A 111,995-nucleotide genomic window follows, 5' to 3' on the forward strand; every position below is an offset into this window, starting at 1 on the left:
CGCCAACCAAAAGGCCCCCACATTCATTATTTTATATCATGATAACTAAAGGGGACCCGTCATGGCTCTATACATGTATAAAGGAGTATAAAGAGGACCTGTCATTACTCTTTACATGTAAAAGAATATCAAGAGGACCTGTCATGGCTCTATAAATGTATATAGGACTATAAAGAGTACTTGATATGGCTCTATACATGTATAAAGGAGTATAACGAGGGCCTGTCATGGCTCTATAGATGTATAAAGAGGACCTGTCATGGCTCTATACATGTATATAGAGGACCTGTCGAGACTCTTTACGTGTAAAGGGATATAAAGAGGACCTGCCATGGCTCTATAAATGTATATAGGAGTATAAAGAGGACCTGTCATGGCTCTATACATGTATAAAGGAGTACAACAAGGGCCTGTCATGGCTCTATAGATGTATAAAGAGGGCCTGCCATGGCTCTATACATGCATATAGGCGTATAAAAGGACCTGCCATGGCTCTATACATGTATCCAGGAGTATAAAGGGACCTGTGAATTGCCGGCGGCCACAATGTCTTTTGCGCAAACTAATCAATGTACGCTAATTGTGTTTTGTTTTTTTTTGGTACCAAAAATATGTAGAAGAATACATATTCGCCTAAACTGAAGAAAATAGTTTATTTTTCTAAATTTTGGGGATATTTATTATAGCAAAAAGTTAAAAAATATATATATTTATAGCACAAAAAATATGCTGCCCCCCTAAAAGTGCTGCCTGGTAACCATGGTACCACCCGGTCCCATCATAGGGCCGGCCTCTGTTTCGACCACGTAATCTCATATTCTGATCACTCGAAGGGTAATAATATTTATGAACAAAGTATCTTGGTGCTGCCTATCAATGCAACACAATTGAGAATTTTCCTCCTTGGTTGATCGACTCAGATCAAATCACATCCAAATTGAATGCATGTCTATTCAATTGTTTGTGGATTTATTATCAATCAGATAATAACATTGAAGCAGGTATGGCCACTAGTAGATTTAATTGTTTATCCACAAGACATCTAATCAATTTGCACCACAGCAAAAAAAAAGAGAGTGCTAAGAAAACTTAAAAGGTAAACAAAAAGGAGATTAAGAAAGCTTAATTATGATCTTGTGCAACAAAACTGATCTTTTAATAAATAAAAACAAACAGCTAATGTACTCACAAGCACCCAGGTGAGGTGGGTACACTTGCATAGTCAGGATGTGGTAGGCAGTGCCAATGCTCAGGTCCTGCCAACTTCCTGGTTGCCACTCTGAACAGCTTAGGTGATGAAAACTGTTGTGCAGCACTCCTCATCAGTGCTCATGTCCTGATAACCTAGGGTGACCACATTTCCAAACTGCCATTCAGGGACAACCCCCCCTTCCCAAAAATCAGCTTGTGCTGTAACGAATCACAGCACAGCCGGCGGGTGAGCGCTCTACCCAGAGGCACTGATCACGCCCCCAAAAAAGGCAGCCACGTCGCCACTTTACTCACTGACGGTACTTGTCCTGGCCGGCCGAGACCCGTTTTACCTTGTTCCAACGCTGACTCTACACTGCCCTGCAGTGATTAGACACAATGGATTTATAAATTAATCCAATCACAAGCAGGGGGTGGAGATTGTGCCTCTCCAGACATTCCCAGCCAGGACAAGTACTGTGAGTAAAGCAGCAATGTTATGGCTTTTTTTGGGGGCATCAGATCATCCTGGGGGGTGGGGGGTGGCTGTGTCAGTTTCATTCCAGGACACTGTATTGTCCTGGAATGAAGGTGCCCGGGACCCGGGACAGACCTGCAAAATGCGGGACTGTCCCGGGCTATTCGGGACATGTGGTCAACCTATGATAACCATGTGGTTGCAGTGTCTACCAGGTTAACAGGACAAAGACATGAGCACTGGCATTGGCTTCCACATCCTGACCATCTGACTGTGCTTATTGTGCCCTTCCCCAATGAGTTATGTGTGGCGATTGCTTTAGTTATTTTTATTTATTTATGAAATGCTAAGTTTTATTGTGGAAGAAGCTGCTATCCTTACCTTATGAACCTAAGGCTACTTTCACACTGAGGCGCTTTGCAGGCGCTATTGTGCTAAAAATTGCACCTGCAAAGCGCCCTGAAAGAGCCGCTTCTTTATATCCAGTGTGAAAGCCTGAGGGCTTTCACACTGGAGCATTGCGCTGGCAGGACGGTAAAAAAAAGTCCTGCCTGCCGCATCTTTGAGGCGCTGTAAGAGCGGTGAATATACTGATCCTACAGCGCCCCTGCCCACTAAAAATAGCGGCGCTTTACTGCCCCAGTGTGAAAGGGACCTTAAAGCAAAAGCTAGCCCAAGTAAGGCTGCTTTCACATTGCAGCGTGGAGCCGCGGTGACGGTATAGCCGCGCTATTTGTAGCGCGGCTATACCGTCGTATTTACCGCGATATTCGGGCGCTAGCGGTGAGGTTTTAACCCCCGCTAGCGGCCGAAAAAGGGTTAATACCGCCCGCGTTGCGGGCGGTATTACCGCGCTTTCCCATTGATTTCAATGGGAAGGCGCGGTATAGGAGCAGTGAACACACCGCTCCTATACCGCGGTAAAGATGCGGCGAGCAGGACTTTTGGTGCGCTCCTGCTGGCGCACCGCTTCAATGTGAAAGCCTTCGGGCTTTCACATTGAACACTGCAGGGCATGATTTTTCATGCGGTATAGCAGCGCTATTTTTAGCGCTGTACCGCATGAAAAACACCCCAGTGTGCAAGGGGCCTTAATCATATGCAATAGAGGGGGAAAGTTAAATGCCCTTTTAGACCCCTTTCACACTGGGGCGTTATTCAGATGCTTTCGCGTTAAAAAAAAGCGCATTTAAAGCACCCAAGGAGAATTTTACTAACCATCTAGTGGACTGTACACGATTCAGCTGTAAAGAGCAGGCTAAGTGGATGATTTTCTATTATACAGTGCCGTGAAAAGGATTTTTCCATATTTATTCATTTTTGTCATGTTTTACACTTAAATGATTTAGATCATCAAACTAATTTTAATATTACAAGATTACCGGAGTAAATCCAAGATGCAGTTTTTAAATTATTATTTCATTTATTAAGGGGAAAAAAAGCTGTTTAAACCTGCCTGGCCCTATGTGAAAAAGTAATTGCCCCTGCCATGCTGAATCATGAATGAACTGTGATTAACCACAATTTTTTGGAAAGCTGAGCTAAATCTCACTTGCTACACCCAGGCCTGATTACTGCCAGACCTGTTGAATCAAGACATCACATAAATAAAAGCTGTCTGAGAAAGTGAAACACGCTAACAGATCACAAAACCCCACACATGATGTTACAATCTAAAAAAAATTCAAGAACAGATTAGAAAGAAAGTAATAGACATGTATCGGTCTAGGAGGGGTTTTAAATTCATTTCTAAGGCTTTGGAACTCCAGTGAACCACGGGGAGAGCCATTATCCACAAATGGAGATAACTTGAAACAGTAGTGAACCTTCCCATTAATGGCCGCCCTACAAAAATTACTCCAAGAGCATGACAACGACTCATCCAGGAGTGCCGCCTTAGTTGGCGTTAAGGGCCAGCTACCTCTCACTTGGAGGGGTGTCTGATCCAGCTGCTGAACGTTTAGAGCATGGGCGACTGTTAATGCTTTTTTTATCTGCACCAATACATTGGTGAGTTCACATGTATTTATTTGTATAGATGCCAATATGTATCATCATGTACTCCATGTCTCATATTATATTCTAATTGAAGCATGTATTTTCCAAAATTTAGAAGCTCCTGAAGAAGCAACATTTTCCGTCGCGAAACATGTTGAGCCTTTTTTAATTCTCTTCAAAGGACCCCTTGGAAACACCCAGGAGATACCTTTTACTCAGTGTGGGCCTCATATCCTCATTACAGCCCCGCAGCAAGTTTATACTGTATTTTCTGAGTATTCTCTCTGGAAAAAAACATCCGGCCTTTTCTAACATTGTTTTTCTATCTTAGATGTATCATGTGTATGTTATATGATATTATGTGAATTATTAAAAACTATTTAAATTGTATATGCCTATAATGTAAATTTTTCTATAAACTCCCAATCTGACTCATCCAGGAGGTCATAAAAGAACCCAGAACAACATCTAAAGAACTGCAGGCTCACTTGCCTCAGGTAAGATCAGTGTTAATAATTCAACAATAAGAGACTGGGCAAAAATGGCATCCATGGGAGAGTTCCAAGGCCAAAGCCACTGCTGACCAAAAATAACACAAAGGCTCACATTTACCAAAAAACATCTTGAATATCCCCAAGATTTTTAGGCAAATATTCGGTGGACTGATGAGACAAAAATGTAACTTTTTGGAATATGTGCGTTCCGTTACATCTGGCATAAAACAAATACAGCATTTCCTAACAAGAATATCATACTAACAGTCACACATGGTGGTAGTAGCGTGGTGGCCTGGGGCTGCTTTGCAGTTTCAGGACCTGGACGACTTACCATAATTGATGGAACCATGAATTCTGAGCTCTACCTGAGCTCTACCTGAAAATCCTAAGGCTCCATTCACACCTAGGCAGACAAATTCGCTGCGTTTTGTTGCCGCAAATCGCGGTACAAATAGCAGGCGTTTTGTACCACGATTTGCGGCGACAAAACGCCGGTATTGTCCGCCTAGATGTGCCCCAGATTGACCCCCTCTATGGAGATGGTTCCCATCTCCTAGCCGAACACCGAAAGCCGCCTGAAAAAAAGGTCCGGGACCTTTTTTCAGGCGGCAGGCTTCCGGCGTTCAGCGTGGAGATGTGAACCATCTCCATAGAGGGACATGTGTTTTCATCCCTCTGGCGGCAGCGGCGTAGCACTACAGGCGCAAAAACGCCTAGATGTGAATGGGGGCTAAAGGAGAATGGCCGGCCATCAAGTGCACTTGTGTTTTGGATCATTGTCCTGCTGCATAACCCAAACAAAGCAAAATTTAGGTTTTGGAGTGGCCTAGTCAAAGCCCGGACTTAAATCCAATTGAGATGCTCTATCAAGACCTTACACAGGCCGTTCATGCTGTGGCTGAATTAAAACAATTCTGCAAAGAAGAGTGCACCAAAATTGCTCCATAGCAATATGAAATACTAATTTCCAGTTACCGCAAAAACGTTTGATTGCAGTTGTTCCCCCAAGAGTGGCACAACCAGTTATTAGATTTACGGGGCAATTACTGTTTCACATAAAATCAGGCAGGTTTGGACAGCTTATTTGCCTTAATAAATTAAACCATAATTTTAAAAACTGCATTTTGTATCTTTACTCGGCTTATCTTTGTGTGCTAATAGAATTTGTCTGAAGATCTGAGTCATTTAACCACTTCAGCCCCTAACCATTTGGCTGCCAAATGACCGGGCCACTTTTTGCGATTCGGCACTGCGTTGCTTTAACTGACAATTGCGCGGTCGTGCGATGTGGCTCCCAAACAAAATTTACGTCCTTTTTTTCCCACAAATAGAGCTTTCTTTTGGCGGTATTTCATCACCTCTGCGGTTTTTGCACTATAAACAAAAATAGTGCGACAATTTTGAAAAAAAAATCAACATTTTTTACTTTTTGCTATAATAAATATCCCCAAAAAATATATGTAAAAAAAATCCTCAGTTTAGGCAAATTTTCAACAAAGTGGCGTTTCCAGGGTTCATGCAAACCAGTTTATCATCTCTGAAAAACAGATCAAGTCTAGGTAATAACATATTAGGGATACAATTTGAGGGGTAATATCCTACTTTGACCACTAGATGCCACCAACATTCTCCTGGTGGTAAAAGAGAAAAAAAAATCATAGGAATGTAATGGGCTTACAGTGGTCCTTAAAAAAAAAAAAAACTTGTGATCCTGCCAAGAAGTTATTTTTTAACTTCCTAAAAGCCCAATTCCAGACAACTAAAAAAATTATCCCTTGCAGTGGGGATGCCAACTTTGTCTAAAGGAACAGAAGGCAAAATCCTGCAAGAAGGTGCACGACAGCCCAAGCCTGGACTCCAACCAAGCCACACCCCCCCATATATTTCTCTCCGCCCACGGAGCTTAATTATGGGGATGCAAAGGGAGGAAATAATTGCATCATCGGCTGCCATTTAAGAAAAATATGAATGGGATCCTTATTCCCATGACTAGGCTCCATGGGCGGAGTTATGCACATTGGGGGTGTGGTCTGGTTGGAGCTCGGGCTGAGGCTGTCGTGCACCTTCTTGAAGGGTTTTGCAGAGATGTGCAACTTCCAGGACTTTTCCCTTTTCCATGAACTGACCATTTACTTGCTTGTAGTTGAGAGCACGAGCAACCATACCAATTATTAACAGCATGCCTTGAATGGGACTGTTTTGGGAAACGGTCAATTTGATGGGTTTAGTTACCTTATTTATTTATTTTTAGACGTTCTATACTCCTGTGACTCGTTTTTCAGCTTTTTAGGCTGAAGCCCGCTGTCGGCTGACGTCAGAGACGTCCAGGCTCTGGGAATATCGCCACCATATGGTCGGAATCCGCCCACATGCCTGGACCAGCACCTGGCTCAGCCTCTCAGCAAGAGAGCCTAAGCCAGTCGCTCCCTTCACAGCCCAGCACTCTAGTGAGCACGGGAGGGCAGAGCAGACATCAGCGACTGACAATCACCAGCTCTCTGCTCAGGGAGCACTGAGAATCGAGCGATTGGCAGCATTTGATCGTTCAGTTCTTGGGAGACCAATGCTGCATTCACTGGGGCAAGTATGATTAAAGTGAACAAATAAATACAAATCTCATACTTCTCTTTACACTGACATGGATGCTTACATGATGATGGTAGTGCATCTAACACTACACTCTCCCTGGATTGACAATATCACTGTCCAAAGGGGTCTCCGTTGCTTCTCCATCGAGAGTGGAGACACCCTAAGACAGGAAGTGTGTTACTAGCTGGATTATCAGGTGGAAAAAAAAAGGGAAAAAAGAAAAAGGAGGCCATCACCACTACAAATTTCATCTTGGTTATGAAACTACCACTGGCTCTGAAGCTGACATCATCGGTCACATGACATGGTCAGATCTGCCCCAGAAGAACAGACCAGAGAGAAGAAAGAGCAGCAATACCATCCTATGTAAGCAATTATAACATAATGCATCTCTGATCAAAACTTTTTATTTTATTTTTAATAATAAAACATAATGTGTAAGAGTTACAACCATGGGGTCTTACTGCTGCCCGTGGCTCTGCTGGGGACGGTCCATCACTTCCTGGCTTACTGACACCTGGCAAGAAAGTAAGAGGAAATCTCCAACAGGCACACATAGCGAAACAATGTTTTTGTATTAGAATAGGAGAGACTGGAGCTAAATTTTATACATTTAAAGATAAAATAGGTCCAATGCTGGCACGTAAATTGTCACCTAGATTTAAATCGAGGATACTTCCTAAAATAAAGATGGAAGATGGATCATTCACTCTAAATCCTAGGCGGATAATGAAGGTCTTCCATGACTTCTATTCCACTCTATATGCTTTCAATGATAATTCTACGTCAGAAAAGATAGATGAATTTCTTGATAATTTGACTCTCCCCAAATTGAATGGAATACATAGAGATATTATGGAGACCCCCATATCAACTGAAGAAGTATTGTCAGTAATCAAAAACTTACCTCTAGATAAAGCCCCGGGTCCTGATGGGTTTTCAAGTTCCTATTACAAAACTTATTCTAATATTTTGACACCTTACCTGGTAAAAAATTTTAACCACGTAACTGAGGGTACTCCTATGGATAAACAACTCAATTTAGTTTATATATCGGTAATCCCTAAGCCGGAGAAAGATCATAGTAGTGTAGAAAATTATAGACCAATTTCTCTTATCAATAATGATCTCAAGATACTTACTAAGATAATGGACAATAGGATGTCTTCTTTCATTGGTCGGTATATTGGTAAAGATCAAGTTGGTTTTATTACTGGTAGACAAGGTCCGGATCAGATTAGGAGAGCTGTTGATCTAATCTCTATACTGAACTCAGGGTGGACTGGTGAAAGTAATCAAAAAGGTATGCTTCTTTCCATAGATCTTCAGAAAGCCTTTGATTCGGTTTCTTGGCCATTTATGTTCACGATAATGAGGCGTTGGGGATTTGGCACTAAATTTTTGGGTGTCTTGTCTTCACTTTACTCTTCTCCTGAGGCCAAGATACGCTTACAGGGTATTTTTTCGGAGTCTATTGGAATCCATAGGGGCACCAGGCAGGGATGCCCTCTATCTCCCCTAATATTTGCAATTGTTATTGAGTCCCTGGCTATAGCTATTCGTGATAACTCAACGGTCAAGGGAGTTCGCTGTGCCAAGAAAGAACATAAATGCGCCTTATTTGCAGACGACCTTTTGCTTTTTATCACTACCCCTGAAACCTCTCTTCCTGCAGTTTATTCTATCCTAGATGAATTCTCTGCGGTTTCAGGTCTCGCCGTGAATATAGTCAAATCTAGGGCTCTCAATATATCACTTTCCGATTCCACAGTTTCCCTATTGAAAAGCAGATATGGATTCAAGTGGGACACTTCTTATATCAAATACCTAGGTATTAACTTAACCCCAAATATTCAAGATTTGTATTCGGCCAATTATCCCCCTATGTTTAGGAAACTTGAAAAGGATTTAAATGACTGGGGCACTCAAGATATTGGCTGGATTGGCAGAATTTATTCTGTCAAGATGACTCTTCTTCCTAAACTTTTGTATCTTTTTCGATCATTACCTATACCGATAAAAAAGAGTCATCTGAAGTCTTTTCAGGGTAAGATTACCAAATTTATTTGGAACAGGAAGGGTCTACGCCTACCATCCCGTACTCTTTTTAATTTACCTGATCAAGGTGGTCTGGGGGTTCCGAATTTATTATGGTATTATCAATCAGCTAGATTGGCGCAATTATCGGAAATTTATCTCAAACATGACCGTCCTGATTGGATCGACATAGAAGAACAAGCATCCCCGACTCTTACGATAGAGAATTTATTATGGAATTCCACTAAAAATAGGCCTCCTATTTTATCGCCGACTTTATCTCAAGCTTTGGTTTTATGGGATTCACTTAAAAACAATCCTTCGCTAATCTCTAAGGGCCGACCTTTATCGAATATATTTCGAGACCCATCTTTTATTTATAATATTGACATTGATTCCTTCAAATGGTGGCATGATAAGGGGTTGTACCGTATAGGACGCTTTTTCGCACGTTTGGGCCCTCTTCCTGAACAACATTTTATAGATAATTTTGATCTTCCTCTTTCAGAAGGAATGAGGTTTTCGCAAATACATGACCATGCTAAAAGTCTATGGAATAGTGATTCGATTTCTGGAATTTTAACACCTTATGAAAGTAAATGCGACCAGACTTTGATCAGAAAAGGTTATATTTCAGCCATTTATAAATCGCTTGCTACTAGTGACACGAAATTATCTCATATGCTGGCTTGGGAGAGAGAAATCCAGATGGGATGGGATTTGACAGACTGGTATAATAATTATCGCAGGTCCATTAAAGGCTTCATGAGTATGTCTCTTATAGAAGCTAATATAAAAATTTATACTAGATGGTATCTAGTCCCTCTTAAATTGGTCTCAATGTATCCATCTTCTTCACCACTATGCTTTATAAATTGCCAGGGATTAGGATCTATGATACATATATGGTGGGAATGTCCCAGAATACGGGGATACTGGAATAAGGTGTTTAATATTATCAGACGAGTCACGGGCTGTAGCTTACATCAGTCGCCTACTATAGCTTTACTTAATGGAATGTTACCTCAGATTTCAAAGGTTACCAGACAACTCATCCTATTCATTTTGACAGGTGCTAGAATCACTATCGCGGCGGCATGGAAGAAGCCGACTGTTTCTATCTTATACATGAAGAGAAAGGTTACATGGATCATGGAACAGGAAAAGAGGATCTGTTCCATGTTAGATAAATCTATTCTTTTTCATGAAATATGGGAACCTTGGTTGAAATACATGGGAATATCTTTTACCCCTTGAATTTAAAGATTATTCATGCAACTTCAAATTGGAACCGACCATTGGCAGGCAGGCTGCCTATTTCTCTTACTCTTCTTGTTTCCTTCTTTTACTTCTCTTTCTTCTCTTTTTTTTTTTTCTTTCTTTTTTATCTATGAGGATGTTGTTTAAGAGTATACCTAAAAGCTAAAATTGTTTTGGATAGAGTGGAGAGGGATTAGAACACCATCAAGCTTTTATTGTAGTCTGTGCCCCCGTTACGGAGAATTTTATCACCATCAAGAATGAAACTTAAGGAAAATGTAAAATTTTGGGTTGTTCCTAAAAAAACGAATAAAAGGGGAAATCTTTCAATGGAGACACTAGTTCTGGTGACAACCAGGGATAACCTCACTCCTCCAATGTCCTGTTTTGGTTATGGGATAGGAAGTTAAGGAAAGTCTCCCCAGTGAAACAAAGATTGCAAAAAAATAAAACTGACGGGGTTTAAAACCTTTTAAAATGTAAAGAAATACCTTTAGGCTGGATTCATATCTGTGTGGGTGATGCCGCTGTAGGATCCACACAAATACCGTCAGCTACAACCACCCTCACAGAGAAGGGTGGGTGCCTTTAATCCTAATGGCACGCCATCTGCACTGGAAATCACACCCATACTGGCAAACACGGTTCCCGTGTGGGCTGTGATTTAAAAATAGTGCAAGGAGTTCTTTCCTGAGTGTCACAGGGCATGGCAGCTCATTAAAATGAATGAGCTCTCGTGCCTGTGCAAACCATGGCCCGCACAGGTGTGAACTTAGCCTTAGGTTCGATTTACAGGGGTAGGCAACCTCGGCCCTCCAGCTGTGGTGAAACTACATTGCAAGACCCCGACAATCACAGGCATAACCAGGGCCGCTGATAGGGGGGACCACCAGTCCTCCTGTAGGGGGGCCCAAACAGCAGGGGGAATTAGTGCGGTTTGGCAGAGGGGCAGCTACAGAAGGATGCCCTGTGCGGCCCTCTGCAGAAGCTGAAAGACAGTTTTTCCCCCTCCTCCCGGATGTCAGCTGCTGCAGGGAGAAACACAGACACATGGGCATCATTCCTGTAATTGCTTCTCTGACACTGATTCCCTTCCCTGTTCTGCCTGGTTCGGATCCCCCCTCCCCGTGTGCCCCCCTATCACTGTGAATGTAATTTTTTTTTTAAATGTAAAATACAAATAAAAAGGGCTAATTCACACAGGTTCTCTGTTATGTTTGTGTCTGCTAATAATGATTTTAGTGTATTTTTTTTATATATTGGGGGGGGGCCTGCCAGGTAGGCTGTACGGGCCCCCGTGATTTCTAACAGCAGCCCTGGGCATAACTTCTAGAGGCAGAGCCATGATGGGATTTGTAGTTTCACCACAGCTGGAGTGCCATGGTTGCCTACCCCAGGGTTACAAAAGGAACCAGCATACTTAAAGCGGAGTTCCACCCTAAAAAAATGTTTACATTATCAGACTCCTGAAAACCTATAAAAAAAACATTTGTAGGAAAACATTTTTTTTTTACTTACCAGAATCGCCCTGTTGCCTTGTAGTCCTCCTAATCTGCCACTTCCTGGTCTGCAGCACTCCTAGGTCACTTCCTCTCTCGCCTGTGATGACACATTTCCCAGGAGTCTGTGATCAAAAATCGCGTTATTTCCTGACAGGAAATGACACGATTTAAGGCGGATCACAGCACCGAGATGTGTTTATCTATGTTGCGATAACAATGGTGCGGGACCTTCCTCCATCGCCGCCCATTGTTATGGCAACTTTAGAAACAATCAGCACTACGGCTGCCGTTGAATAGCGCATGCGCGAGATCGAGAGGTGCGCGCTGGTTACGCAGCATGCACCTCTCCAAAGCAAACCAGGAAGAGACATCAATTGGGCTTCACATGCCCACAATAATGATGGAAACGGCCAGAACAGGAGGGAGAATATATTCAGTAAGCGATTTATATTTCGCTTTATCGAGGACTCTGACAAAATCTCTATGGTCAATGCAATGGTTGGTAGTCGACTTGATTATTGCAATGCCCTGTATATGGGTGTGTCTAAGAACATCTTGCACAAGCTTCAGCTGGTGCAGAATGCAGCTGCCAGGCTACTCACGGGCGTGGGCCGGTACAATCACATCACTCCATCCCTACAAGCCTTACACTGGTTGCCCGTGGCACAACGGGCTCAGTTCAAGACGGGGTGTCTTGTGCATAAGGCCATCCATGGTTTTGGACTGGGCTATCTCAGAGAAAAATTCATCAGACATGTGCCTACCAGATCGCTGCGGTCTGAGAATTTGGCTTTGTTGAACATCCCTAAATTTGCTAAAAACAAATGTGGTGGGAGGACCCTGGAAGTTCAAGGAGCTCAGTTCTGGAACTCCTTGCCCCTTCACATAAGACTGGAAAATGATCTCCTAAAGTTTAGGAGATTGTTAAAAACATGGCTATATATCCAGGCTTTCGGGGTGACTTAAAAATTATCTATTCTAATAGCTGTAAATTGTATATATTTAACTTTGTATGTTTTATATGTTCTTGTTCGCTGATTGCTATTGTTTTACTGTTACTTGTTTGGTCGATGTAGTTTTTGCCCCTTTTCTGTTCTGTTTTTATCCCGCCAGCGCATCGAGGCACGTGTGTAAGACTGCGCTGTTGTTTTATAAGCATTTTAATAAATAAATAAAATAAATATTTTTAATAAATACATAAGGAACTTTGTCTAAACATTATTGTATTTAATCAGTACTAATGCTGGGCCGGGAACTCCGCTTTAATTGTCCTTTTGGTGACACAAAGACATCCTCAGAACCACATTACTCTTCCAAATGTAAAACATCAGTGTAAAGCAAGGTAGAATGAAATGACCATAACAAAAAATGTATGTACCGCCATTTATTTTTATATTAATTTATTCATACAACATAAATGGTGACCACTTATTACAGCTTGTAGAGGAGTCCTAGAAGCTGATTTACCATAACTGGAGAGTGCAAAATCTGGTGCAGCTGTACATGGTAGCCAATCAGCTTACAACTTTAGCTTTTTCAATTAAGCTGTGACAAAAAAAAAAAAAAAACTGAAAAGCTGCTTGGTTTTCAATGCAGAGTTGCACCAGATTTTGCACGCTCCACTTTTAGTAAATCAACCCCCTAGTGTGTATAATTTGTGGAAGATCCTGATCTAGAGGGAATAGCTGGGTGTTGTAGAAGTGGTTTACATAATAGCAAATAAAATCATTAAAATCTAAAGACACAAGGCAAAGAACAACTTCTGCATCCAGTGTGTGTTATAAAGGTGCACATGGCCTGTGAGGAGCTGAGAGGTCCATGAAACATCGAAGAATAATCATGTGCAGACAATTGTGACTTCCTACTACAAGATGAAAGCGGCTCCCTGCAATTACAGGGCTTTATTGACTCATCACAATGATCAGCTAATTGAAACCTTTTTCATGCGGGGAGGTTACTATAGGTATCATTTGGCCTATTAGCAGTGGAAGTGCCTCTTGTATAAATTTCTATCACCTTTCATCCTCCTGACCCAGGAAAAGTCTTGGTGATATGAATGGAGTTGGGAGGCTTCACTCTTTGTGTCCCTAAACCCCTTAGGGATTATACAGCAATTCCACGGTTTTCTGTAAAGCTCTGTACACACAAGCCAAATGTTGGGCGGCATCGGCTGGTTCAATAGAAACCGCATGGCCCCGTGTGTACTGCACCAGTCTGACAGAAGCCAGACTTTAGGCTGGGTTCTGTCGAAGGGGTAGGATCGAAAAAGGCCTGCCAACCAGCCAATGTCTGAGAGCACTTGGTTTGGGGGGGGGGGGGGTTTGGGCAGCCCCCTGTCAGAACACAATAGAACAGCAGGGGAGATCACTTTACTAACATCACATAGTTAGTACAACAACTCCAACCTGAGCTATCGGTTTATTACATACAGCCCTGCTGGGTTGAACAAAAACAAAAAATAAAAAAATAGTGTGAACTTGGCTTAAAGTGGATGTAAACCTGATTTGTGAAATTTGACCTAGGCACATATATCTGTAGTGTTTTCTCAACTCTCTACAAAGCACTGAGTCCTGTGTCTTTCTGCTGTTTCATTGCTGTTATCAGCATAACTTCTGACAAGTTCTCCTACAACCAAGATAAAACCAGGTGAAAATTTGTGTCGAGGGAGGTTGCTATGAAAAGATTACCAAAGAGCTTGCCTTGTCACAACACAGCTCTGCAAGTCTCTACCTATGTGGAGGGGGGGGGGGTGTGTGCCTTTCCTCCAATCAGCTGTCTTGTCTGTATGCCGAGAATCCACTCCCAGTGCTGAACAGGAAGAACAAATCTCTAATGAGATGTACACTTTTTAAAGAATTTATAAAGATGAAGGACAGCAGATATACATATAAAACTTATGTAGGGAGATTTGTTTGATCTCTGTGTATCATCTGAGGATGTTCACATCACTGGGTATATGTGAGGGTTTACATCCACTTTAAGTCTGGTCAGAAGTGGACATAGGACAAATGTCTCTTTCGTGGGCCCTTACCTTTGTTATTAGATTGAGTTTCATTTCATACATGTGCCTGGGAGTTTACTTTTAAAATGAGTGCAGATTTTTCTGTGTCTGCTGCCACGCTGCAATGCACAAGGGAAATCACATTATTCTCTATGGTGATCATTCACATCAATGCAGTTTTTCAAAAAGGTGCAGGCACTTCTTTTGGTGTAGCATGGAATGTTTTTGGCCCCTAGACTTCAATGTGAGTGCTTGAAAGCCGCGTGTACATGACAACACCTCAAAAACAAAAAATGCACTGAAATATGCATGAATACAAAATACACAGCAATATTCTTTTAGGCCCTTGTTGACGTACTTTGGACTTGTGACATCAGTTTGAGGCGCTTCTGATATCATCCAGAATTCATTGTCAGGTGCATCCGACCTCCTCCTGAACTGCATTTTGCATTCCCATAGACATGTATGAGAATGCAAAACCCTCTTGAAGCGAACAAAAGCACGGGAACACAGGTCTCTCCAAAACATGTACATGTGCTGTAAGTGGAGCAGGAGATCAGGTCACATGACCCATTAAAGGCATGTGACCAGCCTGCCTTCCAATCACATGAGTTATCCCTGCAAAATAAACACTCACTGAAGGCTCCATGTCACACATGAACAGGCCCATAGAATGGAGGCAGATGTGCGGAGTAACTTTACAATGCATAGTGGAGAGGGGATAGCGGTTGGTGTTCTGCAGTGTCATTCAATGCACCTGTATTTGCAGCCCACCTGAACAAAAAACACATTCTAGGCATCATTTTAGGTGCAATAGGAAGGCCAATCAAATTATTGGGCTGCCCCAACAGAACACATGTGCAGTAATGTCCCAAAGAAATGTGCCTTTGAAGTAAGAACTCTTATTTTCTTCCCAAAACGATGTTGTCAAAGTTTAGGTATAGATTCTATAGCATCGTTGTATTGCTCCAGTTGGACCATGCAAGTGTGCATATCTCATACCTGAGCAATATCTCTGAGGAAGCTACAAATCACTGTCATACTTTCTCAATCCTTTTTTCTAATACCGTATTTATCGGCGTATACCGCGCACTATTTTGCCCTAAAAATCAGGGCAAAATCGTGGGTGCGCGATATACGACGATACCCGCTTTCCCGCGCCGAGTTTGAATACTGCGCCGACATATACCGAGCGCAGTACACTCGTGTATAGTCGGGCAGTCTCGGCTACACTTGCGCTCAGGTCCTGTACGTCCAGGACGTCAGCGCGAGCATTGCCGACTATACGCGAGTGTACTGCGCTCGGTATATGTCGGCGCAGTATTCAAACTCGGCGCGGGAAACGAGCGAGGACGCCGCAGAAGGACGCCGGACCCGACGAAGAGGACACCCGAAGCCGCAGACGGACCCGACGAGGCCGCCGATGGACGCCGTGCAAGACACCAAACCAAGTACAAAAATCTTTTTTTCACAGGAATTTCGGGGCAACTTTAGGGGAGCGCGCTATACCCCAATAAATACGGTACTTGGATGTTGGCAGGTGAGGGTCCTTTTTCCTTGCAATTCACGGTCTTAGTTGCCACTACTTCAATGATAGCAGCAGACTTCCGGGTCTAGTGCTGAGCAGCTGCTCTTTTGAAATGTAACCACAAGAGGAGCGTGCTTGGTGTTGCCACTATTCACAGAACACCTTGTATTTTCTTTCAATGAATACAAGGTGTTCCCTGATTGAATATGGTGGAGAAGTATTGTGGTGACTTAATGATCCTCCCCTTTCCTCAACAGATAAGATCTCGATAAGATTTTACACAGCTTAGGCTGGCCATACACAGTGCAAACTTTGTTTTTTGCAACCATTGGTCATCAACAGAGACAGTGATGACAGGGGAACCAGCAATAGTCTTCTCCCAGCAGGGGGGAGTCCTTCAACATGCCAGGAAATGACATTGATTATTGCTAGTGGCTGTAGCAGCCACTAGAGATAATTGTAAGAGTCCAGCAGGCTGGTTGTACCCAAGTGGATTGATCAACTTGGTACATTCAGCCTGCCCGTTAATGGTTTGAATCGAACTGTGCATGGCCGACCTTACACAACTTACCAACACGATCTGCATTGGTTACAAGTCTCTTGGTGGTATCCTTTGTCCTAGAAGCCTGGGGCAGGGCTTTAAATACTCTAATAAAATAGCCATGCCCAGTAGTTACAGTATGTTAATGCCATCAAGGGTAGTCCACAGAGGACCTCCAGATCTCAGACTTCTCACACAATTTGTGCAAGCAAAAAAAAAAGCCCAATTGCCCAAAAATCATGACCATAGCCAGAGAATAGTGACTTGGCCTCACCAACTACGTCGCACATGGTTTTCTGCAAAAGCTATTAAAAGGTCTGCAAAACTTTAAGTAGGTTGTATTTTAGACTAGAACATTTGGGCATTGTTTATCTGTAAGCCCAAGGCAGGAACCTCCCCAGATTGTATTGCCTCTGTGTAGTAAAGCAGAGTGAAAGGGAATGTCCCTTGGCTTACACAAGCTTTACGATACACACTCAAAGATCGTCAACTGACCATTTTTTTTCCCTTGAAGCTTAGTGTGTGACTGTACAAAATTAACCCTGGTGTGGGCCGGCCAGGCCCTGTAAACATCTACACAGCCGTACAAGTGTTATATACAGAAGAACAGTACTGCAAAATTAAATGTGCATTTCTAGTAAAAAATAAATAGACTATACAATTTAGTAACAGTAGCATAGCAATTGTTGACCTTCAATAGATCTTTCACTGTGACAATTTGCATACAGTAATGTAATGCCAGTGTGTCCCTTCTACAGTCCATCAAACTGTGCACTGAAACAAATATTTGCTTTAAAGAGAACTGGTCAGCTTGGTACGTCTGGTCCCTTAAATAGTATGGCTTACCGTATCCGGGAAACGTTGCTGCTGTGCTAGTCAGTGATACAAAAAAAAAAAGAGGGGAAGAAGATTCCCAAAATAATTCTTCAAGAAGGAACTACCGGTATTATGAAGTAAAAATCTTTATTGTTAAAAAAGAAAAAAAATCTTTATTGAAAATTACACATGACACTGACAACTAATAGATACATAAATATCAACCTCAACCAAAAACATCTAGACAATTGTCTATTTTAGATGTTTTTGGTTGAGGTTGGTATTTATGTATCCATTAGTTGTCGGTGCCATGTGTCATTTTCAATAAAGATTTTTACTTCATAATACCGGTAAGTTCCTTCTTGAAGAATTTCCCTCTTTTTTGTATGCTTACTTCAATTCAGAGGAACACACCCCCCATGGTTGATTACTCTTTAATCCGGGGGGTGACGGTATGCAATGACTATAGCGGGGATTATTTAAACTCCCAATCCCCTATTTAGTCTTGCCAATTTGGATGTAGCCGCCCGCAGTGTCGTTTTTTATATTTTTGTTTTGTTGGGTGTGCCAGTCATTGAGACCACAGAATTTACACTGTAGTAAGGTATATTCAAATAGCCTCTGTGTAGGTCAATTACATGCATTAGTGTGTAGGGCCAAGGCAGGAGCGGACTTGGAGAAGGACTACCTTGCATTGCATTTTCACAATACTGGTGTAGTTGGCAGGTATATGCTGAATGGCAATTAGAACCACTAAGAAGCTACCAATATCTACTAAACCAGATAAATGGAAATTTTCCATGGACGAACATGTATAACTAAAAAGACTAATTTCCCAATACATAATATCCTTATTAGCACAATTTTTTTTCTTAAAAAAAAAAAAAAATCTACCTTTCTTTGTAAATAAATGTCTTTGCATATGCAGAGCCACTTCTGTTTATGTGCCCACATCAGACACTGGACTTTTTTTGGGCTATAATGGGGACAAGTCAGCAAAAATGTGTTGACTGCAGTTTCTTTCTTGGGAAATAGACCATAATATCAATACATTTCTAAGAATATATATATATATATATATATATATATATATATATATATATATATATATATATATAAAAAAAATTGGCCCCAGTATGTGTATGTATGAATGCGAGTAAGGGACCTTAGATTAGAAGCCCCTTAAGGGACTTATTTTATTATATATATATATATATATATATAAAAGCGCTGTATAAATTGTCAGTGCTATATAAATACCTATAACAAATGCTTACTTCTGTTAGGTGACACAGACAGACAGACTGGCTCAAAACAAGATGTACACACACTAGAGCTGCGCGATTAATTGTCAAGAATCGTTATCGCAATCTTTTTCCCGTTGCGATTCTTGACACAGGGTTTCACGATCTTTGACATGAAAATAATTTTCTCTCTGCTCTCAGCCAAAAGTCAAAGTCTGGGCAATCTGCCAAGTTTTGAAAACATTCTTTATCAGCGGAATGTTAAGTCTAAACATTGTATCACATTGACTTTTACATCAAAGAATAAACTTCTGTATGTAAATTAGGAACGTTTAACCAAACCTTTTTCCGACAGCTCTTTTCAAGTTAAAATAATTATTTATTTTGCTAGAAAATTACTTAGAACCCCCAAAAATGTGTATATATGTGTGTATATTTTAGTAGAGACCCTAGAGAATAAAATGGCAGTTGTTGCAATATTTTATGTTGCACTGTATTTGCGCAGCAGTCTTTTTAAATGCAATTTTTTGGGAAAAAATTACTTTAATGAATTTAAAAACTAGCCAGTAAAGATTTTACGCCGTGAGAATCGTGATCTTCATTCTAAGCAAAAAAAAAATCGTGATTCTCATTTTGGCCAGAATCGTGCAGCTCTAAACACACACACACACACACACACACACACACACACACACACCAATCACAGGATCCAATCTATGGGGCTGTGGGTGACAAAGTGTGTAGGTTTCTAGAGATCCAATGCCTTAAGCAGGGCATAGATACCTCAGTTTTTTTCCCTTCCACCACAAGTGGAAGAAAAGAAAATCCCCTAACACAGTGTTCATCCTGCAGGGGGGCATTTCCAGCTGGCAGAACACAATGATTACTGCTGGCAGTAATAACATGCCAAAAATCTGACAGGTTGGTTGTACCCAAGTCATCTTATGGATCGACTTGGGGCCAATCAGCCTGCCAAAAAATGGATCGAAATTTGTCCGGTCCCTGCTGAACTGGTTGAATTTCAATCCATGAATGGCCAGGTTTACTGTGAACTATCAAGCTGTACATTCTAGCACTTCCTCTTGAAGTCCACATTTCAAAGCACGCCTACTAAGGTGACAACACTACCCATGGTTAGAAAGCGTTGTCACCCTAGAGCAGGAAGTTGTACCCAAGTATGATCTGGTCGTACATTTTATGCAGAGGAATAAGGGGCAATGGCAATATGAAATTTCATTAGAGTAAGCTAGTAATGCGTTTTTAGGGTTAGATCAGATTTATTTATTTTTTAGTCCCTCTAGGAATTTTGGGAAACAAATTATATACACTTGATTCTAGCTTCCATGATAACTTGGCTCATGATTCCCTAACTAGGGACTCAGCAAACACACAAGACTTCAATTTGGTTACATTTTAGGTAGGTGGAAAGCAGAAGGATAATTTTCAATTTCATTCTCCCTCATATCTATCCACCCAATGCAAACATCTTACTCATCAGTGGGATCTGTATGAACTTCAATCATGCGATTGCACCAACTCCAATCATGATTATGACATGAGGTTTGTTCACTGTAACCACCTTTGTAGATTACAGAGCAAAAAATAAAAAAAAATTGTGATCAAAAATGCATTTTAAACATTTTTGACCATTTGTCAGTCTAAAAATGTAAGTACAAGGGGTCATCAAGAGGTTTCCACACTTTTTTAGAGCAAGAATGGTTGGCCATACTCTGCCTGGCTCCAGTAGATTTGATAATGGATAGACTCCTACTGTAATGTCTCAGTCATAATGATTGGATATTTTGGTTTATTGCCAAGACTGGGGGGGGGGGGGGGGGAGTGAAGTAGGAACTTGCTCTTACTACATGTTAATGGTTCCTCATATTGTAGTACACGTGAGGTGAATGTCTGTAGCGAAATTATGGAAATGTCATGATCTTGCTCTGTAATAATTTTCTGATGATGCATTTTACCATGTATGGACTCTGGAATGTTCTTGTTATCCCTACTTGGTTTGTTGATTTTTTTATTTATTTTTTCCAATAAACTTTTCCCTGATTTAAAAAAATAAGTGTGAACACTTTTTGACAAACCCTTATATTAATATAAAATTATATTTAATATAAACTTAAAAATGTATATGTGCTTAAAACACTTCAGGACTAGCATGTTATACCCCTTTCCTGTCCTGGTCATTTTTCAGTACTGATTATCTGACAACTACTTGGTCATGCACCACACACACACACACACACACTTTTTTTCTAGTATAACAAAATATAAAAATGAAAATACCAGGACAGTAGGAATACCTGCAAAATTACTCCTTTTTGGAAAGTGGGCACCCCAAGGTGATATTCTTTTTTTGCTGGCATCGAGAAGACTAAAAAATAAATCAAATTACAGCGGTCTTAAAGAGGAAGTAAACCCTAACAATTTTTTTTTTTTTTTAAAGTCCCTGCAAGAGAAAGGCATAATGAGTTAGTATGCACAGCATACTAGCTCATTATGTGTCACTTACCTGAGAACAAAGCCCCCGAAGTCCTCCTTGGTCCCGTCCACGGCCATATCCCCTCGGAGCTTTCTTCCCGTTATCGCCGCTCCGGTGCTGTGATTGGCCAGAGCAGCAATGACATCACTCCCGTGCATGCGCGGAATTCCAGCATCTACAGTTCACAAGCCCTGCACGGTCAGTGCTCCTGCGCCGTAGACAACAGTCCATTCCTTTCGGGATATATCTCCTAAACTGTGTAGGTTTAGGAGATATTGCAAACACCTACAGGTAAGCCTTAAGCTAGACTTACCTGTAGTGAAAGTGCTTTAGGAGGGTTTACAACCACTTTAAGAGAGTGTTAAAAATAATTTAGGTAGATTAATTATAGCATCAGTTAATCATAGGGACATTGCTAAATTTGGTCTGGTGTTCCAGGCTATGATGTCCTTTGGTCAGTGTTAGTTTCCACTTCATCCATCCTTAACCCCCCTGGCGGTATCCCCGAGCGTGACTCGGGGTTGATTTTTTTCTACCAAAATCGGTAACCCAGAGTCACGCTCGGGGTAGACATGCAGAGCCTGCAGCGTGCGCTGGCTTACCTTGTCCTGGATCCAGCGATGCCACCGCGCTGTGTGAGCGAGCAGGACCTCGCTCGATTCACACAGCGTCCTCCTGTGCCGCCGATCTCCGTTCCCTGCGACGTTACGACGCACGGGAGCGGAGATCGGCGCCAAATTCAAAAAAGTAAACAAACACTATACATACAGTATACTGTAATCTTATAGATTACAGTACTGTATGTAAAACCCCCCCCCCCCCCCTTGTCCCTAGTGGTCTGCCCAGTGTCCTGCATGTCATTTTATATAATAAAAACCTTTTTTTCTGCCTGAAAACTGTAGATTATCCATAGCAACCAAAAGTGTCTGTCAAAAATGGTTTTAGATCAGCTAGAAAACAGCGATAAAAAATTATAATCACTTGCAGAATTGTGCGATAGCGATTTGCGGGGAAATTCGTCATAAAAAAAATAATGACAACTGCAGTCTGCAACTGAGCAAATTTCAGTGATTTTGAGTTGATTACATTATTGAATAATTTTTATTTTAATTATATTATTACTTGCTATAATTATTTATATTATAATTTAAAATTTTGTTTTTAAAAAAAATTCATACCCGAGATGCCTATTAGATTCTTGTTTGGTCAGATTTAAGTGAGTTATTCCTAAAAATCACAGGCCTACAGTATAAAACACCAAATTTCCTTGCAAATAATTGTACCGCTTTCAGCATGTTTTTTCCAGAAAGAATCATACCGCCAGGGAGGTTAAGTCTCGTACACACGATCAGCTCTTTAGCGCCACCCTTTGGGGCATGCGCGTTGTACTTTGGAGTTTATTCCGATGGACACACGATCGCAAAATGCAGCAAGACACATTTGTTGGAAAATTTCAAAGCATGCTACAAAACATTTGTGGTCGAAAATTCCGACAATTGTGTGATGGAGCATACAAAACGGTCGGATTTTCCAAAAAAAATAAAAACTGCCATCGCACATTTGTTGTCAGAAAATCCGATTGTGTGTACGAGGCTTTAGCGATATTGTGGAAAGATTATTTTTAATTGGCTATTTTAGGGAATAAACCCATCAGGTATTCTGTTTATTATTGTTCCATCCCACAATGATTATATACCCAAGCCCTGGTTCACACCAGTGCGACTTAAGGGGTTGTAAAGGTAAATGTTTTTTCACCTTCATGCATCCTATGCATGTAGGTGAAAAATCATCCGATGGTACCGCCGCCCCCCCCCCCCCCCCCGAGCTCCCGTTTTACTTACCTGACCGTTCAAAATTCCCAGGCGCGTCCATGTGATGTTCTTGGGTTCCCAGCCTGGCTGTTGATTGGGTAGGCTGGGCGGATTGATAGCAGCGCAGCCATTGGCTGGCGCTGCTGTCAATCACAGCGGATAACGCAGCGTGCTGGGGGCGGTGCCGAGTGATACAGTCGGCGGCTATGTCCGTCGCTGTATCACGGGAACGCCCTTGCAAAAACTTTCCACCATGCTCGCTCGCTCGCTCGCATGAAGGTGGAAAGCTTTTGCAAGGAGGAACAGAGACAGCCGCCGAGGGACCCCAGAAGACACGGATCGGGACACTCTGTTCAAAACGAGCTGCACAGTGGAGGTAAGTATAACATGTTTGTTATTTAAAAAAAAATTAAATAAATTTTGACTTTAGTGTTTCTTTAACAGTTTAAAGCCACATAACAAGTAGCACCTCGTTTGCGGCAATGGAACTGTTCAAGTTGCAGCAACTTTAAAAGAGGTCCCTGCGCCATTTGTGTGATTTCAGTGTGACTTGCGCATGAAATTGCACTGCTTTGAAGTTGCGCGACTTCAAAAACTGCACTGGTGTGAACCAGGGCTTACAGTACATTGGTCTATATAACTGCATATATACCACCAAGTTTTACTAGGGCTCATGAAAATATGCAAAAAAGTAACCTAAGCTTTCTTCAGGTGCCTAGTGCATTAGGCCCTATATAAAAAAAAAAAAAAAGTACCAAGCCAACAGGTTCTCTTTAAGCACCTAAACCCAGAAAACATTAGCGGTCTCCTCAGACATCAATGTGTATTCCGTGTTTTTTGGTCATGATTTCTCTTGTCCCAGTGAGGTACATGATGAGCGAGCACAGATTAGGCAAAGAGGCAGTGAGGGCCACATACAGCCAGTAAGGAAGAGGAGCAGTCTTTCCAAAGGGACAAAGCCACAGCCCATGCCGGATCCCATCTCGCACGTGGTGGGAAGTCCATGAGATGAATAACATCCAAGGAAGGAAACACCAAGAGTCCTTCAGCCTTAGGAGTTGCATGAGGAACTTCAGAGCAAGAGCCATAATGGGGATGAGTGTAGAACAATGCAAGGGAGGACGATGAGGAAGATTGAGAGCAGCCTGAGGAAAAAAAAAAAAAAGTTAATTACTACAAAACTTCCCTGCTGTAGCCAATATGTTCTACAAGGATAGTGAGGAATTAAATGGAGTGTAGATAATTAAAGATTTCATTAATATTAAAAAGGGTCATCTAGAAGCTGAATGCCCTTTATCAGCACAGCTTAGGCTTCTGAGATCTATTACTTCCAAAAGGACTTTTAAAACTTTGCATTTTTTTTATTTTATTTCAGATCAGCCAACTTCAAGAGCTCCAGCTCTTTACACAGCTATGGCCAAGAAAGAACACTTTAGTAATTTCTAGCACACAAGGCAAACAGCTAAAATTTCTACATCGAAAAATGCTCGAGACCAAAGAACCTCAAAAGGCGACATGAAAACCATGTTCAGTTCTCAAGAGCAAAGCTGGCTATACATGTAGCAATTTAATAGAGCAATCAAACCTTCAATTCCATTTTCGGTCATAATTGCAAAGCAGTAGACCTCAAAGTGATGGTTTTGATTGCTTGTCGTGCTAAATGTGATATCGTGCAAACAAAAATAATCACTCAAATAAAATCCAAAATCAAGTCATGTCCACAAAAATGTGAGAATAGTGCCAATCACCACTGTGTCAAATGCAAAGTATTACGTTAAATCAAATCTTGCGATCACCACGTGATTGCATCACCAACCATGAGAAATTAACTCTTAACAGAAAAGAGAACACCCCATTACAGTCAAATCAGCCTATAAAGCCCTGTACACACGGCCAGGAATCCTGTCTATTTGAAAACCGTGGGCCGGATTCAGAAAGATAAGCGCATCTTTCTGCAGGCGTAACGTATCTCAGATACGTTACGCCGCCGTAAATTAGGGCGCAAGTTCCGTATTCAGAAAGAACTTGCGCTCCGAGTTACGGCGGCGTAACGTATGTGGGCCGGCGTAAGCCCGCCTAATTCAAATGGGGATGATGTGGGCGTGTTTTATTCAAATAAATTGTTAACCTGCGTATTTTAAGTTTTTTACGAACGGCGCATGCGTGAAAGAATCCCAGTGCGCGTGCTCGAAATTACGCCGCAAATCGTCATTGCTTTAGACGTGAACGTAACTTACGTACAGCCCTATTCGCAAACGACGTCAAATTTTAAAAACTTGACGCGGGAACGACATCCATACTTAACATAGGGATACCCCTTGTGACGGTATCGGTATGATATCCCCGTCAAGCATTCCCTCCTCTCCATACAAGAACATCACAGGATTCCCCACACATGAGTCAAGACTGGATGCTGGAACCAAGACTCTTTATTGACACAAAAACTCAGCTTATATGTGGTTACAGCCTGTTAGGAACGCCCCCCTCACACAGTGGGGTTTCCCATACAGATTATAGGAGACAAGTCGGAGCCGACCATGCAGACACGTTTCTTTAGATAAAGACATCAGGGGAGTTAATTATTCTGATTGCTTCAGTGTAGTAATTAACATACTACTTCTCTAATCATTTAGCCTGATGATACAATACACATCTTTTAAGGGTAAACACAGATCTTCTTTACACAACACAATAGATCAATTAACCTTTAGAATAGTGAGGGGACATTAGCACGTCAATAACCGGTCAGAGGAATGAATCACACATGAAATTCCTTTCTACCTCTAACACACAGGGCAAGCAGGGAGCAGTAAACTGAGACATATAGGCAAATGTATCACACCCCTCATATAGCAGGGGTAACTTTACGCCGGAAAAAGCCGAACGTAAACAACGTAAAAATAAGCGCCGGGCGGACGTACGTTTCTGAATCGGCGTAACTAATTAGCATATGCCTCGCGTAAATCTACGGAAGCGCCACCTAGCGGCCAGCGTAAATATGAATCCTAAGATACGACGGTGTAAGACACTTACACCAGTCGGATCTCAGCTAAATTCTGGCGTATCTTGTTTTCTGAATACAGAAAAAAAAGATACGCCGGAGCATAGTAGAAGTTACGTGGTGTATCAATAGATACGCCAGCGTAACTTCTCTGAATCCGGGCCCGTCAGTTTTTCAGACAGGATTCCTGCCAAGCTTGCCTTAAAAAGACATGTACACACACGGCCACACAAAAGACCTGCCGTAAGAACGCGGTGACGTTAAAGACGGCGAGCTGGCTAAAATACGTTCTACGCTAACACGTATGCATCGAATTGTTAGAGCATGCGCGGTTTAATTCCCCTTCAGGTAAGCATACAGACGACCGGTTTTCTCGGCAGGAAACACTCTGCCGGGAATCCCGATGGGAAAATAGAGAGCAGGTTCTCTGGGGTTTTTTTTCTGCAGTTTTACTGTCTGGAAAACTGCTAGAGAGCATACACATGGCCGGGATTCCCAGCCAAAACCTCTCCTGGCAATTTTCCTGCCGGGGAAACCGGTGGTGTGTACGAGGCTTAAGATGACAATCTCATCTAAAAGAGGTCTGACCTACGCCGCTTGGCTGAAGTTCTGCAAAGTCTCCCACTCTCCAATATAGATTATCAAAGGCAACCATAGATTTCACTGTAAAAGCGAAATGGGAAAATCCACATAAAACCTTTCATGAACTTCAATGTGTATAAAAACTACACACATTTGTACAATAATTCAGCATTTATGCAAAACATTCTCATTCTATTAGCAAATACTCCAAACAATTACTGATCCGGAGAGGCGTGGCGATATCACGTGCGTTAGCTCTGCCCAGTGGGTTTCGTCATTACTGACATTATCGTGGCTCAACTGCAGGGCTTTTCTGCGCCCCAGCTGCAAGTGTAATCAAGGGCTTAAAGCCCAACTTTACAAGGGTAGCGCAAAGGAACACCAAAGGAGTCCTTCACTCCAGGATAGGAAATGGAACCAAAAGCAGTGTAAACCTGAATTAAAAAAAAAAAAAAAAAAAAAAAAAAAAACACACACACAAAATTGGAAAGCATAACTAGGCAATTGCACACAGTTAAAAAATGGCAATGGTGTCAAATCTAAAAACGCATGCCCATGGGCTCAGCCACATCACATCAAGTCTGTCAATTATATACATGTGAACAACAGGGTGTGATGATTGGCCTGAGAGGGTCCTGAGAAACCTATATTGCACGCACTGATGACCAGTCTTGTGTTTAATGAGGACCTCCAGGCTCTCTACATGTCCCAATTACAGAGTACATGCAATTTAAAACCGTGACAAGTGCTTATACATCAGGTTAATAATGACCGAACAGGAAAGTCTGATTTAGCCAAGGTAATTCCCTGCTGCATGTCAGCTAGGTACAGAACCAGGATACTGCACTGAAGGTCACATGGAGAGTAAGATGTACATGCCTAATGATCACAGCATACATGGAGTGGGCTCCAGTACAGTGAGATGGTATAGCCCAGGTGAATTCAGTGGACCACAATTACTGAGTCAGTACAGCAAAAAATGGTGGCGCCACATTGAGAGCAGTAAAGGAAAGGGTACACTGGGAAAATCCCACCCTGAAGAATCCCACAGATTAAAATGGGTGAAACGTGTTGGTGTTCACGCCCCCGCATGCCCATCTCCTTAAGCCTGCTGGAGCACTCTGCCATCTTCTAGCCCCCCTCCATCACCGCTAACTGGAAGTCCACCTGCACCCAGAAACCGGAAGTGAGCGGCCGGACAGCTCTCCTCTGGTCTTCTGTGGATCCTTGCCCAGCCAGCTGTCACTCCTAGGGACATCTCCAGTGTATAGTGGCTAGCAGCAGGTGAACAGCAATATGATCTGACACAGCAGCGGATGACCAATCCTATCCAAGACTGGGAGTCACCCCAAACGGGGATAAATCACCCCAGTGATATCTATTACCGTCACCCATATATAAGGAAATGTTGCACTTTTTTAGAGATTTCCCCAGAGTGCCCTTTACTGCTCCCAATGTGGCACCTCCATTGTATACTGTACTGACTCAGTAATTATGGTCTACTGAATTCACCTAGGCTTTACCGTCTTGCTGTACCAGAGCCCCCTCCATATATGCTGTGATCATTAGGCTTGTACATCTTACTCTCTATTTGACCTTCAGTGCAGTATCCTGGTTCTGTACTCCTGACATCCAGCAAAAAAAATTACATTGTCTAAATCAGGCTTTCCTGTTCAATCATTATTAACCTGACGTATACACACTTGTCACCGTTTTAAATTGCATGTACTCTGTAATTAGGACATGTAGAGAGCCTGGAGGTCCACATTAAGCACAAGACTGGTCATCAGTATGTACGATATAGGGTTTCCCAGGACCCCCTCAGTCCAATCATTACACCCCATTGTTCACATATATACCGTTGACCGATTTGATCCGAGTGGCACGTGTGGTGGATGCGATGTGGCTGAGCCCATAGGCATGCCTTTTTAAAAGGACAACGTTGTCATTTTTTATGGTGTACAATTGCCTATTGTTTATGCCCTTTTCATATTTTTGTTTACAATAAAGATTTAATCAGGTTTACACCGCTGTTTGTCCCCTTTCCTATCCTGGAGTGAAGGGCTACATTTGGGGTTCCTCTACCCTCAGATTTTTGGCTAATGTTTGTTCTAAGGGGGGAACTCCACCCTACTTTGGGTGAGTCGGTATACCTGTCACCTGATTGGACCACAGGGTATACCTGTCACTTGATTGGACCACAGACTTTTGGCCATCAGGATCCTGACTGCCTTTAAACTACTTAAAGCCCAACTCTGCAGTAGGGTAATTCCTCCTTGCAGTAGGACCGAGCCCACACCAAGGGTAAAATTGCTTGTTTAAGGTCTGGGGGCATAAGGGAAAAAAAAAAAAAAAAGAAAGGGGGGGGGGGGGGGGAGAGAGAGATATACCTTACCTTATCCTTTGCACTGCTAGACCTGGTCTCACAGCACCCCCCCCCCCCATGCTCTGGTAGTCCTGACAGCATCAAGACCAATTCATGGTTTGGATTATATTCTGAACCACAACTTCTTCACCTTGGTTTCCACTACCTCCAGTTGCAAAGTGTGGCGATGGGGACATGTTGTGCCCCATCATATGTCAACTTGTACCTGGAGGGAGTGGAAATGAACCCTTCTGAGTGGCGAGGACCTTGTCGAGCATACGAGACATATTTCTACATGGCTCCGATACATAGTAACCGTTTATAATCACACACACATAAGTTGAACTTGGTGGACTTGTCTTTTTTCAACCTCACCTACTATGTAAAAACATTAATTCTACCTCTAATCAATGTGGCCAAAATGTGTATTCCCCCGACATTGGGGTTCTACACATACCGACCGTCCCAAAATGGTTCAAACAAAATTGCTGAAATGGAAGAACTCATTTTCAGTACCCGAGATTCCCCAGCTAAATACTCAGATATGGATTGGCTCGTTAATGTCATCACGAGAAAAACTTACCGATTTCAATTGCATATATCACCCAACCCCCCCCCCCCCCAGAGCACCAAGTTGGTAACCTCATATTCCTTTGGATTAAATTATCATACAAATGCTCACATCCACGCATATGGATTCTACCCGGATTACTTTTAGTACAAGACAATAAAGACTTGTTACTATACTTGGGGAATATTCACTCTTAAGGCCCATACACACGATCAGACTTTCTGACAACAGCGGTCCGACGGACGTGTTTTATCAGACCGTCTGTATGCTCCATCGGACAATTGTTGTCGGAAATTCCACTGACAAATGACTGTGCATGCTCTGAAACTTTCAGACAACAAATGTGTTATGGGTCCAGGTGGGAACCCAGATGAATATCCTCCGTTGCAGACAACTCAGTTCCACTAAGAGCTAGTTTCAGTGCGAAACGCGTCAGCGGTCGGGTTTTATTTTAGGTTGCTGCGATTTGTAGTGCTGTCCTTTAACCACTTCCCGACGACCGTATGACTTTATACGGCCGCAGGGTGGTTGTGAATCTCTAACTGGCCGTGTTTTTACGGCCTCCGCTCCTCCTGGCCACTGGGGGGCGGGCACGCATCCCCGCTGCATCACTGAGATGTCGATGCGCGTACCTGTCGGCCGCGATGTCCGCCAGGCTCCCGCGATCGGCGATTACAGAGACAAGGACGTGGATCTGTGTGTGCAAACACACAGACCCACGTCCTGTCAGGGAGAGAGGAGACAGATCTGTGTCCCTTGTACATAGGGACACCGATCGGTCACCTCCCCCAGTCACCCCTCTTCTCCCACAGTTAGTAACACTCACTAAGGTACACATTTAACCCCTCCCTCACCCCCTGGTGTTAACCCCTTCAATGCCAGCCACATTTATACAGTAATTAGTGCATATTTATAGCACTGATCGCAGTATAAATGTGAATGGTGCCAAAAATGTGTCAAAAGTGTCCACCATAATGTCGCAGTCCCAAAAAAAAAAAAAAAAAAAAAAAAAAGCAGATCGCCGCCATTACTAGTAAAAAATAATAATAAATCTGTCCCCTATTATGTGGGCGCTATAACTTTTGCACAAACCAGTCGCTTATTGCGATTTTTTTTTTCTACCAAAAATATGTAGAATACGCATCGGCCTAGACTGAGAAAAAATTATTTTTTTTTTAAATTGAGCTATTTATTATAGCAACAAGTAAAAAAAAATTTTTTTCTCAAAATTGTTGCTCTATTTTTGTTTATAGCGCAAAAAATAAAAACCGCAGAGGTGATCAAATACCACCAAAAAAAGCTCTATTTGTGGGAAAAAAAAACCGTCAATTTTGTTTGGGAGCCACGTCACACGACCGCGCAATTGTTAATTAAAGCGACGCAGTGCCGAATCGCAAAAAGTCCTCTGGTCAGGAAGGAGGTATATGTGCCCAGTAAGCAAGTGGTTAATAAAGGCTACAATTTTTTCAGAGTGCGGCTGTCCAGAAACTAATTTTTGTTCCTGCTTTAACAAATGTGTTACGTTGAATCATCCGATTGTGTGTACACAAGTCCATCGGACTAAAATCCGAAGTACAAACACGCATGCCCAGAACCAATACTAAATATCAGACAACAAAAGCAGAAGTTGCCCAAAGGGTGGCAGTAAAGAGCTGAAAAAAAAAAAACACACACCATGTAATTTGGTGAATGTTGGCTGAAAACGTTATGCCGTGTGTATGCAGAACATGTTCACAGCCAACGCCTCTTCGGACAAAAATTTACAGAAAAGTCAGATCATGTGTACGAGGCTTTATCGCCCCATGGAGTGTAAGTTGGACACTCAAGATATTCATTGTTGTTTACATGCTGTTGTCACACCCGTTTTACCCTCAACCAATGTTCTGATTCCTCAACGAACGTATGACAATACTGCTCTCTAGTTTAAAAAAAAAAAAAAAAAAAAAAAACACACCCCCCACGAAAGAGCAGAGTACCCGCCTACTGCATTGCCTGGTCCGCTGTATGACCACCGTACAAAAGTCTGACTTGGGCAATTTACATGACCTTTATGTACTACTATTTAGTAAAAGATTCAGACTCTCTGATGCATCTACCGAGTTGGAGATAATCGGATATCCGTTCCGGAAGGCTAAACATACGTGAGCGTGTTCCCTGAACTTGTTCTCTGTTTCTATGGAAACCACCCACATCAGAATGGCTGAGTGTTTTCCTTGTGCTGCAAATACCCAATTATCATTTACCCTCGCATCTTCCTGACCTGCCGTCAATGGAAGGTTTACACTTAATATACGACCTTTACCAAGCCACCATCATTGCTCTGCATGTCACTGGAGGGAAACCTTCTTTGGCTGCAAGAGACGCATTAAATCTAATACTCCGTATTGTACAGATCAGCATCTCCATTCTGTCTGTCCCTAGGGCCTTGTATAGCTGAAATTTCCCATAACTTGGAATATACACTCACCGGCCACTTTATTAGGTACACCATGCTAGTACTGGGTTAGACTCCCTTTTGCCTTCAGGACTGCCTTAAAGGGTAACTAAAGGAAAAACATTTAGCTAAATAGCTTCCTTTACCTTACTGCAGTTCTGGTTTCATGTCCTCATTGTTCATTTTTGCTCTGATGTTGCTGTAATTCCTTTCTGTTCTGGACACTTCCTGGTTGTCTGTTTCCTGATCACCACAGTGCTGGGAGATTTCTCACTGTGGTGACTAATCAAGGAGGTGTGATTACTGTGTGTAAAACGAAACTGGATTGGTGCTGAGGGGTTTTAGACAAAGTATCACTGCCCTCTATTGGCTCTCTGTACATCAGAGAACCAGCAAACAAGAAACTAAACTGCAGGCACATTATATGATTGGTTTTTATCTATTTTTAATCATTTTTAAAAGGAATCAGTTAACTATTATGTCTCTAAACCCTGTAAACAGTCATTTCAGCCTAAAAAAAAAAAAATATTTCTTTAGTGACCCTTAAAGTGATATATATAAAAAAAAAAGCTTTACAAAAACAAAACATGTCATACTTCCCTCCACTGTGCAACTGCAGTACGTTTTGAACAGTGTGACCCCCGATCCATGACTTCTGGGGTCCCTCCACGCATCAGATAACCCCCTCTGGGAGGCGCTCTCCGGAGTCATTCATTTGGAGGTCTATAGCCGCAGAATGCATGACTCTGCCTCGCCCCCCCCCCCCCCCCGCCACCAACGACCACATCATTGGATTCGATTGACAGCAGCGAGAGCCAATGACTGTGCTGCTATCAATCTATCCAATCAAGATCCGGGAACCCTGTGGAGGGAGGGACAGCGCGTCACCGCTGAGTGAATTTCAGAAGTTCTCTCCTTAAAGTGGAGGTTCACCCAAAAAATAATTTAACATTGCATTCTGCCGAGTTGTCCTAATGACAATCGGCTGTGTTTTTTTTTTTTTTATCCCCGTACATACCGTATTTTCACCGCCGCTTCCGGGTAGGTCTTCTTCGGGACTGGGCGTTCCTAATTGATTGACAGGCTTCCGACCGTCGCATACATCGCGTCACGAGGTGCCAAAAGAAGCCAACGTTTGGCTTCTTTCGGCAACTCGTGACGCGCTGTATGCGACGGTCGGAAGCCTGTCAATCAATTAGGAACGCCCAGTCCCGAAGAAGACCTACCCGGAAGCGGCGGTGAAAATACGGTATATACGGGGGGAAAAAAAACAGCCGATTGTCATTAGGACAACTCGGCTGAATGTAATGTTAAAAATGTATTTTTGGGTGAACCCCCGCTTTAAATGCATAAAGGTGAAAAACCACAAGGGTTTACAACCCCTTTCATTCTTCGTGGAATAGATTCAACAAGGTGTTGGAAATGTTCCTCAGAGATTTGGTCCATATTGGCAGGATAGCATTGCACAGTTGCACATCCATGATGGGAATCTCCCGTTCCTCCACATTCCAAAAGGCCCTCTATTGGATGAGATTTGGTGACTGTGGAAGCCATTGGAGCTCAGTGACCTCATTGTCATGTTCAAGAAACCAGTGGTGAGATGATTTGATCTTTGTGACATGGAGAATTATCCTGCTGGAAGAAGCCATCAGAAGATGGGGACACTGTAGTCATAAAGGGATGGACATGATCAGTAACATTAAAGGAGTTGTAAAGGAAAACATTTTTTTTGCTGAAATTACTGTTTACAGGGTATAGAGACATAATAGTTATTCCCTTCCGGTTTCCTTTTAAAAATGATTAAAAATAGATAAAAATCAATCATATATTGTACCTGCAGTTTCTAGTTTCGTTTTTGCATGTTGTTTCCTGCCTCTGCTGTACAGAGCCAATACAGGGCAGTGATGGTTTGGAAAACGAAACTGATTGGTGTCGAGGGGTTTTAGACACACAGTGATCACACCTCCTTGATTAGTGACCACAGAGAGAAAGCTCCCAGCACTGTGGTCATCAGGAAACAGACAACCAGGAAGTGTGGAGATCAGAGAAGAATTACAGAAACTTGAGAGCAAAAATGAACAATGAGGACATGAAAACAGCACTGCATTAAGGTAAAGGAAGCTATTAAGATAAAAAAAAAAAATACTTTAAAAACCCGTTAAATGTTGCTCAATTGGTACCAAGGGGCCCAAAGTGTGCAAAGAAAATACCCCCGTCATTACACCACCAGCCTGAACCAAGGCAGGTTGGATCCAGGCTTTCATGTTTACACCAAATTCTGACCCGACCATCTGAATGTTGCAGGTGAAAGCGAGACTCAGACCAGGCAACGTTTTTCCAATCTTCTATTGTCCAATTTTGGTGAACCTGTGCGAATTGTAGCCTCCGTTTCCTGTTCTTAGCTGACAGGAGTGGCACCCGGTGTGGTCTTCTGCTGCTGTAGCCCATCTACTTCAAACATTCAATGTGTTGTGCATTCAGAGATGGTATTCTGCATACCTTGGTTGTAACGAGTCGTTATTTGAGTTACTGTTGCTTTTCCATTATCTCAAACTAGTCTGCCCATTCAACATCTACAAGGCATTTTTGTCCACGCAACTGCAGCTCACTGGATATTTTCTCTTTTTCGGACCAAGCTCTAAAAACCTGAGAGATGGTTGTGTGCGAAAATCCCAGTAGATGAGCAGTTATTGAAATACTCAGACCAGCCCGCCTGCCACCAACAACCATGCCACGTTCAAAGTCACTTAGGGCCAGATTCACCAAAGAGATACGACGACGTTTCTCCAGATACGCCGTCGTATCCCTGTTTCTATCTATGCGACTGATTCATAGAATCAGTTACGCATAGAAAGCCATAAGATCCGACAGGTGCAATTGTTTTACACTGTCGGATCTTAGGATGCAGTACCGCGGCCGCCGCTGGGTGGAGTTTGCGTCGTAAACCAGCGTCGGGTATGCAAATTAGCAGTTACGGCGGATACCCGACGGATTTTCGCGTTCGCTACTTCGCTGCTAGTCTAGTTTCCCGTCGCAAAGTTAGTTGTCGTTTGACCTGCCCTAACTTTAGTCAGCAATCGTATTTCTGTCTAAAGTATGGCAGTCGTTCACGCGTCGAAATTTAAGATTTAACGTCGTTTGCGTAACACGTCCGGGAATACGGAAGTACGCTACTCACGGCGCCGTTCGAAAAAAAATGACGTCACCGCACGGAAAGCATGACGGGAGTTAGAAAACGGAGCATGCGCAGTAGGTCCGGCGCGGGAGCGCGCCTAATTTAAATGGCACACGCCCATTTGAATTGGCCCGCCTTGCCCCGGAGGCCGCCGGCGTAGTTTTCATCGCAAGTGCTTTGTGAATCAGGCACTTGCGATGAAAACTTGCAGCGGTGTAACGTATCTACGATACGTTACGCCGCCGCAGTTCTATGTGAATCTGGCCCTTAAATCCTTTCTTCCCCATTCTGATGCTCGGTTTTAAATTTAGCAAGTTGTCTTCACCACGTCTAGATGCCTTATTGCCATGTGATTAGCAATTTGTGTTACGAAGCAATTGAATAGGTTTACCTAATAAAGTGGCCGGCAAGTTCATATAACATGAATATCTTAGTAAGAATGTGCTGTATTCTTTTGTGGAGTAGGCTACTCCATCATTCTGAAATTGTAAAAAACGGAGAACAAAAAATTGCAAGAACAAAAAAAAAAAAAAAAACACACAATGATCATTCTGTATGTACAAGGGGTTGTGATTGGCTGATAGCACAGGAATAGAGTTTGCCCTTGCTGCACTTGTGACGCCAGTGCTTGGCCATCTTTGATTGAACAACACTTAGTTGCCCGCAATTGCTTTTCCCACGTGCTGGTTTTTGGCCCCATTATATTTCATTGTATATTGCTGGCGTTTTAGGAGTTATTATTTTATATCCAAACTTCCTCCTTTGTGGATTTGATAGATCTTGGTGGTATGCAGAGATTATACTTTTAGTACTCATCCATTTTTGGACTAAACCTATGCCCAGATGTATGCACCTCGTCAGGTGCGGGGGGCATTTTCTTACCAGTCGGATTGCTTTTGTTTGGTTATAATTTTTATTTTTAATTTGGTTACTGGAATTTTCTTTTGTTGTACTGCCTTTCTCTCAGTCTCCACACCTGCCCTCAGGGAGAGATGGCACAGGCCCCGGACCATGCTACACCTTCTCTTGTCCACGGTTGAACCTACACTATATTACCAAAAGTATTGGGACACCTGCCTTTACTGGCATCCCAGTCTTAGTCCGTAGGGTTCAATATTGTACTGGCCCACCCTTTGCAGCTATAACAGCTTCAACTCTTCTGGGAAGGCTGTCCACAAGGTTTAGGAGTGTCTATGGGAATGTTTGACCATTCTTCCAGAAGCGTATTTGTGAGGTCAGGCACTGATATTGGACGAGAAGGCCTGGCTCGCAGTCTCCGCTCTAATTCATCCCAAAGGTGTTCTATCGGGTCGAGGACAGGACTCTGTGCAGGCCAGTCAAGTTCCTCCACCCCAAACTTACTCATCAATGTCTTTGTGCACCAGTGCACAAAGCAAGGTTCATAGTCACGTTGGAACAGGAAGGAGCCATGCCGACTGTTCCCACAAAGTTGGGGGGGGCATGAAATTGTAGAAAATGTCTTGGTATGCTGACGCCTTAAGAGTTCCCTTCACTGGAACTATAAAAGACATGGATGAGTGAGTTTCGGGTGGAGGAAGTCGACAGGTCCGGACAGAGTCCTGACTTCAACCCGATAGAACACTTTTTGGATAAATTTGAGCGGACACTGCGAGCCAGGCCTTCTTGTCCAACATCAGTGCCTGACCTCACAAATGTGCTTCTGGAAGAATGGTCAAACATTCCCATAGACACTCCTAAACCTTGTGGACAGCCTTCCCAGAAGAGTTGAAGATGTTATAGCTGCAAAGAGTGGGCCAACTCAATATTGAACCCTACAGACTAAGACTAGGATGCCATTTAAGTTCATGTGCATGTATAGGCAGGTGTCCCAATACTGATACAGACAGGAATCGCACCGCATTACTATTCAAATTGCATGCGATTCTTTGAAGTGCGATTTGAGCCCATTCATTTTGTATGGGCTCAAATAACACTGCAAAAGGTATTGGTACAGGCGAGTAAGGATAAGCTCCGGCGTGTTCACACAGCCCACGTGCAGGTCCCGCCAGGAAGTCAGCACTGCGCTGTACAAATCACAGGCAGTGAGACATTTCCCGATCTCCGCAGCCATGCATCGGATTCGGGACAATGACTCACTGCTTGCGATTAGAGCAGCGCCATGCCGACTTGCTGGCGGGCTCTGCACGTGGGCTGTGCGAACATGCCGGAGCTCATTCTTACAAGCGTGTACTTGACCGAAAGTGTCAGTACTTGTACTCGCTGGTTAAGTAAATAAAATATGATATGATATGATATAGGTGCAACCCCAATACTTACCTTAAAACAGATCGCTCCAGTGGCACGCTGCCGACAGTGCTTCCCTTATCTGGGATTCCTTCAAGGTTTACAGGCTCCGTCCGTTTAAATGGCAAAGTCGTGATGAAGTCACTCCCACGCATGTGCAAGTTTACTCAGTACGCCACCCTTTCGGGGTGCAGTGCCCATGCGCCATTGATGTCACCAGCTGCAGCAATAGTGAATATCTCCCAAATGGGGCACGTTTAGGAGAAGATTCCTTGTACCTACAAGTAAGCTTGATTATAAGCTTACCCGTAGGTACAAGTCACCAAGTGGTGCTTACTAGCGCTTTAAAGCCCAACTAATGAACCCCTTGTTCCCCCTGACTCACCAGTTTGCTATTCAGCACCAGCCCACATCTGCAATGAATGGTGCCCAGCATCATTCAACCCACTTCACATGACTCCAGGCTGTACTGTTGGCCAGGGCTCACAGTACACCTAATGACACTCACCCATTATTACGGTATCCACTTGCCTAACTGGGAAAATACGTCATTGTTTTGGCTGCAGCTAAATGCCATCACCCTAGTATTACAATTCCCAGCAGCCACTGCTCTTTCTGGTAAAAGTGATCAGAGCAGCTTATGAGCTGCTGGTTCACGGTTAGAAGCAGCAGGAGGGTTCCGCTAATTTGGCACAGGATAATCCGCATAGATACAATACTTTTGTAACATTCCATACAGGTATTGTATCATAAACCAAGGAATTGACCAAGGTTCTTGCCTACTTCTGCTAGCCCTGCAATGGGCGGGCAGAGAGATTCTCTGTAAAGACAGAAAAACACCATCTTGTATTTTCCAGAGAGATACTCTGCGCTGTGCTTGTCCTAGCCTTGGCAGAAAAGAAAAAAAAAACGGATTTCTCCCAATTTAAAGTGCAACTAAACTGTCAATAAACATTAAATATTAAAGGGTCACTAAAGGAAAAAAAAAATGTTTTGCCTAAAATTAATGTCTGCAAGGTAGACAGACAGAATAGTGTAATGATTCTGTTAAAAAACGAGTAAATGCCTATTAAATTCCTTCATCTATATCACCTCCGGCGTTCTAGTTTCTGTTCTCTCATTCACTTCCTGGTTTGCGGCGTTCGTTCATGTAAGAACTACATTTCCCAGTATGAATTGCAGCACTCCCAGTAATTCACACCTCCTTGAGGTCTCTAACACGTAGAGAGCGTCCTGCCGCACAGATATAGTTCCAGGAGGGGGCGAGCACGTTACTGACCACCGCAGTAAAGCCTCCCATCATGGTGGTCAGTAAAATCAGACAAGCAGGAAGTGAACAGAACAGAGAAGAAATAGAGCAACTTCTGAGCAAAAACAAACAATGAGGAAGTGAAAAGAGGAATGTCTGCAGGTAAAGGATGCTTATTATGAAAAAAAAAGACCGGAGTTAGGCTTACCGGTAACTCTGTTTCTAGGAGTCTTCCAGGACAGCCTCTTGAGACCTTGGGCTCCTCCCTCCGGGACAGGAAACACGTACACCCTTTTCTTTAAAGGGCGGTCCTCTAGATCTCCTCCTCAGTTTGCCCGAGAAATACCAGAAGATCCTGAAAGACATAGTCTACACATCGTTAGATCATTTTATATCTTCACCACAATTACAGTTCCTTAACAGACACCGGGTGGGAAAAACTCCGGCTGTCCTGGAAGACTCCTAGAAACAGAGTTACCGGTAAGCCTAACTCCGGTCTTTCTCTAGTCGTCTTCCAGGACAGCCTCTTGAGATGATAAGCAAGAACTTACTGGTTTTTAGGGTGGGACTACTGTCTGGAGGACCCTTCGTCCGAAGGCCTGATCCTTGTCTGACAGCAGGTCCAACCGGTAGTGTCTTGCAAAGGTTGAGTAAGATGTCCAGGCTGCCGCCTTACAGATCTCTTCCGGGGACGCTCCTGCTCTTTCTGCCCAGGAAACCGCCACTGCCCGAGTAGAATGTGCTTTAACTGTAGGTGGTTCCCTACCCCCTAACGTATAGGCTTCTACAATCAACATCCTGAGCCATCTGGCAATAGAGGATTTTGATGTTCTGTGACCCTTGCGGGCACCTGAGAAGTTAACAAAAAGTGAGTCACATAGAAGTCACAAAGGAATTTAGACTAAGTAAAATAAAAGACTTCTTTTAACATCCAATAAGGACAAAAATTCCCCTTCATCATTTTCTGAAGAGGAAAGCAGGGTTGGTAGGACAATGTCCTGAGTCCTATGAAAGGTAGAGGCTACCTTGGGTAGGAAGCTAGGATCCGTCCTAAGAATTATCCTATCGTCAAATACAGATAGGAAGGGTTCCCTAATAGAGAGGGCCTGAAGATCGCTGACTCTCCTGGCTGAGGCTATGGCCACTAGAAAGACTGTTTTAAGGGTAACATGTTTCAGAGAAGACTCTTCCAGCGGTTCAAATGGTTTGTTAGTAAGAGCCTTTAGTACCAAGGACAGATCCCAAGAGGGACAGGCTCCAATCCTAGTTGGATTAGATCTTGTCAGACTTTTGAAAAAGTTTTTGACGAAGCGATCCTGTTGAAGAGGTACATCCAAAAAAATACTTAAGGCAGCCGCCTGTACTTTGAGAGTGCTGACTGATAAGCCTAAGTCCGCACCTGCCTGCAAAAATTCTAGCACTACTGGGATGCCAGAATGATTCATTCCTTGTTGTATCTTCCAGGAATTGAATTTTTTCCACACCTTAGAGTATATTGCTCTAGTTACAGGTTTGCGACACCCTAAGAGAGTCGTGACCACTTTATCCGAAAAACCCCGTGCTTTCAATAGTTGCTCTTCAGAAACCAGGCAGTTAGTTTCAGGTTCTTTATCTGAGGATGAAGGACTGGACCTATAGACAGTAGATCTACTTTCTCTGGAAGTGTCCAAGGTGGATACAGGGCCAGCCTCCACAGGCTGGCGAACCATGGCCTCTTGGGCCAGAAAGGCGTGATCAGAATCAGATCCGCGGGTTCCCTGAGAAATTTTTGAATTACCCTGGGAATCAACCTCACTGGAGGGAATGCGTATGCCAGGCTGAAATGCCAAGGATGTGAGAAGGCATCTATTCCTTTCGCTTTGTCTTGTGGGTGAATGGAAAAATATGTTGTAACCTTCCTGTTCTCCTCTGCTGCGAACAGGTCCACCTCTGGTAGTCCCCAGAGTGAGACTATCTGGTAGAAAGTCTCCTGGTCTAGAGACCACTCGTCCTGACATACTACCTGTCTGCTGAGGAAATCTGCCAGGGTATTCAGTGAGCCCTTTAAGTGGACAGCTGAAAGGTGTACCAGATTTTTCTCTGCCCAGATCAAGATCTGTGTAGCTGTTGCCTGGAGGGCTGGGCTCCTTGTGCCTCCTTGCTTGTTTATATAAGCTACTGTGGCAGCGTTGTCCGTCCTGATTTGTAGATGCTGACCCACTAGATAGCCGTTCTAAAAGCCATTCAGGGCTTCAAGTGCTAACAGTTCTTTTTTAGGTTTGATGACCGAAGAACCTCCGAGGACGACCACTGACCCTGGGTCCAAACTTCTCCCAGGTGGGCTCCCCAACCCCCCCTGCTGGCATCGGTGGTCATTACCAGAGCCACTGGCGGATCCCAGAGAAGACCCTTGTCCAGGTTTTCTCTGGCTCTCCACCACCATAGGTTTCTTTGAATGCTCTTTGGGATAGGTATTGTGAGGTCCAAATCCTCCTTCCTGCTACTCCAAAGTTTGAGCATATGTGCCTGGAGAGGACGCGAATGAAATCTGGCCCAGGGTACCGCCGGAAAACAGGCCGCCATCAGACCCAGAACTCGCATAACTTGCCTTATGCTGATCTCCTGATTCGTCTGGAGGAAAGCAACCGCCTGATCCAGTTTGAGAATTTTTTCCTGGGGAAGGAAAATCTTCTTTTCTACTGAGGATATTCTGTATCCCAGGTACATCACCTCCTGTGATGGTATCATCTGCGATTTTTCTTCGTTGACCAGCCAACCCAGGGAACGCAGGAAAGACAGGGCTACCTTCAGGTCGCTCTCTAACTGATGACCAGACGGGGCTATGAACAACAGATCGTCTAGGTAAGGCACTATTGTTACTCCTTGGAGTCTCAGTGGTGCCAGGGCTTCTGCTAGGACTTTGGTAAAAATCCTTGGCGAGGAAGACAGGCCAAAGGGGAGGGCCCTGAATTGCAGATGTTTGGTAGCAGAACCCAGTCTTACCGCTAGACGCAGGAATTTTTGGCATTCCTGACGGATCGGAATGTGTAAATATGCGTCCCGTAAGTCCACGGTGGCCATATAACACTTTGGGAAGATCAGACTGGTGACTGAAAATATCGATTCCATTCTGAACCGTTTGTACCGGACCCACTTGTTGAGGGGACGAAGGTTTAAAATCAGTCTGTACTTTCCTGAGGGCTTTTTCACCACGAAGACATGTGAATACACCCCCTGACCTTCCTCCTCCTGGGGAACTTCCGACAGAACCCTCTGATCCAACAGGTCCCCTAAAAGGAGACCCAGGGCCTCTGCCTTCTCCCGGTCTCTGGGAGGTTGAGTGACCAAAAATATTGGGGGAGGGGGAACTGAGAATTCCAGCCTGTAGCCGTTTTCTATGAGGTCGTGTACAAACGGACTGACTGTTAATTCTGTCCATTGTGAGAGGAACTCCCCCAATCTTCCTCCCACAGGGACCTGAGTGTCACTGGGTTTTGGGGGGAACCTGAGGAGGGTTAAACAAGATTCCTCCTCTTCCACGTCCCTTTTGGCCCGACCAATGTTTTTTAGGATGTGAATCCCGGTCTTTCTGGTTTTGCCTAAACCCTCGAAAAAAGCATTTATTTTCTTTCTTTTTTCTTTCCGGGAAGGCTTTCTTTTTATCTTGTGTCCTTTCTAGTGCCTCCTGGAGACCCGGACCAAATAAGTGATCGCCAGAAAAAGGTAAGCCGCAGAGTTTTAACTTTGATGCGGCGTCACCCGTCCATGTCTTTAACCAGACCGACCTTCTGGCTGCGTTGACCAACGCTGCGGATCTGGCTGCAAGCTTCACCGATTCTGAGGAAGCATCGGCTAGGAAGCCAGCCGCCTTCAAGAGCAACGGGAAAGATTTTAAGATCTGCTGCCTGGATGTACCAGCAGTGATATGCGCTTGGAGTTGATTGAGCCAACACTCCAAGTTCCTGGCTACGCAGGTAGCCGCCAACGCTGGTTTAAGTGCAATAGTGGAAGCATCCCATGCCCTTTTTAAAATGATGTCACCCCTTTTATCCATCGGATCTTTAAGTGATCCAAGGTCATCGAAGGCCAGGTCAGTTCTTTTTGATACCCTGGCCAGAGGTGCATCTAGCTTTGGAACTTTGTTCCATGGGAGCGTTGTATCTTCCTCAAAAGGAAATCTACGCTTTAGGTTCCCTGCAAAAAAAGGTATTTTTTCTGGTTGCTCCCACTCCAACAAGATCGTTTCCACCAACGACTTATGAACAGGAAAACACCTGGTCTTTACAGCACTACCTTGATAAAGTTGGTCGTGCTTAGATAGCTGGACCTGTTCCTCTCGGATCTCTAGGGTTTCATATATTGCCTTAAGCAAGTCTCCCACATCTTCTAGAGACAGTCTATATCTAGTCCCCCTGGAAGAGTCTTCTTCTTCTAGCTCAGAGCCAGAAGCTGAATCTACCTGAGAGGAAGCCTGGGACCGAGTGGACCCTCCTGCTTCCTCCTCCTCATGCTCATCCCCTTCGACCGGAGTTGCCAAGGACGGGGCACTAGGGGTCCTATATACCGGGGACGGCATCTGCATCCTATCCATCATTCCCCGGAAAGATTTGAAAGTGGATGCTAGCTCATCTTTTACAGATGATAAGACTTTTTGGCATTCTGCCACAGAGTCATCTTTGACCAGACTGGAGATGCACTCTACACATAGAGGCTTTTTCCAGCTGGAACCCAATTTTTCCCCACATACAGCGCACTTTCTTTTAGGGGCTTGTACTGGCGTTTTGTCCTGAGATTTGACCTAAAATCAAACACAAACACCATGTTTTAGTATAAAAGACAATGCCCCCTGACAACCACACCGTGTGCCAGAAAAGGTAAGTGCTGGGGAGCCCTCCACCACAGGCCCTGCCCAGGGAGGGAGAAAAGGTCCTGAGATAATTTAGACCATGTCCCCCAAGGTAAGTGAAGAGTCAGCCTAGCCCCCCTTACCTGGGAGACGCCGGAGCCGGTGGACCCGGAGTCTGTGGCCTGCCTCGCTTCCTCCATCGGTCCTGTGTCCTTAAACAGCCCGGCTGCGTATGGAACACACCGCTCCGTGTGCCTTCCTTCCACTGCCGCGCCTAAGTCGAATGGGACTAGGTTTCGACGGCGCCCCTTGATGACGCCGTTCCGGTGACGCACTTCCGCCTTGTGGAACGCATCCGTCCCGCCCCTCAGCGCCGCTCCGGAAGAGGATCTGCAGTGCAGAGCGGCATGGCCAGCCAGCGTCTCTCGCCGCCGCCATAGCTGATGTACCGCGCTGTGCTCTGAGAAGAAGACCAACGCAACAGGTACTGGGTACTGCGGGGGGGATGCCGACATCAAGGGTTCCCACTCTCTCTGAGCTTTAGACAGCAGTGAAAAACGGTGACCTTTCTCTTCCTAGCAGGAGCAGAGGGGTACCAGGCAGAGAGGGAATCCAGCATTTTTAAAAGTCCCTTAAAAAACGTGCTCCTTCCCTTCTGGCAGGAAACACAATAACTGAGGAGGAGATCTAGAGGACCGCCCTTTAAAGAAAAGGGTGTACGTGTTTCCTGTCCCGGAGGGAGGAGCCCAAGGTCTCAAGAGGCTGTCCTGGAAGACGACTAGAGAAAAATTCCTTTACAACCCCTTTAATCCTTATGCTGCTAGCCTCACTAAATAGATAGGAAGTTATATTGTATTTACTTGTTTCAACCTTTTTCTGGCCTAGGCCAAAATGACGTCTTGCATCCCAGGAGTCATTTTCTTCTTTTGACCTGGAGGACGGCTTTCTTCACCTAAGTGCACCCTCCTGCCACCATGCCCGAGTTAAGGGCAGATGGATTCCAGGAAGGGTGGGCGTGAACTAGGGAGTGAGGGCTATGTATGCTAGGATACTGGCAAAACTTACCTAGTGTGAAGATGTGTAAAACGGAGTATTATTATAATACAGGATTCATATAGCGCCAACAGTTTACAGAGCCCTTGACAACATTAGAGCAGACAGTAGAATTACAATAGGAATCGGAGAGCTCTGCTCGTTAGAGACTACCAGCCAACATAGAAATTATTATGTCAATCTGTTTTCCGCTCGTCATTTATCTATTTTCATCTCCTCCTCCCACTACACCGCTGCTTCCCCAACGTTGCTCGTAATCTTCATATGTAGCATTGAATGTCACAAGCAGAGCGAATCGTTTATCTGATTGAATCCCGCAGATCCCAATCACTGAGTCCCGAAGCTTTCTCCCAGCAGACTCCTCATTATACTGCATGCAGATGTTTCACCTTGGCAGGCCAAGCAGCAGTAATCACATACAGGAAAACTAATGCAAGAAATGATAACGGCTTCCAGCTTGAACATCACATTCTAAACTCTCCCAGCCTCTTCACAATAATAATATAAGAGTGCTGTATACAGCACAGGATAATCAGCATAGGATACAATACTCCCATTACAATCACTTGAAGACCAGGCCTTTTCTGGCACTGTTTACAAGAATCTGTATTTATTGCCTGAAAAATTACTTATAACCTCCAAAACATTTTTAGCAGGGACTCTAGGGAAAAAAATGGCGCTCGTTGAAATTGTTTGTCACGCGGTATTAGGTGCACACACCAATTTTTCCGTAAAAGATATTGTGACGCCGAGTAAATAGATACCCAACAGGTCACACTTTAAAACTGCGCACGCTCGTGGAATGGGGACAAAGTATGGTACTTAAAAATCTCCATAGGCGACACTTTTGCAGGTTACATGTTTAGTGTTACAGAAGAGGTCTAGCACTAGAATTATTGCCCTCGCTCCAACGTTCGCAGGGATACCCCACGTGTGTTGCAAGCACAGTTTACATATGCGTGCGAGACTTGCGTATGCTTCTGGGCGCGAGTACATACAGCTTGGGGCACTTTTTTACGCTGTCCCTTTATTTAATTTTTTTAAATCACTTATTCCTATTGCAAGGAGTATTACATCTCATTGTATTACTTTTAATATAAATAAGGATGACAGGTCCTCTTTATGGAGAGATCTAAAGTCAAAAAGACCCAGAATCTCTTCTTTAGCAAAACGATAAAAAACAAAAAAACACCCGTTTACTTTCACCCTAGCCTGGAAGCAACAACATGACAACGCTCTATGCCTCCAAGGCCATAGAGGCGATCAGAGACAATCTGGTCTCTGGTAGCCTCTGTGACCAGCTGGCCACACCGTTGGATCATTTCTCAGGTGCGTCTGAAAACTGACCGGGGGTGGGGGGGGCGGTTGAGGTTTTAGAACTAAAGTTATTCTCTCCCCTATTAATGGTTGCCAGCGGAAGCATAAACCGTAACCCTCATCTCAGAATGGCTCTTGAATTCTGCATTAAAGCAGAACTCTAGGCATAGGCGTGCGCAAGGGGTGTGCCAGGTGTGCCTGGGCACACCCTAATCCTGGGGTTGGCATTCTGTCAATGGAGGGCAAGTGACAGGTAAACCGCAATCTTTCCCTGCTGGTCCTCAGAACCTGGACAGGAGAGACGGCGGGGGTGGAATTTGGTGGAACTGATTTGTATTTCCCTCCTGCAGCATCTAAAAGTAGGCTTCTCCTCCTCTCCCTTTTGTCAGCTGCCACAGGAGGGGATCGGTACCAATATATGCCACACCTCCTTTCCCTGTTCCTCTTCCTTCTGTTGCCCGGGTCCCCCATGTGCTCCCTTGCTCCTCCTTTCTCCCATTGTTTCAGGATGGAAAGCGGGGAAGAGCCCGGTAAATAAGTCAAACCCATATGTGTTGGAGCTTTGGGGTGCACACCCTAATGCAATAGGCTGCGCACACCTATGACTCTAGGTATGATCTTTACTCCATACTTACATTGGTCTGGCTTGAAGGTGCAAGCATGCATTGCATATTGGTGTATGCATTTGGAATTAGACTGAGAAGGGTGCCCAGGGCACGAAGCATTCTGCCGAGTTATTGTTTTCTGAAAACACAAAGATTTCTCCGCCATCAGAATACACTGATCAGTGCTGCCGGCTGTAGCCAGCGGTAGGGATATGCTGATACCGAGTACTCGTGAAAAAGCTCCCGGTACCGAAACCGATACCCATACTCGCCGATTAAAGCTGGCTACACTGATTGATTGGGAAAAACCTGACAGGGGTAGTTGTACCAGAAGTCGATCAGTGGAACAGTCCCTGCTGAACTGGACACATTTTAATCCATGTATGCCCGGCTTTGAAGACGAGTAAAACAACATCTAAACCATTTATGCTTTTATTTTGGATTCAAGGCATTTTGTTTCTTTAACAAATAAAAATGAAAAACGGATCACCTACCTTTAATGACAGAGACCCAGCCAGGAAGAAGTGATCCAGGTCGATGATGCAAGCAAAGAATCCGGCAAGAATAACTTCACAGAAGTCACTTCTCTTACGGAGGCCAATCACAATGGCCCATGACCACATGCCTATCACCCCATGGGTGGCATTGTCAGACGTGGCTCTCAGCCAGTCATTTTGTTGGATTAAAGAGGTTTGCTGCACTTTGTCTGCCAGAAAGCAGAAAATCCCCAGGCCTAAGCTGGAGACTACAGAGGCAGTGCTGAACGTCTGGAGGAGGGCGTCTGCCTTCTCCACCTCTGAAGCCATTGCAACGATGAAGGCACTAAATCTCCGGGTCGCCACCAGCCCATCTCAACAGCGATTCATTCTGCAAAACAAAGAAAATACATGAGAAATTTCCAATCCTTTAAAAAGAAAAAAGCATCTCCAGAGTACTTGCATTATGTTAAACATTTTAAGAACTTAAATGAAAGCCGCATCATCTCCTATTCAGATGATCATCACTCTTGCACAGATAGTAGGATATTTCCAGGGTGTTGAATATGCGCAGCTCGCCCCCAGCCGCCATGTCGCCAACTTGTTCCTGACACTCACAACAAGTGACACACTAAAGCCAGTCCTAGATGGATTGAAATTTGGCCAGTTCAGTGGGGACCGGCCCAGTTTTGATCAACTTCTGTATAACATTGAATCCCGCTGTTAGCCAAGCCAATGGCAAAAAAACATGATGGTTGTACCCAAGTTGATCGATGGATGGACTTGGGTACAAGCAGCCTGATCTAGGGGATCAAATCTCAGACAGATCGGCAGGGACCAGCTAAGATTTGAAACCATCTATGGCTGACTTAACAGGCTTCTGGGGGGGTTTACATGAAGACGTAGTTTTGCAGGAGAATACAGATTGGAAAGAGATGTTTATAATACATCTGTACTTTCATAAACTTTTGTTTAACATTTTTAGTTTCCATGAATTGAAAACTTAAGGATCCTGTCACTTTAGTAATGGTTTTAAAGTCAGGCATAGTTGTAGAAGTCCCTAACAGCTCTGAGCCTTGGGTCACATTGATGCAATTTCACATGTCAAATCGCATGCAAAGTCAGCGGCTATTGCCCGCAATGGAACAGTCAGAATCGGTGCGACGCCGACTGTGCGGCGCTGTACCGATTCCCAAAAGTCATTAAATGTACTACTTTTGGCGATTTAGGTGCGATTTCAATAGACATCTGTGCAGGAAACTGCACAGGTGTCTCTGAAATCGGACTGACATGTGGGAATGAAACAATTTCAACCCCGCAACAGTGTGAACCTAGGCTAAAGCCGAGTATAAACCTTGTCTCCCCCCCCCCCCCTGCCAGAATACATTGGCTACAAGCGCTGATCGAATGCTGGTTCTCCAGCATGACCGTTCGAAGCTGGTCGATTTTTAGCCCTTGTATACTCAGCTTTACTCATTCCTCCCTCTGATCTTTCTTCACTCATCAGTCATCACAGGGTTCATTAACAACTTGAAGGTCAGCAGGAGGAACCACAGAGAACTGAGGAACCCAGGAGACAGACACTTAGGAGCATGACCTGGTCATGCTCCTAAGGGTCCTTTTACACGTGCGGACCGTTTTTTAGATCAGTTGATCCGTTTTTTCATCCGTTTTTCATCAGTTGTCAATCCGTTTTTCATCCGTTTTTTTTTTGTTAGAACTTTATTTTTATTACATATTTTGATGAAAAACAGATGTTAGCGGATCGGATGTTAAACGGATCGTCCGCTAACATCCGTTTTTTTTGACGGAAGAAAAATAGGGTTTTCTTCCGTTCAAAAAAACGGAGCTTAACGGAGACGGATGTTAACGGACGTTAGCGGATGCTCATCCGCCAACGTATGCTATCCCATTGGAAAGCATTGCAGTCCGTAAACGGACGTATATAAAAACGGACGAACGGTCCGCACGTGTGAAAGGACCCTAAGCCGGGCTGTGAGCCTCCATAGACACTGACAGGTAATGCATTAAAAAGGTAAAAAACCTTTTGATTTTAGAATCACTTATAATTTTTCATTAAACCAAAATAAAACAAAAGAGCAAATTGAATAGAACAAAAAGCATCTCATTAGATGTACCAAGGGACGCATCCACCCAACAGTACTACTGCGCTTCAGTAATTAACTTTATTAATAAACTGCCACTTACAATCAATCCCCCTGAGAATGTTTTCCCTTATTATGCAGCTGCACGATTATGAAATATAGAACAGCCAATAGTTGCATTCAGTTTAAAAAAATAAATAAAATGAGTGTTGCAAGTTTAGCAAAAAGTTAATATGTCTGGGCAGAATAAAAAAAAAAAAAAAAATGACTGGTCTGTGAAGACCAGTCATAGGTAGGGGCAGGGACAGTTGTTTTTATATAGATATATACAAATATCTCTATATAGAGATTGTAAGCTCCAACAAGCAGGGTCCTCTGATTGCTCCTGTATTGAAACTATACTGTCTGCCCCCATGTTGTAAAGAGCCGTGCAAACTGTTGGCACTATATAGATCCTGTATAATAAAAGTATACACACATACATACTTCCAATTTTAAACCTGCTCTGGTCCAGTAATGTGAACTGCAGCACCAACTCCCCTGCATCAGGCAGCAGCAGGGGAGAGGAGGGAGTGCCGACACTTGCTGGGCCATGGGAACCTATGGGTGACGTTACAGCTCTCGGAATTCAGCCATTGTCGAGCGCTCCCTGGCACAGGAAGAGATCACGTGACTGGAACAGGTTAAAAAAACAATATATATATATATATAAAAAAAATTTTTTTATTATTACAGTGTTGTTGCTAGGCAGAATAGTTAATCTTCCCTCTTCCTGCACCTAGGTGCTTAAGCTTCCTAACCTACACCGCACAGACTCCTGGGAATGTAGTGGGTGTAACTTCCCAGTCTCGAAGAATCATGTGACTTGGACAGTACAGGTGCTGAAACCTATTACACTGCTTGTGCAGCACTGAGCATGTGCGAGATCTGCAAGGCTGAAATCCAGGAAGTCATACAGTCTGGCTTCATGATGCCCACACTTAAAATGGCCCCAGTCAATTTCTATTTTATAAAGTGTCTAAATGCTGTAACAACCTAACAAAACGGACCTTAGTTTACAGACTAACTTTACTAGAATACATTAAGCTTGTGTATTACAGGGGTATTTATATTTAAAAAGTGAAATTGTGGCCGGAACTCCGCTTTAACACATGCCATTACGCCCGTTAAAGCAGCCTATTATAAACAAGCTGCCAACACACCCACAAATGGATTAAAAAAAAAAAAGAAGGAGGTGATCATTTTTTAGCAATGCAGTACACCACAATGCATATAGCATGTGTAGGTACACTTTACATTACACTGGAGTGCCATTCACAATGTAGTGAATAGAACCTCAGAGAACAGGAGCACGTTACAGAGGAGGGACTGGGCTTTTTCTCAATGGCCAGGTTGTCTCCTATACATGACATCACCATAAAATCTGTTACCAGGGTTACAAGGCATGGGTTTTCATGTGTTGAATGCACAAAACATGGATACGTTATTTTCTACAATGTAGCACACAGCATCTGTGCATTGTGACGTGCGATTAAGAACGGCACATATAGAGTGCTTTGCGGAAAGGTGTGCCACGTACGGTAAGCACTGAAGGATACACAGGCTCTTATGATACTTTTAGAAACTCACAGCTTGATGGAGAATGAAGAGAACATCAAACTACAAAATGGATCATTTAGCATATAAGATGAGCGGAGTTCTGCTCATTAGAAGTCTAGAAATGAATATTCATTGCCCAGGATACGGCGGGCGGCTGTATAAACCCATTAATCACTGCAGGGATAGATCAAGCTGGTAAATGAGGGCAGTGCAGCTGTAAAACACTATTTCCGGCACTCCATTTAATTAGCCGCACAGCGACTCAGGTGCCCACTGATCATTCCTACATTCTTCCCCCATTAATGACCTTGAATTGGAGACAGAAGACACTGCCTTGTTTTCTTCTACTTTATCGCGCTCTGCGCCCAGCCATTTCTCCTATCCTGGTATAGAATGGAATTAGTGTTACAGCCTCTGTCTGTCCTTTCATTGTATGACTCCAATGTAAATCCTCTCTGCTTCAGGAAAACTCTTGTATGCCATTGGTTATATACCGTAACCTGCTTGCATTAAAGTGGAGCTTCAGGCAAACATAAGGAATGTTATAGTCCAGTTAGGAATTTCATCAGATGTTAAAGAATAAGCTCAAACTGAGACAATTGGACCCTCAGCATTCTGCCCCTCAAATGAAAATTAAAATGTTATCAAAATCCAAAATAAGGTAAAAGTGAAAAAGAAGGGCGGGGGACTGAACCAGTATTGCCCATAAATAGAGGCAAGAGCTAAAAGTAATTAAAATGCATATAACTACAACAGAGAGATAAAAAACAGATTTGTGCTCAACCAGAGAAAGGCAAAAAGGCAAAAAAAAGGAGCCAAATGGAAAAAGGTCAAAAAACACTGGGGTAGATTCAGGTAGCAATTACGCCTGCGTATCCATAGATATGCAGCGTAATTGCCAAGTAGCCCCGGCGTATCGACTTTCTGTATTCAGAAAGCTCGATACGCCGACTGTAGCTTAAGATATGACTGGCATAAGGCTCTTATGCCGTCGTATCTTAGGCTGCATTCTGACGCTGGCCGCTAGGTGGCGTTCCCGTAGTGGTCAGCGTAGAGTATGCAAATTGCATACTCACCCCGATTCACAAATGTACGCGCTCCCGGCGTTCGAGTTTTACGTCGTTTGCCTACGACGCTTCCGTCGTAAGGCTGCTCCTGCTATTAGGAGGCGCAGCCAATGCCAAGCATGGTTGTCGTTCCCGCGTCGCGTTTTTTGGAATTTGCGTCGTTTGCGCAAGTGGATCGTGAATGGCGCCGGACGCCATTTACGTTCCCGTCGAAGCAAATGACGTCCTTGCATTGTCATTTACCGCAATGCACGTCGGGAAAGTTTCCCGACGGAGCATGCGCACTACGTTCGGCGCGGGAACGCGCCCAATTTAAATGATCCACGCCCCCTACGGGATCATTTAAATTACGCGCACTTACACCGGCCACTTTTACACAACGCCCCCGCAAATTACGGAGCAAATGCTTTGTGAATGGAGCGTAGCTCAAGTAATTTACGGAGGCGTATCGTAAAAACGGTACGCTGCGCCTCCGTAGTAGTGCGCGCCCCTACCTGAATCCACCCCACTAACTGTATATATAACATTGGTACCAAATCTCACGCATACTAGTATGGCCCCTTTCACACTGCTGGACCGTGCAGGTCCGCCTGTCATTTTTTTCAGCAGACCTGAACAGCCGCTCCATACATCTCTATGGAGCATCAGATGTCAGCGGTGACATGTCCGCTGACATCCGATAAAAGCAGGCGGATGGTGATTCGTCGCCATCCGTCCATGGCGGATCTGATCGGGTGAGATCTGATGAAAACTGACATGCTGTCCATTTTCGGCCAATCTCTCCATAGGAGACAGACAAGCCCCTCCCTGCTCAGTGAGCGTAGAGGGACATGTCATACACCGGCCCAGCGGAGATCAACGGAGAGATCTCCCTCTGAGCTGGTGGACCACAGCAAGCAGATCCGTCCCCGTGTGGAAGGGGCCTAAAACTCAAACATCCACCTCTCTCACAATCTGGCTATATTAGCCAGTGACCATCATTTCCAACACAATTTAGAGGAGGCCGCAATCTAGGAGATGGAGGTGAAAGCAGTTTTACTTACCTGATCCTCAGCACTGCAAGACCATCCCCCACAGCCTCTTCACCCCTACATCAAGACCAACGCAAAGCTCATAGCCCTGCATTGGGTGTGAAGAATCCACTGCTGAAGCTTCCGTCTGTCAGGGGAGCAGAGCATCAGGTAAGTAAAGCTGCTTTTCCTATCCCCTGAATGAGCATTTCACCTTTGCAGTTTTCATTTTTCCACAGTTGGGGTTTAACCACTTGCTTACTGGGCACTTAAACCCCCTTCCTGACCAGACCAATTTTCAGCTTTCAGCACTGTCGCACTTTGAATGACAATTGTGCAGTCATACAACACTGTACCCCGATTACATTTTAGCTTTTTTTTTTCACGCAAATGGAGCTTTCTTTTGGTGGTATTTAATCACTGCTTGGGTTTTTTTTTTGTTTGCAAAAAATAAGGCCAAAAATACAGAAATAAAAAACTGTTTTATAGTTGGTTATAAAAAAAAAAAAAAAAAAAAACACCAAACACACAGGTAATTTTTCTCCTTCATTGATGAAGTTGCACTGATAGTTTCTATCTGATAAGGAGGTACTGATGAGCACTGCATAGCAGCAGTGCCTCTTCCTGTTTGGGACGATGCCCCTCTGTCAGAAGCCGGTGATTGGCTTTTTTCCCTCCCCTCTCACACTGTCAGCGTGAGGGGGAAAGAATTACCAATCTTCTGTTTACATCACATGATCAGCTGTGAATCTAAACTTAAAGTGGAGGTTCACCCAAACAACATCTATAATCAGACCAACTTCTTTATACTTCTAACATGTACAGTCCGCCATTTTTTTTAGGCTGTACATACCTTCTAATCTATATTTGCAATCCGGCTTCCGGGTACTTCTCCCCGCGGGAGTAGGAGTTGATGATTGACATTGTTTCAGAAAAAGTTCTCCCTGGCGGATAAGGCCCCGCCCCCCCAGTATTGCGTAGGAGCGTCACGAGTCACGGCGTTTCCGAAAGAAGCCGAACATGCAGAGCTGCGAGTCGGCTCTATACGGCGCCTGCGCACCGACTAGGAGCCGTGTAGAGCTGACTGTGCAGGCCCTGTATAGAGCTTCTTCATGTTCAGCTTCTTTCGGAAACGCCGTTACTCGCCTACGCAATACGGGGGGGCGGGGCCTTATCCACCGGGGAGAACTTTTTCTGAAGCGACGTCAATCATCTGGGCGACCTCCCAGATGACATGCCTCCTCAGCATAGAAACGCCTACTCCCGCGGGGAGAAGTACCCGGAAGCCAGATTGCAAATATAGATTATACGGTATGTACAGCCTAAAAAAAACAAAAAAAAAAAATTGCGGACTGTACATGTTAGAAGTATAAAGAAGTTATTCTGATATAAAATGTTATTTGGGTGAACCTCCGCTTTAAAGTAACAACGGCAAAAAATCTTCCGGAAGGCAGAGTGGTTACTAACCAAAAGTAGATTATTTTTCTCTAAACAAGGTTGTTTATCGGGAATGGCACAGGGGTTAAAAGTTATGTGGCCACTTTAAATGAAAATAGTGTTGCAAAAACACAAGTGTGCCCACATTCCCTCATTCAGTACACGGACTCCCATCGTCTGTCATACTGCCGGAATACAGGACCAGATCTGCCTCCAGAGACCAGCAAGTCTCACTGTATGACAGATAAATCAAAGTGGAACTTCACGTAAAATGTTCTGCTCACCTTCCTCCTCCACTCTCAGATAAGTGATCTCGTTTCTTCAGGGGAGAGGGTAGGTACCGATTTCCGACAGCTCCCCACTCCTAGGTAAGCAGATCGGAAGGTCCCCCTGGGATGTGACAGTTCCCAGGAGACCATTCTAAAAGTGCAGTGTGTCTCGTGCAGTGGGGAGCCGGCCGTGACACACCGGGGAGTCACAGTCACCTTCCCACATGCAAGATGGCGGCCCTCATGGACCCAAAGACCAGTGAAGAACTGGCCCGGGTGAGGACAGCACTGGCGGGTGTCCCTTTGGTAAAAGTCAGCAGATACCGTGCTTGGAGCTGCTAATGTTTCAGGAACGACGGAAGTTCCTCTAACTATTGTGTCTTTTATAGAGGTCATCTAAAGGAAACGTGCGATGATCACGTACCAAGGCTGCCGCCATCATCTCCTCCTGAAAGAGCCAATCGCCTGGCAGTTATGCTGAATCTACAACTTCAGTATCGGAATCAGAGGCCTGGAGAAAGTATGCTGAATAGGAGCTTTGGAGCTTTGAATTGTGTTATAAAAACACGCAACACAAAAAAAAAAAAAAAAAAAACGCACTGCAGTTGCAACCTGCAGCTAGTGTCAATGTTAAGTTAAGGACACCCCAAACACGGGGCGTTTGCCTGCATTGGATTGTACGGTACAAACACAGCACATCATCTGGTTGCAGTGCGTTTCCAAAAGTACGGCATGCACTTCCTTTGGTGCGATGCCACTTAAGCTCATTCTAATAAATGAATAGGCTCAAAAGTCACCGTGCTGACCCGCATGGAAATCGCACAGGAATGGACAACACGCTCCTCTGCGATTCCCAGTATGAAGCGGCCCTGAGGGCACGGACTGATGAAAAGCGATGTGTAAATTATCAGCACCATATAAATAATCAATAAGATAAGATTAGGAATAACTATTCTTTCTAGTAATATTATAGTTATTATTCCTAAAATTACTTATATTAATATATTAGAATAATAAAAAAAAATCATCAATAATAATAATAATAATAATAATAATAATAATAATAATAATACTAGAATTAAAATATTAGGAATAAAATCAGCAGCAATAATATACAAATAATATTTTTATTGCTAATATTCCTAATATTTTTATTTATTAGTATTACTAATATTACTTATGTTTTTTTATTATTCATAATTACTATTCCTATTAATATTATTGCTAAGATTATTCCTAATATTTGAATTCTAGTATTAGATTTTTTTTTTAATTCTCTTAGCAATAATATTAATAGGAATAATAGCTTTGAATAATAAAAAAACATAAGTAATATTAGTAATACTAATAAATAAAAATATTAGGAATATTAGCAATAAAAATATTTTTTATATTATTGCTGCTGATTTTATTCCTAATATTTTAATTCTAGTATTATTGATATTTTTTTTTATTCTAATATATTAATAAGTAATTTTAGAAATAATAACTATAATATTACTAGAATAGTTATTCCTAATCTTATTTTTATTGTTAATATTATTGCTAAGATTATTCCTAATATTTTAATTCTAGTATTATTGATATTTTTGTTTTTTATTCTCTTAGCAATAATATTAATAGGAATAATAAAAAACATAAGTAATACTAATAAGAATATTAGGAATATTAGCAATAAAAATATTATTTATATATTATTGCTGCTGATTTTATTCCTGATATTTTTAATGTTAATTTATTATTCCTAATAAATGAATGCTCTTATTGCTGATATTTGTATTATTTCTAATGCATTTATTATTCCTAATATTGTATTATTAAATAATAAAAGTAGGAATAATATAACATTTGAAATAAAAATATTAGTAATAATATTAGCAATATCAAATCATAATAAATTAGCAATAAAATACAAACATTAGTAATAATAAAATATTAGTAATAATAATTATAGGAATAGAATATAAATATTAGGAATAATATTTGCAATAATAATAATACCAATAGGAATACAATGATTATAATTGAGGATGATGATGGTGGAGGTGATGATGATGGTCCCTGCACGGTGGGTGTCGGTCTCTCCTCCTCCATAGGACATAATGATGAAGAGGAGAGAAGAGTGACAGCCGTGATCCGGGTAACGTAGGTGTGTGAGGGGTGAAGGTCCCCGGGCACAGCGTCTCCTTACCTCCAGCCCTCCATACAGCTCACACTGTGGCCCCAGAGAGGAAGGGCCCCTTAAGACAGACGGAGCTCTTCTCACACAGACGATCTCTCCGCACCTGCCGGGCTCTTCCGGGAAGCGCTGGGGGGAGTGGTCCCAATCTCCAGCTCTGATTAGCGCTGCTGTTGAATGTGCCATTGGCTGAAAGCTTGAGCCACTCAACTAACCCCACCTATGTAGGAGGGGTTACTGCAGAGGCGGATCACGTCACGTCATTCATGCTGATGCTGCCAGTAGACAGCTGTCACTGTGTGTGTGATCTCTGTGTGTTTCCGGTCTCATCTGTCATTCCCCGGATGTTGTAGCTGTGGTAGCAGATAGTGACTCTGATCTGTGCTTGGTTAGCTGCAGGGGAGAGATTTGGGGTCTCAGACTGATATCTCCATATAGAGGACCTGACACCTGCCCAATATCATCACATAGGGAGCTTGTTGGTCCCTTTGTGATAACAATAAAGTAAAAAGAAAAAGTATAATGACATTAATAAAACTAACAAAAGAGAAGATGAAAAACAACTAGTCACTCTGTGTGGGAAGAATAGTGCCCCATCATTGGTGTCGGTGGGAGGAATAGTGCCCCATCACTGGTGCCAGTGAGAAGAATAGTGCCCCATCACTGGTGCCAGTGAGAAGAATAGTGCCCCATCATTGGTGTCGGTGGGGTAAATAGTGCCCTATCATTGGTGTCGGTGGGAGGAACAGTGCCCCATCATTGGTGCCTGTGGGAGAAATTAGTGCCCCATAATTGGTGTCGGTGGGAGGAATAGTGCCCCATCATTGGTGCCTGTGGGAGAAATTAGTGCCCCATAATTGGTGTCGGTGGGGTAAATAGTGCCCCATCACTGGTGCCGGTGGGAGGAATAGTGCCCCATCATTGGGGTCAGTGGGAGGAATAGTGCCCCATCATTGGTGCCGATGGGAGGAATAGTGCCCCATCATTAATGCCAGCGGGAAAAAACTCCAGGAACATTATTCACACCTAAGTTTTCTATTGAAAACCTGACAGAGACCCCAGAAATACAATAGTCCTACATAGAGTTAGCACAGCCAAATGGGTGACCTGACAGATCTCTAATGCAGGTAAAGCAGACCTTCACCCATGGAAATACCTTTTTCTATCCCGATTCCTCAAACCTACCTCTTATATAATTGAAGAATATTTCCTCTATTTTTCTTTTTTTACAGATTTACCTAGGAGAGAATGATGTAGGGTTCTCTCCCGCTGCATTCTGGGACGTCCACATCATATTCCAGGAAGACATTTTTTTTTATTGCTTGGGGGTGTGTGTGCCGACATCATGCAGCTCAATGACAAAAGCTGGCAGAGATTCGCAGCATGTCTGCGCATGCACAGGAAGATTCCCGCACATGGTCATACATGGTGCAGGTATCTACACGGTCTCAGGTGTCAGGACCTAGCAGCATTTGTGCGCAGGAAACCCATGTTCCATGCGTGTTTTCAGCACCCAGCAGAGTCCCTCCTTACACCAGGCATTTCCAGCGGAGTCCCTCCTTACACCGGGTGTCCCCAGCGGAGCCCCTCCTTACACCGGGTGTCCCCAGCGGAGCCCCTGCTTACACCGGGTGGCCCCAGCGGAGCCCCTCCTTACACCGGGTGTCCCCAGCGGAGCCCCTCCTTACACCGGGTGTCCCCAGCGGAGCCCCTCCTTACACCGGGTGTCCCCAGCGAAGCCCCTCCTTACACCGGGTGTCCCCAGCGGAGCCCTTCCTTACACCGGGTGTCCCCAGCGGAGCCCCTCCTTACACCGGGTGTCCCCAGCGGAGCCCTTCCTTACACCGGGTGTCCCCAGCGGAGCCCTTCCTTACACCGGGTGTCCCCAGCGGAGCCCCTCCTTACACCGGGTGTCCCCAGCGGAGCCCCTCCTTACACCGGGTGTCCCCAGCGGAGCCCCTCCTTACACCGGGTGTCCCCAGCGGAGCCCTTCCTTACACCGGGTGTGCCCAGCGGAGCCCCTCCTTACACCGGGTGTCCCCAGCGGAGCCCCTCCTTACACCGGGTGTCCCCAGCGGAGCCCTTCCTTACACCGGGTGTGCCCAGCGGAGCCCCTCCTTACACCGGGTGTCCCCAGCGGAGCCCCTCCTTACACCGGGTGTCCCCAGCAGAGCCCCTCCCTACACCAGGCTTCCCGATCCGCCGCAGTACATTTACTATGGCAGGTCGGCTTGAAAAAATGCGATCTGGTTGCAGTGAGTTTCCAGTTGGTTTAGTGCGGTGCCATTTATTTTGAATGGGCTGATATTGCACCACACAGAACTGCATGTAAATCGCACAGCACATTACAGTGCGATTCCCACAGTGAGTGGGCCCTAAGCAACACAGCTGGGTAACCTCCCTTTCCCCGGCTAGTAAATTAGACAACGAAGAAGCAACAATATCCTGATGAGCTCATCTCCTTGCTCTCTCCTCCTGTCAGAAGGTTTCTTGTCAGCATATTTGCATGTACCACATCTGCTGTTCTAGCTCTCTCAGACTAAGTTCTCTGGTAAAGAGGATTAAAACAGGTTGATGCCAAGACAAACTCAGACACAAGTTGAATTAAAAATATATATATATATATTTTAATGAATACATAACTGCAATACAGTTGTGCTCATTTTTCAGAAAATATGAATGATAATACAAAGACATTTTTCACTCATGGTTAGTGTTTGGCTGAAGCCATTTATTATTAATAAACTGTGTTTACTCTTTTTAAATCATAATGACAACAGAAACTACCCAAATGGCCCTGATCAAAAGTTTACATACCCTGGTGATTTTGGCCTGATAACATGCACACAAGTTGACACAAAAGGGTTTGAATGGCTATTAAAAGGTAACTATCCTCACCTATGATCTGTTTTCTTGTAATTAGTGTGTGTGTATAAAAGATCAATGAGTTTCTGGACTCCTGACAGACCCTTGCATCTTTCATCCAGTGCTGCGCTGACGTTTCTGGATTCTGAGTCATGGGGAAAGCAAAAGAATGATCAAAGGATCTGCGGGAAAAGGTAGTTGAACTGTATAATATAGGAAAGGGATATAAAAAGATATCCAAGGAACTGAGAATGGCAATCAGCAGTGTTCAAACTCTAAGCAAGAAGTGGAAAATGAGGGGTTCTGTTGAAACCAAACCAAGGTCAGGTAGACCAACTAAAATTTCAGTTACAATCGCCAGGAAAATAGTTTGGGATGCAAAGAAAAACCCCACAAATAACTTCAGGTGAAATACAGGACTCTCTGAAAACATGTTGTAACGGCTACCCAAGTAGTGAGGGGGTATCAGCCGTTGGAGACGTCCTTTTCCCTGGCAAGTTGTTGTATGCGAGTGGAGAGAGAGAGAGAGAGAGAGAGAGAGAGAGAGAGAGAGAGAGAGAGAGAGAGAGTCAGGTGCAGCTGTAAAAAGAGCAGAATAATAGTCCCATAGAATGCCCTTTCAAGAACGAGACGGGGCTGCGTTTTGAAGGGTCAAGTAGACAACTTTTAATGGTTCACTCTGAGATTTTATACAGTTTTCAAAGCACTTGAACAATCAAACTCCCCACCCACACATCACACAATGATCTCCTTCCAATCCACATCCCCAGACAGACGCTCTGTCTCCGACAAGTACATTCCACACATAAACAGTATTTAGCATACATCATTTATATGCTAATTCAATACACCTGACAGGAGACTGCTAACTTGTAGTACAATACACAAAAGAGAGTCAATTAGCTGAAGAAGAGGACATTAGAATTTAGCAGTGAAAGAGTCACTCTACAATTAACCCTTTGAGCTCAGAATATAATGTGGTAAATCCAATTGGAACAAGTCATTCTGTCCTTTGTATGCCCCACTGCATGATGATTATAGATGTCCAGGCAGAATACATAGTTCCGTTACACATGTGATGTAGCTGTTTCAAGATGCACAATAAGGAGGCACTTGAAGAAAGATGGGCTGCATGGTCGAGTCGCCAGAAGAAAGCCATTACTAATCAAATGTCACAAATTATCCCACTTACAATATGCCAAACAGCAAAGAGACAAGCCTCAAACTTTCTGGAACAAAATCATTTGGAGGGATGAGACCAAAATTTAGCTTTTTGGCCACAAACATAAACTCTTCATTTGGAGAGGAGTCAACAAGGTCTATGATGAAAGGTACACCATTCCTACTGTGCAACACGGAGGTGGATCGCTGATGTTTTGGGGATGTGTGAGCTACAAAGGCACAGGAAATTTGGTCAAAATTGATGGCAAGATGAATGCAGTATGTTATCAAAAATATACTGGAGAAATATTTGCATTCATCAGCCAGGAAGCTGCGCATGGGACGTACTTGGACTTTCCAACATGACAATGATCCAAAACACAAGGCCAAATCGACCGGTCATTGGCTGCAGCAGAATAAAGTGAAGGTTCTGGAGTGGCCATCTCAGTCTCCTGACCTCCATATCATTAAACCACTCTGGGGAGATCTCATACGTGCAATTCATGCAAGACAGCCCAAGAATTTACAGGAACTTTTTGCCAAGAGGAATGGGCAGCTTTACCATCTGAGAAGATAAAGAGCTTCATCCACAAATACCACAAAAGACTTCAAGCTGTTATTGATGTTAAAGGGGGCAATACACAGTATTAAGAAATGGGGTATGTAAACTTTTGATCAGGATCATTTAGGTAGTTTCTGTTGTCATTATGATATACAAAGAGTAAACACAGTTGATTGATAATAAATAGATTCTGCTTTTATTCATTACGATTTTGTAAGTGCAACTTTTTATTTATTAAATGGAAATACTGGTAACATACTTCACTATGTGGGTCCTGTTATTCCTTTCATGTATCCACTGAATATACACAATCGGAGGATTCTAGGACATACTAATTACAGCCCAGGATTTTCAAAGGCCCTTGCTAGGGTTTTAGCCACATGCTGGTTTATTAACACGCTCTGGTAAGCCTCCTGTCTATAGGGTGTTGGTGGTGGTGGTTCCATAAGTCACAATTTACCTCATGTGTGTGCCGGTTCTTGTCATACTTCACCATTGAGTGTTTTTCTTGGGACACGCTTCAATACCGTGGATTCGGCGGGAAGCTTCGTAAGTGCCTGGTATGGAAGTGGTTAAAGGCCCTGGCTGGGATTTGCAGCCGCAAGCATTTATTGCTTGCCATGTGGTAAGCCTCCAATTGTTATTAATTCGTGGTGGTGGTTATCGCATATGCTCTTCTCCAGATCATTTATTCACCATATCATGAACTATATCTATTGCGGATATACTGGGACTGAGTTTTCTCATTTATTTTCACAGGTTCCCATTGATTTTGGGTTTATTGGCTTCAATTTTATGCATTATATCTCACATCAATTTTACTGTTTAGTTATACACATTTAATTAGCGCAACTTCTCCTTTTTTCCTTAATAAATAGATTCAGCCAAACACTAATCATGAGTGAAAGAAAAGTTTTTGTTATCATTCATTGTCTCTGAAAAATGGCCAAGAAATCATAAATTCACCCTGGGTATGTAAACTTATGAGCACAACTGTAACTGTTTTTTTTTTCCATGAGATATAAATCAAGTGGGTTTTGGAGGGACTGTATCCAATTATAGGACATACAAAACAAAGTTAAATGGGTGGTTCCCCAAAAAAAAACTTTTGACATTGCATTTGCTACATTAATTACAATTAGAATCGGCTGGTTTTATTGAAAAAATACCTCCGTACGTAGCGTTTGCTATATTCGTTCCCACCGCCACTTCCGGGTACGATGCTGGCGGTGGGCGTTCCTAATTGATGGACAGGCATCCGACCGACGCATCCATCGCGTCACGAGATGCCGAACGTCGGTGCGCATGCGCCGTATAGAGCCGCACCAACGTTCGGCTTCTTTCGGCATCTCGTGACGCGATGGATGCGTCGGTCGGATGCCTGTCCATCAATTAGAAATGCCCACCGCCAGCATCGTACCCGGAAGTGGCGGTGGGAACGAATATAGCAAACGCTACGTACGAAGGTATTTTTTCAATAAAACCAGCCGATTCTAATTGTAATTAATGTAGCAAATGCAATGTCAAAAGTTTATTTTTAGGGGAACCACCGCTTTAATGCAGTCTAGATCTATACAACTCCAGATCCAAATACTTTCTGCATTTTAATTACTTTTTAATGTACATGACTCATGTTCTGTATTGTAAAACTTGAGTGACTCATCTACTTATTGATCCATGTGTACTCTGCTGAAATGAAGCACTACATCCTCCACCTGCAGTAATATACCAGTATTAACTTGACTGATGGAACTGCTGCTTTGATGCCAAAAATCTTCTCTATAAGCCCGACGTTCTTCACTGGAAGCCAGAGAGGCCGATTATCTGCAAATTTATCTCTTAAACTTTGGCGCCATAAGCAACTAATCAACCTTAGCCAGTTACGAGAATGACAACTGTAAAAATGAACTGAAGCGTAGCATATAAAGGCTGTTCCAGGTTTCAAATCTCTAAATTACATATTTTGTGCTATATAAATAGTTTTGACAAATAGATTTGCTGAGTTTGTAGCCAAAACCACATACTGGTCAAGACCTGATTCCAGTATAATAACTGGGATTAAAGTGCCTGTGTTCACATCAGGCACATAAGCATTTCCAGGTATGAAAATCTTTCTGGAAGTGTCTTTTCTTGCTCTTAGCAAGGTAACAATCACAGACTCAGAGACCCCCCTATCCTTTAGGTCCTGGGCTACAGCCATGCGGTTAAAGCCAAAGACTGAGAAGCAGGATGGAATAAAGGGCAACAAGATAGCATATTTGGCCTGTAGCTAGAGTCCAAGGGTCTTCTGCTAGAAGTCTGAGTATGTCGGAACATTATGCCGCGTACACACGACCGTTTTTCGGGTTGTCATTAAAAACTATCGAGTGTGGGCTTCAGAGCATTTTTCGGGTTCTGAAAAACGACCCAAAAAAAATTCGAACATGCTCTATTTTTTAACGACGTTTTAAACGTTGTCGTTTTTCGGGTTGTAAAAAATGGTCGTGTGTGGGCTTTAACGACGTGAAAAATCCACGCATGCTCAGAAGCAAGTTATAAGAGTAAGCACATTCATCACGCTGTAACAGACAGAAAAGCGCGAATCGTCTTTTACTAACACAAAATCAGCTAAAGTAGCCCAAAGGGTGGTGCCATCCGCAGGGAACTTCTCCTTTATAGTGCCGTCGTACGTGTTGTACGTCACCGCGCTTTGCTAGAGCATTTTTTTTTTCACGATCGTGTAGGGAAGGTCGTTTTAATGATCATGTTGAAAAAAACGTTGTTTATTCTACAGCCTGAAAAAAATAATTTTTTACAACCCAAAAAACATGTGTACGCGGCATTAGGTTCCTCTGGGCCAGTTCGGTGAAATGAGAAATCACTGAGACGGGGGAGGGGGGGTGGTATTATGAAGGAATTCAAGGCTACTGCTTGGGGATCCTTGGTCCTGGTTTCAGAAAATAAAAAAGAAGCGGTAGTAGGTTGGTGAATCTGGGAGCTAGAATGTTTGTTTACTGAATCTATCTGAAGTCACCAAATTCTGACATATCTGAGTGGAGATATCAAGGTAAAGTGTCCATTCCCCTTGCTCCAGGCAGTTGCAGCTGAAGTAGTCTGCTTTCCATTTCTCTTCTCCTGTGATGTGGACTGCAGAGATCGCTGGACAGTGGTTTTCCCATCTACGAGTGCATTTGGTTTTCTTCCTTCAAGGCTGCAAAGCTCCTGAAGACTCATTTAAGGTTGTAAGCCACAGCCGTGGCATTGACTGACTGCACACTGATTGTGTGTCCCCACAGTGTCCAGTGTTGCACAGCCATCGGAACTGTTCTGAGCTTCAGGATGTTGAAGGGGAGCCTGACTTCAATAGGTTACCATGTTCACAGGACCTTGAGGACACAGCACACAACGGTCCGCCAACAAACACGAATGTAGTGACGTACTACGTGGAATTTCAGATCGAGCACCACCCTTTGGGCACCTTCTGCTAATTTTGTGTTTGGTGAGAATTGATTTCGAACATGCGTGTTTGTACTTTCAACTTGTGTTTGACAGACTTGTGTACAGAAGATACGAAAATCTGACAACAGACCGGTGTCTGCAGAAAATTTTAAACCCGGCCATTCAATATTTATCTGCGGAAAAAATCAGACAAAAATTGTCCGATGGAGTGTACAAATGGTCGGATATTCGGCCAAAAGTCTGTCAACACACAATTCCCGTCGGAAAATCTGATTGTGTGTACAAGGTTTCACACAGGCTGTTGATCTGCAGAAAATTTTAAACCCGGCCATTCAATATTTATCTGCGGAAAAATCAGACAAAAATTGTCCGATGGAGTGTACAAACGGTCGGATATTTGGCCAACAGTCTGTCAACACACAATTCCCGTAGGAAAATCTGATCGTGTGTACAAGGTTTCACACAGGCTGTTGATCGCGTGTACAAGGCTTTACACGGGCTGTTGATCGTGTGTACAAGGCTTTACACGGGCTGTTCATGCTGGAAAACCCTCCAATGTGGCTGAATTAAAACAATTCTGCAAAGAAGAGTGCGACAAAATTTCTCCATTGTGAAAGACTCATTGCCAGTTATCGCAAACGCTTTATTGCAGTTGTTGCCGCCAAGGGTGGCACAACCAGTTATTAGGTTTAGGGGGCAATTACTTTTTCACATAAAGCCAGGCAGCTTTGGGAAGCTTTTTCGCCTTAATAAATGAAACCATCATTTAAAAACTACATTTTGTATTTACCCTGGTTATCTTTGCGTAGTAATAAAATGTGTGGATCGGAGTCACTTAAGTGTGACAATAATGCAAAAAAAATTATAAAAACCGGAGAGGGGGCAAATATTTTATCATAGCATTGTAGGTGAGATCCAGTCCCTTTATCTATTATTTGTTGTTAATTCTAACATGGCTTCCACATCACAAAAGAAAACATAACCCCAAAAAAATAAAACCTGCAGATAAAGGAACATTTTTACTCAGAAAGGTACATTATCTAGATCAGTGATTGTAAACTTGTGTTCTGCCTGACTTTTTCTGCTATCTTATATTTTATATGTGGCAAAAGACGATTCCTCTTCATCCAATGTGGCCCAGGAAAGTGAATGGGTTGTACACCCTTGGGTTAGACCTTCTGTGAAGTTTCTGTCATGGTCTGTGTCAACTCAATATTTGTCCTGGTGATCACTTTCACCAAGACTGGACTTGAGGTGAGCGGAAATCTTCCAATGGTGACACCATGTTCCGGTGACATCTAACCAAGATGGTGATTTCCCTCACTTTTGAGGAATTTGCTTTCCTTATTGATTGTCTATTTTATGTGTGGCCCAAGACGATTCCTCTAATTCCAATGTGGCCCAGGAAAGTCAATGGGTTGTACACCCTTGGGTTAGACCTTCTGCCATGGTCTGTGTCAACTCAATATTTGTCCTGGTGATCACTTTCACCAAGACTGGACGTGAGGTGAGGGGAAATCTTCCAATGGTGACAAATGTTTCAGTTACATCTAACCAAGATGGCGATCTCTCTCACTTTTGGGGGATCTGTTTTTACTGTTGCACCTCCAAGTCAGGACGGGAATGGAAATTTCTTCAGTAGGACACCAAAAATAACTTGATAGGAATTTTAACACTTTCTCATTCAATTCAAAAGTAAAAAAAAGTAAAGAAAGAACAAACACTCCATTTACCGCCCTTAGCAGATAGATTAATTTGATTTCCAACCTGCACTGGGTAATGAAAATAATGCTATGCTTTTGAAATTCCTTTGCAATGAAGCGTCTACAAGAAAACATTCTATTCATTTGGAAAGGATTGTATTAAGAGAAGAGGCCACAAACCTTCAGTTCATCACCAGAGAGGGGCACACTGCCATCTAGTCCAGGCTTCTCTTTGCTGTATGACAGTCACAATTTATGTCGGACCACTGCCAGCCGTACACAGTATGAAAATTCTTTATATATCTTTATTTATGTGCAGCAGATATTACTTTCTGGAGGAAAGCAGTATGTCAATGTCTTTTATGGCCTTTGACGTCTTTTCCAAAATTGAATGTATATTCATGTCACCCATTGTCTGCCGCAGGCTGTCATCACTGCTGGGCTGGCTGGAGAGTTTTACATCAGCTCCGTGGCTCTCTGTGCTCCCATTCTCTAGAAGGACTCAAAACCAGATGGTTAAGGATGTAAAACAAAGTACAGTTTTTGCTTTTTAATTAAACTTATGTTCATTAAAAAGCACAATAAATGCTTCTACCCATTATTGATGTAATGGAAATGTAGCCAAAATGTAAATTACCACATCCAAGAGCCAGCCTGAAAGGTCAATATAAAACAATGGAGTCCGCTGCACCGCTGATTACTCGCTGTTGATGTTGGCACATCGGCCCTGAAGGAGTTGATCCCCTTGCAGCTGCGCATGTCCAGAATGACCTAGGCCTTCAGTCATTCAGAACTTTCTGAGGTCATTCAGTGCATGTGCTTCCATTGCATGAATGACTCATTCAGGGCCATCAAAACAGTATGTAATAAGTGATGCTGGTCACACATCGTTCAAAGTGACACGTCAGCCATGAGCAGATGTGGCAGCAGCCAATAGGGTGTATTCATGATGTACCCTACATCATTAATGTCTGCATGTACACAGAAGAAAAAAAATGTCATGTCTTCAGCGTAAAACATCCAACGTTTTTGGCCCCTGGATGCAGCTGCGTCCTATTTTTTTACACCGCTGACCACAGAACAGCATAATTCTGCTATATCTATATACTGCTGTAAAAGATGTATAAGATGTATGCAAAACCAGACACTGAGTGCATATTTACGCAGCAGGGCAGGCATGTTTATGAGTGGTGATGAAGAGGACAGCAAAAAAAAAAAAAAAACACCACACAAAACAAAAACGTGTAACATAGTTAGACTGAAAAAAAAAAAAAGAAAAAAAATATTATATTAATAAAAAAAAATTACACACACACACACACACACACACACACACAATCTAACAAAAGTGAGTGCACCCCTCCCATTTTTGTAAATATTTTATTCTATCTTTTCATGTGACAACACTGAAGAAATGACACTTTGCTACAATGTAAAGCAGTGAGTGTGCAGCTTGTATAACAGTGTAAATTTGCTGTCCCCTCAAAATAACTCAACACACAGACATTAATAATTAAACCACTGGCAACAAAAGTGAGTACACCCTTAAGTGAAAATGTCCAAATTGGGCCCAAAGTGTCAATATTTTGTGTGGCCACCATTTCCCAGCACTGCCTTAACCCTCTTGGGCATGGAGTTCCCCAGAGCTTCACAGGTTGCCACTGGAGTCTTCCACTCCTCCATGATGACATCACAGAGCTGGTGGATGTTGGAGACCTTGTGCTTCGCCACCTACCATTTGAGAACGCCCCACAGATGCTCAATAGTGTGCCGGTAACAATCTCCTGTCATGCGAATTGGATGCGTCGTAACCCACATCCAATTTGCATAGGTGTGAACACAGCCTTAATAAATAAACCCCACTGTCTGCAGTGCACCTTGCCAAGGTCCTGTTCTATGGGCTAAACACAAACTGTTGTCTGGGCACAGCTGAACTTAACCATGTCAGTTTTGATTGCCTCCTCCACTGGTCTGCCGTCACAGTGCGCAATGAGCAAAGCATGCCCTCTTACATCATCACCTCTGCCAACTAGACCACAGTGACCCCTGCTTCTGTTGGCATGGTCTTCACTTACACTTGAGCAAACTCTTTCAGACCACAAGTGAACTTTGTCTAGGACCACCTCTTCCAAGTGGTACTGGGCATGGTGAGCTTACCCATTCCCAGGCATGATTCAGAGCACTCTCACACTACAGAAATTAACTAGACCGAGAGGGTGGGCTGTGCCCTGATTTGGCTCAGCCTGAACCCATAGAAACCCAAAAGGGTGGCACATTTGTCTGCCCAGTAGTGACTAAGACCCAAAAACGAAAAAAAAAAAAAAAAAAAAAAAAAAAAAACGCACACACAGTCATGTTTCATAAAAGGATACATTGAAACCTCCGAATTTTCCGGAGCTCACCTTCCACAGACCTAGAAAAAAAGAAAAAAAAAAAAAAAAAAGAAGGAAAGAAGGAGAAGAAAATTAGAACACTAAAATCTTAACCCTTTCATAACTTGGTTATTTTAGGTCTTTGTTATTAGGGTGACTCTAGACAGCTTTTTCCTTCAAATGACTCATCAAACCTCGCCATTAGGAGCTGGCTTTGTGCCCAGGGGCACAGTCATGATTAACTAAAAAATGTCTTTCCCAATTGATGCCACAGTTTTGGAAGTAGACCATATTCTAAAACATCTCTGTATGCTGTAGCATTACCAGTACCCTTCACCGGAAACACCTAAAGTCAAAACTCATCATCTGCATGCTTGTTAAAAGGTCTGTGATACAGTAATAATGGCACCAACACCAAGTAACTCAAATTAATACAAGCATAGGTAAAACAATTGCAACCATCACTTTTTTTTTTAAATTTTCATGACAAGCTTTAAAAAAGAGGTCCTTTAATAGACTTCAATTTTAAAGGGCCAGAAGGTAGAGTAGAATTTTTTTTTTACTTGGTCATTTTTAAAGTGGTTGTCTTAATTGGCACCAAGGTTCACTCCAGGAAGAAACTGAGTACTGCGTCATGTACATAATGACCTACCAATTTTCAGTAACAACCGGAGCTGGTATTCTCCTCTGAGATCTGTCATCCAGACTTCGGCACCAGGCTACTGCAGGTCTGATGTAGCTGTAAGGAAAAAGGATAATGTGTATTCAGCCTTGCTGCTGGTTACGATCATGGAGTGTATTTGGTCATCTTAGGTACCTTGCATACTCTCCAGGACTCTCCAGTTCAACCAGTTTTGATGCACCATTTGGAAACTGCAATCTGCACCATCCGAGATGAATGTGTTTATGAACCAAGGATAAGGGAGACACATTCATGCTGTCTTGCAGCTAAAAAAGAGAAAAGAAAAGATTTTATACAGGCATTATAAAACATTTCACACAGTGAAACTCACCTGAACTGTGGTGTAAATACTCCATAAATTAGTGGTATGTTAGTAAACCTGCCCCATGTTCAAAGCTAATTAACTTATTAAACACTGCTTCTTTTCAAGTGTTTAAAGACATAATTATAAAAGGTAATCACTCACATTACATTGGTAGCCAGACAAAGTATAGTCTCTTCCCCAAATTAATGTTCTTTAAACTTTTATTCCATTCACACACTTGCTAGTATGGCTCAGGTTTTGACTTGCCTGTAAGATTCCATATCTTGGTATTTTAGTACAGGACACAGGTCTGATATTCAAAGACCCTGGGACTTGCTCAAGCACTGCCACGGATTTACTGTATTAAAAAACGCATCTACCACGAGCACCAACTACCCCATGTCACAATGTTTATATGTAGCACCCTGGAGTTTAGGCAAGGTTGCTCATCACACATTTACTTGCCAGGAGTAGTTATTATGGTCGATTGTTAAAGATCTATTGATTTTTCCTTATAAAAGGGATACGAAAAGGTTTGGTTTAAACACACACATTGGATGATTGATGGCAGCGCAGCCGTTTGGTTCCCGCTGCGGTCAGTCAAATCAATGAAGAGCCGACAAAAGCTGGGGAAAAGCAATGCGGGATCATGCCCACGGAGATTCGGGGCTCAGGTAAGTAAAAGGGGGCTTGGGGGGGGGGGGGGGCTGGTGACTGCAAGGCGTTTTTCACCTTAATGCATAGGATGCATTAAGGTGAAAAAAAATCTTTTACAACCCCTTTAAGTTTGGCCTTGTTGCACTTTTCTACCACTAGGTGGCTGGGTACTAGATATGACTAGATATGAGAAGGGCAACAGAAGGTCAAGTTATGGGTATATGGGGCATCTCAGCCAACGGACAGGGGTTTTCTTGGTTCCCATGGCTTGCTGGGAGAGCCTATATATTTGGGTGAAGTCAGGTGATCTGTGTTCTGTGCCACCTGGACGGCTGTCTCAGTGGACATGTGTTTCGCTTGGATTGCTAGGCCAGAGATCGGGATAATCCCGGGCACATTTGGCCGTTAGGCTAGCTGAGGGGCTATTCAGAAGCAAGAGAACAGTCCAACCAAAAGTGAAGGTTCTGCTGGCCGGAGAAGCTGTCGTGTTAGGAGGTAGAAGGGGAGCTGTCGCCACTAAGGGACCAACCATCTTATTACCAGGTAACTGAAGCAAGTACCGGAGTAGTATTCTCACCAACCGGAAACGGTAAAGAATCTGAAACTTTAGTGGGTGTGTCATTTGGAGATAGAGAGATTTTATATGTAATCTACATCTCCTATCTTTTGTGGCCCCCAACGAATCAACGAGCGCCTCTCAGGATCAAGGATAAGCTTGGGCGTGTTACTTGGATATACCCTATTTATCTGCGTATAACACACCCTCACTTTAAAGAGGGAAGTTTCAGAAAAAAAAAAACTGAAGCAAAATAAGGGTCGTGCCCATCTGCAGCCTCACCATTGCCATGAATGCAGCCTGATGCCTATCTGCAGCCACAGAGGGGACAGTGAGCGGGGCGGAACGAGCGCCAACAGATTACATACAGGAAACTCAGCGGCCTCTTTAATACAAAGTCCCGCCTACTATGATAGACAGAACATTCTTATGCCAGCCCAGGAGATGGGACTTCCCATTAGACACTGTCAAGTAAACAAGAGAAACTCCTGTATGTAACCCGAAGACAGTCATCCCGCCCCCTCCCTGTCCCCTCCGAGGCAGCGCCGATAAATACGGTATACATTGTAACGATATTGCGCGCTGGACACGCGACTAGCTGTTGTGTAAGAACCATACAGCAGCCATGTTGTTTGAAAACAGTATAAGCAGTGGAAAGAAACTCACTTCCTCCCTCCCTTATTCTCAGGAATTCATAGGCATTCTACTTCAAAAGAATTGTCATCTCCTCCGAGGAACAGAGCAATCTAGGTTCCTTAATGTCTCCTGGCAGGGTTCCTGGCCTGTCGTAAAACTGTCGCCCTCTCACCTCAGAGAATCCGCAGACCCTGGTCGTAAATGCCTTACTACTCATTAGGCTTTAACTGTGGAAATATGTTTGAAAGTTTAGCATGTTTCATAACTTCCAGCTAACTCATAGCACAGCCAAACAACAGACATATTTAGTTTCCTCAGATAATTTGTAACGTTTCAAGCCCAGACATGAATATGATCAATCATACGGAAGGCCCCTGGCCCCATTTATTCGTCCTAGGTAGAATAACCATGGTAGACTTGTCACGTTTGGACTTTTCTTAAAGCAAATATCACGCTGTACAATAACACGGATGTTGGTAGTCTGTAACTATTAGAACTGCAGAGATATGAATATGTATCACAAAGTGTACCTGGGTTATGGGCGTGAATGTGGACCCTCACAGTAACCAGCCCCTAAATCAGATGACCAGACAATTGGTTACTGGTCTTGTCAACACCCCTTTTTGATCTGACAGAAAAGAGGAGATACCAAGTCAAGGAAGTTCTCCTTTTACCATCCAAGCCGGAGCATCTGCCAAGTTTTGAGAACCGATTACCCAGTTCATCGATCGAACTCTGATCAACCTTGGACGATAATTGCAAGTATTCTTCTTCTTCAATTCTACCTTATTACTTTGTGGCTGTATATTGTCATTATCTCTTTAAAACATATTTTTCTGTAACACTTTATTGCACCAAGTTTGCCCTTTTCGTAATAAACCTTTTATGTTGAAAAGTGTTAACATGGTCTCTAAAACTCTTAATGCAAGCAATGAACGAACCTCTGCCTTTTGAAGAGCGCTACTGTTGTAGAGTAAGGCCTCTGAGCAGACCTGCCTGTGGTGACAGTGTGTGCTGCAGACGCTTATTCTAAAATCCTAATTGGTATTGCTAATTGACGGGAGTACCAACGCTTCCTTATCAATGTTGGTGGTGGCAGTTAAAGGGTTAATTGTGTCATTAACCCAGTGACAATCGCTCTCAGGCTACTAGCACTTAGATTGTGGTCCCGCAAGCTGGGAAATCTTTGTGCTGGGCGCAGCTGAGAGTGGCATTGTTACGCAAGTGACAGCGTGGTGTGAGGTTGTCCTGTCCTTTGTCGCAAGTTGGCGCGGAGGGCGGGGATCTGACACTCGCGTTCGTCACATACATCTTTTGTGGCCCTGGACGCCCTCCCACAACAGGGCTGCACTGTAGCTGTCTTTTGGCTATAGCTCAGTAAGGAAGTGGTTAATGATGATTAGCGCAGCCCGAATGCTTTTATGATAGCTGTATGAACTAAATATGTATAATAATTTAAAAATATTCAACCTATAGCAGTACACAGAATAAGTAGCAACATGCCAACCTGTGAAACAAGATAATACATCACAAAATAAAAATTAAAACAGATTTACCTCTTGCTCCTTATTAAAATTAGTAAAGTCCCAGATCATGAATAAAATGAGACCATCCAAGAAGTTGCCAAGAACCAGATTGTCAGAATAAACAGCAAACTTTCCTTTGTCCGGCATGAAACATTGTTCCAGCAGAATAGGCATTGTGACGCCAGTATCTGCCCCAGAATTCTGCAATGAGGGAGGTTTATATATTAATTTGCATAACCAGTCATTTGTGAGCAACAGCTGTAATATAAATATACTTGCACTAAAGGAGGAGTAGGCTGTGCCTGCAGGCACCGTGGCAGAACACTGTGTGGACAATGGTTTGTAGACAGCTAACCATCACACGTTAATAATCTTGTTAGACAACCCACTACAAAACAATGGGAATGAAAATACCTACAAATACTGCAGCTGCTGACTTAATAAATGGACACTTACCTGTCCAGGGTGCCCGCGACGTCAGCAACCGAAGCCGATCTGTCCGTCGTCTCTCGGATGCTGCCGCCATGTTCGGTAAGGGAATGAGGAAGTGAAGCCTTGCGGCTTCACTTCCTGGTTCCCTACTGTGCATGCGTGATTTGCGCTGCGTGTCCTCACTAGTCCCTGCTGTCTTCTGGGGCCTGTGTCTCCCAGAAGACAGCAGAGGGGGACAGAGTAGGCGCCAGATGTGGCGTATGTCACCGTGGTGATCTATGCCAGGAAGTGGGACAGGTAACTGCTCCCTCCTCCCCCCTGAAAAGGTGACAAATGTGACACCGGAAGGGGGGGGGGGGGTATCCAAAAAGCGGAAGTTCTATTTTTGGGTGGAACTCCACTTTAACAGAAAGAAAAATTGCAGAAAAAAAAAAAAAAAAAAAGGGAGCAAAAGTGATCTACTTAACCAGTTGCCGACTGCTGCGGGCAACGGGGGGCAGTGGTTGGGGTAAGGTGTCCCAATTTTTTGCGTAATTGCGTCAGACAATTCACTGATCACCATTATTAGTAAAAATAAGCAAAAAAAATTCAATAAAAATATGCCATAGTTTGTAGACACAGTGGCCCAGATTCAGGTAGAGCCGCGCAATATTTGCGTGGGCAAAGGGCAACGATTTTTGCTCTGCGCCCACGCAAATATTTCGATTTGCCCGCGATTCACGGAGCAGTAGCTCCGTAAATTGCGCGGGCGCTATGCTAATTTGCCCTGCGTAAGGGCGCCTAATGTAAATGATCCCGCCGGGGGCGGGAATCATTTAAATTAGGCGCGCTCCCGCGCCGAGCGAACAGCGCATGCTCCGTCGGGAAACTTTCCCGACGTGCATTGCGGCAAATGACGTCGCAAGGACGTCATTTGCTTCTAAGTGAACGTGAATGGCGTCCAGCGCCATTCACGAACCACTTACGTAAACGACGTGAAATTCAAATTTCACGAGCGGGAAGGGCGGCTATACTTTAGCATTGGCTGCGCCTACTATGAGAAGGGGCAGCCTTACGCTAAAGCCGCCGTACGGAAACGCCGTACCTGGCGTGCGCTGGGCCCGGGCAAGTTTTGTGAATCGGTGATAGTATGCTATTTGCATACTATACGCCGATCACAATGGCCGCGCCCCCTAGCGGCCAACGCAAGAATGCAGCCTAAGATATGAAGGCATAAGGAGGCTTATGCCTGTCATATCCTAGGCTGCAGTCCGCGTAGCGATGTTCCTGAATCAGGGGCATTCGCTACGCGGGAGCAAAACAGCTATTGCGCCGCGCAACCTATGGTTGCGCGGGCGCAATAGCTTCTTGAATCTGGGCCAATAACTTTTGCGCAAACCAATCAATATATGCCTATTGGTATTTTTATTTTTACCAAAAATATGTAGCATATTGACCCGAATTGTTTTTATTGGGTATGCTTTATAGTAGAAAGTAAAAAAATAAAAAAAAAATAAAAAAAAAGCTATATTATATTAAAAAAAAATAAAAAAAAAACCTGCAGAGGCAATCAAATACCACCAAAAGAAAGCTCCCATTTGTGAAAAAAAAATAAAAAAAATTTTAATCGCAAAATAATGGCCTGGTCAGGAAGAGGGTAAAAGCTTCCGGAGCTGAAGTGGTTAAAAAAAAAATAAAAAAAAATAATAGGCCATCGAGAGATTCAAAACTCTCATGAAGAATCACATGAGTTGAGCTCTCTGACTTTGAGGCCCGAGCATGAGATCTGAGAGAGACCCAATTTGCTTTCTGAAAGAAAGACCTTTGCTCGGGCTGTTTCTAGAACGAAGTCCTAATATTTATTGCAGGCAGAGAGAAAGTAAAAGAGCTAATTTTTTAAAGCAGGGGTTCACCCTAAAAACAAATTTCTAACCTTAGAGCCAGCATACCAAGGACATTTACTTTCTGCAGGTCATTTTTTTTTTTCTCCGTACATACCTTTATATTCTGATTTTGTCCAGGGCTTCCGCGTTCTGATGACTGCGGGACTGGGCGTTCCTATCCTTGGATTAGATGATGGACGGCTTGTGAAACAGCTCCCCTGTCGCATAACGCGCGTCACCAGATTTCCAGAAATAGCCGAGCTGCGAGTCGGCACTATATGGCGATTGCGCCCGCCGTGTAGAGCTGACTGCGCAGGCGCCGTATAGTGCCGACTCGCAGCTTGGCTATTTCCGGAAATCTGGTGACCCGCGTTGTGCGACAGGGGAACCGTTTCACAATCCGTCAATCATCTAATCAAAGGATAGGAACGCCCAGTCCCGCAGTCATCAGAACGCGGAATCCCTGGACAAAATCAGAATATAAAAAAGGTATGTACGGAGAAAAAAAAAAATGACCTGCAGAAAGTAAATGTAAATTTTTTTTTTTTTACCAAAAATATTGCAATAAGCGTATATTGATTGGTTTGCGCAAAAGTTATAGCGCCTACAAAACGGGATAGAATGAAATTTTTATTATACTTGTAATGGCGGTTATCTGCGATTTTTGTCTTGACTGCGACACATTACAGCGGACACTTGACATATTTTTGGGATCGTTCACATTTATACAGTGAACAGTGCTATAAATATGCACCGATTACTGTATAAATGTGACTGGCAGGGAAGGGGTTAAACACTAGGGGGGGCGATCAAGGGGTTAATGTGTTCCCTGGGAGTGATTCTTACTGTGGGGGGAGGGGGACTGACTGGGGGAGGTGACCGATGGTTGTCCCTATGTACAAGGGACACACCATTGGTCTCCTCTCCCAGACAGGATGTGGATCTCTGTGTTTACACACAGAGATCCACGTCCCCGTCTCTAACTGCCGATCACGGGTACCCGGCGGACATTGCGGCTGCCAGGCACACGCATCGGCAACCGAGTGACGCGGCGGGCATGTGCGCCCCCCAGTGGCCGGGACTTTAATAGATGGCCTCCTGGCATTGTAGAGCCACCTTGTGGCCGTCATTCTACAATGGCCGGTATGGCAAGTGGTTAACCCACAGTCCTGGGACATGTGTGACCCAGAGACAGGCAAACTAGAACAGACTTCCTCTCACCCTTATGTGAGATTTTCAACGGAAATTCCGACCGTGTGTATGCTCCATCAGACTTTTTCAGTTGGAATTTCCACCAGCAAAAGTTTGAGAGCTGATTCTCAATTTTTCAGACGGAAAAAATTCCTATCGGAAAATCCGTACGTCTGTATGGAATTCCGACCGGAAAAAAAAAAAACACATGCATGCTCTGAAACAATTTGACGCATGCTCGGAAGCATTGAACTTATTTTTCTCGCCTCTTCGTAGTGTTGTACTTCACCGCGTTCTTAACGTTTGAAAGAGAACTTCTGACGAACCATCCAACTTTTTTACGATGGAAATTCCCCTAGTGTGTACAGGGCATTTAGGAGTGAAGGCATTCATGCTTTGAGAAGAGGAATTTAGGGTAGACTTGTTGGATTTTGTGTTGCAAGTCTTGCGCGAAAATTAAACTGAATTTTGCCATTGAAGCTGGGTAAAGTGTTGAAGTGTACTTTGTATTGAGGAGGTAGATCCTCCTGGAAAAAGGGGAATTTGGTAACTTTTCGGGGTAGAGGAGGAGCCTATCCTTCTGTGAAATTTTTAATGAATTTGTCAAGTGCCTCATCCTACAAAAGGGCACAAGTGTAAGTCTTTACTATACAGGACATATGTAAAACAAATCGAGATATTATATCTCACACTTACTGTGAGTCTACATTAACAGTCCAATAAACAGGGTGGCCCGTCTTACCTGTCCATTTTGCTGGTCCCTATAGAAGGTCCAGCCTTTGCCAGTCACAGTGGGCATACCCCACAAAGGGTCTTAAGGGTATGGTTTCCAAAGGGATGGACACAGCCCTGGACCAGTATAGCACTCTGCGGCTAACTACACCAAATGCCAAGATGAATGCAGAAACAGGATCCAGTGCTTAAAGCAACATTACAAGCTGCCCCCACATCGTGGGTCCTGGTACGGCTCCCAAGGTTTTACTGTGGTTGCACTGCTTAGATTAATGTATTCTAATACAGTGAAGTGTTGTTAAAGAGCCGATTGAAGAATCTGAATTAAAATAAATTAGTTAAGCCAAGAGCGTTTTTTTCTCCTGGGGACTCACAAAGTAGGGTAGGTTTATAGGGGGATACCCAGGGGCCATATCCTGAAAATTTTTACTAGTGTTCAGTCACCTGAACCTACCAGCTTAAAACCCAGAGTCTATGAATATCAAGTCTAGGTCTTGTACGGTGTGATTAACATACGTTTAGGAGGTGAGCCTTTTCTGTGACAATTTACATTATGGAAAGGAAATTGGTTAGTCTAACACACATGAAAATCAAATGTTCAACAGAAGGGTTACCATACCATCTTCCAGCAGCAGGAGTGGGAAAGGGAGTTCAGACTAAGCTTCTTACTGCAACAGAGTTCCAGAAACCTACAGAGCAGGGGAACAAAATGGGAAATATGAAGCCTTGGAAGTTCACTACACAAAGATCAGCTGCAGACAAATACAATGATTTCAGTTTTAAGAGTAACTCCACTTTTGTTGCAAAGAAAAAAAAAAAACATATTCCCCTTTGGGTGATCTATGTACATTTCAAGGATTATAACAACCTTTGTTGCAGATTCCTAACTTTTGTTATTCTGAAGTAATCTCTGTATGTTCCTCTGAGCCTCAGTAATGAGTGGGTCTAATGGGAGTGGTATCACAATTATCTATAAGGTGTACACCTGCAGGGCACTAAATGAGGAAGTCTGCTGGGCCTGCATCCCTTTAGACGTGTTTCTATTAGGAGTCTCTCACCAAAAATGACATTTTAGTTGCAGGAGATGCCTGAAATTTGCCTTGCATCTTAGGCAGACTTCTGGGAAAATTGGTGAGCCAATCACATAAGCAGGAAATTATGTTTCTGGGGTGTGTCCAGTACACACTGGCCCAGATTCAAGAAGCACTTGCGCCCGCGCAACCATAGTTGCGCGGCGCAAGTGCTTACTTGCTCCGGTGTAACGAGTGCTCCTGATTCAGGAACCTCGTTACACCGAATGCAGCCTAGGATGTGACAAACATAAGCCTCCTTATGCCTTCACATCCCAGGCTGCATTCTTGCGTTGGCCGCTAGGGGGCGCGGCCTTTGTGATCGGCGTGTAGTATGCAAATTGCATACTACCACCGATTCACAAAAGTTGCGCGGGCCCTGCGTACGCAAGGTACGGAGTTTCCGTACGGCGCCTTTAGCATAAGGTTGCTCCTGCTAATAGCAGGCGCAGCCAATGCTAAAGTATAGCTGCGCCTCCCGCTCGCGACGTTCAAATTTCACGTCGTTTACGTAAGTGAACCGTGAATGGCGCTGGACGCCATTCACTTACAAGCAAATGACGTCCATGCGACGTCATTTGCCGCAATGCACGGCGGGAAAGTTTCCCGACGGAGCATGCGCTGTTCGCTCGGCGCGGGAGCGCGCCTAATTTAAATGATTCCCGCCCCCGGCGGGATCATTTACATTAGGCAGCCTTGCGCCCGGCTGCTTAGAAAAAAAATTTGCTCTTTGCCCACGCAAATATTGCGCGATTCTACTTGAATCTGGGCCACTGTGTATAAAACAACTCCAAGTAGCCATTTTGCAATAAAGTCTCAGAAAATGACAGTGGTTGTAGATTAAAAAGGAAAAGTCATTTTTAAACAGTCAATTACAATATGACTTGTGTCGCAACTGTATACGCTAGAATATTGTTTGATATTTTTTCCCCCCACAAAAGTAAATGGTGTGACCGTGCCAAGTCAAAAAGTCTGTCCACTTTACCCTACATAAAAAATACTACAATAATTGATTAAAGGTGCCATGAGGATTTACTGAGCCAGTACACAAATCACGCCTGGGGCATAGTTGTACCTACTTCACAGATGTGCATGATGTTTAGATGCAAAATTATTGCATGTTTGACTGAAGCATGACTCTCATGGGATGGACTGATCGCGTGTATGAGGCTTTAGCCTCATACACACGATCAGTCCATCCGATGAGAACAGTCTCAAGGACCGTTGTCATAGGTTAACCGATGAAGCCGACTGATGGTCCCTCGCGCCCACACACCATCGGTTAAATAACCGATCGTGTCAGAACGCGGTGACGTAAAACACGACGATGTGCTGAAAAAACGAAGTTCAATGATTCCAAGCATGCGTCGACTTGATTCTGAGCATGCATGGATTTTTATCCGATGGTTGTGCCTACCAACGATCAGTTTTGACCTATCGGTTAGGAATCCATCTGTTAAATTTAAAGCAAGTTGGCTTTTTTTTAACCGATGGTTAAATAACCTATGGGGCCCACACACGATCGGTTTTGACCGATGAAAACGGTCCATCAGACAGTTGTCCTCTGGTTAACCTATCGTGTGTACGAGGCCTTAGAGAACCTGTTATCAGGGTCAAATTTCTGCACAGTCAACACAGGCCAATGTCTGGGGCAAAATGAGAAAAGTTTACATTTTGGAGTGTAGTAAGCGAGAATATCACAATGCTGGCAACGAAGAAGAATTGTACTCATCTATACGCTTGCACACCTTTACTTGCCTATACTCAACATTACTCAGGTCTTTACACACTGGTTTTTGCCCCTTGCACATGGGCTTCATGAGTTCCTGAGTAAACATCAGTAAAATTATAATGCCCATGTGCAAGGGGCCTAAGAGAGGATGGCACAAGGGGGGACAGGAAGCAAAAATCCAGCCCTGACGGTACAAAAATTTAAGAGCTGTCATTAATAAACTTGCTTTTGAAAGTGTAAGCTGTGGGGGATTTCATTACTACTTAGTTATTATTTCTGATATGTATATTTGTGTCAGTGAATGATCAACATTCACTGGTTGCATGCTTGTTCCAGTGCGGTGGATTGCTAGTGAAGTAAGGATAATGCACTGGAGCTTGTGCCATCCAAACAATAAAAATTCCTTAAAGCACAAAAACGATAAAAGCTCTGCCGACCCCAAATTACACAATTCCGCAATAAACATTTCTTCTGCAATGCAGGCAAAGGACTTATACATATGGATAAAATGATAAAGAATGCGATAAGAAGGAAAAAGAAGATGAAAAGACTTCTATACTTCTAAGCCAATATCCCATTACTATGAAAAATGAGTACAACCGCAGTACATCTGCATGATTTACAGATGATGGAGAACAGAAAATTCACAATACAAACACTACCAGAATAATAAGAGATGGCCAATAGAAAAGTAAAAAAAATAATATGTAAAGATACTTTCAAGGGAAATTTCATGCATGGCAGGCAGGAGAGTAATTAATTATTAATGATATTTGCAGGGCTACTAGACTAAAATTACAATATACCGTAGTTAAAAAAAAAAAAAATTATTATACCATTACATTCGGCATCGTAGCGCGAGCTACAGTATGCCGGTCTTAAATTTTTTATCCCCGTACTCACTGTGCTATGGATCATTGAAGATTCCGGGGAATGGGCGTTCCTATGGTGAGAGAAGGTGATTGACGGCCGGCCCTGGCACGTCACGCTTCTCCGGAAATAGCCGAAATAGGCTTGGCTCTTCACGGCGCCTGCGCATAGCCTGTGCGCAGGCGCCGTGAAGAGCCGAGACCTACTCCGGCTGTCTTCGGGGAGCGTGACGTGCCAGAGCCGGCCGTCAATCATCCTCCCTCTCCATAGGCACGCCCATTCCCCGCGGGAGTCGGAATCTTCAATGATCGATAGCACAGTGAGTACGGGGATTAAAAATTTAAGACCGGCATACCGTAGCTCGCGCTACGATGCCGAATGTAATGGTATAATGATGTTAAGGAGGGTGAACCACCGCTTTAAATAAACAATCTCATCGATATACTGATCAAGTCACACAACTACACTCATACATAGGATCCATCTTTCCCACCAAAAAAGTCTTTATTGTAATGCAGCCCCCGCTGCTCATCTACAAGACTGTAATACCTTAAGACCCCTTTCACACTGGGGCGGTTTGCAGACGCTATTGCGCTAAAAATAGCTCCTGCAAACCGACCTGAAATGGCGGCTGCTGTTTCTCCAGTGTAAAAGCCTGAGGGCTTTCACACTGAGAGCGGTGCGCTAGCAGGACCGCTCCAAAAGTCCTGCTAGCCGCATCTTTGGAGTGGTGAAGGAGCGGTTGCGTTTACCGCTCCTCCACCACTCATTGCCATCGAAAGCAATGGGAAACCGTGGCTATACCGCCGGCAATGCGCCTCTGCAGAGGCGCATTGCCGGCAGTATTAACCCTTTTTCGGCCGACAGCGGGGGGGTAAAACTGCACCGCTAGCAGCCGAATACTGCCGCAATTCCGACGGTAAAGCGCCGCTAGAAATAGCAGTGCTTTACCACCAACGCACATCCCGCCCCATTGTGAAAGGGGCCTAAAAAAGAGATTTTTAATACAGCTTACCTGTAAAATCTTTTTCTTGGAGTACATCACGGGACACAGAGCGGCATTCATTACTATATGGGTTATATGGAGTACCTTCAGGTGTAGACACTGGCAATCTCAAACAGGAAATGCCCCTCCCTATATAACCCCCTCCCATAGGAGGAGTACCTCAGTTTTGTAGCAAGCAGTATGCCTCCCAAAATGGTCCTCAAAAAAGAGGGGTGGGAGCTCTGTGTCCCGTGATGTACTCCAAGAAAAAGATTTTACAGGTAAGCTGTATTAAAAATCTCTTTTTCTTTATCGTACATCACGGGACACAGAGCGGCATTCATTACTATATGGGATGTCCCAAAGCAATGCTTACAATGAGGGGAGGGAGAACATCTCCAAGACAAAAGGATTTAATTTAGAGATATACTCAAATCATAATAAATCCAACTTAGTTGAGAAAAATAATCTTAAATTTTTAAATTTAACTCAAACAAGAGGAGCCCCCGGAATCCGAGGGTCTCAAACTGCAGCCTGCAGCACTGCCTGCCCGAAGGCAGTATCAGTATTCCTTCTTACGTCCAACTTGTAGAATTTTGTAAACGTGTGGACAGAAGACCAGGTTGCCGCCTTGCAAACTTGAGCCATAGAGATCTGGTGGTGTGCTGCCCAGGATGCGCCCATGGCTCTAGTAGAATGAGCCTTTAATGATACTGGAGGAGGCAACCCTTTCAAGCCGTAGGCCTGAGTGATTAATTGCTTAATCCACCTAGAAATGGTGGACTTTGCAGCTGCCTGCCCCTTCTTGGGCCCATCCGGTAGAATGAACAGCACATCTGTTTTCCGGATCTTCTTTGTAGCTTTAAGATAGGCCTTCATGGCCCTGACAATATCCAAGGTATGCAGCAACCCTTCCTTTCTGGAAGTAGGTTTAGGGAAGAAGGATGGTAATACCAAATCCTGGTTCAAATGAAAACTGGATATGACCTTCGGTAGGAAGGAAGGATGAGGGCGGAGAACGACCCTGTCCTTATAAAAAACAAGATATGGTTCCTTACAGGATAAGGCTGCCAGCTCCGAAACTCTTCTTGCGGAAACTATGGCAACCAAAAATACTAACTTCCTTGTCAGTAGAACCAAAGGAATATCAGCCAACGGCTCAAACGGTTGTTTCTGTAAACTTGACAGAACAACATTTAAATCCCACGGACAAAGCGGGGATTTAACTGGAGGTCTAATACGTAAGACCCCTTGAAGGAAGGTCTTAACCAGCGAGTGGGTGGCCAGCGGCCGCTGAAACCACACTGACAGAGCAGAAATCTGTCCTTTGATTGTGCTTAATGCCAATCCTTTATCCACTCCTAGCTGGAGAAAACTTAATACTCTATCGATGGTAAATTTGCGAGAAAGCCATCGCTTGGACTCACACCAGCCTACATAGGCCTTCCAGACCCTGTAATAAATCACCCTAGAGACCGGTTTCCTGGCTCTGATTAGGGTAGAGATTACTTTCTGAGACAGACCTCTACCCCTGAGAATCAGGGATTCAGCTTCCGGCCGTCAAATTTAGATGCCGTAAGGCAGGGTGGAGGATCGGACCTTGCGATAGCAGGTCTGGCCGTAGAGGAAGAGTCCACGGGTCTCCCACTACCATCCTTAAGATTAGTGAGTACCATGCCCTTCTGGGCCATGCTGGAGCTACCAGGATGACTGGTATGTGCTCCACCCGGATCCTGCGCAGCAGGCGGGGTAGTAACTGGAGCGGGGAAAACGCATAAAGAAGTTTGAACTGATGCCAAGGGCAAACCAACGCATCGGTTCCGCAGGCCATCGGATCCCTTGAGCGGGATATGAACCTGTCTAGTTTCTTGTTGAGTCTCGATGCCATGATATCCACGTCCGGCACTCCCCATCTTTGGCAGAGTGCTTGAAAGACTTGTGGATGCAGAGACCATTCCCCCGGCCATAGAGTCTGGCGGCTTAAGAAGTCCGCCTGAAAGTTGTCCACTCCTGGAATGAATATTGCCGATATGCAGGGCACATGAGCCTCTGCCTATAGGAGAATCAAGCTCACCTCTCTCTGAGCGGCTTGACTGCTGGTTCCCCCTTGGTGATTTATGTATGCCACGGCCGTGGCATTGTCTGATTGAATTCTCACCGGGAACCCCTGCAATTTTGACGTCCAAGCCCTGAGGGCTAGTCGAGCAGCTCTGAGCTCCAAGATGTTGATGGGCAACTGCTTCTCTGGCTTTGCCCAAGTACCTTGGCGAGTGCAACCATCCAAAATTGCTCCCCAGCCCGTCAGGCTGGCGTCTGTGGTCACTATCTTCCAAGCCACTGGGCTGAAAGACTTCCCCTTCAGTAGATTCTGAGGGTCTAACCACCAACACAGACTTTGTCGGACTCTTGATGAGAGCGGCAACGGGATATCCAAGGCCTGTGGCCTTCTGCTCCATGCTGACAGGATGGCTGCCTGTAGGATGCGAGTGTGGCTCTGGGCGTATGGTACCGCCTCGAATGTGGCCACCATCTTGCCTAGTAACCTCATACATAGGCGAATAGTCGGTTCTTTCTTGCTTAGAACCAGTAGGATTAATTCCTTGATGGCTTTTACCTTCCTCAGAGGTAGGAACACTCCTTGTTGTTCTGTGTCTAATCTCATGCCGAGATATTCCAACTGCCTTGTGGGCTGGAAAGCTGACTTTTCTCGATTTAGGACCCAGCCGAACCTCTCGAGGTATTGGACCGTGAGGGCCACTGCTCGCTCCAAGCCGGGAGACGAGTGGTCTATGACTAGGAGGTCGTCCAGGTATGCTAGGATCGTGACCCCTTGGATCCTTAGCTTGGCTAGGATCGGAGCTAGGACCTTCGTGAACACCCGGGGGGCCGTAGCCAACCCGAAGGGAAGCGCCACGAATTGGAAGTGACGCGAAGCCACCATGAAGCGTAGATATCTTTGATGTGGCTGATAAATTGGAACATGAAGGTAGGCATCCTTTATGTCTATGGACGCCATGAAGTCGTCCTTCTGGAGTGTGGCAGCTGCTGACCGCACGGATTCCATCCGAAATGAGCGGATCTTTAGATATGCATTTACCATCTTTAGGTCCAAAATTGGCCTGACATCTCCCTTGGATTTTGGGATGATGAATAGGTTGGAGTAGAAACCCAGCCCCTGTTTTTCCAGGACTGGTACCTCTACTATTACTTCCTGGGAAAGTAGATGATCTAATGCCGATCTTAATGCGGCTCCCTTTTCCGGATCGTTTGGAATCCTCGACTTCTGGAAATGAGGAGGAGGAAACCTTAGGAAATCTAATTTGTAGCCTGTGGCCACGGAAGACCGTACCCACTCGTCGGGAATGCTGGCTTCCCAAATCTCTGAAAAGAGTCGCAGCCTTCCCCCCACCTTCGTGGGTGGGGGCGCCCCTTCATAAGGTTGGCTTGGGGGCTGGTTTTGCTGGTTTGCGAAACCACTGCCTTTTGCCTCTAACAGCCTGTCCTTGTGATTTGCTGTTGAAGCCGAAGTTTGCTTTTGCAGGAGGCCGTCGATACTGCTTGGCATTAGAGGGCCCCTGCCCAGGGGAATACTGTCGTTTAAACGCAGGTCCCTGAACCTTCTTCTTAGTTGGCAAGAGAGTACTCTTGCCGTTTGAAATGGTCTGAATGTATTTATCTAGGTCTTCTCCGAAGAGTCGTCCTCCATGGAAGGGGAACCCTACCAGGAGCTTCTTGCATGGGGGCTCAGCCTCCCAGCTTTTTAACCATAAGAGTCTTCTCATATGGATAAGGGATAACGATAAACGTGACGCTTGCTGGATAGAATCCTTGATTGCGTCTACCGTAAAACATATGGCCTTAGGGACATCCGAAAATTTTTCTGCCTGCTGGGCCGGAATAAGTTTAAGCATCTGCTTAAATTGATCCGATAATGCTTGAGCGACCCCAATCGCAGCCACAGCTGGCTGTACTACTGCCCCTGCAGTAGTGAAGGAGTTCTTAAGTAGTGCTTCCAAGCGCTTATCAACTGGATCCTTGAACACCTGTATGTTTTCTACAGGGCATGTTAACGATCTGTTAACACATGAGATGGCTGCGTCCACTGCAGGAGTAGCCCATCTTTTGGAAAATTTTTCTTCCATAGGATATAGGACAGAGAACCTTTTAGGTGGTAAGAAGATCTTATCTGGCTTGTTCCAATCTTGGAACAAAATTCCCTCTAATAGAGGATGGATCGGAAACACAGCATTGCTTTGAGGCGCCCTCAGTGAGCCCAAAGCTGAAACCGTCGATACCTGGAGATCTGGTACTGGCAAGTTGAACTGCCCCAGACTCCTCTGTATCCGGATCTTCGATCCCTGAACCTACTTGGTCTTTGTCCAAGAGGTCGTCCAATTCCCCTGAGGAAAGGACCTCCTCTTCTGAGGGTCCGCGCTCGGGCGACGGAGATCTATTCCGCTTACTGCCCCGCATAGCTGCGGCTACCCATGCTTTTCTGCATCTCTTTTAAAGAGGTGAGTAATACCTCCTCCGTGACCATCTTAGGGTTGGACTGACCCGCGTCAGCTCCAGCCCCAGATCCCGATGGCCCCAAGGCTCCCTGTGGGGAAAGCAGCGGCATAGCTTTGTCCGAGACCTCAGACTCTCTGGGGGAATCCCCACCTCTTGTACCCTCTGACCCGGATGCCATGGTACAATACCGAGGTACACCTGCTACCTATTGGTATTTGGAACTATAAAAGTTAATTGCCCAAACACCTGTTTGGGGGATAAAAAATGCTTCCTCTCCCCTAGATGACTTTTTTTTTTTTTTTTCAAATCCAGGAAAGAAAAAACATTCTGTCCCCCTGAGTAGTATTGCAAAGAAAAACTATGAGATGGAAAGAAACAGCCTATTTCTAGGCTTGAAAAACAGTCCTCTGAAGACTGCAATATCCTTTCTGGCCACTGTGTGTCCTCGGCGCCCCCGTGCTGCCGCTCTGGTCTTTCTCCTCAGTTCCAAAGTATTGAATGGAACAAACAAGGAAGGGCCGCCCCTTCCTTTAAGCCACTGACCCGCCCTTCCCCCCCAGCAATCTCAAACAGGAAATGCCCCTCCCGACGGGGGGGGGGGGGGGGTTTGGGAGGAAGGGACCTCTCTGTTCCAGCAAACTGCAGCCTGCAGCCTGGAACCATGAGGAGGTCAGCGTTTTGCCTGCTTTGCAGGCCTTGAGGAGGAAGACTGAATGGAGCATCGCCTGGAGGCTTGCAGGTAAGCACAGCTCTCTGACACACACATATATTTTTATATAACACAGGCCCCACTCAATGCTTTTCCAACACTACAAGGGAGGTCACATCTTATGGGGAATAATACATAGAGAGCCATCCTATCTTTATGATATGTGACTAGTTTGCCAGATGCAGTGCATAACTTTAGGCATGTCCCCTGTGACCCCCCAGAAAAAACCTGCTAAGAACCAAGTTCCGCAAGTTTTCCCCTCACTTACCTGCTCCATGCCGCAGGACTTTGCCAAGCAAGAGGCCCAATCTTCCCCCATCTCCGTGGGGATGTCTAGACCTTCAGGCCCTGGGTTCCTATGAAGGATCCACTGTCCTGGGCCCATATAGCACCCTGGCAACAGAAAACATTAGGCACCCAAAGGTTTCTAAGTTCTGGGCCCAGGGTCCAGCTCTCTAAAAAGAAAAGCATTATGGGCTATACCCCAAGGGTTTGGGGTCCGGTTACTGACCACTTTAGCGCTGAGGCTTTTTTGGACAGAACCGGTAGCTCACCTAATCCCAAGGATGCGGAGGCAAGCTAAACCATGACTAACACCTAAGACACTGGCGTAAAAAACTGAGGTACTCCTCCTATGGGAGGGGGTTATATAGGGAGGGGCATTTCCTGTTTGAGATTGCCAGTGTCTACACCTGAAGGTACTCCATATAACCCATATAGTAATGAATGCCGCTCTGTGTCCCGTGATGTACGATAAAGAAAGGGAAACGGTCAGGTTTTAAATTATTGGAACGGTCATATCAGATTTTTTTTTTTTTTTATAAATGGAAGACAGTGAAGATTTGCCATTTCAGGGGGGGTATACACACACACACACACACACACACACACACAGTGCGAGTTTATCCAACACACTTCTACCTCTGACTACTAGTCTCATGAGATTTAGTGGGGTCAGTACTGCTCCTCACTGCTGCTCATTGTTCTCCTGAGGGTTTGCTTAAATAAAGCTGTACTCGAGGACCAGCAGTGCAAGGATCTCCCTGCTCCTAATTTAATTTAGTGGATCTGTTCTTCCTCCACCTCTCCTGCTGATTTTGACCATCACCCCAAAAGTCATAAGGGGGCAGATATGACATGGAAGAAAAGCCCTGCTCCTCTACCAAGATGGCTGCTTCCACACAGAAACGGTGTGGAATGAAATATGACAAGTCAGTAAAAGGGGAAAAGATCAACTACAGAGAGCAAATAGGCCAAACTGATGACTTCTTATTTTTTCAACAATACTGATTCTCTTTTTTTTTTTTTTTTATAAAAAGGTACAGACTATAGCTCTTCATGCAGATACTTCCTTTACTATGTAGTGGTCACCGGCATGAAATAAGCAATTTCATCACTTGTAGCCGGACTTCTGTGTTTACAAGTGATATGGAGAAGGGGGGATGCAGGTGCCAGGGGTGTGTGCAGGGCATGGTTGAGTTCCTGCACCTATTTGAGATAAAAAATAAAAGTCCTGGCTGCACCAATTATTGAAGAATAAAAAAGGACACCTTTGGGGGTTGCGTCTTCAAAAAAAAAGCTGGCGGTGGGAGAGTCCATATTTGGAATATACCTTTTAAAAAAAGTGTGTCTGTACTAAACTCGAAACCTGCAATGTGTTAACAGAATTCCATCCTAGACTCCAGGTGACGGCATTTCTAGTCGAAACGCGTCTGGTGGGCCAATCCACAACATTGCTTTTGGTACCATAACATCTGACAAGCCTATGATGAGCGTTTAACATTCGATTAGCCGTTTGGATCCAGGACCAGCTGTTAAGATCAGGGTGATTGATACAAGCCTTTGGTGACTTGGGCAGTATATACCTTCCCTAGTCATTTATATTTGGTAAGCCCCCTTTTCTACCATTGGTGGTGGCACTTCTGTCAAGCTGTTGTTCCATCTTCAAGATCTCCTTATGGTGAAGCCATCTTTATCCACATTTATTTGGACTCTAGTCACTTCATGCACTTTCCTGTGGTGAAGTCACCCTTATTTCCATTCGTTTGGATTCCAGTCACTTTATGCACTTTCTCAATTTATTGCTATTTGCAAGCCTTTACTATATGTTGAAAGCTTTAGCAGTTCATTGAAGACATCCAGTTGTTCTCTGGACTGCTGTTTGAACCAAGCACCAACCTTTTGGCTTGAGATAAGATGGAACGGACTGAATACAAAGCTCTCGGCTTGTCTGGAGGCAGGTCTCTGAGAGTATACAGCCGGTCTTCTACCTATGAAACATAAAATGAAATTGAAGTTAGTCAGTTAATTTGAAACCCCTGGCTAGACATGTGGGCCAACCTAGAAGCTTATCCTGTATCATCCGTTAAAGTGGTTGTAAACCTCAGACATTAAATATGAACAGAGCATATCCTTCTATAGTGTGTACCTAATTAAAAGCACAAAGTGTCATGCCTTCGCTGTCCACACAAGACACTTCTGACAAGTTTTCCTGGTGTCAAGAGAAAAATGGTCACAGGGGAGGGACCTCCAACAGATTGACACCCGCAGCCCTGCTCCTGTGAGCTGTGTAAGGGGGGGGGGCATGTCTCTTCCCCCCAATCAGCTCTCAGACCTCTCTTTACTGAGCTCTGCAGAGTGTAACTTCAGCTCTCTGCCCCCTTTTTTCTGAGCTCTCAGACAAGGTTATAAATGCTGGACTTTAAACAGAGGTATAGAAAACTGCGGATAGACCGATATTATCTCCTGAGGATAGTCCCGTCACTGCGTATATGTAAGGTTTACAAAAGGGTGACCAGACGTTCCGGGATTGAGGACACTGTCCCCCCAGAGCCCTTCTGTCCCCGGATCCTGTGCGTGTGCACCACAAGCTGTCACAAGATGTCCCCGGATTTCATTTAAAAAAATCTGGTCACCTTATTTTACAACCACTTTAATGTGACTAGCACCTTGTGCCTCCCCCTGCGCAAATACAAAACCTCCACAGTGCTATTACTGTCCATTCTTTGAAGACTTGGGATAGTGTGAAATGTTCAGGTAAACTGCCGTTCCCTCACATGCCCCTCCCAACCATCTTGGATCATGCCTGGTTTGGAACTACCAAGCCTTTTAAAAAAAATTACCAAAATAACACAGCACCCTCTATAAAATGAAATAAATAGTGCATAAACATCCTACTCATAAAAAAGGTTTCCTCTCCTGAAAAGTCTAAGACTAATGAAATGCATTGGACAGGGATTAGCAATGTGATGTCATAATGCACACAGATTCAATGTGCAATTTCGTAATCATCTATTTAAGGGGTATATTCTTTATCTGGGACCCCGTAATGGGATGAGTAGATCAGGTCTGAATGGCTTTGGACAAGCCAACTGTATTTTGACTTACTTATAAGTGGTCAAAAGAATCTTATGGAGTATAGTGCAATCCGTGACTTCATGAAAATTCTAAACATTTAAACAAAAAAGTCCATTGTAAAGTGCAAAAATTGTTTTTGATATATGGATCAATTATATCCTCTCATGGATGATCCCAGTGCTCCAAAGCGACAGTACAGTGCCATTCAACTTCAATTCCCCCCAGCCCCAATGGGTCCAGACTCACCAAATGTCGTTGACCTCTTATAGCTTATGCTAAAAGATCAAAATAAAGCTTTCCACAGCTCCGCTGTGAATGGCTAGGTGTCTTTACTGCCGTCTCCTCTTACAAAGAGCAGTTTTGGAGTTCACATGTATATAAAGCAGAGTGGGATATCATCGCACAAAAACCTCTTTATTAAAAACACATTCACACATAAGCTACTCACATTGTTTAGTGCCGCCCTGGCACCCAGGGATCATCTGCCAGTAATATTTTAAAAAATACCACCGCTATGGAGGCGGCAGCCGATGCTGTCAATGTAAGGACTTGGAAACCTGAGTTAACCGCTCGCCCCTACTTTTTTCGTCTCTCAAGTAGACATCAGGAGGCGGGTTTTTTTTCTTTGTTTAAGCCAAGGTTCACACTGCAGTCATATGGGAACCAGCGTGGTTTAAAGCCGGTTCTGGGTGTCAATACAATGATAATGACAACCCCAGATCAGTTCACAGATCACAGAGCGAACTGTGAACTCGCACAGAAATCAGATTGCATTGGGTGATAACACCCATGCGATCCGATTCCAGTGCGGAAGAAAAAAAAAAAAAAGTCCCTGCACTATTTTCCTGCGAATCCAATGAGAGTTCAGCCATACAACTGTATGGCTGAACTCGCATTGCACACACATCGAATGTGATCGGCACCGCAGTGCGGATGCTGAGAATCACACGCAATGTCTGTTCGCACAAGTGTGAACCAGGGCAAAAATGTTAATATTATTTTCATGAAGTCATGGATTGCACGAAGTACAACTTTTTTGTACTTTGTTATAAAACAGCCATATTGTGTACCATGTATAACCTTGCGAACATGTATGAACCCTCGCCTTCTCGTTTTGTTTGTATGAAAAACAAAAATAAAAATACTACACAACCCACATGCACCTTTTGATAAATGAATCCCATGATCTAAAAAATTATGCTAAAAGTTAGCTGCATCTGCTATACTCCTGAAGTAATAAAAAAGTAAATTTGTTTGGAGCAGTGGTATCCAAACTGCAGCCCGGAGGCCGGATGCCAACATCAACACTGAGGCCCAATGATGGGGATCAATTCCTCCCAATGACATCAACACTGAGGCCCAATGATGGGGCCCAATTCCTACCAAAGACACCAACGATTGGGGCATAATTCCTCCCAATGACACCAACAATGGGGCCCAATGACGGGGCACAATTCCTACCAAAGACACCAACGATTGGGGCACAATTTCTCCAAATGACACAAGTGATGGGGCACATTTCCTCTCACTGATACCGAAGATGGGGCATGGTTTACTCCAACTGATGCCGGGACCTTTTTCTACTCCCGATGTCCACAGTCTGGACCCCCTAAAGCCTGATGAACAGTAAAGTGGCCCTTTGTATAGAAAGTTTGGAGACCCCTGGTTTAGAGGACAATAGAGCAAAGGCAACATGTAGCCCGAGTCTCACATTTCCTGCTGAAGTAACCATAATAACAAGCAAACATTGCAGCAAGGAGAGGGAGACACCCGTATCCCATAAAGTCTGTAGCAGATGGGTAGAGCTGGGGCAGAGTTCTGGCTGCAGAGTCCCAGAAAGTGGTAAATGATTAGACCCGTTATATATTACCTGTCCTATTTCTTTATTAAAGAAGTAATGCTTGAAATATTTTCCGAGGTGCTCGGCCTCAGAACGGAAAACAGATCCATCTCCTGGGTATATTTCCACTGAAAGAGTGCCATCCATATTGAACCTAAAATAGATGATCACAATTACATATAAACCATGATAATGAGAAGAATACAGCTTAGAAGTATACAAGTGATGTTTTGTACTTCATTTTAGAGCTCTACAGAGCAATACTACAGTATAAAAGGGCCGCTCTTCATAAAGAACGTATATTTCAGTTATTGACAGATGCTGCTGGTTGGACTCTCTGGCTTCTAGACAGGATCCCCATTAGAGTCCTTCCATTAAGCCCCTTACACACAATCAGAAAATTGTACGAAAAATACCACTATCAAAAGCGATCGTACGATAATTTTATGGTTATGATCAGCTCTTAAAAGCTGTGTACTAACAGTTCATCTGAAATGATCCAATGGGACAAGCATGAAAAAAAAATTAGATAGATAGAGATTATATATATATATATATATATATAATCTATATATATAAAACTCAGTGTGTGTATGTATGTATGTATGTATGTATGTATGTATGTATGTTCCAGCATCGCGTCCAAACGGCTAAAGATATTAACATGAAACTTGGCACACATGTTACTTATATGTCAGCAACAAACATAGGATAGGTGGTTTAAGCCTTACCCACCCCCATTTGGTCGGGGTTTTCCTTTAAAGTCCCATTCAACTCTATGGGAAATACATGTTACTTCATAACTTCCAAACGGCTGTAGATATTTCGATAACACTTGGTCACATGTTACTTATATGTCCACTTAAACTATAGGATAGTTACTTTATCCCTTAACTACCCCCATTTGTGAGGGTCGGGGTTTTTGTTTAAAGTCCCATGCAAATCAATGGGAAATGTATGTTCCCACATAACTTCTGTACGCCTGGAGATATTTCAATAATACCTGCTACACATATTACTTATATGCCAAATAAAAATATATGACAGTTAAATTAACCCTTACCTACACCCTTATATAAAAGATGGGTATATTTATATTACTATGATTTTCCTCCCCAAAAGGTTAAGATAGGAAGACCGGGCAACGCCGGGTATTCAGCTAATTTATTTATTTATATATATATATATATATATATATATATATATATATATATATATATATATATATATATATATATATATATATATATATATATATATATATATATATATATATATATATATAAATTTGTACGATACCAGATCGTACAATTTTTGTTTAATCGGTACAGTTTTTGTCCAAAAATACTATGCAATACATCACTTCAACATTTTTATTAGAATTCAAATTTTTGTGACTTTAGTAACCTCTTCATTGTCGATATGAGATTAGCATGCAAAAAAAAAAAAAAAAAAAGTCATTAGTCCGATAATCTTATCGTGTGTACCAGGCATTAGGTCCACACTATGCAGAAATAGAAGTCTCATTGTTTCTGCTGATTAAAACACACGAGAAACTATCCACTACCTACATAGCAGTTTCTGTTACTTAAAAGGGGTTGTATAGTTTTTTTTTTTTTTTTTTTTTTAAAACAAACATGTTATACTTACCTCCACTGTGCAGTTTGTTTTGCACAGAGTGGCCCCGATCCTCTTGTTCTGGGGTCCCAAGGCGGCTGTCTCGGCTCCTCCCCACTAAAGCTAACTCCCTCTAGGAAGCTCTTTACCAAGGGGGTTAGTTGGCAGGCATAGGATGCATTAAGGTGAAAAAACACGAACCTTTACAACCCCTTTAAGGAGCGACATGGGCAGACTGATAGACTCCGCTTGCTCAGCAGGGGGATCGCTCCATTAATCTCTGGAGACAGATCTGTCTCCACTCACTGTGCGGAGATAGAGGAGAGTGGGGCTCTAATGGGTCTAGGAGGATATCAGATGAAAAGGACCGCCTGTCCATTTTCATCCGATCCCATAGACGAAAAAAAAAAAAGTCACCACCCGTCTAGATTTGGCAGATAGGTTCGGATCAGATAGCAGTGGACATATCACTGCCGACATCCGCTGCTCCATAGGGGGTGAATGGAGTGTCCAATCTGTTTCCGCCTGAAAAACCTAACAGGCAGACCTGATCTGAATGCCCGTGTGAAAAGGGCCTTTAAGTACTTCAATATGTTTTATTACTTTGCTGGGGAGGTTTTCCCCCACCCTGATAGGACAGCCAGAAACATCACACAGTGATCGTACCAAAAACCAGCCATGCTAACCCCTGTATGTTTCAGCACAAATGAAGTATGTAACGCCACGCCAACACAACAAGTCACTTAAACAGACAGTTATGAGCTTTAGGGCCCTTCCACACCAGAGGACCATATGTCCGCTTTTTCATCCATCCGTTTACGGATGAAAAGGGGACATACATGTATCCCTGAGATAGCGGGTGTCAGCGGATGAACATCTGCCAACACCCCATCTCATCGGTGTCCGCTATGCTCCGATTCTGCAGACGGAGGAAAAGCCTATTTTTCCATCATTCTGCGGAGCGGATCAGGTGAACAACGCCCTGTCATCTGCCGGCTTAGCGGGGATCAATGGAGAGATCCCTGCTGAGCAAGCGGATGAGACATGTACGGATCCTCATGGAATCCGTACATGTGAAAGGGGCCTTAGGATGTTAGCTGTATTTGGATATATTTGCTAGATAGCCTAAAATATGCTAAAAAAAATGTAAAATAGTCATCAACATATCTAACCTGTAAAGGACACCATTGTGAATCATCACTTTTAAAGGCAGAGGATGAGCGGTCAGAAAATCTTCTTGTTCCAAAGTGAAATTAGAAAAATTCCATCTATAAATAAAAGAAATATTATAGTTGAGAATTTCACCTTAATCAAAGCCTACACTGGGCAACTGAAATACAAAAATAACCAATATAAAACTACATTTTTTTTTTATTGATATGACATATACAAACACAGCCCTTGTATACAATAATTTTAAAAATGTGATGATATTCGTATTATATTCACCATCATATAGAATGAGATTGTTAAAGCGGGAGTTCACCCGAAAAAAAAAATTTAACATTAGATTGAGGCTAATTAAGGGGAGCAGAAACGGGTATTTTTTTTTTAAATCAATGCCGTACTTACCGTTGTAGAGATAGATTTTTCTCCCGCCGCTTCCGGGTATGATCTTCGGGACTGGGCGTTCCTATTTGATTGACAGCCTTCCGACGGTCGCATACAGCGCGTCACCAGTTGCCGAAAGAAGCCGAATGTCGGTGCGGCTCTATACGGCGCCTGCGCACCGACGTTCGGCTACTTTTGGAAACTCGTGACGCGATGTATGCGACGGTCGGAAGGCTGTCAATCAAATAGGAACGCCCAGTCCCGCAGCCCATACCCGGATCGGCGGGAGAACATCTATCTCTACAACGGTAAGTACGGCATTGATTTTAAAAAAAATACCCGTTTCTGCTCCCCTTAATTAGCCTCAATCTAATGTTAAAAATGTATATTTTGGGTGAACCTCCACTTTAATGATATTTATCATTAGAAAGATGATATAACAGGATGATGCTTGTTTTTTTCAGGGGTGATAAAATAAAACTAGAACAGGGATAGGGTCTCTTTAAAAGCCCTGGTTCTGCTGGGTTCTCGAGGGCCAGGGAAATCTTTGGATGAGGAACATTTCCCCTCCTAGACTGTGTACTGTTTGCCTTTAGCATGTCCCTTATAACTTTGGAATGTGTGACGATATTAGCTATTCAATAAGTCAGTAGAGTACAGGCAGGAAATAAAGCATCCACTCCATGCAAGTGTTGCTTGCTATCTAAGTATAGCTTATGTCAGATATGCATGGGCCGATTATTGTCAGAAATCAGCCAGTACAGTAGAAACCGTCCGACATTCAGCCCACGTGTAAAGCTCCCTGTCCGACAGAAGGCGGTCTCACCGTGGGTATTGTCGAACGGGCATGCAGCCAATGTCATATGTGTTCTGTCAGGGGGGGTCCCCCTGTCAAAACACAAAGAGGGAGATCGCTGTACAAACATCACTTGTGTTAGTACAGCGATCTGTCAAAAATAAATGATTGAGCCCCCCGAGCTGGGGGGCAGGGATTTAGGAATAATAAGTGGATTTAAAGCTTTTGGTCGAAAGGTTTTGCAAGCTGTAGTCCCACCCTAGTTGGTAAGTGCTCGCTTATCCTCTCATTGTGTAATTTTTGCATTCTGAGCTTTTGAATTCAGACACCAATGCACTGCATTATGGGAGGGTTGCAAAGCATGCATCTGTGTATTATACTTTGGAATTTTCAGAAGGGCACCAGCAGTGATCGGGGAGCAGTAGATGGATGCAGAAGCAGTCAATGGGATTGATATACTAAAGGCATACTGTGCATTGAAAGTGCAGTTGCTCTAGACCTGAGGGAAAGCGCTGCGGCTTTCTAAAACCCAATCATGTGCAATCAAAAATGCTGTTTTTTATTTTCCTTGCATGCGATTTAGTATTCTTTACAAAGTGAAGCTCAGGAGTAAGTGCACTACTCTGATGCATTCCCCCGCCATTTACAACAACTTGTGGACAGAGATGAGCTTCTGGCAAACACTCTCCTGACTTTGTGGCCTGCAGAAAATCAGGACATGCACATGTGCCCAACAGGTGTCCAAATTCTGTATTTAGCATTATATGGCCCAGGGCAGAGCAGCAGACAATACACAGGGCACCAAAGAAGTACCTGTGCAGGTGTGGTGCAGGACAGCTGAGAGGCAGGGCTCGTGGTAAAAGAGATGAAGCTCCTTTCCTGAGATGTTTTGAGCACTCATCATCATCGTCATCAATAACCGTACAAATATCTGGGGATCGCTCTGTATCGCTTTGTGTGGACTGTGTGTGGAAATGAAGAGCCAAGTTCATGGGTTGGTGGAATGACAGCGGACATGCCACTGTAGAATAGCGCTGCACTAGCCATGTATACTGGAAGGCGTGCTTTGTCACACATGATTGGGAGTCTTCTTGCAGCACACAGGAGGAATATTTCCATATTCTACTGTCTCTAGTTTTATCACTTGGGTTCAGTTCACTGCCCACTGGGTTCTCTTTGTTCTGTGATGTGGAGATACAGCTGAGCTGACATAAAAACTCCACTGTGAACTCCTGCTGAGAGATGGGCATGTATAAATGGGCATGTCCATCTACCGAGGAAACCTTTACACCGCCATCTTCAAGACGTGTCACACACCCGGCGTCATCATCCACAGAGGGCCATGTGACTTCAGATATATCCTTCATAAGGCTCTGAGAAATCAAGAAAAAAAAAAATATCCATCATTCATTGCATTATCATATCCTTCTGTCAATCATTAGCAAAATACAGATTTCGGCTTGGACACTGTTTTTTGTCCATTTCAAATATTTTAACCACTTGGCCTTTTTTTGACACTATTGCTTACATGTAAAAATCTCTATTTTTTGCTAGAAATTTTGTTAGAACACAGTTCCAAAATATCTGAGGTGCCAAGGTTCACCATCACTGCCCTAGATTGGTGGGTTTTGCAATTACTTGAGTCACGTGGCATTTGCAGAACAGTTTTTAAAATGCAAACTTTTTGGGGGGGGGGGGATGCACTTTTTTTTTTTTTTTTTAAAGAGGATGTAAATCCACTCTCATCATTTAGAAAGTACTGGCACAGTGCTGATCTATAGGGATATACATGCCTCCTGTATGTATCCTTACCATTCAAATATCTCCCCCTTCTGTATTTGGTGCCCTGCAAAACTCTGGATTCAGTGGGTGGGTCTGTTGTTCCGGTGCTCGGTGGGCGGAAGCCATGATGTCACCAGACTCCCTGCCCACCTCTACACTTCTTGGCCAGGCAACGTTGTGAGGACGAACCCCACGCCAGGGTAGTCAAAAAGCAGAGTGCGCTCATGGCCCAATGTCACTCCTGCGCATGTGCATAGACAGGGAAAGGGTTTGGATTGGGGTCCTAAATAAAGTTGGGAAAGTACACTCAATGTGTCATCAGGACCAGTATCATTGCTTGGGTCACTTGCTGGTGGCACTGGTGTGTGTAGAACCAAAGGGTGTAGTTCTGGTGGCTACCAGCAGATGGACCATACAGGTAATTAGGACTGCTGGGGAGGGGGTTTATAAACCCACCTTGCACCAAGATCCAGTGCTTCAGTATTTTCCCTGCAAGCCGTGTCCCTGCCCGAGCCTGGCCTGTTCCTGTCTTGTCCTGAATCCTTATCCAGAGACCTATTCCTTCCTGCTCCCTTTGCCGACCTTATGCTCCCATAACCTGGCTTCCTGTTTCCCTTAGCACTTGTCCCTGTCTTGTTTTGCTTATGTGTGTTCCTTTCACTTGTATATAGTTAGTTACTTAGGTGTTTTATTAGGTTTGCGGTGTTCATTACTTGTTTATGGTTTACTGGTGTTGGTTTTCAAGCGTGTCATTAGCTTTAATAAATATATATTTTCACTTCTTCATCTGGTCCCGATTGCTTTAAGTGCAGCCAACTGATCCGATCACCCCCCTGCTGGATGCCTGCATGTGGTATACGTGACAGAATGTCTCTCTCAGGCTTGTGCATGAGATGAGCAAATGACCCGTCAATCATAACACAGTGGGAAGAAAGGGCAGATTTCTCTGTGTGTTGGTTTTTATCTTACTGAAAAAAAGATAAGAGGATTTCTCAGAGGTGGATTAAAGGGGTTGTAAAGGTTCGTGTTTTTTCACATTAATGCATCCTATGTAAAATCTGATAGGCTGGTTGTACCCCAATTGTTCAATCGAAGGAGGAATGGTACCCCATTATTGGTGTCAGTTGGCACAACAGTGCCCTGTATCATTGGGAGGAATAAGGCGGGATAAAGGCAAGCAAAGGTCCGCATCTGTTCCGCAGGCCACAGTTTGAAAACCACTACCATAGACAAAAAAAAAAAAGGACGCAAGAGGAAATTTTTTCAAAGTGAGGAAATCCCTGGTTGTCACAAGAACTTGAAATTGTCCCCATTGGAAGATTTCCCCTCTCCTCCTGTTCTGGTGACAACCCAAAATTTGGGATATTTTCTCTCTTTTGTTGATAAAAGCAAGACAGGTCAAATAGGAATGTGGAGCCCCCTAACAGAGGCTAAAAACATAAAAATAAAAATAAAAAAAAAAAACATAAAAACAAAAAGGTTTTTACCATTTAGGTATACTTTAAACATTTACTGTATAGGAAATTCCTTTTCAAGCTTCTCTATAAAGTGACACTTTCCCGGTTTATCCAAATCCACAATATTTCTCAGCAATATCTCCAAGTTTGGTGTCTAATATTTAGAAAGTCCTTTTTGCTACATTTGTGTAAAAGGCTGGAAATTGTCATAAAAGCAACAACATCTTCACACAGGAGGTGGATAAAATACATACAGTTCTTTTCTCCGCAGGGATGAGACTTGATGGCAGAAAAGGACGGCTAGAAAAAGTGTTGCGAAAGTTCAGGGCCTGAAGAACTTGATCCTAAAGAACAAAAGAAATGAAAGAAATTAAGGAAGTGGAATATTTCAGATTTTTTATTTTTTCCCCCTTATTTCATAGCACATTGACCAACTTCTTTCAAAAAGGGACGTTCTGCAAATCTTTTGTTGATCAGCGGCTGTCGCTTATCAGTGTGTTCAACAGTGGCGAGTCCCGCTGTCAGAATCCAATGTCCTGGCAGGGATATTCCTCCATCTACCTCCTTTGTGTGAATAGAAAAACCTGATATTTATTTTATTTTTCCCCATTCAACCCGCTGGCTGAATAATAAAAAAAACTACCCCTCTATAGTCTGCTTAAAGCGGGAGTTCACCCATTAATATATTTTTTTAAACAATCCCCTTAGCTTCATGCTCGTTCGGTCTAGGGGAATCGGCTATTTGTTTTAAAATATGAGCCGTACTTACCGTTTTCGAGATGCATCTTCTCCGTCGCTTCCAGGTATGGGTCTTTGGGAGCGGGCGTTCCTTCTTGATTGACAGTCTTCCGAGAGGCTTCCGACGGTCGCATCCATCGCGTCACTAGTAGCCGAAAGAAGCCGAACGTCGGTGCGGCTCTATACTGCGCCTGCGCACCGACGTTCGGCTTCTTTCGGAAAATCGTGACGCGATGGATGCGACCGTCGGAAGCCTCTCGGAAGACTGTCAATCAAAATAGGAACGCCCAGTCCCGCAGCCCATACCCGGAAGCGACGGAGAGGATGCATCTCGTAAACCGTAAGTACTGCACATATTTTAAAACAACTAGCCGATTCCCCTAGACAAAACGAGCATCAATCTAAGGGGAAAAGGTATATTGTACGGGTGAACCTCCGCTTTAAGGCCCCTTTCATACTAGTGTGACTTGTCCTGTGACTTGGCACTGCAAAGTCACATGACAAGTTGTACCCCATGATTTCCAATGAGTACCCTTCATATCTGTGCGACTTCAAGTCACACTGACTTCAAAAGTAGTCCCTGTACTACTTATGTCTCACTTTAATGCGAGTTGAGGTCCATAGACCTCAATTTACACAGGCATTCCCTGAAATCGTGGCTGCAAATTCACAGCAAAATTGTGTGACTTTTAAGTCGCAGTAGTGTGAAAGGGGCTTTACACTTCTGCGACTTGGGACTGAAAAGTCGCATGACAAGCTGTACCCCACGATTTTCAATAAGTACCATTCAGATCTGTGTGACTGTAAGTCGTAGCGACTTCAAAGTAGTCTCTGCACTACTTTGGTCCAACTTTGATGCGATTTGAAGTCCATAGACAGACCCCCCCCCCCTCTCCACCTTAGCAGGCCCCCCTCCCCCTATTGCCTGTGACAGCAGGTGAGGGTTCCTCTCCCCTGCAGCCACTGTCACATTTGAAATCGGTGTGGCTGTACAGGGCCGCAGTCACACGATTCATTCATAGGGATCTTCCACCACAGCAAATGGATTTGTAGTTTCAATGGACTGTGAGATTACTGATCATTACTCTCAGTCCATTCGCACTTCCTACAGCTCTAAGGCAACTTTCACACTGGGGCAGCAACACGGGCACTTTTAACCCCTTTTTCGCACGCTAGCGGGGGTTAAAAGCAAAAAAGCGCAGCTTAAACAGCGCTACTAAAACGAGCGCTAACTCGGTCGTGGCCCCAACTTGAAAGTAGAGGAGAAGCTGGAGCCTGACATTGCACCCGTGATCCACATCCAGTGGGTGAAACGCTCTGCAGACTACAGTGAAAAAAGTAAAACATTTTTTTTTCAGAATGGTGAATTTAGCCTTTAACCACTTGCTTACTGCGCACTTTCACCCCTTCCTCCCCAGGCCAATCATCATCTTTCAGTTCCGTCACACTTTGAATGACAATTGCGCGATCATACAATGCTGTACCCAAACTAATTTTTTTATGTTTTTTGAGACAGATAGAGCTTTCTTTCTGTGGTATTTAACCACTTGCCTACTGAGCACATACACCCCCTTCCTGCCCAGACGAAATTTTAGCTTTCGGGACTGCGTTGCTTTAACTGACAATTGCGCGGTCGTGCGACGTGGCTCCCAAACAAAATTTACGTCCTTTTTTCCCCCCCACAAATAGAGCTTTCTTTTGGTGGTATTTGATCACCTCTGCGGTTTTTATTTTTTGGGCTATAAACAAAAATAGAGCGACAAATTTGAAAAAAAAACACAATATTTTTTACTATAATAAATATCCCATTTAAAAAAAATAAAAAAAATACATTTTATCTCAGTTTAGGCCGATACGTATTATTCTACATATTTTTGGTAAAAAAAAAACAAAAAAAAAAAAACAAATCGCAATAACCGTATAGTGACTGGTTTGCGCAAAAGTTATATTGCCTACAAAATAGGGGACATAATTATGATTTTTTCATTATTTATTTTTTTACTAGGAATGGCGGCGATCTGCGATTTTTTTCGGGACTGCGACATTATAGCGGACACATCGGACACTTTTAACACCATTCACATTTATACAGTGAACAGTGCTATAAATATGCACTAATTACTGTATAAATGTGACTGGCAGGGAAGGGGTTAACCACTAGGGGGCGGGGAAGGGGTTAAATATGTAGCCTAGTCAGTGTTCTAACTGTAGGGGGAGGGGGTGACTGGGGGAGGTGACCGATCTGTGTGCCTATGTACAAGAGACACAGATCGGTCTCCTCTCTCCCTGACAGTTCAGTTCTCAGTTACTGGGCAATCGCAGGTGCCTGGCGGCCATCGCGGCTGCCGGGCACGCGCACTGTTTTCCCAGTAACGCGACGGGTGCGCGCGCGCGCCCCCTAGCGGCTTTCAATGACAGGACGTCATATGACATCCTGTCAGAACAATAGAGTCTTCCGCCCGCCGTCATTTGACGGCGTGCGGTTGACAAGCGGTTAATCACCTCTGGGTTTTTTTTTTTTTTTTCTAATAAAAAAAAAAAAAGGCCAAAAAAATAAATATATAAAACATTTTTTTATCAGTTTCTGATAAAAAAAAATTTTTAATAAGTAATTTTTCTCCTGCACTGATGAGGCTGCACCGATTATCAGTGTAGATGTCCCTTGTGTGGATTGCTGGTAAAGAGCTGCTGTGATTGGCCCGTTACCCTGATCTGCTGTGTTCCTGATGAACGCCCCAGGGGCGCGCGGGGAGGGGCAGGGTTCTGGGAGGATGTCAATAGATGCCCTCCGGGAGATGTGCGACCGTGCTGTACCCAATATTCACCTATAGCGCGGTCGTGGAAGAGGGGAAACCTCTCTGCATCAGTACTGCATAGACCTCGAGAAGGGGGAGGCAATCCCACAAATTGAAAAATTGAATGTTAGGGCTTAGGTATACTAACGGCCGCCCTTGCTACCCCTCTGAAAAGCAATCTGTGGGGGGATCACTTTTCAGAGGGCATTTGCCAGGCAGCAGGGAGACGTGTTTTAACCCTGTAATGACCATACCACCTACACTGGTGGTGCAATAGCCCCTATGCACTTTTTTCCGGGGACGGTGAAGCAAAGCATTGCCGCTGTGACACACTCTACAGCTGCTGTGTTGGGTTAAGGGGGGGGGGGACATGGACATAGATGAAGAAGCCGATTGGTTTCTATGCAGAGCTGCACCAGATTTTGCACCCTGCAGTATTAGTAGATCCCCCCTCAGTGTAGAATGTGTCTGGGTTGGTCCTTATCATCTGCTCTCTCCTTACCCGGCAGCTGCTTGTCACAAACTCAGTCCTGTGTCTCCCCCTCTCTGGCTTCTGTACAGGGTGAGCTCCAAGCAGAGGCTTCTTACACAGGAACTCAGTGCCGCAGGGTGACAGGCAGAGCCTCCCTTCACCTCCATACTGAACCTCCACAGAGTCATCAGAGAAAAGGAAGAGCCTGCAGCCAGAGGACATTATTCTCCTGTACAGGAAGTGTACCTGGGCTTCCTACTTCTCTACAGGGACTTTCTGTTGCGCTACACCCACCCACCATCCAATCAGAGTGCTCCAAGGGACTACTGAGGACATGTTGATTGGAGAGTGGATGTGGAGGGGCGGGGTGTAGCTCTAAGTTCCTGTCACTTAGCAACCAAGTTACGCCGATCACTAGAGAACCAACTCTCCCTCAGGGATGTCTCCATCCACGGAGCTTGTATTGTGTAACATTCATAGACCAAGGCTCAGGAAACATGGCCACTGCATTAATGTTATAGTGGAATTAAACGTAAATATGAACCCTTTCACTGCCGTTTTGTTTTTGTTTTTTATTGCACACGTGTATAAAATCATTTTGGTTCTGAAAATTATGTAAAACCCCCAAACATGATATCATTTATGAAAGCAGACACCCTATCCTAGAGAATAAAATCGTGTCAGTTCAAATTTTTTATGTCACATGATATTAGTAAAAGAGTTTATAAAATGCAAAATGGCAATAAGAAGTACAGTAAAAAAAAATCCCATTAAGCGCAAAAGTTGTAGCGTCTACAAAATAGGGGATATATTTATGGCATTTTTATAATATTTTTTTTTTACTGTAATGGCGGTGCATTGCCACGAAATGAGATTTGCCATCGGATGAGATGGTCCGCCTCCATCACATCCTATTGGCTCACTCCTGTCACGAGACATATTTAAACGTCAAGTATCGACGCGAACATCAGTCTCAGCTAGGCTATCATAGGGAGAGGATCTCCTCTCCCTGTGATAGCTGAAGCTGCACGGAGCTCACATGGCCTCTGTGGCCCGATTCCGAGAGCGGAATCGGGCCACAGAAGCTCATACATTTACTAGGCTAATAAATGTTCTCCTTTATTACAATGTCAGGCTAATAAATGTTCTCCTTCATTACAATGTCACTTCGCGATCTATAGCGATATCGGGATCCCTCTGCCCGATAGCGCTGTCATGCCTCCCAGCGAGCGCGATAGATCCACAGCGCTATCGGGATCCCAATGCCCGATAGCGCTGTCAGCGTGCCTCCCGCCAGTGCTAACTACACCCCGCGCCCGCAGCTCTACTCCCCGTCCCCCGTTAAGGCTCAGGGAACGGGGAACAGAAAGTAGAGCATCGGGTGCAGGTAAAGTAGTAGTGCGCAGGCGCAGCACTACGCAAATAGCTCCGTGCACCAGCTCCGTGCAGCTTCAGCTATCACAGGGAGAGGAGATCCTCTCCCTATGATAGCCTAGCTGAGACTGATGTTCGCGTCGATACTTGACGTTTAAATATGTCACGTGACAGGAGTGAGCCAATAGGATGTGATGGAGGCGGACCATCTCATCCGATGGCAAATCTCATTTCGTGGCAATGCACCGGCGATCTGCCATTTTTACATACCTCCCAACATTTTGAGATGGGAATGAGGGACACCTACTAGCAAACGTATGTAGGCATAGGACACGCCCCCTGTCACACACCCTTAACCACTTAAGGACCACCTCCTGCACATATACGTCGGCAGAATGGCACGGCTGGGCACAAGCACGTACCTGTACGTCCTCTTTAAGTGCCCAGCCGTGGGTCGCGGGCGCGGGCCCACGACCCGCTCCGTGGCCGCGGGACCCGCGGACCAGTTCGCCGCCGCAGATCCCCGCGATCGGTCCCCGGAGCTGAAGAACGGGGAGAGCTATGTGTAAACACAGCTTCCCCGTTCTTCACTGTGGTGCTGTCATTGATCGTCTGTTCCCTGATATAGGGAAAGGCGATCAATGACGTCACACGTCCCGCCCCCCTACAGTTAGAAACACATATGAGGTCACACTTAACCCCTTCAGCGCCCCCTAGTGGTTAACTCCCAAACTGCAATTGTCATTTTCACAGTAAACAATGCATTTTTATAGCATTTTTTGCTGTGAAAATGACAATGGTCCCAAAAATGTGTCAAAATTGTCTGATGTGTCCGCCATAATGTCGCACTCACGAAAAAAATTGCTGATCGCCACCATTAGTAGTAAAAAAAAATAATAATAAAAATGCAATAAAACTATCCCCTATTTTGTAAACGCTAAAAATTTTGCACAAACCAATCGATAAACGCTTATTGTGATTTTTTTTTACCAAAAATAGGTAGAAGAATACGTATCGGCCTAAACTGAGGAAAAACAATGTTTTTATATATTTTTGGGGGATATTTATTATATAAAAAAGTAAAAAATATTGCATTTTTTTTCGAAATTGTCACTCTATTTTTGTTTATAGCGCAAAAAAGTAAAACCGCAGAGGTGATCAAATACCACAAAAAGAAAGCTCTATTTGTGGGAAAAAAAGGACGCCAATTTTGTTTGGGAGCCACGTCGCACGACCGCGCAATTGTCAGTTAAAGCAACGCAGTGCCGAATCGCAAAAACTGTCCGGGTCCTTTAGCTGCATTTTGGTCCGGGTCTTAAGTGGTTAAAGGAGAATTTACCAAAAAAAAGGTTCATTAAATTCACAAGGGCTTTTCTTTTACTACTATTATTCCTTTATATTGACTTTTAAAATTTACAAATGCAGCAATTTAGAAATTGGATAAATGAAAGATAAAAAGTGCATTTTATATAAAACCATATAGATCAGACCAAAATGAGGGACAAATGAGGGGGAAAGAGGGACATTGCTCCAAATCAGGGACAGTTGAGAGCTATGATTTTTATCAGGACTGCGACATTGCAATCGACAGATTGGGCACTTTTGACACTTTTGTGGGACCAGTGACATTTATACAGCGATCAGAGCTAAAAATAGCCACTGATTACTGTATAAATGTCACTGGCAGGGTAGGGGTTAAAAATAGGGGGCAATCGAGGGGTTAAATGTGTTCCCACAGTGTGTGTGTTCTATATGTGGGGGGATAGGACTAACTGGGGGAGGAGACATATCGCTGTTCCTACTTAGTAGGAACACACGATCTGTCTCTACTCCCTTAAAAGAACCGAGATTTGTGTGTTTACACACACAGATCCCCGTTCTGGCTCTGTCAGGAGCAATCGCGGGTGCCTGGCGGACATTGTGCCCGCCGACCATGCGCATCAGCCCTGGGGACACGCTGCAGGCGTGTACGCGCTTGCCATATAGAATTAAAGAGCCTGCGTTTTGCGCAGCCGTGCCAACCTGATTTTAGAAAGATAAAAGGTGCATTTTATATACAACTATATAGATCAGACCAAAATGAGGGACTAATGAAAAGGAAAGAGGGACAGAGGGACATTGCTCCAAATCAGGGACAGTCCCTCAAAATCCGGGACAGTTGGGAGCTATGCTTACGCTACTTTTCATCCATGGCTGCCAATACAAAGGCTCCTTTGCTGGTAAAGGTTGACTTTCTCAACATTACACATTGCTTCCATGAGTGGCCTCAGCAGTGCTCACATGTCTGGTGGTCCTGGCTTAGGCGAAGGGGAGCAGCAGAGTGTCTGTTCCAATGGAGGTAGTACCATAGTGACTTAAGCAGCAGAGCACAAAGGGTGTACAGTATTACCAGGTAGATGGAGCAGCGCAAAGGCAGGGGGATCACCTTTCCCTTCTGAGCCCCTCTGGACTGGCCCTGCTGCTGCCCCCAAAGACAGCAAAGGCCGCAGCAGGAACAGGAACATTAAAAAAAAACATATAAATACTCGCGCTATGTTCAATTTCTGAAAGATTCAAAATGTTCTGCAGCTGCTGTTCATCAAGTGCTAAATCACCTGACAAATACAGTCCCAAAAATACAGCGCTCGTAGATTACATTATGTGCATATGTAAAACGGTGCAAAAAAAATATGTTTTTATATAACAAAACACATTGGGGGTTATTTACGAAAGGCAAATCCACTTTACACTACACTTTACAAATGTAGCGCTACCCCCTTAGGAGCCGCTGGTTAGATTGGGACGGCATGTAAGTCACTGGGGTCCCTTGGCAGCATCAGTTGCTCCGGGCCATGAGGACCCAGAGTCAGGAACTCCACGTAGCACGTGCGCCCCCGCCTGGTAGGCCGGGGCCCGTGATGTGCGCACATCCTAAAGGTGGGTGCCGCACCTGGAACCAGGAACATGCGAAGAACCCCACAAAATGGCGTCTGCCACAGATATACCCTCCCCCAGCATGCCCCGCGAGGGAAACACTCCTCTGATTGGCTGCTGGAGAAAGGCGCCTCCGCCCGGACCCCTCTGGCGCCACCTGCTATCCAGGGATGGAAGAGCATCCCTGGAACACAGAATAGAACCGCGGGATGGCCCAGCACGGCAGAATCCAAATCTAAACAGATCAACATGGATGAGAGCAAAGTAACTCTCTCATCCTCCAACTAAATTTGACATTGCATCTGTACTAAAAGTACACAGGCGCTACACAAACTACAAGTGCAAAGTGCACTGAAAGTCGCTGTAAATCTGAGGGGAAGATCTGAAATGAGGGGAAGCTCTGCTGATTTTATCATCCAATTATGTGCAAGCTAAAATGCTGTTTTTTATTTTCCTTGCATGTCCCCCTCGGATCTACAGCGACTGCACTTCCAAGTGCAATTTCAAGTGCACTTGTAGTGCAAAGTGGATTTGCCTTTAGTAAATAACCCCCTTGTGTTTTTTTTTTGTTTTTTTTGCACCGTTTTACAAAGAAACACGAACATGGTGGCAAACATAGTGAGATCCTGATTTGGAGTAATTGTCCCTGAACTTTCATCTGATTTCTAAATCGCTGTATTTGTACATTTTAAAAGCCAGTATAAAAGGGATAGTAGTGGCAAAAAAAAAAGCCCTTGTGGATATAATTAACCTTTTTTTTTTCAGTTAAGTCTCCTTTAAAGCGGAGGTCCACACAAAAATGGAACCTCGGCTTTTCGGAACCCTCCCCCCCTCCGGTATCACATTTGGCACCTTTCAGGGGGGTGCAGATACCTGTATAATAAAGGTATTTGCACCCACTTCCGGGCGTAGACGCCCGCGGGGGTTACGCAGTAGGGAACCGGGAAGTGATGCCGCAACGCTTCACTTCCTGATTCCCTCTCCTCAGTAAGCTTTCCACCATCATCTGAGCGGTGGAAAGTCATTTAGAACAGCTTACTGAGGAGGAACAGGAAGTCAGAAATTCAGACAAAGAAAAAAAACATTTAGAAGGGAAATTGAAGGAAAAGGTAAGTGAACCAACAATGCACTAGCTTAAAGGAACCCATTTAGAAAATAAAAAATTAACCTTTACAACCCCTTTAAGGACACATTCTGTTTGGGCAGAACGTAGTATAATCTTTATAATCTTATTGTTCAGAGATAGTACTTATAAGAGAAGAAAAATTCGATGAAGGGAGATATACTCAAGAGAGTCACTCCTACAGGGAGGACAAAGGGAAAGACACTCAGGGACCCACCCTGAGGGGCACACTGGGAGATCCACACTCTCAGACAAACATGAACCATGCATGAAAACATATCTTTACACCCATGAAGATTCCTAGATTAATTTTGTTCTTTAAAATATTGAAGTATTGAATATTCCGCAATTATGATTTATTCTCATTAATCAATAACTGCTAGATTTTTTTCTAAAGATTACATTTTTCATTATATTTTTCTTTTTGCATAGTTTCAATTCTAGTGACAAAACAAAACATCCAATTTATCTCACATTGTTAACCACTTACTTACCTGCAGTATAGTAACGGTTAGATGTGTGAAATACAGACGTTCTGTTTCATTGTCATTTACACAAGGTTATTGAACCTATTAAGAATGCATCATGACAGCATTATGTCAACGGGACTGCATGTCCATTTTGCGGGTATTTTTATTGATTTTTCAAGTCGTTCGTGTAACACAATTGGTATTTTAATTACATGTAAATATTTGTTTTTCTGTCAACCAATAAATGTAGCTATTTTGTATGATCATACGTCTCAGTAAATAAGTTTCATATTATAGACTATGTCATATAGACTGGCTTGTATTCAAAAATATCTTCGTTAAAAATTACTTAATAAATATTGTGTGGGCAAACTGTCCCCGAAAAAGCACAACACCAAGAAAACTCTTTTCAATCCCCTTAGATCACATATGTCAAACACAAGGCTCGTGGGCCGAATTCAGCGCACCAGGCCTTGTCATGTGGCCCTCGCACCCAGTTTTTCAGCCGGAACGTGGTGGAACTCCATTCCACCACCGCTGCTCCCTGCTGTCACTTGTAAACACAGGAACAGCTTTGCTTAGCGGCTCCCAGATCAAACAGATCCCTGCATACGCTCACAGTGTGGACAGATCTCCAAAGAGGGAACGACCTCCATGCAAGGCAAGGCAGAGCTTCCTACACAGGGAGGCACTAGAGTCAGGCCAGGGAGTTGAAAGAGATGCTAGGAAGCTTTGGGGGGGGGGGGGGATTGGGGTTTGAACCTGCAAGCCCCGCATTATGTGAACAGCACACTGGGGAATTTCTGAACTGTACATCGCGCATTCCTGAACCCTGATCGCTGCAGTCTGTACATAACTCACTCCTGAACCCTGCACTTCGTACGTTGCGTACCTCAGGGGGCAACCATACTACTGATGTGGCTTTCGACACCCCTGCCTTAGATTAACCAACAGCTTTGGCTCCCTAAACAATCTATTGAATTTTCATTAGTAAAGTAGGCACTTTCACTACACAATTATTGGTAAACCTAAAAGGATATCATACAACCGCACTGCGACGCGTATAGACAGCGTTGGAGGAAATACAGAAATTTGAAGCTGTTTGGGAGCCTACAAAAGATCCACTGTGCTCCCAAACTTTGGATGAAGTCATACAAATCAGATCAGTTAGATCATTTTTGATCTTAGTAAAGCTGGTCACAAGTTACACAAAATATTTTACCAATGGTGTATAGTGTAGGGATCTTCCTTATTTGATTTTAAAATTGAATGAATTGTTTAGGTCACTCTTCACACAGAGAAATGTTAATGTTAAAAGCATATTCCTCCTCCTGTCATGTGTACAGTCAACATAATGCTGAAGACATAGCTTTAAAAAAAAAAAAAGGAGACTTTGCAACCCACTTTAGACAAAATGCACATATGATGTACAGTAAAACCTTGGTTTGAGAGCATTTTGCAAGACAAGCAAAATGTTTTAATAAATTCTGCCTTGATATACAAGCAATGTCTTGATATAAGAGTAGTGTCATGTCACAACCGAGTATAAAAAAGAAGAGAGGAACCTCTAAGTGTAGCAATATGGTTACAGTTAATAAGGGTACAAAATGTATTGCTACACTTCTCCTCTCTTCTCTTTTATACCCTGTAAAAAAAATGCTTTGATATACAAGTGCTTTGGATTACAAGCATGTTTCTGGAACGAATTATGCTCGCAATCCAAGGTTTTACTGTATTTAGTAAAGATACAGGAAATTACATAGACTGTACAATCACGCTGACACACATCATACAGTTTCTTCTTCCAACCAAATTTTCATTTTTGTACCACTCAATCTAACATTAGTATTTGTTACTTCTTCCTCCCAAACACAAAAATCAGACACTACAGGTAATGTAAAATCTTTTATTTACTGTCTTTGTACAAGGTAGAACAGAAAAGATAAATAACTCACAACAATGAATGTACAAAACCTGTTAAGTGCTCATACATAATGCAGTCTGGGATGATGCGGGCAGCTGGAAGCAGGCAGTAAGTGGATATCAGAGTAGGTAGGTGTACTACAGGAAATAGACTTACTACTGGGGGACAATCTGCCAGAGCTGGAAGACAGGCAGTGAGAAGAGTGACCACTACAGGTCCAATAATACCAAGAATGTAAGAAATATGTCATTGCAGAACTAGGAATTGCCATTTAGATAGAAGGTATCCTGCTCCTTGTTCAGAAGGGCACATCATCATATCTTTCCTGATGTACCACAAAAACTTTTATAGACTTCTACTAAGGAGACATATTTCTTGCTCTCAATCGCCCCTGTGATTTTATGAAATTACAGCATGCATTCTCATTGCCTGCTACCCAATTTCCAATGCATACAAGAAATTCCTTGGTAATGGCTCTATCAATGACTACCAGACAGAGTGTTCCATGCTCTCTATCCCTTATTGAAGAGGAAATCTGGAGCTGTGGCTCCTACCATCATCCAAGAGATTTGAAACTAAAAAGGATTCTAACTGCACTGCCACCTGCTGCTGAAATGTAATAATACCATAAAACTTTAAAAGATAAGTTCACCTTTGCAAA

The 111,995-nt window shown here is 43.8% G+C and overlaps 2 protein-coding genes across 3 annotated transcripts; both read right to left on the reverse strand.

The window, feature by feature from the left end:
• Positions 1-23,341: 23,341 nt before the first annotated feature.
• On the reverse strand, positions 23,342-56,738 carry TMEM267 (transmembrane protein 267). 2 transcript variants are annotated; one of them, XM_040339060.1, is made up of 4 exons: positions 56,581-56,738; positions 52,717-52,831; positions 46,921-47,293; positions 23,342-24,129 (listed from the first exon to the last, which is right to left on the reverse strand). In XM_040339060.1, the coding sequence occupies exons 3-4, from the start codon at positions 47,230-47,232 to the stop codon at positions 23,794-23,796; spliced, it is 648 nt and encodes a 215-aa protein (XP_040194994.1). In that variant the 5' UTR covers positions 47,233-47,293; positions 52,717-52,831; positions 56,581-56,738; the 3' UTR covers positions 23,342-23,793. The 2 variants fall into 2 exon arrangements, with proteins under 2 accessions (XP_040194994.1, XP_040194985.1); XM_040339051.1 differs by lacking the exon at positions 52,717-52,831.
• A 9,698-nt stretch (positions 56,739-66,436) lies between these two features.
• C1H5orf34 (chromosome 1 C5orf34 homolog) lies at positions 66,437-103,805 on the reverse strand. Its single transcript, XM_040339071.1, has 12 exons — positions 103,561-103,805; positions 99,780-99,869; positions 97,100-97,659; positions 95,112-95,207; positions 92,353-92,476; positions 89,304-89,395; positions 77,867-77,936; positions 73,061-73,231; positions 69,487-69,617; positions 69,322-69,408; positions 68,670-68,710; positions 66,437-66,798 (listed from the first exon to the last, which is right to left on the reverse strand). The coding sequence occupies exons 1-12, from the start codon at positions 103,750-103,752 to the stop codon at positions 66,623-66,625; spliced, it is 1,830 nt and encodes a 609-aa protein (XP_040195005.1). The 5' UTR covers positions 103,753-103,805; the 3' UTR covers positions 66,437-66,622.
• Between the last annotated feature and the right edge of the window lie 8,190 nt (positions 103,806-111,995).

This window comes from Rana temporaria, chromosome 1 (genome assembly GCF_905171775.1).
Source record: "Rana temporaria chromosome 1, aRanTem1.1, whole genome shotgun sequence".
NCBI lineage: Eukaryota > Metazoa > Chordata > Amphibia > Anura > Ranidae > Rana > Rana temporaria.

Coding starts and splice junctions, on each gene's coding strand:
- TMEM267 (XM_040339051.1), bottom strand. CDS start 47,232: ATGGCTTCAGAGGTGGAGAAGGCAGACGCCCTCCTCCAGACGTTCAGC. Junction 24,130..46,920: donor CTGGGTCTCTGTCATTAAAG/GTAGGTGATCCG, acceptor TTTTTTCCTCAG/GCTGCTCTCAATCTTCCTCA.
- C1H5orf34 (XM_040339071.1), bottom strand. CDS start 103,752: ATGTCCTCTGGCTGCAGGCTCTTCCTTTTCTCTGATGACTCTGTGGAG. Junction 95,208..97,099: donor CCTGCACCACACCTGCACAG/GTACTTCTTTGG, acceptor TTTTATTTATAG/ATGGAATTTTTCTAATTTCA. Junction 77,937..89,303: donor ATCTTATCTCAAGCCAAAAG/GTTGGTGCTTGG, acceptor CCTGCTCTGTAG/GTTTCTGGAACTCTGTTGCA.